General features: G+C 39.2%; 5 protein-coding genes across 7 annotated transcripts; 3 read left to right on the plus strand and 2 right to left on the minus strand.

Annotated features, from left to right (window-relative positions):
- Window positions 1–1,320: 1,320 nt before the first annotated feature.
- Window positions 1,321–14,086, plus strand: LOC306863907 (chondroitin sulfate proteoglycan 4-like; the record flags this gene model as incomplete). Its single annotated transcript, XM_079407501.1, has 10 exons — window positions 1,321–1,527; window positions 2,764–2,927; window positions 3,600–7,118; window positions 7,211–7,684; window positions 7,871–8,047; window positions 8,491–8,689; window positions 8,778–8,909; window positions 9,209–9,384; window positions 11,722–11,899; window positions 12,003–14,086. The coding sequence occupies exons 1-10, from the start codon at window positions 1,443–1,445 to the stop codon at window positions 14,084–14,086; spliced, it is 7,188 nt and encodes a 2,395-aa protein (XP_079263627.1). The 5' UTR covers window positions 1,321–1,442.
- A 4,705-nt stretch (window positions 14,087–18,791) lies between these two features.
- LOC306864367 (sorting nexin-18-like) lies at window positions 18,792–22,432 on the minus strand. Its single transcript, XM_079408358.1, has 2 exons — window positions 20,784–22,432; window positions 18,792–19,491 (listed from the first exon to the last, which is right to left on the minus strand). Exons 1-2 carry the CDS (start codon window positions 22,195–22,197, stop codon window positions 19,250–19,252), a joined length of 1,656 nt encoding a protein of 551 aa, XP_079264484.1. The 5' UTR covers window positions 22,198–22,432; the 3' UTR covers window positions 18,792–19,249.
- A 1,460-nt stretch (window positions 22,433–23,892) lies between these two features.
- Window positions 23,893–77,888, plus strand: LOC306864368 (ADP-ribosylation factor-like protein 15). Of its 3 annotated transcripts, none has more exons than XM_079408359.1 (5): window positions 23,893–24,313; window positions 50,024–50,168; window positions 50,402–50,461; window positions 58,787–58,995; window positions 76,258–77,888. In XM_079408359.1, exons 1-5 carry the CDS (start codon window positions 24,206–24,208, stop codon window positions 76,408–76,410), a joined length of 675 nt encoding a protein of 224 aa, XP_079264485.1. In that variant the 5' UTR covers window positions 23,893–24,205; the 3' UTR covers window positions 76,411–77,888. The 3 variants fall into 3 exon arrangements, with proteins under 3 accessions (XP_079264485.1, XP_079264486.1, XP_079264487.1); XM_079408361.1 differs by lacking the exon at window positions 23,893–24,313 and adding an exon at window positions 33,881–33,973; XM_079408360.1 differs by lacking the exon at window positions 50,402–50,461.
- Window positions 77,889–85,990: 8,102 nt separating this feature from the next.
- On the minus strand, window positions 85,991–91,429 carry LOC306864002 (follistatin-A-like). The gene is made up of 6 exons (XM_079407648.1): window positions 91,198–91,429; window positions 90,236–90,427; window positions 89,861–90,079; window positions 88,772–88,996; window positions 88,254–88,484; window positions 85,991–86,842 (listed from the first exon to the last, which is right to left on the minus strand). The coding sequence occupies exons 1-6, from the start codon at window positions 91,280–91,282 to the stop codon at window positions 86,760–86,762; spliced, it is 1,035 nt and encodes a 344-aa protein (XP_079263774.1). The 5' UTR covers window positions 91,283–91,429; the 3' UTR covers window positions 85,991–86,759.
- Window positions 91,430–103,878: 12,449 nt separating this feature from the next.
- On the plus strand, window positions 103,879–106,662 carry LOC306863896 (molybdopterin synthase catalytic subunit-like). The gene is made up of 5 exons (XM_079407486.1): window positions 103,879–104,007; window positions 104,158–104,274; window positions 104,376–104,529; window positions 104,625–104,748; window positions 105,405–106,662. The coding sequence occupies exons 2-5, from the start codon at window positions 104,160–104,162 to the stop codon at window positions 105,489–105,491; spliced, it is 480 nt and encodes a 159-aa protein (XP_079263612.1). The 5' UTR covers window positions 103,879–104,007; window positions 104,158–104,159; the 3' UTR covers window positions 105,492–106,662.
- Window positions 106,663–125,851: the final 19,189 nt, after the last annotated feature.

Here is a 125,851-nt window from a genome sequence, read left to right on the forward strand (position 1 = left end):
TTGGATGCGAGTCAGAAATTAAAAAGTATTGGGGGGGAATTTTGCCCCAGATAGCTCAAATGTGGGAGAAAATGCTGCATGCTTTAATAAATTCATCTTTTTTTCTTTTTTTTTTTTAATGTTACCTAACATTTGCTTTTCTTGGCATATCTACTTATGGCTGGATTCATTTTGGGCTTATTGCCTCTGCACACAAATTGGACTGTAGCTGTCAGATACACGGTCTGTATTTGCCGTTTGAGTTCCCTTACAAATACAGAACTGTGATGGTATCAGGTATGGCACTTTGATATACCAAGGAATCGAGTGGTACGATATTTATACACTTTGGAGTTACTCTGAAGTACTTGAAGGAATACCATCCCAGCTGGTACAGCTACATTGTTTAAACACCTTTAAAATAATAATAATAAAAATTATCATGGAAATGTTGTAATAATGTTGTATCTTATGTATTTCACAGTAGCCTATATCTTCTTGTATGTGTATTTAAATGATTAAAAAGAAAATATAAATATAAAGGTAACGATGTGTCAATATGGCCTACTAATTGTTGGGCAATTACTTTTACATAAAAAAAAAAAACAATTCTTTACTCACACTTTCCTGAGAATAAAATGTATAATGTTCATATATAAATCCTGTATGAGAGAGTTTCTTAGTTGTGATCTGTGTTCAAAGATGTTGTTTTAAAGGGATTAAGAACATTCATACTTAATTATTATCTCGATAAAGACACGTGCTCTGAAGGAAGCAATATTAGTTTTAACACTCACTGAAAAAAACTGTTAAGGGTTAAATTATGTTTTAACACTTTATGTAGTGTGCTCGCGCCTCCTCGTGGTCATTGTAAGAATAAATACAAACAAATACATCAGTAAACGCAGATGTTAAATTCATGTCTATTTTGTAATATGCTTATTTTTTTTTTACTAACATGATATTATTGAAATACTAATATTTCTACTTATTCTTTTATATCTACAGTGATTATAAATGCTGGTACTTTTAATGTAAGCTATATTTATAAAACATGCAAATAAACATGTGAAACAGACCACATACTAAAAGAATTACAAAATATTGGCTTTAACATGATTATTCCACAGTACGCATTCGATCCTAAATTAATTAACAGATCAATAAGGATGACAGATTCTGCAGCTTTAAGATTTCAGAAGCTTTCATTATTGCTACTAAAGTACAAGAATACTGAATAATAATAAGAATGCAGAGGTTGGGCAATCTCTGAGACTATGGCAGTGTTATGAATATGCATGAAGGGGCGGGGTAACCCGACACACGCCCGTGACGTTGTTTAGATGACAGATTTGCAGGTACAGTGATTGAAAGTTAACAATGTTTTAAGGTCATGCAATGGACGTACTTCGGGGAATATTAAATCAATAAGACATTTAAATTGATCTGAAATGCTATGAAACATGTGGATTCACATTTCTTTTGAGCAAAAGTTTTTGTGGTGCATGTTTGTGCTTCTCTCTTTGACTGGTGGAGAGGCTTTCGGAGGTGAGTGTCAGCAGATTACATTATATAATATAGTGATCAGTTTTATATTTTACCTGTAGTTTTGTTTTCAGTAGTTAATGCATCTATAGTCTCTGTAGAATTTCAGTTTGGCTTTAATAATTCAGTTGCTATGGAACGATTATTTATGTAAATACATAAAATATAAACAGTAATTCATAAACAACACATTTGGAGATAGTGACATGTAAGGAGTAATTAATACCTCACTGTACAAAATCACTTGTGCACATGTCTGATATGGGATTAGATATAATCCGATTTGTCCAAATTCATTTAGTTTACTTGCAGCATAAATGGAAGCGACCTCCCCCAATCCAGAGTAATCTGCAATGCATTTAAAAAAACAAACATCCTAACATTGCTAGAAAGATTAGATAATGTTGCTTTAAGCCTTTAAAAATATGACCCTGTAATTTTTCTGTTTTGAAGATATAAATAGGCTATTTAAAGTTATGTAAATATTAATGTGATGTATCTTTATCCCAGTGTCCATGCATTAGGATGGATGCCTGTTTTTTGAATAAGTGTTTATGTTTGCTGCCACTTTGTGGTGCATGACTAGTTTATACAGTAACTTGGACATACTTTTACAATCTGTCCCTCACAGATTGAGCAATCTAATTAGTAAAAATTCTCTGCCCTATTAACTCAGTATTGTTAGCATTTTGAAAAGCATGTTCATCCCCAGTCACCGTGCTAATCCCTATCGACTCCTTTGACACAGTGCTCTAGAAATTAGGCAGTACTACTGTGCTCCTAAAAGGCGTTCAACACATTAAAATGCATTAATTGAATTCTGATAAAGCATTAGAGGGTTGCAGACACAACAGCACTTAGACTAAACTGCTTTAGGCACAGAGCAGCAGCTGTCACAGAGCTGTTCAGGCCAATAAAAACTCTTAATTTACTGGGGGCAACTCAGATACATACACTATGCAAGAATAGTCCATGCACTTATGAGGAGAGACAAAAGCTGAGGGGATGAAATTAAGTAATTTAAATGTATGAGTTGTGTTTCTTAAATAGCAAGACACACTGCCCTCTGGCATTTTTTTGTTTTAAGGAATGTGTCCTTTGCCCTCACTGTTGTAAACTGCAAAATGGGGAAAAAAATGTGTCATGTTTATGTATAAGCAATAGTATTACAAAACGTGCATCAATAGGGGTTTTATAAAAAAAAACCTAAAACTAATTCTAGTACAAATTACTTTGCAGCTTCTTTCTACGGAGATGGGTTTGTGCATTTGAAAGCAGTTGAGTTGTCTAGTCAGACGTCGTTCCATGTACGGTTTCGAACCTCTGGACCCAATGGCCTGCTGTTCTTGGCAGCTGGGGAGACGGACTTCCTCTGGGTGGGGCTGCATTCTGGCAGAGTACAGGTGATTAATTAAATGCATTACATTTAAATGATTTTACTAAAAATAGATCTTCATATACGACACTATTTATAGGTATAGACTTTATTGTAATCTGTAATTTGATGTTTTATAATATTTAATTGCATATTCATTAGTTTCTCTTATATGCAATTTTTAGAATAGAGTATGTATCAATTTCAGTGATAAGTCAAAAACAGAAAGAATATTTTAGCATAAGAAAACAGTACAGTCATTGTCTGAGATCACTGCAATTTTGCTACTGCTGTAAGAAGCTGAGATTACTTGGTGAAATCTTGCATATGTTGATCGATTCAGATGAATAGGCTAAACTACAGTATTTGAAATCTTAAAAGAATACTGAGCTCAAACTTATTCCCATCTGTGGCAGTTACATTCATCAGACTTGTAATAAGGTATACACTCAACGCAGATATTTTTTGCCTACAGGCAAAAAAAAAGGCAAGTGATTTCTTGTTGCTTTCAGACAAAAAATGTCTGTTCATAGTCTAAACCTCCAAATGCATCACTGTACTGACAAGTCTTTTCATGCTAAAAAAATACTGACATGGCGACTCAGTTAATGCTGTATGAGTTTTTAGCAATACTGGGAGTAATTACCTTTTTAAAAGATTATTTCCTACATTACTATAAAGATCTGTCCATCTCTGTCAGGTACGGATTCAGCTTGGATCTGGGGAATGGACTGTTCGTTCTGAGAAGGGTTTTGCCTTGAATGATCTGACCTGGCATACATTAGAACTTCAACATGATAATGACAACATCACACTTACTGTGGACAAAAACTCTATAACATCTGCTAAGATGCCAGGACCTGACTTTGAACTGGATATCCAGGATGGACTTTTTGTTGGTGGTGTCGGGGATCTGGAAAAATCCTACCTCTCAGCAAATGAAACTCCTTTTGGCTTTCGGGGATGTATGGATGAGGTTCTGTTCAATGAGCATAACCTCCTGTCCTCCCTTAGGCCTTACTCTGGATACAAAATGATTCATGAAGTGTCGCTTGGTTGCAGCCCACAGTTTTCAGCCACTGTCAACGATTCTGTAAGTTTTTTCAGTTCCAAAGCATACATGTCCCTACCAACATGGGAAGTACCCCAAGAGGGTGTATTTGAATGTGAACTGCATACATTACATTCAGAGGGGATCCTTTTATACAGCTCTGCAGGAAACGGTAACTATTTTGCCCTGGAGATCCAAATGGGTCACCTTGTTTCTATCATTAAAATAGGTGTAACCAAGACAGCATTGCGTTCCTTAATGGTCGTCAATGATGGGGCATGGCACATTTTGCGGCTCTATTTGTCTCCTTTGAATCTTCAGTTTACTTTGGGTTTGGAGATGCATAATTCTAGCTTTGGGATAAATGTCAGTGCGTTACAGTTTACTGGACCTCTGTTCCTAGGTGGGATTGATGTCAGCACTTACACAGAAGTCCGCAAGAATGGATTGCTCTCTATGGTAGGGAAGCGTATAAGAGGAGATTCGTTTAAAGGCTGTCTTAGGAATATCAGAGTCAATTACCAAAGGATGGGCCTTCCAAAAGCATTGGTCACCAAGGATATTTCTGTTGGTTGTGAACCACAAAAACAGCTTGGACCCAGTACCACAAGTCCATCAGTTAGTACCATAGATTCGGAAAATATCACAGATGCCCTACCTGAGATGGACAAGAAAAATTTCCTTTTACTCAAGGATTTGGAAGTTCTTGAAGGCGGACGGGCACCACTTGAGTCTAAACACATTAAGATTAATCTAGAGTTCCGTAAGATTGGGATCCGTCAGTCACAGATTATGTTTCGCGTTGAAGAGCAGCCGGTCCATGGGCAACTCCGACTGGATGTTGACCCTGATCTGGGTGAGAACACCTTCAGTATTATGGATCTCTGGCATGGAAGGGTCATGTATGTTCATGGAGGATCTGAGGACCTACTTGACTTTTTCATGTTTTCCATCTTCACCAACAGCAAAAAGGAAGTGCCTAGCTTTCTCAAAGGGAACCGTCTGCACAGATTTAACATCAGCATCACACCTGTCAATGATGCTCCTGAACTCAGCCTTCCTGAGGGCAGTCTCTTCATTCTTCTAGAGCGTTCAAGACGTCGTATGAGCACCGATGTCCTCAGGGTCATCGACCCTGACAGTAACTCCATAGATCTGATGTTCTCAGTCCTTGGAAACCTGAATGCTGGTTCAGGCTTTCTAGAAATCGAGGAACAACCGGGTAGAGTAGTTAACTCATTTTCCCTAAGTGATCTAGAGCAGGGTAAAGTGAGTTATGTTCACAAAGGTGTCAAGAACGCCAGAATGGCAATTAGGGTGAGTGATGGGGACAAGTTAAGCAACACAGTGGTACTCCGGATCATTGCTGTTCCCCTAGAACACAAGGTTGCCAACAACACTGGAGTAGAGGTAACCCAAGGTGAAGCAACCTTTATTAGTAACAAACATCTTGCTGTCCAAGTCAATGTTCCTAAACAAGCAGTGGACATTCGTTATGACGTCACAGTGCCACCAATCTATGGTGAGCTTCAAAGGCTGCATTCAAGTGGGCAGTGGAAGCAAACTAGCACATTTACACAAAAACTTCTGGAAAAGGAGCGTCTTCGATATATCAACACCTTCCATGGGACGCAGCAAAGTAATATCACTGACAGTTTCAAATGCAAAGCCACAGTCGGCTCAGTCATTACGGACGAGTTGTTGTTTTTGATTAGAGTACGCTGGATTCGTTATAGAATCACCAGAAACAAGGTAGAGATAGATGGTGAACAGAAAGTCACATTGACACCTCAACAATTCCATGTTGTTACCAGGGGTGCAAGACTTTTGGAAAATGACCTTCACATTCGTTTATTGACATTACCAAGAAAAGGACATCTTGTTCTCAGAAATAAGATTTTAAAAAAGAACTCAACTTTCAGCCAAGATGACATTACTAACCACAAGTTGCAATATGAGCTCTTAGAAAGGGCGGTTGATGATGCAAGAGACATGTTTCACTTTCAAGTATTCTCAAAATTTGCCCTGTCAGGGATTCATGAGTTCAGAATCAGTATCAAAGCAGATATTCATAACATAATTTTGAAAAATCATGGACTTTCTCTCTTGGAAGGGGAGAGCAAGGTCATTACTAAGGCAATGCTTTTCTCAGAGACACCCAGCTCTAGAGCATTACACTACACTGTCACCAGCAGCCCTAAACATGGGGTACTGAAAAGAATAAACCTCTCTAATTCCTTCGCCAGCAGTGACAGCATAATAGAGTTCACCAATCAGGACATTTCAGAGGAATGCATCTTGTATGTCCATGATGATAGTGAAACCACCCATGATGCATTTACATTCCTGGCCTCTTTTGGCTCTCTGAAAAATAAATCCCAAGGCACGGAGGGTACATTTAATATTTCCATCCAGTTGGTTAATGATCAGAAACCCATCCGTGTTGTGGATAAAGTTTTCCATGTGGTTCGTGACAGCCAGCGGTTGCTTACACTGGAAGATTTGTGCTACCATGATGCTGACACAGACTTTGATGACAAAGATCTGCTTTATACCAGACGAAAGATCCCTATGGGTGAGCTGGTCCTGGTAAATGACACCACACACAAGCTTTATCAATTCCATCAGAAGGACTTAGAAGAGAAGAGAGTGCTGTTCATTCACAAAGGGGTGAGTTATGGCCGCTTTGTCCTCTTTATATCTGATGGGAAGCACTACACATCAACACTACTTGAAGTTTCGGCCCATGATCCATTTGTTAAGGTGGCAAACAACACGGGTCTTTTGGTCCAGAAAGGACAGATGGCCAGTTTAGGAGTTGCTAATTTCAGTATCTCCACTAATATAGATGTCAGGCATGATGAAGAAGTGGCCTTTGAGGTGTTTCTACCACCGAGCCATGGGACTCTTTACTGCAATGATATAAAAGCAAATACTTTCACACAGCATGACTTGAAGATGGGTCATTTGGTGTATCATCACGATGACAGTGAAATACTGGGGGACTTTTTTAACTTCACCAGCAAGGTTAAAGGCTTCCGCCTGGATGCAAGTGTGCCAGTTAAGGTGTACCTTGAGAGTCATCAGAAGCCTCCAGGAGTCATTCACAATAACCTAGTTGTGGTGGAAGAAGGAAAGCCTGTCAAAATCAACAAGGAAATTCTCCAGGTTTGTTTTGCTTTATTAAAATCATTTTCAGATAACTTGGTTATGAAATGTAGACTATTATCTGTTTAATGTGTATATGTGGTGTGTTCCAGGTCGTTCATGAGGATAACAAACCTTTTGAGATTGTGTATACTGTGAAGGTGGCACCCACTCACGGTTTTCTACGGATATCTATGCTAGAAGAGGATCACTACGGTGGAAGTCAGGAGAATCCCATCCAAAGCTTTTCACAGGGTGATATCAATGAAGGGCATGTTCAGTATGTTCAAACCGAGCATGGATGTGTTAATGACTCCTTCTCACTTGACGTAACCAATGGCATTCTAACAGTCCGTGACCTTGTAGTCATAATGGATATTATCCCCTTGCACATCCCACTAGAGGTGTCCAATATGACCCTGATAGAAGGTTCTTCTAAAGCTCTCACTCAGGACATCATCAAAGTTGTCAGCCGACACTTTCGTGGACTCCAGATCTTCTATCTTATAACCGAGGGCCCTCATCATGGACGAATTGAACACTCAAGGATCCCTGGTATTCCAATTCCGTCTTTCACAAGGGCTCAAGTGAGTTTCTGTTCGTCACTTGTTTACTTTGTTTCTCTTCACTCCCATACAACAAAGGTTAAAACAAGGCAATACATTTATAACAGTTTATATTAGGTAAATTACAAATGTTTAATCATTATGAAAGGATAATACTCACTAGTAGTTTTTATAATAAATCTAATTGTATTCTTTCTTTTGCCATAGGCTGAACAGGGATTCATATACTATGTCCATGATGGAAGTGAGACCATGGCTGATCATTTTACAGTGGTGGCCAATAATACAGATATCCGGAAGCAAAGTTTGCCATTTGTGGTTTATGTCAATATAACACCTATAAATGATGAACCTCCAATTGTAACTGTCAACAGAATTCTCAAGGTGAGGTTTTTCCTTTTAAGCTAATGTGTAATCTTCTTATATGTATAGTCTTTGTGAAATTAAATTGTAAGTTATAAAACAAAAACACACCAAAACAGTAAAACATGACCGCAAACTGGATTTTCAAATGACAGATTTCATCTTCTTCCTGCACAGACCCAACAAATGTGTGCACTAGCACTAAAATAGTGATACATTCATCTAATATAGGTTTGGCACGTATTGTTTTTCCATTTTCATCATGGAAAAAAGCACTGGTTAAAACCATCTTATACTGTGTGGAGGCCTAGACTTTAGATGCCCACTTTGGCCAGCAGGAGGCTCAGTAAACACATTCTAAAAGTGCCTCTGGTGGAAAAAAAAAAATAGTTTCTAATGAAAAATGTCAAACCTCACCTTACAAAACATGAGCAGAACTGACAGCTTCATGTTTCTTTCATTAGGTGTGGGAAGGTTCTGTGACAGAGATAACCACTGAAGACCTCAGTTCTGAGGATCCAGATTCTCCTCCTGAGAGCCTAGAATTTATCATCACTCCACCAAGTAATGGGCATCTAGCCCTGAAGAGCGCCCCCTCCAGGCCAGTTCTGAACTTCACCCAAGAGCATATCAGTCATGGCCAGATGGTGTTTGTACATAGTGGTTAGTTTACGTTATAAAGTGCCCATAAGATTTGATAACCCATTTTCCTTGATCTCTCAGTAGGTCTGTGGTATTTATGTTTTGACAGGTGCCCTGTCAGGAGGATTTCACTTTCAAATCAATGATGGGGTGAACTTTGCTCCAAGGCAAATCTTCAGTGTTGCAGCCCAATCTCTGGTCATCAGCTTAGAGAAAAATCAAGAGCTCAAAGTTTTCCCAGGTTTGATTTTATTGTGCTTTATAGAAAATTCAGGACTTATCTGTTGTCGCTTTCTTCAAATAAAACTCAAGTGATATTTTATACGACTGTTAATGCTATACACTTTTTAGTAGAAAGAAGTTAGTAAGGGTGCCGTTCATATGAAGCAACAGGGTAGCAAAATAACAAGATGTTGTAGCAGACTGCAGCAGCTGGACTGGATTGTAAAAAGTGAAACTCAGACTAACCTAGTCATTGAAACAGTAATGGTGCAATTGTCTTTGTGATGTAAAGGATGTATTTCCTATATCCTTCTACAGGGTCTTCAAAGTTAATCACTGAAGATGAGCTGCTGATAATTACAAATGACTTTGATGATATTTATGGCAATCGCACCATCACATACACCGTGACCTCACCTCCAAGATTTGGCAGCCTGATTTGGAAACAAGATGAAAGTCCCACAGAAGAAATCTCATCCTTTACCCAAAACATGGTATTTATGAAATCTGCTTCTGAGTTTAGTTGGCTGATGTTAAAGTGTGTACTTCTTATCAAAAGTATGTTCACATGGAAGTGTTCTTCAATTCCAGAGAGGAATTGGTGCATTGCTAAGACAAAAGCAAACTATTTTGAGCTAGCGAGTTCTCCTAATGTTTAACATTTTAAATGCTCTTCCATAGATGTCATGATGTCATTCAGCATAGATGTTTTGAAGATATATATGATTTCATGGATGTTTTTCCATGTCAAAACAAAGCTATTTTATGTAACATTATTTGAGCATAACATTAAGTTGTTCTGACAGAAATTGTATTGTGACGTATCTGTATAGCCAACAACTTAAGTCTGCACATGACTGCTGTATGTCATTTTCATGACATCATCACCAGCCCATTATCTGCAGCCCAAATTATTTTTTTTGGGCAGTAAGAAATTTAGTTGTAAACTTTATCTGAATCAACCACACAAAGGAAATGCTAGATCATAATGCCAATACTTCCTCATCTTCTAGTGTTCTTTAAGCTGATTTATTTTAAAAATGTGATATTAAATAATATTTATCCACCTTTTTCCTGAACGTGGAAGTCTCGCCCAACTCATACTGGAACGATGCTTTACATTTCTGGTGTTTCTAGCCAAATTCTAGTCAAAACGTATTTTCCGAGCTCATAATATAAAGTTAAACCTATGCAAATGGTTTTAACCCTAAAAGAGGAAACGTATCCTGAGGGATACAAACATTTGAGAAGCTGTGGGGAGAACCAGTGAAAGTGTAGGTCTTATTTCTTGGTTTCATTTTGAAAGGGTGTTTGTTGTGAATATTTAAATGATTAAATGAACATTATTTTATTTCGCTCGCAGGAAGCATTTAAAACTGCATGGCCATCTGTAGTGGGAAATCTACTCACCCTCCAATAAAAGTTGATCTAGTTCACAAATTTACACATGTTGGAGGGGACTTATCTGTTTAAAAAGTTGTTATTCAGCATTAGCTTATTAGGTTTACATTGAAATTTTACAAATTAAAAGCTTACATTTTTTGGAAATCTGTCCCTAAATGTTTGTATCTCATGGGATACGTCGCCCTTTTAGGGGTATAAATCAAGATATAAAAACATATACATGTTTTAGAAAATCAGATCTTTTTGTAATCTTGACAAAACACATATCGTTCGAAATATCTGACAGTCAAGGTTCCATATTTGGTAACTGTTTTGTAATAGAAGTGATATTGTGACAGAAAATGATTTTTTGTGACAGAAAACTGCATAAAAAAAAAATCAATAGTGTTTGGGTGTAACCCAGTGTTATTTTTGGTATAGTGCCCAAACAAAATCTCACAGGAACCACAAGTGTTGTGGTATCAACTTCAAATTTGGAACACAAATTGGTTAGACATATGGCTTTGATTTCATCGAAATTTTAGAGTTCAACATATTTTATAAAATAAAATAAAAAAATAGTATGCTACATTATCTTTATTGTAAACTTAAACTTCTATAACTTTTTTATACTTTCGTGTTTTGAAATGCTTTCACTTCAGCAATAATCTGCAATGTGTCATTTTTAAAAAGAGACCTGTCTGGTATTCCAAAGCATTCAGGAATTACAACCATGTTGTACAAAGCATTGATTAACAAGTGTTCTCTTTTCAGTGACTTTATACCCCCAAAGGGATGACGTAACCTGGGGGATACAAACATTAAAATAAAAAATGAGTCAAATTAAAAAAAAAAAAAAAAATCATGAAATTGTATTATTTGAGTTTCAATAAGATGGAAAATAGAAATAAATTAATTTTCTGATGTCTCTTTATGGTTTTGCACATGGAACCATAGTTTCATCACATTATAGTGTCGTAATGTCAGTCTTTGTGCAGTTACTCAACTATAGTTGAGTGAGTTGATGACATGGTTAGATGATATGAAGCGGTTAGCTGCATTGAAAACACATAAGTACACATATCCTACATACGGTTCTGGGGATTTTGTCCACAAAACACATTATTTTATTATTTTTACATACTGTATTTTAACTTAAGCATTGCAGATTTGCTTTTGCGCAAAACAAGTACTTTACAGGAATTCTTGAATATTATTGCTGTTAGTGTGGCAGCCAACAACACTACAACACATTTTTATATTTATGCTGTAAAAGTTTCAGTTAAACTCATTCAGTCGACAGCATTTTAACATGAATTTCTATGGAGACGGGAACACGAGCATCCAAACGAATGTTAGAATCCATCACGATGGTGCTGTTACTCAGGAAAAAAGTGGATATGATCATTCTAACTTATAAATAAGCTAAATGACTTGTGTTATTTTAGGTGAAAGAACGTGCTGTGCTGTATGCACAGACTAAACCTGTTTCATGGACCGCTACAGATTCCTTCACCTTCACTGCATCATGCCCCCCAGCATTCCTCCAAGCTCATACCTTTAATATCCACATCTCTTATGAAAATACAGGCCCGGAGCATAGGAGTGCACTCTTAACAAATACTGGTAATGATTTCTGACTTCTTGTTATTTTAATTTGAAAAACAATAAGAAAAAATATATGATTACCTTTACATTAACAACACTAACATTCATATTTATTATTTAGGTGCTGTTGTCGCTGAGGGTAGTAGTGTTCTCATTGATAAATCAAAATTGGATGCCGCAAACGTTTTGGGAAAATTAGATGAAGCAGAGCGTAATTTCTATGAGGTCTGGTACGAAATCACCTCTCCACCCCACCATGGTACAATTGTTGTAGGTGAAAAGAACCTGACACATGAAAGACCAAAGTTCTCCCAATTCAACCTCCATAAGCATGGAATCATATATGTACATGACGACTCAGAGACCACTCATGATAACTTTACCTTGGACATGTGGCTAATCCCCAAAGGAAAGCCTGCTCAACGACCTCAGAATACAGATTATATAGTATCTGAAATATTTAACATCACTGTGACCCCTGTTAATGACCGGCCTCCTGTGCTCAAGACAGGATCCCCTCGACTCAAAGTAGTCAAAGGGGACACTGTGACCTTGGATCCTGAGAACCTTTATGTGGAGGACCAAGACACTCCACCTGAGGAACTTTATTATACTGTAATCAGCAAGCCAAAAAATGGCTTCCTTGCTTTGGAGGGTCAGCTCAATAAGTCTATCAGCACCTTTACCCAAGCTGATGTAAATCAAGGAAAGGTGCACTTTGTACAAAAAGGGGAACTCTCATCAGGGGTCATCTACTTCAGCATCACTGATGGATTCCACAGACCACTCTACAAGCTCTTCAGTGTAGAGGTAGAGAATATCACCATCAGTGTGGTCAACAACACTGGACTGACTCTATTGCAAGGCCAGACCACAGTGACTGTGACATTTGAGAACCTGGCCACAGTGTCCAATGAGAGACATGCATCCATTAAGTATTTAGTTACAAGCCCACCAAGTCATGGGAGTGTCATGGTTATGGAAGAACGGGTCACACACTTTGACCAAGAGGACCTGCACATGGGCAGAGTATTTTATAACATGAGTGACCTGTCATCCCCTCAAGACTACTTTGAGTTCACGGTCTTCACATCTGAGAGTAACCTGACCAACCAGGTGGTCAACATCACAGTCAAGCCACTGATCCACCTTGGAGAGCATGTCAGGATCCCAGATGGCATCCCAGTGAAGCTACGAAAGGACGTCCTGGATGCAACAGAATTGGCCTCCCTTAGTGCTAGTGATCCCATTTTTGAAATCCTTGAGCCGCCGAAACATGGAAAGCTAGTCAAAGTCACATTTGACCTTGGAGGAGCCTCTCACTCAGTGGAGTCCTTCTCATTCAGGGATGTGGAACAAGGCAGAGTGGCTATTGAGGAAAACATCAACTTCCATGCCATTTATGGTAACACAACAGCACCCAGGTACAACATCACAGCTTTCCATCCACTTAATGACTCATTTGTTTTCCTTTTGAAGGCAGCCAACGTTCAGCCTGCCATGGGCGAATTTGTGTATCTAGTATTACCTTATGACCCCATTACAGGGAAGCATATGCTTTCAGAGCCGACCAAGTTGCCGACGCTGAACAGAACAACAAATGCTATGCACCCTCCATCTCACATAGATCCATCAACAAGACCACACAGGACTGCTTCAAAGCTAAAACCTCGAAACCGCTGGGGGAACCACACACGAAGCAGATCCACGGTTCCTCACGTTCCCCGTACCACTATAAGCAAGTTGGACCCCTCCCCGAAAAATACTTTGGTGAGGATGGAGTCTTTACCGAGGCCTGCATCTGATCCCCTGCTCATCATCCTGCCACTTCTGGCCTGCCTCCTCCTGATTGTTATTCTTGTGGTTCTCATACTTGTCTTCCGGCACCGCAGGGAAAAGCGGGCCCATCCAGCAATGATACAGGATCTAACAGGGAATCCTGTTGAAGATATTTTAGCCAGAGGCCCGTATTTGGGTCAGCCTGAGAGAAGTCTCACTGTTCCTTCTGTTATAGTAACCCCTCTCACTCCGAGTTGCCCAGATAGTCCTGTTTTACAGGAAATTCATGATGCAGCCTTGGTGCCACCAATTGAACAAGCTGTGTCTCCATTTCTCCTTTGCACATGGAATCCACTTAACCTTGATTCTGCCCAGCAATGTTCACAAGCAACACCACCCCTTAAACAAAACCAACACTGGGTTTGACTCGACTCTTTTTTATCACATCCAGATGTTGCTTGAACCAATTTTGTGAACTATCATTGTGTATGACCATCATCGGAGACAAATCTTAGCATTACTGGCAGAAGAAAGTAAGTTTCTAATTTTCACACCATACAATGAGAAACTTAAATATCTAATCATACTATTGCTGACATTTGGTTTTTAACCTTGCAGACTCTGAAGGTCTCTTGGCTTAGTATCAAGGGAAAGATTGCCACATAACTGCAATTTTAACATAATTTTTTTATGTTAATCCTATTGTTTCAGTTTTGTCCTGCCACAGCTTAGATGTTATTGTGGTTTTGATATTTTTTGTTGTTGTTTTGTTTCTTACAAAACACAGATGGCCACTAAATCTTATTACAGGGTCAGAATATTTTGCAGTTACATTTTCCAGTATACATTGTCAGACAAAATGTACAAAAATTGTACCTTTAGCTTGTCACTGGGCAGGACCCTCAAAGGTACACTTAAGGTACTAATATGACTTATCACCCTTTATGGGTAGATAAGATACAAAGGTACACCTTTGAAGGTACTACCAGGGTTCGTACGGTCTGGAAAAGTCATGGAATTTTAAAACAGCAATTTCCAGGCCTGGAAAAGTTTTGGAAAAATAAATAAACGCAGAAAGTTTTGGAAAAGTCATGGAAATCTATTTCACAATTCTCTGTATAATAGAATTATGTTTATTCAGGTCCTGAATTTCGGTGCGGGATTCCGCATATGCTATATCGCATATTTCTACTCATTCCTGCAGCTTTCGACTTTAAAATGATGGATATTCACACATTTATTCAATAGCCTATAGCTTGTAGATTTGATGAGTAAATAGATCCACACAGAATATCAGATCAGTCATTTGAAAACAGATTCAGCTGTACCGCGTTTTCTCTCTTTGACTTTCTCTTAAAACGGCTTCATCAGCGCATCTCGTCTGCACTAAAGAGCTGCTGCACGCTGCGATACAAGTCTTTCGCCCGCATTTTGATACAGTTGACAGAATTGTCACTTGCCTAGTCGGGTCATTGTTGCATCGTCACAAAAATTTAGCCTGTTATTTATTTGCACGTCTTTTTAAGCCATTAGGTAAAATAATGCTCCAGAGCTGGTTTCCTGTGCACTCAGTCACGTCCAAATGGCGTGCGTATAAAGCCGCCTAGCGAGTACCAAATTGACTTTGGTACCAAACAAGCTCAGCAGAACCCTGCACGGGCCTCAAACATATGCCCAAATCCAATCCTTGTCCAGCAGATTATCAGTATTACCGGCCCGAGTCCGACTGGAGCCCATGTCTTTTTTTCATTCTCTCTTCCCCATTACACAGCTGCTGTTGTAGCCATTAAAATAGTTCAGTTTAGTTTTTAATGGCAAAGTGGTTATATTTATTTTCGTTTCTTTATTAAGTTCATTTAGAAATATGTTTGGAACATTTGTTTGTTTGTTAAATTCAAGTTTTGTTTTTAAAGTAGCCTATGACCAAGTGGCCAGCTGCAGACAGTGAGTTTGCCTGTGTTTGATCAATTTAGCCTTCTTAAATCACCACTTGACTAAAATAAAATCTATATATAAAATACTTTAAAAAGCATATCACAATGTTAGTTTAAACGTTTAACCTAGACAAATGTGTGCTATTAGACGCGTATCCAATCGTTTGTGCAGAGAGTGGAAGCTAAAGCGCGCTCTGCAGGTCTTGGAGTCGCCAGAGAGATCACTTGCATTTTTTTTTCCTTATAACAGTGGAAACAACCATAATTTTTGCTCATAAAGTAAGAGTAATATATCATTAGGAACTGTTAAGGGTCTACTTTGAGGCCTATTTGTTTGCACTCACAATATCAGCATACGTTGTCCTTTTCATCACTATAATAATTGATGGATATCTAAAATATAAAAATATGGAAGAAGCCTAAAACAAGCCCGATGCCCGGCCCGCGTCTGAGCTACGATGTGACTAAAAGTAACTAAAAGTCGGGGCTGAAATATGGGGCTCTACAAGTGCAGCTTGTTGCGTTTAAGCAGCAAAAATACACACAAAATGACGTTAAAATGGCCATCCTGGCGAGTATCCTCATAAGCATTGTCGGTTTTTTCTTAAGTGAATCTAAACAGTTGCAAAAGAGAAAAGTTTTCAAAATTAAATTCAGGTCCTGCGTTTAACTGGGTTAAATAAATGATAATATTCAGTGATGTGATGTGTTCTCTGTGTGGAGTAAAGGTCCTTACACACTGAGTCAGAAATTGCCGTATGCGTTTTTTTCGGTTTTTGCATGCGAAAATTTCAGATGAAAATTTCGAACTCTGTTGTGCAAGAACCTTCATATCTGGCGCAGTTTCAGCTTGTACTAAAACAAGAAAGCAAACAATAGCATTAATAGTCATTAATTTTAGTTAACATATGCTATGATAATTTGAACAGATTTTTATTCTTATTGTAAAATAATGGAATATTAGGTCATGAATATTGTCTCAAAATCATGGAAATTTATTGGTAAAAATGTGTACGAACCCTGTACTACTCTAGTGACAAAAAATGGTGTTTTGCACATATCTTTGATAATGTATTATGGATAGAACGAATGAACAATGTTTAATTCAGTTCACTGAATACAGTATAAACCAAATGTTATCATAAATTGAAATCTTTTGCCACATTTTAGAGGTCAAACACCACAAGTGTTTACATTCAATGTTCTTGTTTTTTTTTTAATTCTGGTATAGGTCACTATTCTACTTAACCCTTCATGTAGTAACAATACATTATTGTTTTAATGATTATAGGATTGCTTAAATAATAAAGTATTGTTATTACATGTAAGCCTACAGGTAAGTGGAATAGGGAAGGTAAAGTTTAATTCAGTTTATTTGTTCTTATATAAAGTGCAAGAGATAGAATAATTACTACTTCTACAAGAGAACTAAACTGAATATTTCTTTCACAGGTTCTCTCTAAATTTTCAAAAAGCACTATAGCTTCATGCTGTACCCTAATGCCTTATGTTTATTTATATGGTCACATTTACTGTAAACAAAGTCTGTCAGAAAGTAATGAAATTGAAGAGAGAACTGAAACTGCTCAAAGGTGCATTTTAAAGAAGTGTCTAAAAACCACCCTCAGAAATATTGCACCATAATTTTTTACATTCCTGGCAAGATGGCATTAGCAGGAGATACAACAGAAATGTGCTGATATTGACAATCTGTGTTTATCTTGTAATACCTGTAATTTACTGTGGGCTACAGATTTATGAATGTTTACATGTATGTGTGTATTTATGTCTGTGTAATAGAGAAAGTATCTCTGAGTTGGATGCATTAATGTAAAAATGATTGTCATAACATGTATAAATCTATGAAATAATAAAATGCTTTTTTTAAAATAATACTTATATAACATATATTAGTGTAGTTAGGGTTAGGTTTGAATTGCATTACATTAGTGGTAATTAATATAGCACCAAATGTTGATATGAACAGTGGTTCATAAAAACACAAATGAACAGTGTAGTCATTAATTTTCTCCTTAGCATTGTTTTATGCTCAATATGTGTGGGATTGTTTGTGATCGGGGTGTGAGAATAAATTCTTCATGATTAAGGACCTGAGTGTGTGGAAAGAGAAGCCTAACTTTAGCTCTGATAAATAATTCAAAGCAGTGAGAGATTGACTGCTCCGGGCAGCTCTGGTTTTTCTCCCTAGTAAGCACAGAAACTAATAATGGTATAATCTCCTTCAAGAGGTCATTTGATTGGAGCTCTGAGTATGTTAAGTCTTCCTTGATGGTTGATTATGTTTCAATTGTTATTCTTTTTCAACGGTTTTTAAAACCTTTTTATATGACGGACCACTTAAAGAGTAAAACAAAAATGTGAAACCCCTAATAACTCAAATCTCATGAGGGGCTCTCATTGGTCAACCTTTTTACCAGTTTGTTTTTGTTCTTTGAAATGAACTAGACCACTACTGTTACTGAATTTACACAAGCCAACTATTCTCAAGCTAAAAATTTGGAATAAACACTACTGATAATATAACAGTTATATTATCAAAGTGAGACAACAGAAACAATTTGTCAAAACACAATCAGTTGATTGTTGTATTACTCATAATTAATTTTTATGAGTTTATTAATTGGATTATTAATGTTGGTGCTTTTTGTCCAATATCTTAAGGTCTGTTTTGTTAAACCAGACAATAACATCTGGCGGACCATTAGGAATCTTTCACGGACCACCAGTGTTCCAGAGTTTGAGAACCACAGTTCCATTTTTAAGGTTTCACTTCAATTTGTCTTGCTCATACAGCTGGTAATGGTCGTGAGCTCTTAAAATATATCCACTAAGCTTTCACTTAAATGAACTAAAATACTTATGTTGTAACATGGGAGAAAAAGTCTAAACTGAATAATGAAAGTGCTGGTAAACTAGTACCGTGAGGGATCTCTGCCTCGTCTGGAATGTCCAGATAATGAGGGTTGAGCCCATGTTTTCTAGGTCATTGTTCCTTTGCACTTCTCTTCCAGGGCTGAGAAACTGTGTCTCGTCTTTCTCTTGCAAGCACTTAATGTAAAACAGACACAGGCCTCTCCTTCAGAGCAAATTAGATAAAGGTTAATAAAAGAATAACTTGCAGAGACTGACAAGGATCATAAACAACCGTACTTGACAGACCGACACAATAAGGCATTCAAATGCATAATGTATCTTTATATCTGTATTAAAATTCATTGGAATCAGAGGACAGTTCAGAAGACAATTAAATTAACATCACCACAGGTCCATGTCCATGGAATGAGTCCATTGACAGAATCGTATCAATACAGACACAAAATTATAAGTGACCTATTTTGTTTATATCGACTGTAACTACTAAGCCGATTAAAATGTAAATTTAAAATTGTGGTTATGTTTCAAGGGTTTCAACTCAAATCAATTATGACTGTTATTTATAATCAGATTATATTGTATTCTACATTTTAAGGACCATTGTCAATTTCTGGCATACGTTGTCATCAAGTTCTCAAAGCCACCCCAAACACGACTACAAGACAGTAAGTGTACTTTCATGAGTCTATAATAAAAAAAGGCTGCTTATTTGTTTTATTTCAGTTCTCTCACAACACTGTGGGAATGTAATGTCCTAAGCCTAGTCATACATGTCCAAGGCTTCCTCCAACTTGCCTGTGATTTTCTGAAAGAAGAAGATCTGCTGCTGTAAGAAATGCTGCATCTGTGCCTTGAAGTCACGCACACGTACACGATGAAAGTGCTGGATCTCAGCTAGCGTAGCGCAGGAGATGATGTTGCAGCGGTCGTGGATGCCTCCACCTGCAATGCCATCTTTTTCCTCCCCGTGTTTCTGGCTCTCCTTGGCCTTAGTGAGGGCTCCTGGAGAAAGACAGAAGTGAATAGAAAGTAAAAAAAAACAAGGAAAGCAATGGTTTAGTTAAAGTATTAATGTCTACGACACCCAATCGCATCTGCAAAAACACACATGCACTCTTTTGAACACATTAAACTGCAAGCTCTGACCAGTCAGGCTTCTGATTTATGGCTTACAGCTTCCTTTGGAATTTCTCAAGGAGAAATCAATATTCCCTGTGCACTATAAGTAATCTTGAAATGAACTCTTATTAACGGTCTAATTTCACATTATTGCGCAGGATTCAGTGCATTAGTATTCCAAATAAAAAAAATGTGATAATTTGCATCTGACTTCACAAATACCTTCTGCTTTTCACTCCTCCATTCTGATATGCAACGCCTACTTTTCATGATCCAATCAATTCCAGATGGAAAACAAATCCTGGCCTACACTTTTTTCTCACCAAATACCACGTTTCACCCTGGGATATTTCTGATTACGGAAGTAAAATAAGTTGAGAATGTAGTTTCACATCGATGTTAAGATGACAATCAATACATAAATGACAGTACATAAAATGCTTAGTTAAAATATGTGTATTTACATCCAAGGCACCAGAATAATTATGTCTGTGTGTTAAAATGTAGTGTAAACATTCATAGCTACCCTGTGCTGGGGCCCTAAGTTTAGGATTAGAGCCTTCAACACAAAAGCTTTCCCAGTTGTTTTATCTAGACAAGCAATTTCTCATACAAAACCGCGTTAACTATTTGCGTCATATAAACCCAGAGATATGATTCCACAGAAAAGAATGACGAGTCAATTTCATGTCACACTCCCCCCACTAAAGAGATGTGGGAATTACAACAGCGCTGATGTCATTCCACCATACCAACACACATATCAAGCTGCAAGAGCTAGCAGGCCTCATATGCTCCCTCGCTCTCAAACCAGGGAAAAATCAGGACATGCCATTTGACAAACGGCTGAGAACCCGTTGCTATGTGCCATTTGCTATTAGGTATAAAAAGTTAATTAATCTAAAAAAACAAACCGTTTTACATCAGCAGCTAGCATGCTAGCATTTCAGTATGAATAAGATGCTTCTTTAGTTTCATGAAATAGCAGTTTATGACTCTGATTTATGTTTCCACTTAAATATTAACTTGACGTATGGTGGGTTGGCTGGATAGTGCATCAATTCTTTAAGCTGATGGCATGCACATAAACTACTGACCTACTGACCTATATTCATTTTATGGCATGCCATTCTGACAAGTGGTATTTCAGAAAACACATGAGAAAAATCCCCAACCTTTCTGAACATGGATTATGTCTGGAAAGTTTGCAAGATGGCCCTGGTAAATCGCAAAAAGATCGGAAATTGGCTCCAAATCCTGACGGGGCTGCTCTGCGAAGTAATCCCCTATGGTCTCATAGACTTCTCCAGTGTGCACCATGGCCTTGTTTAATGGCGCTGAAAATACTTGCTGGTCGAATTCAAAGGCCTGACTTAGAAGTCTAAAAGCCTGTCCAACTCTCTGATATTCCTTTTTAAAACCAGTGATCTGCTTTCTGGCAAATTCATTAATAGTGATGTTGAGCTGTATGATGTTTTCGTCCATTTTTTTTGTGAATGTTTTGAAACCCTCTACGTTGCTTTCCACCTCTTGTAAGTCAAGCGGTAAAGCTGGAGGACAGATAGTGAGGAAGAAGTTAGCACCGAGTAAGTCATCCTTCTCGGCCTTTCGCTTGCCTTGCTTCCAAGCTTTTTCATCATTGCTGCTGCAGGTAAGAAAATGCTGGAAAACGTCACACTTAGATAAAACAGGATGACTTGTCATGTGATTCATCCACCACATTAAACCTTTTCTCCTCTTTGAAATGAAATCCTCTTCAAATCGACCCGTGGCTTGTTTTTCGGGCAAGTGAGGAACCGAAATGACAGGGAATTTTTCTACAAGTCGCGCATAAAGCCAGTCAAAGTGCTTGTATCTTCTATTCACCTGGCTTTGAGTATGACTAGGCGTGAGTCCGTAGGACATGTAACTCTTCATGCCTTTGAATTTGGTTTGTTTTGTAGGGTCGTCAATAGTGCAAGTGAATGGATACGGGTTCTCTTGCCATTCCGGACCGTACTGGCCCATAACCACAAATATTTTGTCTCCATCTCTGACCAAACCTGAAGCTTCACCCAAAACGAACGCCTCACCGCCTGACTTTACAAAGGTTGAAAACCTATTGAGATTTTTCCCGACTGTTCCTGTGCTTTTGGACTGTTGTGCACTACCACGTCGAGAAGCTGGGGTGCTTGTAATGGGATATCCCGCTTGATTCACGCGTTTTTCAGGTTCATCCGCTGTTAGGCTGTCATCCCAGTCATCGTCCCAATCCTCGTCGCTTCCCTGGCTCTGTTGCTGAAGATGTCCCTGGTAAACAGCAGAATGAGTGGGAGTCGATTCATTTGAGGTGTCCCTCCTCTGAGGACTAGTTTGGCAGTAATAGTCCTGACTAGCGGATGTCCCGTTACCGTGTAGTGATGTGTCAGTCTTTATAAACTCCACGTATGATGCAGGGAAGAGTCCCGTCTCACCTCTGCTGTTCGTGCCCTCCAACCAACCATCGACAACCTCTTCACTACACAGAGTTAGAAGTTCACTCTCTGTCACAGAGATCTCGCCGGGATTTTCTGCGATAAAGTCGTATAAAGCTCTCGCTCTGAGCGCCATAGTTGTGTGGAAACGCTTAGTAAACTCAGTTTACAAAGTTACAATACTCTCTCCTCCGCGCCGTCCTGTTAAATCAACCTCTGCAGGAATTTAAGATCTCTGTTTCTACCAAAACACGTCGGAAACTTTTGAAGACATTATCTCGTGAAAACAGATTGAAATTCCTCTCAGAAGAGGATTGAAAAGTGGGTTTTGCCTCTCTTTGCTGAATGCGGTCTGTGGTCCAGAGCAGAATAATCGAGGGTGGAGCCAATCAGAATAATCAGCCTGGGTAACAAATAAACCCCAATGCCCCTTCATGGAGCATATATAATCTTACATATGTTATTATTAACGCATCGTTACATTTTATAACATTTTTATAACAACTTTGTTATCATGATATAATGACCAGTATGTATAGCACAATCACTATCAGTAATTATTTATAACTATATATAGAATGTTCATTAATATTTTTAAACAATTAATGTAAAAATTATTGTTAAATGAATACTGAGTAAAAAAAAAAAAACCGTCTAGTGTAACTTTGTAAAAAAATAAAAAAAAGCCTAGTATTGATAGCAGTATCAGTAACTATAATGTTCATTAATACATATATATTTTTAAACATTTAATGTAAAAAATATTGTTAACTGAATACTTAATTAATCGTATTTCCAAGGGTAACATCCTTTTTGCTTGTACTTTGCAAAAAAAAAAAAAAAAAAAAGCTTTTATAGTTCACTTAGCCTGGATTGAGTGTTAAGAAGATAATATGTTGATTAAAAAGATTATCAACATGCTTCATTGGCTGAAAATATATAAAAGGCTAAAGGCCTAAATGGTCATAAAAGTCACTGTGCCAAATTTAATATAATCTTAAATAGACACATTACTTATGAAAAGTAAAACATACTTCTCAAACATGCATGTCATCTAAACGTACAGAGCATTTTATGTACTTTAAGTGTTTATAACAATAGGTAGTAAATTAACCTTTTAACTCAATTTGTGCCAAAACAGATTTTTTTTACAGTGTTATTAAATGCTTCAAACATTGCTTCAAAACGTTTCATACATAAACAAACATGATGAAATATGTTAAAACATTATAAGAACGCCTGATATTTAGGTATTTTTAATTGATAATCGCGTTTTAAAAAGTCTTTAGCAGAAACAACATTTATTTGTATGTGTTTCTATTTTCCCCTTATTTTGCATACATTGTCCAGTCTAGCTTTACTTGTTCTGTACTGAATTTCTAAATGTGTATATTATACTTAAATGTAAACACAAAAAGTTATGCATTATGAAAGAAACTAGCAGCATGTCACGTTTCTATGGACATAAGAGCTCAGATTACACAACACACTGTAGGCATCCCGTCAATCTTTCTGAAGAATAATACATAACTTTAACCAGCAGAGGTCACCGTCAAACAAAACTCTGGCTCCGTTAGTTCCTTGTCACGTGACGTAAAAGGACCTGTTTTACACACGATCTAGCGTCACGTGATCGCTCAGACGTTCTGAAACCAGCACGTACCTTATCAATATTACACAAAGACAATCATTACGTTAAAAGCGCCGAAAGTGTGGCCACTTATATAAGATATCGGTTTAAATAATTAAAAGGAGTAAGAAACGATAAAGAATCCATGTTGGATGAATGAACGTAATATTCAGGTTGACTGTGACGTCACGTGGAAGTCTTGACGCTCGAGCCTCTGTGTCTCGCGAACACACAACAAACAGCGCTTCTCTCCGCCCAGATCATTAAACTGTATTGCATTCGCAGTGCATACATCTTAGTCCGAGTTAATACGATTTGAAATCCATATATAGCAATGTTTATGAATGTATTAAAAGCCTGAATCTTTTTTTTTTTTTTTAACCTGGACTTGTTTTTGTCACATAATCGTGCGTGGGATTTATAGAGGAAGAGGAGTGCACAGCTAACGCTGCTATAGCTATAGCTGCTTTATTCATATATTATTTTCCGTATCTGAGAAAAACGAGACTTTTGGATGCATTCGATTAACACCAGCGTTTCATTTCATAGTCGTCTTATCCCAGGACTTCTGTTTTCTGGAGACAACAGCAAGAAGCTATCGATGAATTACATGGATTATCTGGTAGAGTGTTCCTTTATTTCTCTTTGAAGATGGCCAGAATCTGTAGGATCAGGTGTTTTGTTTTCATTGCTGCTCCCACAATTTATGAACCTTGGTCGGGATTGTTTTTGAACAGTTGTGTTTTGTTTGCCGCTATTGCAAATATAAGTTACTCACTAGATGGGTGAAGTCACTTACAGTTTGTTGTTTGTTTCGCTTAAAAGCAAACCTAAGCTTATAGAGATGGGTGTTCAGAAAACAGTTCTGAGCACTATTAAAAGAAGCTCTTTCCTGATATACCAACCATTTTGGCCATCTCTTTTATGCTTTTTGGCTATTTTTGTTCAGCCTTTAGCTATTTTTGTTCAGCCTGAAAAATGTAAACAAGTATGCAGTTAAGTTACATCTGTATGATTTTCACATTAGATGTAATGTACAGTAGTTTGCTGTAAGATAAGGTCATGTATTAAGTCTGCTGCACTTATCCGAGATCAGGTAACAAAACTATGCAAGTATAAAAGGGATAGTTTATTTAAGAACGTCGAGAATTGTCATTATTAACTCACCTTCATGTCCTTCAAAAACCTGTACGACTTCCTTTCTACCTCTGAACACAAAAACAGCTAACAGAATGTCCAAGCTGCTCTTTCCCATACAGTGAAAGTGAATGGTATGGAAGCCTGTTTTCACCACAGGATAAAAAATATTGTCTTTTTTGTCACAATTCAGACTTTGTTTCTTGCGATTCAGAGGAAAAAAGTCAGAATCAGAAAGCGCTTTATTGCCAAGTATGTTTGCACATACAAGGAATTTGTTTTAGTGTCACAGCTTCCAGTACACAGAGAAAACAACAACACACAGATAATAAAAAATAAGATGTGAATAAATTACACATATATAAATATAAATAAACCACAATAAAATTAAATGAAAGTAATAATAATAAGTTGTATATACAGGTGTGCTATAGACAAAATATAATAGAAATAGAATAAAAAATAAGAAATAAGATGTAGGGATGTACTAGGATGTAGTATGATGAATAAATGAGGTTATTGCACATTTTTATTGCACAGTGGGAGAACATTTAACTGTTCATGAGGTAGATTGCCTGGGGAAAGAAACTGTTCTTGTGCCTGACTGTCCTGGTATTCGGTGCTAGCCCCGACCAGATGGCAAAGTTCAAAAAGGAGATGGCATGGATGTGAGGGATTCAGAGGGATTTTCTAAGCCCTTTTTTCTCACTCTGCATGTATACAGTTCTTGGAGGGTGGGCAGGGGAGCACCAATAATCCTTTCAGCAGACCGAACTGTCCTCTGAAGTCTTCTGATTTCCGATTTTGTGGCTGAGCCAAATCAGACAGTTATTGAAGTGCACAGGACAGATTCAATGATGGCTGAGTAGAACTGTGTGAGCAACTCCTGTGGCAAGTTGAATTTCCTCAGTTGGCGAAGGAAGTACAACCTTTGTTGGGCCTTTTTAACAATGGAGTCTATGTGAGTGTCACACTTCAGGTCCTGAGAGATGATGGTGCCCAGGAACCTGAATGTCTCCGCTGCAACCACAGTGCTGTCCATGATGGTGAGTGGGGGGAGTGCAGGGGGGTTCCTCCTGAAGTCCACTATCATCTCCACAGTTTTGAGTGTGTTGAGCTCCAGGTTGTTGTAACTGCACCAGACAGCCAGCTCTTTAACCTCCTGTCTGTAGGCAGACTCGTCACCGTCCTGGATGAGGCCGATGACTGTAGTGTCATTCGCAAACTTCAGGAGCTTGACAGAGGGGTCTTTAGATGTGCAGTTGTTTGTGTACAGGGAGAAGAGCAGTGGGGAGAGGACCAACCCTGAGGGGCGCCGGTGCTGATGGTGCAGGTGTTGGATGTGAATTTATCAATTCTCACTAGCTGTTGCCTATTTGTCAGAAAGCTGGTGATCCACTGACAGATAGAGCTAGGGACAGAGAGCTGGGTTAGTTTAGTCTGGAGGAGTTTAGGGATGATGGTGTTGAAAGCGGAGTTAAAGTCCACGAACAGGATCCTGACACAAGTCCCTGATCTGTCCAGATGCTGCAGGATGAAGTGCAGTCCCATGTTGACTGCATCATCCATGGACCTGTTTGCTCAGTAAGCAAATTGCAGGGGGTCCAGTAAGGGTCCAGTGATGTCCTTCAGATAAGCCAACAACAACCTCTCAAAAGACTTCATGACCACAGATGTTAAACCAACAGGTCTGTAGTCATTAAGCCCTGTTATCTTGGGTTTCTTTGGGACGGGGATGATGGTGGAGTGTTTGAAGCAGGAAGGGAATTCGCAAATGGTGTTCTAGCTTTTTAGCATAGTTCCTCTTAGCCACTCTAATCTCCTTATTCAGTGTGTTTCTGGCCTGATTGTACAAGACTTTGTCCCCCTTCCTGTAGGCATCCTCTTTGGCCTGATGAAGATGTCTGAGTTTTGCTGTGAACCATGGCTTGTCATTGTTGAATGTTAAATGAGTCCTAGTAGGGATGCATATATCCTCACAGAAACGGACATATGAAGTTACAGTCTCTGTAAGCTCATCTAGATGGCGGCTTCAAAAACACTCCAATCAGTGAGGTCGAAACAGGCTTGTAATGCCCACTCTGTTTCGTTAGTCCATCTCTTTACCGTCTTTACTGCAGGTTTAGCAGATTTAAGTTTTTGCCTGTAAATCGGTATAAGATGAACCAGGCAGTGGTCAGTGAGTCCTAGAGCTGCTCTGGGGACTTAGCGATATGCAACCTTTATTGTGGTGTAACAATGATCCAATGTATTACTGTCTCTGGTGAGACATGTAACATGCTGTCTGTACTTTGGCGGTTCACGGGAGAGATTTGCTTTATTAAAGTCCCCGAGAATGGTAATACCAGAGTCCGGGTGTTGTTGTTCTGTGTTTGTGATCTGATCTGATCAGCGAGTTTCTGTAAAGCTGAGTTCAGGTGCGCTTGCGGATGAATGTAAACACGCACGAGAATGAACGAGCAAAACTCCCGCGGCGAGTAGAGAGGTTTACAGTTAATGAAAAGTGCTTCTAGATCTGGACAGCACATTTTCTTTAACACTCTAATGTCTGTACACCACCTTTCGTTGATATAGAAACATGTCCCACTGCCACGCAATTTCCCCGTCCACTCTAAACAGCTGGAAGCTTGGCAGACGTAAAGCGCTGTAAGGCGTTGCATTATTCCGCCAGGTTTCTATGAAACACAGAGAAACTGAGTGTGGAAAATCCTTATTTATCCGGGAGAGCAGAAGGAGTTCATCCGTTTTATTGGGTAGAGAACGGAGATTCGCCAGATGGATGCTAGGCAACACCGTTCTAAATCCGCACTGTCAAAGCTTCACAAGCGCACCGGCTCGCTTCCCCCATCTGCGCGTCCTGAAGTGTCTGAACAGCGCCGCTGCTCTGCCAACTACAACGTTCAGCAAAACATCCGAATAAACGAAATCCGGTAGAAGACCGTGTGGTGTGTTCTGCCGAATGTTCAGCAGTTCACTCCTGGTAAAACTGATCGTGTTTGACAAACAAAAAACAGGAAAAACTTACAAAAACAGTACAAAAACTTGAGAGCAAAACACTGAGGCTGCTATGTGCGGCTTCATCTTGTTAAACAGAACTGCAAGATATAAACAGAATTGTATCATATAAACAGAATTTTGACTTTGTTTTGTAGTTCTAAATTTGCATCTCACTTCTGAGTTTGTATCAAGCAATTGTGTTTTGTTTGTTTGTTTGTTTCTGCCACAGAATAAGATTAGATTTTTTTTTAAATATCATAATTCTGTTTTTTTGGGAGGGGGTTTCTGGTAGTTGCGAGCTTATCTCACACACTATTCTTCTCAGAATTGTGACTTTATATCATGACAACACTAGTGCCCTTTCACTTTCATTTTGTGGAAAAGAGCAGCTTGGGCACTCTGTTAAGCATCTCCTTTTGTGTTCCTCTTAAGAAATAAAGTATAGGTTACAGAAGTCAAGTCACCTTTATTTATATAGCGCTTTTAACAATGTAAATTGTCAAAGCAACTGCACAATATCCAAAAAAAGGAAATAGTGTGTCAATAGTGTAAAATTAAAAAAGGTTGACGATATCGCTGGAAATGAATTGTCCCCAACTAAGCAAGCCAGAGGCGACAGCGGCAAGGAACCAAAACTCCATCAGAGACAGAATGGAGAAAAAAACCTGGCTCAGTCAGGGGCCAGTTCTCCTCTGGCCAAACAAACCAGCAGTTCAATTCCAACTGCAGCAAAGTCAGATTGTAAGGGCTCAACTGGTTCCAGTGGTCATTTGGTAATTCTATATGTTGTCTGAGCGTTGGCATCCTCCGAAATCCTCTGAGGGGTTGGCATTATCTTTTCTCAGGTGTTCGGTCATCTCAGATCATTTAGGGGTTGGATCCAGACTGAAGCTTCTGTCATTCCTAGTTACCACGGGATGTTAATCCCGTGGCAGAAACAGAAACAAATAGAGACATAATTATCGTAGCTGCTGTTCCATCTAAGCAAAAAATGATTTGTTCAATCCAAGCTAAAGAATAATAATAATGTACATTTGATCAGATATACTACAGTACAGAAGAATTGAGGGTCAGTAAATGATGACATAAATGGGTTATTTTTGGGAGACCTATATTTAAAGTCACATATATCAGTGATATAGGTAAAGTTAGATATCTGCATATTCACTAACACATTTTAATCACAGATATTTGTGTGTTCTGGTTACATTTGGAGCTTATTGTTTGTTTTCAAAATGTACACCCTTTAATGTGACCTTGTTACAGTCTATTTTAAATTGACTACAATTACCTTTTATGACATTTCTTTTCATGTAGATATTATAGTGACATAAACAGCCACTTGTGTTGTGGTTATCACTCCATGAATGAATTTACCTGGGATGACATGTCGTCTCAGATTACATCTAATACATTTTTATCATCTAATACATGCTTATTTGGCCTCAGTTGACCATTTTCAAAGTCCTTTTTTGCACCATCCGTGTTATATAATTTGCCTACAATACTCAGTGGTAATAACAGTTTCACGGGAATGCTGTACTGTCGTGTTGGTGCCGCTCCACAGTGTGACAGTATTGAATTACTGTGCCAGTAAACTTCTCGCACATTCAGTGCTTTGATACTTGACTTGGACATATGCAGCGAGGTCACAGGGGTGTTTCCTTTGGGATATTCTGGTCAGGATTCTCAGAATAGAACCATTTCCTCAAGAAACAGCTGAAAAGAGCCTGGAAGTGCTGGCAGTGTGTGGATTAAGAGCATGCTTGATTATGTAAGTATTTTTGTCCGGACAAATCACACTTTTTAAGGACAAGAGGATGTTGTTTCTCACTCAGGTTTTTCTTCAGTTGATGCATTGTAAAATTGAAGGGTCTTGTACTTTTTGAGGTGAAGACCTATTTTTATTTCACTAGAATGTGGAAACTGGGTTGGACTAAAACAAACCGCATATGCACACCAGCATATATTTGTAGTTAACAGGTTGTACACAACTGTAAACAGACTTTATGCCCTTTTCATCAACAGTTTGCTTAGAAAAAAAAAGGTTTTAGCATGATCAGTGAAAGCTTTATCATTGTCAGCTCTTGGGATTCATGCCATGCACAGTTGGTTCCCCTCTCCCCGAAATGGGTGGAGCTTAAATCTGTGCCTTTGTAGTTTCCATGCCAACCACATCATTGTATCTACGTTTCTGGTATGTTTTTCCAGAGCAGCGCGTTTCCTTCACACTTTTTATGTGCTGGCCAGCCATGCCCAACGGTTTTAATGTTTGCTTTGAGTTCTAACTGTTCAGGTTTGAATTCATTCTTCTGGGTGTCCCCATGGTTTTCCATTATTAAAGGACACAGTGAATTCTGTGCAGAATCTTAGCTTGGTTTAATTACGGATCTGGCCTGATTTGGTCCAGGCTCTGCTGATTTAGAAATTTAGAAATGAATGGACGCAACATTGATCCTATTGTATTGTGTTCTGTTCCCTGACTCTGTATGGTTAATTTGTGAGAGGAATCATAATGTATTCAAGTATTTGTCCAACAGCCGTTTTTTTTTGGTGTCCCTCTCATTAAATCAAGCCAGATTGCATACAGCTGTTGTATTCTTTTAGTCCTTTCAAATGTTATTCATTTTACGGACAGCCGAGCTAATTTACAGCCAAAGCGGAAGCTTTCTTTAATGGTTAACTGAGGGACTGAGGTCAGACGTCAGCAGAGAGTATGTCAGGTTACTAGTTTTTGGCAGTTAAGCATGTTTTATTTTTTAATTTAAGATAATTAGGCCTAATTGTATTTCATGAGATAAAAAGTTCATACTTCCAATCATGGGTCTTTGGAAGGCAGTGTTTTGGAGACAGGACATGCGGTTGACGGGGTGGAGGCGTTATTTTAGATGTAGGCTGGTTAGCGAAATGGCTTAAATTGCTTAACCAGTTCTCCAGCTTGTTAACTGGTTTAGGCGCATCCCATTAAAGGGATAGTTCACCCAAAAATGAAAATTCTGTCATTAAGCACTCACCCTCATGTCGTTCCAAACCCGTAAGACCTTCGTTCATCTTTGGAACACAAATTAAGATATTTTTGAAGAAACAACAGTTCTTTGTGCACAAAAAGTATTCTTGTAGCTTCATAACATTAAGATTGAACCACTGATGTCATCGTGTCACTGTCACACTCCTCTGAGAGCAAGGGAATGAAGGAGCGAGAGAGACGAGGAGTAAACTTCTGTGAAGGTTTTAATCAAGACAAACGAAGGTACAAACACACGGGAACTCTGGGATGACATTTAATGCCGAACACAGGACACTGGAAACACTGGGCTAATAAACACAGGATAATGTGGGACTAAACGAGGGACCTAAGGAGACACACCTGGAAATTAATAAAGAACTAACAAACACAGCTGGGACTAATAGAACTGAATGGGGACAGGAGCAGGAAACACCAAATAAGGGCACAAGAGGGAGGGAAACACAAGACATGGTGAACCAGAACTGACAGTTACTCCCCCCTCCCGAAAGGTGCATCCTGCGCCAAACACCATCCAATGGGGAAGGGGGGTGGGTGCTCTGGAGGCCTCAAGAGTTCGGGGACTTTCGGGCTCAGGCAGGTCAGGGGACTCGGGTGGCCATGGCGGAGCAGGAAGCTTGGGCGTCCATGGTGGATCCGGGGATTCAGGAGGCCATGGCGGGTCCGCCTCCGAGGCTGCGGCCCTAGCCCCCGCCCCTACAGCTGGAGCCCTACTACCCCCCCCCCCCCCCCCAAACAAAAAAATTCCCTGGGGAAAGTAGGCGCTCGATCGGGCACTTGGGGGCGCTCTGGAGGGCGCTGCCGAGGAGCGGGCTCTGGCTTGGAGGGAGCCGCGGCTGGCAGGCTTACCATACTAATTGTCGGCGAGCTTGAATGAGCTGCGGGAGCGGCGGTGTAGAGTTCCCCGCAGACGGCGGGCTGGAGGGAGCCGCGGACGATGGCGGGCTGGTTCTGGCCCAGGGCAGGACGCTCTCCAGAGGTTCACGGGGTGATAGTAGTTGGCCCCGTGCCAGAACAGCAAGAGGATGGTGGTGTTATCGAAGACCGTCACCGCGGTGAGCCTGCAGAACTCCCGCAAATAATCCACCATGGGGAGATCTCGGTGGGCGAAGACTTTTCACAAAAACAAAAAGGGGAGAAGGGGTGCTGCTTGCTTTTGTGGGTTCGGCGTTCTGTCACACTCCTCTGGGAGCAAGGAAATGAAGGAGCGAGGAGACGGAGTTGACAATCACCAGGTGTCTGTGGGAGGGGTCAGGAAGCAAGAGCGTCTCACTGCAGTGCTCTTCCGGGGGGTTGTTTTCAGCACGACCTTGTCCGAGGCAGTTCTGGTTGTTTAGGGAAGCCGAAAGAAGATAAGATTGCAATTGTTTGGTCTTGGTGAGAGCAGCTGCATACCAATTTCACAGCTACTCTCTTTGTCCATTCTGGTCTCCAAATCCATCAATTTTTCTCAGCAAAGCCGTGAGCTTCTCCGTGATAGAATCCATATTGCGGTTGATAGTTTCAGTCTCAGTGCTGACCGCTCTGCCCACTGCTTCAATCATGACGGGCAGCCTTGTGAGGCTTTGGACAGCTGTTCCCGTCTTCTGAATTCTCTGATAACCCAGGGCAAAGCCTAATCCAATCAGCAGAAAACCCGTTATCATGGTTCCGAATAGGTAGATGTCTTCAATGTCCTCCACGGAAAGAGCCGCCAGACACACGACCCGCCATCTCTCCCATGCGTCCATCGTGTAACCAGTAGCGAACGTTCCGGCCGGACAATTGGGCTCCCCCGAACCCAGGGCTCTTGTAGAGAATATGGTGTCAATTGCGTTGAGAGACCAGTTGATCAAATCCATGATTTTTCGGTTTGGAGAGCAGTGCAGAAAGAGTCTCTCAAGTGTTAGACAATAGACAAGACGAGAAAGCAAGCAGGGAAGATAAGGGGAGGAGAGGAGAGAAAAAGCGTCTGCCTTCGCTGAGAGCCAAACGAGAATAAGATGTATGTTTAAAAAAATCTTTTATTATTATTTTATTTATGTCAGCCACTGTGTAAATTATTATATTTTAACAACGAGAATTTGTATAATTTAGAAGGTAATTTAAAAACTACAGTGTGTGTGCAATTTACATGTTTGCATACAATTTTTTAATTTGAATGTTGATTATTATAGTTAAAAATGCATAGTAATTAAATTTAAGTTTAGGCTCTGTTGTAAATTGAAACCTTATAGTAATGTAAAAGAGCTCACTTTAGTTTAGAGCTGAAGCTGAGGTAAATATCCCTAAGAAAATTAATTATATTGTAATAATTTAATTTATTTGAAGAAAGAGGAATTTGTTCAGTAAACCATTGTTTAATTAAAAAAAGACAATTTTTAGTTTAGTTTTCTTCTCCTCCTGCTGTACCAAAACCATACTGAACCGTGATGTCAAAACCGAGTGTCATGTTTATATACACATACATACATGTATACATATAATATTCTTATTTAGCAGTGATACATTTAATTGCTTAATAATAACAGTAAAGACATTTACATTGTTGCAAAAGATATACTATTTTAAATGATTGAATATTTCACTAAAATATTAAGCAGCACAAATGTTTTTACAGACAATCACAAACATTGATATTAAAACAAATATTTCTTGATCAGTAAATCAGCATATTAAAATGATTTCTGAAGGGTCGTGTGGCACTGAGGACTGGAGTAATGATGCTGAAAATTCAGCTTCTATCACAGGAATAAATTCTATTTTACAATATATTATACTAAACAATTGTATTTTATTTTAAATTGTAATAATATTTTACAATATTAATATTTTACTAATAAATGCAACTTTGCTGTGCATAAGAGACTGAAAAATCATTTAAAAAAGTTTTACTGATCCCAAACCTTTGAGCTGTTGCATTTTTTTCTTCTAAATAATCATTAGTCACAGCTCTAATCTCTACCAGGCATGTTTCCATCACCCATCATACCACCCACCCCTCTTTAAGAGTATGTGAAATCGCTTTATCCTAAAGAGTAATGCAGCTTTTGGTTTTACTTAATGGACTTTTATAATCATAGCTCGTGGACATGGATATCATGAGTGAAAATGGATCAATGGCAAATGGATTTTATGTTAATGGTTAGTGCTGTTCTATTGCATTTCATGACAGAAGGCAATGACTATTTGTTGTTGGACTATTCTAGCGTGTTAAAGCCATTAAGGTAAAATGTCAGAATTATTATGTGTTTGTTTCATTGTAAGTTGACGGTTGTATTTTTATGTGAAAAATCATGTTGGCTCATGGAAAATATGAGTCCGGGAACATTGTGTTTGAATTGTTTGTTTAACTTTCACCCTGGTGAGCATTAAAGCCTTGGTTTGAGTTTAACTGCCAAAAGCAACAGCAGTAGTTGTGAACTCTGCTGTCTGTTGGAGCTAGAGAGCAAGTCAGGCAATGCAATGAGGAACTAGGGACTAGAGGTAAAGATCCAATGATTTACTATTATAAAGACACTTTATTGGCTGCTGCAAGCACTCAAATGTTTTTGATTTCCTGTGATTGAATCCTTTAATAGAGATAAAACAGCTCAGCATATGTTGGGTTTTTGATGGGATGCTGTGTGCTAATGTTGTTCTTAACTAGCTGGGCTGATTTGAAGGATCTTCTATTGTAATCTCAAACTTACACTCTAAACAATCCTGGGTTATTTGTTTAACCCAAATGCTGGGTTGAGCCTTTTGGGTCTTTTTTTTTTTTGGGTTATTTTTTCAGTGTTTGGGTAGTTTTTGTGTTACGCAGCCCCTGGGTCAAATGTAACAACCCAATGTTTGGGTAGTTTTTTAGTGTTACTCAGATCCTGGGTCAGACGTAACCCAGCGGTTGAGTTATTTATCGCGGGGATTTTGCATCGTCTTCTGAAGAGAGCAGCTCTAAGCGCCATCGAATTGATGCATTTTTCGGTAAATACAGGTTTGTGTACATTTTATTTTATTGATAAAATTGTTACTGTGCTGTATATCGTTCAATTTTATGCAGAGCAACATACAGGCGCGCGGTGTGAATCAGTAAATGAATGTCGCTCGCGTCGGTCTTATTGCCTGATGAAGAGTCACGCTTTGCATAAAATAAACGATTATATTTATAAAGATACAGAATACAAATACTTTGGATGTTAAAATATGTCCTCAGAGCTGTTTACTGTTTGATTTTGGGCAGGTTATGAAGGCAATTGCAGTACATTTTGGCTATGAGTGAAACGCAAGGCGGCGGTCTTATCCGTGAGCAGTTCCCGCTGAACATGACTCCAGCTCGGGCACGAGAGCTAGCGTCGTTATGGTGGAAACAGAATTACAAAGAGTGGTCGATTACTTATGTTTAATGATTAATTTTTACTTCTAATGTTTGTTAAACGAGATTAAATAGGCAATATGTATAGCTTACATAAAAACGAGATAAACAATGCTGTAAATGATAAATAAAGGGAAATAAAGGAAGTTATCATGTAAAGCAGTGGTTGTGGAGTATTTTATAAATGTTTAGAGGATTTAAGTTAACCTGTAAATATTATTTCATGCATAAAGTAAAAAAAGCTAGTATTATAATAAAAATTAATCAACCCATTAGCTGGGTTAAATCAACCCCAAATGTGTTCTGTCCTATATTTACCCAGCCCTTGGGTTAAAAACCCAGTGTATTTTAGAGTGTACGTTAAACTTGTTGCCCTGTGGTTTTGGACTAAATTATGCACTGATGCGATTAAAGGGTTACTCCACCCCAAAATGAAAATTTTGTCATTAATCACTTACCCCCATGTCGTTCCAAACCCATAAAAGCTTTGTTCGTCTTCGGAATACAATTTAAGGTATTTTGGATGAAAACCGGGAGGCTTGTGACTGTCCCATTGACTGGCAAGTAAATAACACTGTCAAGGCCCAGAAAAGTATGAAAAGCATCGTCAAAATAGTCCATCTGCCATCAGTCGTTCAACCGTAACGTTATGGAGCTATGAGAATACTTGTTGTACCTAAAGAAAACAAAAATAACGACTTTAATCAACAATTCGTCTCTTCTGTTTCAGCGTAGTGCTATTTTGAAGAGTATCTGCTGGACGCAAACTGCGTACGCTGTTCTGTGTCAGCCGCACCACACGGATACGTCTTCTACGTTGATTTGCGTTTTGATTTGAACGAAAACAGCGTATCCATGTGTTGCGAACATTTTCTTTTTGGGGTTGAGTAACCCTTTAAACAATCATCTCTGCATCCGTCTCTTGATTGGATAAAGCCATTAAAGACCGTCTTAGCATTGCACTCATTTGCAGTGCCAGTGCTTACGATTGAACTCCAAATCTATAACACCGGAGTCCATTTTCTGCTCTTCCTAAACGCTTTATAATTAGCTCAAGCGTATTAGATTTCCAAAACTCTCAGGCTCTCCAAAATTAGAGTGGCCCTGGTGTATTTTCAAGCTATCACAGCTTGGATAAAATTTGAGAGGTTTGACACAGAAGCTCCTGAGCTCTGTTTATATTCTCGGGTGGTGAAGACTGGGCTCGTCCTGATCGATTATCTGCCTGGTGGTTCTGCCCGGAGGCTTTTGCTCACAGTATGTCATTGGGGCAGTGGAGCAAAACGAGTCTCATCCTCTCCAGGCGTCTTTGCATTTCCTAGCTGGGTTTGGAAACTTCATGACGTGCTCTATCATGTTACATATCTAGGGTTCTTCCCTTAGGGTTGAGTTCCTGTATGGTCGTCTTGCAGTAGGAGGTACTTAGTCCCCCTCGTCGGTGTCTCTGTAGATGTCAGGAGTCTGGAACTCCATCTCTGCTCCACATCCTTAAGTCAAACCTATAGTCAGGAGAAAGCATTAGTGCATTGTGTATCAAAAAAGTGCTAATAATGAGAGTTTTGTCTTTTATGTTTTGTCAGGAGGTGACCTGAAATGATCTGACCTCATATCTCCCACTGATAAAATCAACATGAAGAACATCTCTCTGCTTAGTCAGGACTTGTTTATTATTTATTTTCTCTCTTTTAATTTTCTTATTTGAATAATTTTATGTTATTAGTTTAAAGTGTTTATGTGGCTGGTATATGGCAATGATGTGATCAAAAAGTGCTTTTTGACATTTCTGTACTGTCACCAGTGGCATAATGAAAAAAATATTGCTAAAGTCAACAGCTTTTGCTAAAATATATATACTTTATAATGATGCTGCCAGCTTTCTAAAGTAATTTTTACACCCCCGTAAATTGGCTTCAAATTTGTCATTTTGACCCCCTTCGAAATTTGGTTGATTTGACACGGAATGACCCAAATGTGAATATCTGCTAAAAGTTAATTTTGTCAACTTTTACGTAGCCTCAAAAACAAACATACATGGGCTGAAAGAGGTCTTTAGGCTTTTGTAATGTGGGTCATTTGTGCCCTGTGTTATCTAGTTTCAGTGCTAATGGTGTGTTAAATAGTCGGTTTATCAGGCTGATCTCTTAATGGATGCTCTGAGGTCACTAGTCACAGTGACTCTCATGTTTATTCAACAGGCTCAAGCCCTATTTGATTCGAAGGCCATGACAAGCTTCATTGCTTGAGTGCAAAAAGTAGAGCTTTCAGTTAGACCACAGAAGCCCACAGGCGATGCACCTGTTCTTCTGTCTCAGCCACTGAAGGCACAGCCACAGACCACCCACACCTCGTTCACTGATCCTCTGATGCATATTGCACATAAAAATAATCAGCGCTGGCTAAAATCTACAGTTTAGGTCTGATTGACTAGCTTTATGCAGCATCCAGGATTAAGGTCAGGTCTTTGTTTTGAATTAGTCAAAGTTGCTTACAAGGTACAGGGTAAATGCAGTGGCATCAAATCTTTGAAAGATACTCATTCTTTCATCATTCATGAGCACTTTTGTGTCTAGTTCTTTATGATCTAGGCTAGAAAAAATAAGAACTTGTAGGTTCAAACCCCACACACTATCATCACTGTGCCCTTGACCAAGACACTTGCCCCAGGATGCTCCAAGGTGAAAAATTGTCAAAAAATTGACAGATTGCTAAAATAGTGAATGTAAGCATGTAATGATAAGCAACCTTGTAGAGAACCCACCCTTAGGCTTGAGTTCTCTTTGCTTACCTGGTTACAGTATGAAACCAGTTAGGTAGGGTTTTTAGTGTCACTTTTGCACACTAAATGACCTTAGTTCATAGGCTAGGTTAAAGCGGTTTGTATCCAAAAGAATGCATGCAACCTAAAATATGCAGACATGGTTAAGCAGGTCAGTTTTCCAACCCAAACATCAGACTGGGCCAGAAATGTGATTTCAGTGACTTTGACTGTGAAAAGATTGTTGGTGCCAAACAAGGTCATTTGAGTGTCTCAGAAAATGCTAATGCCCTCAGTTTTTCACAAAATCTAGGGGTTTTTTTATATTCAGGGAACATATAATACACTAGGCTACATATTAAGATACACATTGTTGTAGTAGATACCAGCTCATTCAAGAGTCAGGAGTGAGATTAGAAGAGTAGTGCACTATTCGGGAGTCCACATGCTATCAAGCCTAAGATAATAAAAAATATGGTTATGGTCTTGGTATCCAATTCTGAGTCCAAGACCATATTTTTATGGCCTTTGTCTTGGTCTACAAGTCTCAAGTCCGACAAGACCATGAAGGTATCTTTTTCCAAGGTCTTGGTCTTATCTGACTTGAGAACCAAGACCATAAATATATGGTCCTGAACTCAGACTGAAGAATTTTTGTCTGACTGGAATTGTCCAGTCTGAGTTCAAGTCCATGTATTCATGGTCCATGCATGGTCCAACAAGACCAAGACCTTTGATATGGACTCAAGGACCAAGACCATATTTTGGTCTTAGACTCCGGAGCATATTGACTCGGTCTTGACTTGGACTCGACAGTCTTCTTGTCTTGTTTGCAGTTTTAGAGAATTCAGAATGTGCAAACTACATGTATTCAAATTCAACTAATCGGAGGGTTGTCAGAAAGGCACATTAACTGGTCTGAACCCTAAGGCCCTGTATGTTTAGGCTGGGTTTGTGGTCACCTATCTTTGATCAGATGTGTTTAATGTGAGTGTTAAAAGAACATGCATTCTTGTGTTCAATTAAACAGCATGCCAAAGTCAACCAGCTAGTCAGTTGTTAGATGACTAGTTGACCATCATCACTTATCCCTACAGAGAATAGAGAAAGAAATCATCCAGCAATATGTGTTGTTTTTCAGTACTAGACTAGTCATGATTTTAAAACCGGTCTCATTGCACTTCATTCTGTATGGTACAATGAGAGGTTGGATGACATCTCTGGCAGACGGCGGCCCACATTGGAGACTGGCGGTGTTGGAATGGAGACGCTATCCATGTATTCTGCATGCTTCACTTCCGTGCTTTGATAAGCCAGGATGTGGCAGTCAGGTTGCAGAGTTCCTCTCGAGCGGGAAATATCCCACAGTCCAGTATGGCTAGTGGGACCCAGGAGCTGCTGGGAATTGGAAACCTCATCAGACCAAACAGGATACCGCTCCAAATACAGCCTATCAAAGGTGGGAACTGGGTGTAAATCATCACAGAATGGGAAAACAAAACAAAACTTCCTGTATGAGCTCCCAGTGCACTGGGTTTGTAGGCTGCCCCGGCCATTCCAGATTCTGGGACCATAACTCACTGGCCAGTCGCTCACTATTCAAAAATTCTAAATAAAATCCCCTATCACCGGTTATTTAGGGCATGGCTTGACCTTGTGGATGATGTGATTGTTTGATGGTTCCTAAGGGCTGAGAATAGCGTTGTTATCTGAAGTGTTCTATCTGATGTTTGGAGATTGGAGCCTGTTATTCAGTATGTTTAAATGTTGAAGGAGGGGAAACAGTGAAGATTTATAGCCTAACGGCATCAGTGCAGGAGCAGCGGGGGGAGCTCCAGTTTAGCTGGGCATTGTTGAGCCCCTTCCTTTTATCCTGCAGCAGTTTTAATACTGTGCAAATCCCCATGCGCTCTATTGACTCAGAACTCCACTATCTGGAAGATATTCACAGTGTATCCAATCACCTCAATGAATCAGCATGAGAGGCCAAGTGAAAGTTCTCAGTTTACTGTTGAGCCAGTTTTTAATCCTTACTAAAAATTGAGGGTACGATGAGGCACTTACCATAAGTAACTTGCAAGGAAATAGGCCAGTTATGTTGGGTTTAAAAGCAGAAACCGTAAATTTATAATTTTGTAAAAGCATTTACATAATTGTTTGTTTTTTGTTGAAACTTTGTATAATTTGATCTGTAAAGCTGTTAAAATAATTTTTATAGTTGTTTTAAGTTTTGTGTTGAATATATACTATGTTGAACATTTTGGGGTCTTTTAAAGGTTTTCTGTTCGATTTAAAGTGGCCCTATTATGGATTATGAAAGGTTTATATTTTGGTTTTGGGAGTCCCTAGCAACAGGTTAACATGCATGCAAGGTCAAAAAACATTTTCATTGTCTTATATTATGTATTTATTTACCTTATTTGCTCAAAGATTCCCAAACCATGCGCTCAACGATTCATTTTTCCAAGCCTCTCTTTTGCGTGACGCTAATCTGCGGTGATTGGTCCAATGACCAGGGTTGGGTACCGAACTCTGTACTTTTAAGGGTACATACTGAATTGCATCAGTACTACCGAGTACCTACTCACATTAAATCATTCGGTACCAAATATCAGTACCTGAGAACGCATTTGGGCGCATACGAGAGACAGAGAGAGACCCTGTGACATGATGTCAAGTCAAGTCACTATTATTTGTACAGCGCTTTTAACAATGCAAATTGTGTCAAAGCAGCTTTACATCAGCTTGATATAAAGCTGGGTGGCTTTATATCAGCTTTACAGTATTTAGACGAGGAAATAGTTTGTCGAAATAGTGTCATTCTCCTCAGGCCAGACAAAATCAGCAGTTTAAATCTAGGCTAAAGCAGTCAGATGTCACCATTGCAACTCTTTAAAACACAACACAGGGCAAACCGAAATGTTCTGAAGTGTGCTTACATTTCTAGGGTCATATGGTTTCCGTGAAAACGCGGGCAGGATGGTGAAGTCCATTCATAAAAACGGAATTTACTCTATAGCGCGGAATGCAACGGAATTCGTAATTCGTAATAAAAGAAGGTCTGTCACTTATTTTGTATCGCGATATGAACTAGTGTATCTGAATATTAAAACGCAAAAAAAAGGTTTAAATATGAATCCTGCATGTTCCGGTAGCCTCGGTGTGTATGAATGGTGTTGTTTACTACACAAATACTGAAGCACATGTGAATTTTCGGCCTTTGCATCTCTACATGACGACATGATCTTACAGGCCGTGAGAGTCACTTCATGAGAATTTTACAGTTTCATTTGAGAAAACTAGCATCATATTATACTGTACACACAGAAACTTCACGGCAACCTGTCAAAATAAAAGTGCAGTTTAACATGTAACAAATATATTGCTCTTGTATTACTTTTGTACAGTATAATGTACGTCTTTATATATTCTGTTTACTGTCAAATTTAAATAAAACCAATTTAATGATAAAAATAATTATTACAACTACATTAACCACTTAATTGTAGAAAAAATACAATTATTATTAAAACATTTTTTAAGGAATATTCACACAATTTTGCCTTTGTTAACCTTTGTTTGTTTGCCAAAAAATAAAAGGGTTTGATTTTAATTTGATTAAAAATAAATGTTTCATGCCTTCATTTGATTATCAGAAAAAAATAAAACAAACAAGAATTTCTGGAAGAAAAAAAAAAATAGTAGGGCCCTATTGTTCAAAATGTTGAAATTGAGTGTTTTGGACTTATTTTTTCACTGAAATAAATGTTTTTGTTATTACACAGAGAGTAAAGTACCGGAAAAAGGTACCGTTGGGTGCCGGTACCGAATTTCAGGTACCGATACCGGTACCGTACCGGTTCAAATGTGAACGGTACCCAACCCTACCGATAACCCAGTCTGTTGTGATTGGTCTACTGCAGAAACGGAACGGAACACCCATCACTATTACTGGATTACGGTTTATCAAGTATTGAAGATTTTATATGGTGCATGAGCAGACAACATGGCTTCAATTTTACCTTATCAATTCGAGCCTGAGTCCAACGAGGAAGCGTCCAGAGTTGCTGATGAACCAGAAAGTCAATCGCAAACACGACTGGAGCAGGGCCTTTCTCAGTGGTAAAAGTCAATATTGTTTATGGCACTTGGGTAGCTGGGTAGATTACTTACAAATTGTAATCCGTTACTGATTCCAGATTACATGACAAACATTGTAATCCATTACATTACACATTTTAGGTAATATAATCAGATTACTTTTAGATTACTTTTGATTTAACTCGTTTATCACATTGATTTAAATAGTATTATCTTGTACCATAATGATGTAAAAAATGCAAAGAGTAAGAAAACTTGTTCCATTCATTGTAATTTACAAAAAAAAAGCTTATTCTTCAGGCTAGACAAGCCAATGCGCCTGCGGAGTCATAACGTGCTTAAGACTGCGCATGTGGATTGGCTGGTCTAGTCATGTTTCTATGGGAAATTTGGCTCTTTCATTTAGAAGGTGGGACTATTCCTCCATATTGCGCGTTGCAGTTTCTGCCATTCATAAGTATAGCAGTGAACCGTCTTTGTATTTCTATAGTCTCTGTTTTGAAATAAAACACTAAAAAAGATGAAATATTTGTATTTACTTGCATGCCATGTGATCATTAATCAACATCAAAGAAACCATGAACATGCAAATGTGATTCTTAGTTATTGAAATATTTAAAAATCTCAGGGGTAGCCCTGCTTAAAGCAAATATATTTGGTGAATAAGTTTTAGATGACAAAAAGTTTTAGAATGCCTGCATTACAAGTAACTAACGTGAATATGTGCATTTTAATTAGTTATAATTAATTATACGTTGTTAAAAAACCTACAGAGTAATAATTCATTTAAAAATGAATGTGTTCATCAGTTGATGCAATGTTGAAACCCTTCTTAAACCTGAAATGATTTTTGTAAATCCAGTGGTCAAATGCTGTTGCCACCCGACTAATGACTGATCTTTGTGTGAATGTCCACAAGACTGGACTATTTATACATATATAATAAGTATATAATCAGTAGGCTATTTTAGAAAGGAAAATTCCAAAGATGAAAAAAGAAATTAGGGAGAATCAATGAATTATGAATAATTTATTGCTATTGTGTGTGTAGGAGCCATTTATATTCACCTTTTAGATGGGTTAATTTAGCTATTACTCATTCTAGCCACTTGGGGAAGTATTGCACTGAGTGGCACGTCACTGGGAGTTGGGTATATTTACAGGTGTGGCAATTAGTTAGGGAAAGGTGTGGATGGTGGGGAACACACGGTTCTTGCGTTGTGGAGGCTATCCTATAAGCCTCGGCATGGATGGCATGGTGTTCTCAACACGTAGCCGTGAGCACCCATTCCACCGACAGCACAACAGCATTTTATTAACACTGGGTGAAGTACCATTTTATGTAAAATACCCTTTTTCTACTTTTATAATAAACGGGAACTTCACCCAAAGAGAGCTAATGACTGGATTTGGGATCTTTCTGCTACGTGTTGAGAACACCATGCCATCCATGCCGAGGATTATAGGATAGCCTCCACAGTGTGAATAATATGTAATCACGTAATGCATAAAAATGTAATTTACTCTAATTACAAGTACTTAATTTTTGGAATCTGATTATGTAATCCAGATTAAATGTAATCAGTTACTACCAGCGCTGCGCGTCACAGTCAAATTACTTGACGAATTTATTTAGGTGCACGTGTAGGAACTGTATCAAAATGCCAAACAAGGCTGAAAATCTTTGCTGCAAAGAAGGATCGTGTTTACCTTCATAGTGCAGAGCACAGCATCTTCTTGGCATGATGCTATCCACAGGAATCCGCTACAGTGCAGTGTAGCAGAGGGGGAATGTTCAAGTTTTGCATGTACCCAAACTTTGCATGTATCTTTGCATAATTGACCTTAACTTGAACCTAGAATATTCCTTTAACTGGATAATGGCTGAAAATATTTGTAGGTTACAGGGAATCAGCATTTCCACAGCGAATCTTGACCTTTAATCATACCCCTTTAAACTTTTTTGAGTCTTAAACATTTGCCAAGCAAGTTGTCAACTTGAAGTTGCTTGTGTCTTTCAGACCTTACATCTATGATATGATTTTTCCACTTTCCCTTACCTTTATCTTAGAACAAACAGGTGCCGCTTGCTTTAATTGTGCGCCAGCCTGTCTCTGGTGCGTTTCAGGCATGGGACTACCTCTTCCTCCCAGTCCTCTGATTGTGACATCAATCACAGTTTAGACCCTTCCTGTTTCCTGTTGTTGGCCTTTCCAGCTGGCATTGGGCCCAGCCTGTATTTACCTGGAAGCACTATCATAACAGCAATGTAGAGTAAGATGGGTGTCATTGACATGGGTGGCTTTTTCCATTTATTAGATGAAGATGCCTCTGGGGCCTTGCGGAGCTTGCAAAAAGACCTCCAGAATTAGTCTGAATTTTGGCTTGTGGATATAGCCCTTTGTACTTTTGTGTTGTGAAAGCCTATATGATGGTGATTATCAGTGATGTATCAGGATAGTCACCTGCACTTTTGGTCTTATTTTGTTGGTTAGTGGCGTGACACTTCAAAAATACTTTAAAAATTCAACTCATAAATGCAGTGACTCGTCTTTTCTTTGAATGAACGTGTTTAAAAATGACATAAAATGGAAATTTTCTGAATTTATGTTACTGGTATTTTTGTGACCGATTAATTCATGCATGTTTAATTGTTTATTTATTTTTAATTTATTTGGCTTCATTATTTTTAATCAATGTCATGGATCTTCCTGTGAAACATAAGTCTTCTCTGTGGTGACGTATGCCGAATTTCTCAAATCATTTCATTTACTCCTAACTCTGCCCTTTTCGTACAATCCACTGTAAGCTCACATTCAGATCTGCCTTCATCCAATTATAAAGAGAAACCAGTTGGTGACTTGTGTAAGAATTTTTTGATTGTAAAGCGTATTTTAATAGAATGGCCAATTTTAAAAGATATTAGACAACATTTTTACTCAGAAAATATACTAAAAGACTAAAAAAAAAGGTCTCACCTGGAATAATTTTAGAATTTTATCATTAAATTAAATTGAAAGATTGTATATGATTTTTATCAGTACTATTGTTGTTACTTGTAAGTTTTTGTATAGTAATTGCGTCTTAAGAAAATGTTGTATTATTGAAAATAATGCATTGAAATGATACCGTTAATGTTGCCATTAATTATATAGCCATTGTTGCTGATATGGCATTAAAACATAAACAAATAAATCCATCCAATTTTCAACCAATGGATAGAATCAAGTCCCACCATGCATTTATTTCCCCTTTCCATTGATCTGTTTTACTCCGGTTTAAGTCAGAATGCAGAAGTAAAAATATGTACTATTTCTGTTACATCATGCCTGGCAGACAAAATTCATGAAAATAAAGCCTATTTGTTTGGCAAAAATATTGTAATTATGTTTTAATTTAAAAAAACTAAACCGAACTAAGATCTGAGTCATTCTGCACAATATATATGAAATTTTATGTAAGGAAGGTACAAAGAAAATGTTAACTTCAAATGTTTTTAAGCTAAAAAGACATTTAAATGTAAATCTTTGTTGACATTTTTTTAATGAATAGATTTTTAGAATCAAATGAATGTACATGTTTTAAATCACATTTTTGAAGGTTGTTCTTTTTTGTCTTTTAACACTTTGTTATTGACCCTTGTAAGTTTAGGCTTCAATTTGTTTATTGTTTTCAAACTATCTGTGCTCATCCTCATGCATGCTGACAAGCATGTACATGAATCAGAGCAGCTTTCCATTTCTAAGAAAAAAAATCTTCAAAACACCATTGTATATGTACCTACTGCCTTTGTTTAGAAACCTACATCACCAATTACAGGTCTTACCTGTTTTACTTCAAAATGCATTACTGTCTCCTTCCTAAGATGATGTCTGTAAGATAGAGCACCTATGCAATCCTACAAAGATTACTTCGGCTGTAGTCTTGACTAAATATTTTCCTGGTTATCTTTTTATTACACATGAGAAGACTGAATAACATCAGTTTGAACTAGACAGGAACATTGTTAGTGCTGCCATCTTGTGTCTGTTGAAGTGCTTCTAGTATTTAGTTTATTTAGCGCTGAGGAGCTTCCAGAAGCATATAAATTTTGAGGTAATGTTTTCATGGACCCCTGCAGGCTATATTTTGTCTCTTTTTGAGAGAAAATGGGGCAGTTGTTGTACTCGGATGACAAATAATGGGTAGTATAAAAGGAATAGTTCACCTAAAACTATGGCTTCAGAAAATTGATACGTCACGTGCCTGGTTCGTTCTGCTTAAAGAGAACAGTATAAACATTTTAAAATGAACTATTGCTGAACGTAAAAAAGTACCCCCCCGCCCCCTTGTTTTACTTTTTCTTTTAATAACCACACAAAATTAACACATTAAACTGACATATTAGCCATTGACTTTGGGCTAGAAAGCAGAGCCCAAAACACATTAGCGTCATGGTGGCTATTCTATTTAATGGAGAACTAAGACACACTTTTCCTTCAAAACGGGAAAATCTAGGAATAGTATTTTCGCTGTTTGTTTGGACTTGTTTTATGTCAGCAGAGAAGTATTTCCGAGAATAGCAGGATATTCATTGGGAAAAACAATGTAGGGCGAGACTTGATTTGATTAGGGAATTGATTAGTGGTCTCCATACATCAGTTGGTTGGAAAACAAGATGGTTGACATCAGCTACCATCAGTACTATACATTGCACAAAAACAAACAAAAAAATTTGTTCTGTGGAATAATGGTAAATGATGAGACCCAATAAGCATAAAAAGACCAAGGGTATTTATTTAAATAGGGTCAGTAAATAGGATCTCTTCAGATTTCATGTTGCCTTTCAAAAACAAAATTATAATCTAAAAATCTTGCTCATGGGCACTCAGTCCACATGCATCTCATTTCACTTCTTTCAGAGCCTTCCGAAAACAATGGCCACTGGTATATCTGTCATAATATTGTAACATATTTGTATTGTTGCAAAAGCATTTAATCAGTATACTATAATATGGATATTTTTGAATGGATGTCAGTGGAGGCAGATGCCTGTTGATCACAGCATGTTGTGGCATTTATAAGCAGGCAAAACCTCGACCGCTATGTTCTCATTATATTTGATTGGTTTAAAGCTCTGTGTGTCCACTAGAGGGCAGCATTTGCTAACCGTACACACAAATTAAAGGAAAGGAAAGGACGTGTGGCCAAGTATGGTGTCCCATACTTGGAATTTGTGCTCTGCATTTAACCCATCCAAGTGCACACACACAGCAGTGAGAAGTGAACAAACACACACACATACCCGGAGCAGTGGGCAGTGCCTTGCTCAAGGGTCTCACCTCAGTTGTGGTATTGAGGGTGGAGAGAGCGCTGGACATTCACTCCCCCCACCTACAATCCCTGCCGGACCTGAGACTCGAACCTTCGGGTTACAAGTCCGACTCTCTAACCATTAGGCCACAACTGCTAAACTCAGGCTGTATTCATAGTTTCCTTGCAGTCACATGTTAAGGCTTTATGATGTATGAATTAAGCAACTAATTTATAGACTGTCATGATTTCTCACCGTACTGGTCACGGTTTACCCTCTTCTGCACATTTCAGTGTTTGCTTGGCTCAGCTGACTGAGAGTCACATGAGAACTCAATGCACCGATATTCTCACCCTATGTGATGATGAAGGAATGCCCTGTTCCAGTGGCACTTCTCATATTCTCATAATCTCATTGAGACTTGTCTTTCTCGCTTGATTTCACACATTGTGCTTTAATCACTCAGAGCACAATTCACAGCATAGTAGACATATGGATTTCATTTAGAGAGTTAGTTGAAGCTGGATGAATTGTCAGTGTTATAGAGTGCAACTGTTGGGTTCCAGAAGTAAAAATTCCATTCATTTTCTCTATATGGAAATTTGATTTTAATGATGACTTAGCAATTGTTAACAGATAGACCTACTGCGAGTTATGTGGTTGTTAATCAATGGTGTATTCTTTTGTTGAAGCCAATAGCTTGCATTATTTCAGAATATTTTTTAAAATTGTCTAACAGTGGGAATGCTGGTCAGAAACTACATTACCCATGATTCTTCTTCTTCAAAAAAAACCCTCTACCAATCAGGGAATCAAAATCTTAAAATACATATCCATATTTTGCTATAAATTTAACATGTTATTTCTACATAATCAGCATCTGTAGATTAATTGTTTAATATTTTTCAGTCATTTCTTATTTAATTGTCATGCACAGTGCTTCATGGGATTGTTGTAGTTCTTTTCCTCATTAAAGCTTTTTGTAAGATTTTCAAATACTTTATTTCTTCAAATCAAAGTTTGTAATGTTGTGATTCTCCTCGTAGCTGGTTTGTTTGAGTTGTTACTTATAACTCTTTAACATCTTAAATCCCGGGAAAGATGCTTCCAGTACCAAGGCCACTGAACAAGTGGGCGGCACTCCAACTGTTTGAGTATTGATGCAGACCTTTAAAAATAAGTATTGCCACCTTAAGTATTCTGATTGATTTGAAATTTAATTTCTAAAAACCAGCAGTCAAGGGACTTATTTTAAAACTCTAGCCTTGCACCTTGACAGCAATTTAAGACATTGTAGCCAAAAAAGTAGGCATTTTTCTTTCACACAATGCCAGAATGCATTGCTTGAAAAAGTTCAGTTAAAAAAAATTAAAATGTTTGAAAAGGAATTGCAAAAAATCGACTTTTTCCCGATTTATTATACATCATCTGAAAGTTGAATAAATAAGCTTTCCACTGATGTGTGGTTTGTTAGGAACGGACAATATTTGGCCGAGATACAACTATTTGAAAATCTGGAATCTGAGGGTGCAAAAAAATCTAAATATTGAGAAAATCTCCTTTAAAGTTGTCCAAATTAAGTTCTTAGCAATGCATATTACTAATCAAAAATTAAGTTTTGATATAAAGTAGGGAATTTACAAAATATATTCATGGAACATGATCTTTACTTAATATCTTAATTTTTGGCATGAAAGAAAAAATTATAATTTGGACTCAAACAATGTATTTGTGACTACTGGTGCAAATATACCCCAGCGACTTAAGACTGGTTTTGGGGTCCAGGGTCACATATTAGTGTGCTATCTATTTCTATGCTCATTAGAGTTTTATTTCGTTGGCTTAACATCTTTTTTGAGTTTTGGTCTATGAAGAGGTCCAAGTCGGTCACTTTTGAGGGTCTATCTGGGTCAGGATGCTATGTAGGCAGTAGAAAGTTTTGCAACAGAGGTTATTATGAGCCTCTGTTTAGATATACAGCTATACACAGCCAACCAGATAAAGACCTTCAGATGTGAAATGAACTTTGTAACTTGGAAAAAAAACATTCAGACAGGAAGGGAAGAATATAATACAAAATATCAGTTTGTTTTTACTCGAAAGGGGCCTGACCGTATTACCCGTACCATCGTAACGCAACACAATGCCTCCTCCTCACACAATATGCATGTCAAACATGCTTTGATCTTCCTTGCGTAGACCGTATAATAGGAAGTGTTTGATCTGACGTGATGTGATCGGTTTAAGCAGTATTACGTGCTTTCTTTATGTGTGTGTGTGTGTGTTTTGGCGGTTAGTTTTACTCCGCTCTGTTGAAATTTATTGGGCAATTTTTTATTTGCTTTATCACTCAATGTCATGACGTCAACCGAAGGGCTCTGACAGCGGCTTACAGAAAACAGGGCTGTTTTTTTTGGTGGAAATATATAGGGGTGCTTACTTATCCCAGAACACTGTGGTGACATTTCGCTCATATGATTTCAATGGAGGCACTGTGCGGTAGACTTTGTTTTTTTCTTTTGCAGTAACTTTTCCTCAACCAGATGGTGTCAACAGATGTCAGATGTCTTTTGAGATGTGTTTCTGTTTCTAGAGTGACACACGCATACACCCACAGCCTTTCTCGCGAAGAATCACCAGTCGCAAAATACGCATAAACACAAGCAATTCCCTTCTTTGTCCCGTCTTCAGTGTTTCAGGACGTTTTGCTGTAAAGGACCTCCCCCTCCCAGACCAGAATATGACGTGGTTTGTATCGGTCTGACGGGTTCTGGGAAGACCAGCCTGCTCTCCAGACTTTGCAGTGAGGCAACAGACAACATCGTCCCCACCACAGGTCAGCCCACCATCATAGAGCAATACCAGACCCGTCCTGTAAACACAAACACAGATCTTTGCACTTCCTCTTTGCGTTCAGATACACTTTCCCTTGTATTCAGATTTTGCCTCGTGATTGTCTTCTAAAGTGATTAAATCTCGGTCACTGTAGCAATGAAGGTGTTTTAATGACTTCCTTTTATGAAATCCTCATGGCTGCGGTTGTTAATCTTGTTCAACTTTTATTTGCAGGTTTTAGCATTAAAGCTGTCCCGTTCCAGAATGCCATTTTAAATGTCAAGGAACTCGGAGGTAAATGCTCTCTGTTGTTCATGAGAATACTACTTTTATTTGTATTTTTTGATTTATGGTTCAATGACAAATAATATAAAATAACGACAAATAATTTTGTTTCTCACAAAACAATGTGAGTGTGCACAATTTAATATTTAATTGTTTTAAAATCATGTTTCATGACATTTTATGTATTTTTCATAATCAATTGTTTTTGGGGAGTCACACCACATGATATTTTACAACATTTGTGCAACAGACCTCGTGTCTTGTACTGAAAAGGTCAAATCATTTGATATTTAAGAGACGTATTGTTATTTTAGTTTTTTTGTGTTTATAGTGCATGGTTATTAATAAGCAGTGAAGTATTTTCTTAAAATATTTTGTCATATACACTGCTGTTCAGTCTTCAGTGTCACATGATCCTTCAGAAATCATTCTAATATGCTTGATTTCTTATTATCATCAATGTTGAAAACAGTTTCCATTTTTATGGTAACCTGATGCATTTTTTAAAGATTCATAGAGAATTCAAAAGAAAAGAATTTATGTGAAATAGAAATCTTTTTTTAAGATTATGAATGTCTTTACTCTATCTGTTGACATGTTTAATGTGCCCTTGCTGAATAAAAATCTTACCTACCTCTAACTTTTGAATAGTAGTGCAAGAAGTGCATTCAAGTCATTGTATGTATGAGTAAATGAATCAGTCCAGACAAAAAAAATGAGCATTATGTAATTGACCCATTAGCGAATATCTGCGGACACATCTCTAACAACATTTTAAGCCGTTATTTCACAATTATTTCACGTGTGATCTTTTGAAAAGTAAACTTTGGCAGCAACACATCACCTGAAATATCATGCCGAATATGAATGTAATTTGACACAGATGTTACATGAGAGCCCGAACAATAAGGACACAATCTAATTTCTTTGATGACTAATAGTTTTCTCTTCAAGGTAAATTGAACCCCAGGAAGCGCCAGTGCTTGGATGCGGCATATAAAGGAAATGTTTCAGATGTCACTTGCTCAATGAACCCAAAGCCATCTTGGCCCGCGTTTCCCTTTTCGTATGAGTGATGGGCTGAAGCTTTGAATCTCTCTTTAAGATGAGTGAGTGATGACAAGAATAAGAGGGTGTTGAGGATGCAGAGAACCCGAGGGGAAGGGAGGGCTAGATAGGTGAGGAGAAAAAAACTGCTGGAACCGATTAAAGAGAGGCGTTTCCATCTCGGCCATGTGTATTGAAGCCTGTTATAGAAAAGCAAATGTCACCTTTTCAAAGGAATAGGCTGCCCCAAAAATGAAAATACTGAAAGTTTGGATGTCGTTCTGAACTTCCATCACAAAAAAAGGTATGTACTGTACTTCCGTTAAACAATAAACGATTTTTTAGAAATGTACTGGTTGTATGTTAAGCCAGGGCGGATGGCAAGATTAAAGTTGACATGAAATGAACCCATTTATTTAGCAAATGCATATTATACAGTAGATCTTATTGTGAATCATTCATGCACGTTTCATTTTTACATCATAATGTCAAGACCCTCCTGTGAAAATGACAGACATCTCCCTGATGACACATGCCAGAAATCTCCAATCATTTAGTTTGTAACGATATATTGTGTCACAATATATCACAATACAAAAATACAACAATATGTACCATGGATAGTGACAATACAAAAACAAATGTTTAGAGAGATTTCATTTAAAATGTTTATTCTCATGTAAACAATGACCAGTACACACAAAAAGAGCACATCAAATATAGTAAACCCAATAATACTTTTTGTTAACTATTTATAATACGTCTTGAATATGAAGTAATCGTAAAAAATCTAATTTAACTCCATTTTGGCTTTGTTTAAAGTGTAGTCAGAGTATCATATTGTGAAATTATTATTGTGTATCATGACACGTGTATTATCCCCATTAATATTAACTGCATAGAAAAGAGCGACCAGCACATTCTTCAAAACTTCTCTTTTTGTGTTCCTCAGAAGAAAGTAAATGATGACAAATGTTCAGTTTTGAGTGAACTAATCCTTTAAAAGTGAATTCTTATAGGACAGTTGTTGTTGAGAAACAGGCCACAATGGGAGATTGCCTTGAAATTGATGAACCTCTGAATTCTCCTTGAAAACCGGTATAATTATGTCCTGTTTTCCTTTTAAGCACTTTGGAAACCTTTCCTCTAGACCTCCAATGAGTTCAGCTCAGTGTCAGGGGCCTGCGGAGCGCGACCTCTTTTTCCCCAAAAACATCAGTGTAGGGTTACGGCTGGGACATTAACCTTGAACCTGACGCGGAAGGCTCATGTCACACTTTATTGATGGAGGTTGTGTGCCAGCTTGACACGCTGGCTCTCCCGCCGTTTCCGCCGCGGCCATCGAGACGGTTTACCGTTCTCACGTGTTATTGCTTGGTCTGCCCGTCTGGCCCGTGTTTTGAGTCTGCGTGAGTGATGTCAGGAAGCCGGGAGACGTTCAAAGCGCCGCGCTGTCTGCGTGCATTTCCCATCAGTGTCACGATGACACCCTGTGCGATCTGCCAGGCTGACAGACGCACCAGAGAAGGGAGCCCCACACGCTCACATTTACCATCTAGCAGTGACCATCTGAAAGCACTTAGCAGACTCTCTATCTCTTTGTTTCTCTGGACTACGGCCATGATGTAATGATTTCTGCGAAAATGTGCTTTAGTTGCATTATCACATGAGATTGTAATGCACCGGCCCGTTGCTGATAAATGCTGTTTTGTTCCGTCACATTGTTTTCATCTTAATGCACATGTTTATGCATTTGAAATGAAAGTAAAAACAAATCGTTGCAAAGCAGCTTTACAGGAAATTAAGTTTCCACAATATATTTATATATTGCAGAACCTTAATATATTTAACTTATGGCAAAATTTGGTAATTCTGTATGTTGTCTGAGCATTGGCATCCTCTGAGGGGTTGGCATTATCTTTTCTCAGGTGTTCGGTCATCTCAGATCATTTAAGGGTTGGATCCAGATTGAAGCTTCTGTAATTCCTAGTTACCACGGGATGTTAATCAGAAACAGAGAAACAAATAGAGACATAATTAGCGTAGCTGCTGTTCCATCTAAGCAAAAATGATTTGTTCAACCCAAGCTAAAGAATAATAATAATGTACATTTGATCAGATATAACTGCAGTACAAGATTATAAAATGCATTATGTGAATGCTTGGCTAAAGAGATGTGTCTTTAATCTAGATTTAAACAGAGAGAGTGTGTCTGAACCCCGAACATTATCAGGAAGGCTATTCCAGAGTTTGGGAGCCAAATGTGAAAAAGCTCTACCTCCTTTAGTGGACTTTGCTATCCTAGGTACTACCAAAAGTCCAGAGTTTTGCGACCTTAGGGAGCGGGTTGGATTGTAGCATGGTAGAGGACGAGTTAGGTACGCAGGAGATAAACCATTTAGGGCCTTATAGGCAAGTAATACTATTTTGTAAATGATACGGAACTGAATAGGTAGCCAGTGCAGAGACTGTAAAATTGGGGTAATATGATCATATTTTCTTGACCTGGTAAGAACTCTAGCCGCTGCATTTTGGACTATCTGTAGCTTGCTTATTGGACAACCACCTAGCAGTGCATTACAATAGTCCAGTCTAGAGGTCATGAATGCATGAACTAGCTTTTCTGCATCAGAAACAGGTAGCATGTTTCGAAGCTTGGCAATGTTTTTAAGATGGAAGAATGCTGTTTTTGTAACATGGGAAATATGATTTTCAAAGGACAAGTTGCTGTCTAATATAACACCCAGATTTTTTACTTTAGAGGATGTAACAGTACATCCGTCTAGTTGCAAATTGTAATGCAAGAGATTCTGTGTACTGTTTTTGGTCCAATAAGTAATATTTCTGTCTTATCTGAATTTAATAGGAGGAAATTATTGGTCATCCAATCTTTTATATTTTTTACACAATCTATTAGCTTAGATAGTTGAGAAGTTTCATCTGGTCATGTTGAGATATATAGTTGAGTATCATCAGCATAACAATGAAAACTAATCCCCTATTTTCTAATAATATTACCAAGGGGCAACATGTATATTGAAAATAGCAGAGGACCTAGGACAGATCCTTGTGGTACTCCATACTTTACTGGTGATAATTGAGATGACTCCCCAATTTAAATTAACAAAGTGGTAGCGTTCTGACAGGTAGGATCTAAACCATCTTAAAGCCTACCCTTGAATACCAGTATAGTTTTGTAATCGATCTATGAGTGTGTCATGGTATATAGTGTCGAACGCAGCACTAAGATCAAGTAATACTAGCAATGAGATGCAGCCTTGGTCTGAAGCAAGAAGCAAGTCATTTGTAATTTTAACAAGTGCAGTTTCTGTGCTATGGTGAGGCCTGAAACCTGACTGAAATTCTTCATAGAGATCATTTTTTTGCAAGTAGGAACACAATTGAGCAGACACAACTTTTTCTAAAATTGTAGCCATAAACGAAAGATTTGAAATGGGTCTGTAATTTGCCAGTTCATTAGAATCTAGTTGTGGTTTCTTAATAAGAGGCTTAATAACTGCCAGCTTGAATGGTTTTGGGATGTGAGCTAAAGATAACGATGAGTTAATACTATTGAGAAGCAGTTCTTCTGCTACAGGTAACAACTCTTTCAGTAGTTTAGTGGGTACAGGATCTAATAAACATGTTGGTTTAGATGCACTGATAAGTTTATTTAGCTCTTCCTGTCCTATAGTTGTAAAGCACTGCAGTTTTTCTTTGGGTGCGATGAATGAAGCTGAAATACTAGACACAGTAGAATCTACATTTGATATTGTATTTCTGATGTTATCTATTTTATCAGTAAAGAATAAAGTCATTGCTATTAAACTGTGAGGGAATATTTAGATCGGGTGGCTTGTGTTTATTTGTTAATCTAGCCACTGTGCTAAATAAGAACCTTGGATTGTTTTGGTTATTATCTATGAGTTTGCAGATAGATAAGCCCTGGCAGCTTAGAGCCTGTCTATAGCTGGACATACTGTTTTTCCACGCAATTCTAAAAACTTCCAAGTTAGTTTTTCTCCATTTGCGCTCAAGATTACGAGTTTCTTTCTTGAGAGAATAGGTATAACTGTTGTACCATGGCGCAGTACGTTTTTCTCTAACCTTTTTCAATTTGAGGGGGGCAACAGCTTCTAATGTATTAGAGAATATAGTGCCCATGTTGCTAGTCATTTCGTCTAGTTCATGTGTATTTATGGGTACACAGAGCAGTTGAGATAAATCAGGCAGGTTATTTGTGAATCTGTTTTTGGTGGCTGGAACAATAGTTCTGCCCGGACGATAACGCAGAGCCATATAACTAATATCAGTAATACGCAGCATGCACGATACAAGGAAATGATCAGTAACATCATCACTTTGAGGTACGATATCTATATCGGTAAGATCAATTCCATGCAATATAATTAAATCTAGCGTATGATTAAAACGATGAGTGGGCCCGGTGACGTTTTGCTTGACTCGAAAAGAGTTTATTAGGTCAGTAAACGCAAGTCCTAACGCATCATTTGTATTATCAATGTGAATGTTAAAATCTCCGACAATTAGCACTTTATCAACATTAACCAATAGATCTGAGAGGAAATCTGCAAATTCTTTTAGGAAATCTGTATATGGCCCTGGCGGTCTATACACAGTAGCCAGAGCAAGAGATAGGAGAGATTTCTTTTGCATATCTAACAGTGTAACATTAAGCAGAAGTATTTCGAATGAGTTAAACCTACTGTATCCTGTTTTCTGAGTAACATTGAGAATATCACTATATATTGTTGCCACACCGCCGCCACGACCAGTTTGACGGGGCTCATGTTTATAACAGTAGCTTGGTGGAGTAGACTTATTTAGACCAATATATTCATTTGGTTTAAGCCAGGTTTCAGTCAGGCAGAGTACATCAAAATTATTATCTGTGATCATTTCATTTATAATAACTGCTTTGGGTGCGAGTGATCTAATGTTTAGGAGCCCAAGCTTTAAAAATAGTTTTTGTTCATTTATTTTGTGTTTTTCTGGTTTAATCACGATCAGATTTTTTCTAGATCCTGCATTAAATTTATATTTTGACCTCGCTATTCGGGGAACAAACACAGTCTGTATAGATTGGACAACGCAAGTACTTCTATCTTTTAAGTGGGTAGAACAAAAGTCATCATAGTAGTTGGCTTACTAGTCAGATGGAGCGTAGCGTCCTGGAGATATTGTCCGACAGGAGTTCCGCTCCGACTCTGCTGGAGAGCAGGCCATCAGCACGGAAAAGCCTAGGATGCTCCCAGAGAACATTCCAATTATTAACAAAGAGCAGTTTCTGTTCTTTACACCATGACAATAACCATTCGTTTAAAGCAAAAAGTCTACTGAACCTTTCGTGTCCTCGTCGATACGTGGGAAGCGGTCCTGACACAATGATCGTCGTCGCGGGCGATGTGCTGCATATCGTCTCGATCAGGCTCCTGAAGTCCCTCTTCAGTGTCTCCGTCTGCCGCAGCTTGGTGTCGTTAACCCCCGCGTGCAGCATGACCGCAATGATGCTCTCGTCGCCCTTCAGGATCACGGGTATCTGCGCAGAAACATCGAGAACATGAGCACCGGGGGAAACAGTGAGTGTGCACTTTACCTTCAGCTAGCACGGACGTAGCACGGACGTGCCGGATGATGGCGTCTCCGACGATTACAGCGTCGCGTTCCATCTCGCGGAGGGGGGCGAAGCGGTTCCCGGTGGAGATCTCGAAGACCGGAGGAGGAGAGGTCTTCGCCTGGGGCCTGGCTCGTGTCTTCCACTGCTGGTGCACCCAGGGTCCGTGGTGTCCCGGCGCCGGAGTGAAGGACATCTGGGAAGATCGCGTCCTGGGATGCTGTGTTTTGGAAAACCCAGGCAATATAGGAAAGAAATATCAAGCTGAGTGATTATGCGTTAATAGCGCTTGGTAAAATGGCAACAGCAGATCAAACGCCTGTTAATTAAATGAGTCAGCCTCGGACATGGCCTGTCTGTGAGGATCCCAAATATTTATTGTGAGTCACAAGTTGTCTAAACATCTGCAAAAAACATTATTATTTCCTTGGCCAGCGTGTGCTATTGCTGTCAGGCTTGCATGTCAGTGGTTGGAAAGCTGTTCCCGAAAACCGCAATGGATAATACCTAATGAGAACTGGAAGTATTACATTGTACATCATACACAGCGATGATATCGGGGAGTCAAGCTCTGAAACTCAGTCTGATAGGTGGAGTCTGTTCCAAATGTGAACCGAGACCTCTAGAACAGTTTTAGTGCTGATAATTTGGCGAGGCATGACTAAGAGCTCAATTTGTGGTGTGACAAAGGCTTAGAAGTTTGGAAGTGGAACCATTTAACTTGCGTCCAGTGTGTTTAGCAAGGGGAAAAAAGGATCGCGCAGCTGCTTAGTGTCAAGCAAACAGCGTATACGTCTTGGCCGAACTTCAAGAGCTTTGAATAAAGCTGTCGATTACTGTCTGGCATTGATTTAAGACGCCACCTTTTCGAATAGCATTCTTTTTATTATTTCATGCCTTGAGATGAAAACAGAGAAATAAAGCTACTTTTTAGGACTCCTCGTCATAGGATATGATGCTCGCGAGGCATGCTAGTAATTAATACAACGAATTCCATTTGGGAGACTCACAAGGACGAGAGGTATAGACAAACTGGTCTCTGTTTTTTCACGGTTAGGGTACAGGCCCCACAGTGACTCACTTTAACCAAAGCCATGCTGCGCTTGTGTCTTGGTGGCCACATTTTTGTACCCCCAAATTGCTGTGCACAAGAGAAACCATATGTTCACTGTAAAAGTGGGCCCATTTGAACTGTGCTGTAGACTGGCCATCAGAAGAAACCATTTTAATATGCTCTCAGGGTCGACTTTAAAGAAATACTGTTGCGTTGAGCACTCTTCATTTGGACACGGCTTTTCCCACAGGCCTCCCCAAGCGAGAGTGCGAGTTGGCATGCGTTCTTGAAGTCATAAAAATACATAATGCAATATCCGCAATGATTTTTGAAAGGAGGTCAGCGTCCACACCAAATACATTCCAGCAATGTTCGAACTGATGCTGTGTTGAAACACGCTGTAGTCCGTTTCCCACTTGGTTGCCAGAAAGTTTCTCGTTGTGCTTTTTGTTTAGAGATTTGCCTTGTTTTCGCCGTCTGATTTATGTCGGACAGGAAAACCACCTTTTTTCGGTGAAGGGGTTAATGTGTGTATTCAAATGTTATGACTTCCTTGCTGCGATCCTGACGGTGTGAATTTTTATGTTTTGTGTTGCAGGAGCGGATTCAATTAAAAAGTACTGGAGCCGGTACTACCAGGGCTCTCAGGGGGTGGTGTTTGTTTTGGACAGCGCTTCGTCGGAGGAGGACCTGGAGGTGGCGCGTACGGAGCTCCACTCGGCCCTGCAGCATCCGCAGCTCTGCACACTTCCCTTCCTCATTCTGGCCAACCACCAGGACAAACCTGCTGCCCGCTCTGTACAAGAGGTAACCCAATACTCCCTTAACACCTCCCTTTCTCACCCTGGCTAACCGCCAGAACAAACCTGCTGCCTGCTCTGTATGAGCCATAACTTTACACTTGCTTAATACTTGCTTAATACTTCCCATCATCTTACTTGCCAACCACTGGGACAAGCCTGCTGCCCCCTTTGTACTAAAACAAACCTAATACTCGCTTTATACCTCCAATCATCATCATATACTAGTCATACTTGGCATTCAAGAGTCATCTCATGTCATGTTCCAAACCTGTATGACTTTATTTCCATGAAATAAACGTCAGTGGGGTCCCAAACATGAATTACATGGATAAAAATAACATTTTTAAAAATATCTGTTTATGGTTCATCACATATGTTCTGCAGATGAAAGCAAGTAATACAGGTTTGTAATGATATTATGGGCAAGTAAATTATGACAGAATTTAAGAGGTTTCTGAAATCCAAAATGCCCTTTAAGGCAAAATGTTGTCTGCTGCCCTAGGCAGCTATTTCCAGTCATGCAGCTGCAGCTCATATATGCTTTAATCAGAATAGAACAAAATTTCCTAAAACTATGTATCAGTGTTACGTTAAAACAACAATCTGGCAACAGTATCGTAAATTGTGTTTATTTAGCTCAAATCACACAAAAACACTCCAAAAAATGGATGCCTTTATGAAAACTGTACAGCAGGACCATACCCGCCATATTTAACATTGTTTTTTTTCTTGTTTTTAAAACTTTTAAGTTGTGCACACTTAAGCAAAATTTTGGCTCACTTTCTTGGGAAAAAACTGGTGAAACTTTTCACGTGAGGAAGTTTTAACCCTAACATTAAAGGGGTTCACCTTTCACAATTTCACCTTTTTAACTTTTGTTAGTGTGTAATGTAGCTGTGTGAGCATAAACAACATCTGCAAAGTTACGAAGCTCAAAGTTCAATGCAAAGGGAGAAATTGTCTTTTACAGAATTAGCATAGCATCGCCTACAGCGAACGGCTGGTAAGGGACTACAACAAAATAATTTCGAGATAGTGACATCATAAACCCAGATAAATCCCGCCCCCGGGAACATGCAACGAAGTGGGCGAGGCCATGCTGTGCTGCTTTAGAGAAGTGGAAGAAAACTAGGGGTGCACGTAAAAATTTATTCATATACTGTATGAATCGCAGTTCTGTCTTCTAACGATTCTAATGGATTCACAAGTTTCAAAATCAATGTTCTAAAGCAGCGGTTCTCAATCCTGTTCCTCGCGTCTCCCTGTTCTGCACACGCCACGCTCTGCTCTGCTCTGCATCTCTCTCTCTCTCTCTCTCTATCAGATCAGCTCAGCTCCAACAATGAACTGTTCCATTTATACAATAATTTTCACGTAGCTATGACAAGCGCTAAACATGGACGCGCGTGCGGTTGCCGTACTGTATTAAAGCTTTAATCAGGATAAAACTGTATATGAAAAGCTAACTTAAGCAGTATCATAATAACAGCGTATCTAAAAGTATGAGACTACAACAAACAAAAAAACATAGGCCTACCATTAAAAGCTTTGCTTGCACAGGTTCTGCGCAATCCTCTTCGCTAATATCCTCTTTGTCTCAATCGGACTCAAACCGATAAGCAATGTAGACTACGCCATCGTTTACAATACCACCGGAGCACATGCCGCTTCTGAGATATTTATTGAAAATGTTGAATGATTATTTCACCCCAAAATTAAAATGGTAATTTATTCACCCTCATGTCGTTCCAAACCCATACGAAATTTGTTCATCTTTGTAACACAAATTAAGACATTTTTAAATAAAACCTGAGAGAAACTTGAAACTTAAAACTCTTCAAAACATTCGCAAAGAGGTCAAAAAATGAATTGGAGGTTGATCCAAGTCTTCTGAAGAGACATGATCGGTTTATATGATGAACAGATTTAATTTAGGCTTTTATTCACATAAACATTGATCAGCGAGCATAAACAGGAGCTCAACCACACCTACTTGATGCACAAGAACAAAACTCATTGGTTCTTTCAGTGGAGGGACAGAAATCTCTCAGATTTGATTAAAAAGATCTTCATTCATGTTCAGATGATGAAAAAATCTGATGGGTTTGGAACGCAATGAGGGTGAGTAAATGATACCAGTATTTTCATTTTGGGGTGAACTAACCCTTTAAATGATAACCACATTAGGCAACACTGTCTGTTTCAGAGGATACGATTGTTGTTTGCAAACACTGACAGGCCGCAAGACATTCTCCCACTGATCTGCAGCACCCAGCTTACCCACTTTCTCAGGCTTTCCTGACAATAAGTCTTTGTATTGTTGGGAGGCCAAAACACTGGTGGTGTGGGGAAACACTACAGCTGTTGTCTCATCTCATAAGAGTGTATTCATTTTACCGATTTCTCTATTTGAGATTCTTTCAAACATCATTTCAAAAGCAAGTGGCATCAAAATTAAGATGAATTGCTGGCCGCTGTCGGTAATAGCAAACAGTTGGAATGTGTGGCATGTCTCTGCTGTCACATTTCTATTTTAATGGTCCCCTTGTCACTTTTATGTTTGGAGGATTGAGTTACTCAGCCTGTGTGTCTTTTCCTGAATGATTTGGTGTCTGTGTGTGTTATTTGGCTGATACCATGCCTGTTGGTTTGTGTGTCCGTGTGTGAGCGTGCATGCGTGCACATCTGCTCCGAGTGGAGAAATCGGTCCACGGGCTGCAGGGTATAACCCAATGCACAGAGCGCTAATTAACTGCCTGAGAAGTGGTCCTGAGTGAGCAGTAAATATCTGCCTTTGGAGAATAACACATCCCAGTTCACTGATGTGTGTCAAAACGGGGCTTTTCAGTTGGCAGCGACACTCGCTCTCCTTGCTGGAGATACAACTTGGATTACACAAGATCGGACCTGACCAGCTTGTTTTCCATTAAATTGCTCTCAATTGATTTCAAACTGGATCAGATCTCCTGGACCTCCTATGGGCATTTTTTGAACGAAGAAAAGATCCACAGTGCAGAAAACAGAAAGGGAACTGGTCAAATATTTTTTGGTCATTATAAGGGATAAAGTTGCTGCCAGCATTTTTTAAAAACCAAATCCACTGTTAAATTATGTTATGAAAAACTTTTTGGGTAACAAATTACATCAAGCTGATTTTCAGCTTCACCGTTATTTAAATGTACATTTAAGGCTTTATATAATGTATTTATTTATTTTTATTTTTTGACTGTTTATTTGCTACACCGCTGCATTTGCTGATTAAGTCCACAAGTCTTCAGCCAACAGCCTTGCTGTAAAATGTAATCTTGAAATACAATCCTCCCTCTAAACTACTTCATCTGCACATGCTATTCTGTGGAGACATTTCAGATCGTTTTTCATTTTTGCCAGATATAAATTGTTAAAACGTATCAAATGAAGGTCTGCATCGCAATGTGGTTTGCATGTAAGTGGCCTGTATGCAAGCATCAACCTGTTTTGTTTTATATTTCAGGGTGTGAACTGTGATGGATCATCTGTCTTTCCCTGGATGACCATTTTATAATGCGTTTGATTCCAGTAAACATTTCCGTACTTCTAAGGTTACTAAGTAATCCACCTATGTCAACAGTTTTCAAATATTTTATTGCCAGGGAACTCCAAATATGATGATCCCCTTGCGAGGAACCCCTTTCCCAAAATATGCGTGCAGCTGTGAATTTTCATGTATTAATATTCTTTTATACTCTGAAAAAAGTAAACCTGATATTTTAAAGAGAGCGTGCTGTTTGCAGAGATGAATGATTATATTTTATTTCTATCTACTAAATCCTAAATAAATAACTACAGACTGGTGACAAGACATAAGACAAATTTAACTTATTCTTCATCAATTTGAGTCTCGATTGCTTTTACTATAGTTTGTCTTTTGACATTAGCACATAAATACTTTGATTTACAGTAGGTTACTATTGTGAGATGAGTTTGAGATGATTGAGCATAGTTTTTTGTTGGATTAGTGTTGAGCAGGAGGACTAACTAGTCGTCCTACAACTAAATGGTTGATTATTGAAGTTTTATCTGGATTTAAATGTTTAGCTTTAATGATTTTTAGCCACATTGCACTAGATGCAACTAGTTGACTAATCATTCAGACAACCCAATGACTAGTCAAATTTGAAAAAAAAATTTCACAGATCACTAAACACTGTATGTGGTTATGATAAGCACACAGCTTTGCCCAACTGTGTTTGAATTGGAATTGGTCAAGTGTCAAATTTCTGTCTTGCATATATGACGCAGGAGAAACTGAGAAAAAAAAGTGAATTTCAAGAGAACCCATTTGTGTTGACTGCTAGATTTATGATTATGTTTTCCTCTGCTCTTTATGAAGATGAGACGAAAAAGCTTATTTAGGACCTGTTGAGATGTTTGAGTGTGAGAATAATACAAGTGATTAAAAATGTGGCAGTAGGGACCTACTGTACCAAAACTGAATAAACCAAGGCATGACTGTCTCAACAACCACATGACAAATAATGTATAATTCTCTCCTTCTTGTGTGCCAAGTTGACCAGAGGCTGCAATTAAGGTTGCTTAAGGGGACAAATGTAACTATACAAAGCAAATTTTGATTAATGCGATTTGAAAGGGAACGGAGAGTTTCATTTCTTGCAGATCTGGAAATCTGTCATCAAATCACTGCACTGTTGACAGTCCAAAGCCAAATGGATGGAGAAAAGTTGTGACAACACAAAAATTGATGAAGATCTAGAAGAGAAAAGCCAGTAAGGCAGTTAATACTATTCAGTTAGCACGTTAACAAAAGACTAGATCCAAGAAGTGATGTGAGAGACCGGCTCAGTTCAGTCTGTACAGACCTGGAATCTGTGTCCTTCGTGGTCACACAGCAATCTGGGTCCGAACAACAGACCCGTTTGTTGTTTTCCTCGGGGGCTCGGAATTTGCTCAGCCGACATTGGCATGGTTTTCAGCACTGGGTGCCAAGGCCAGTGTCTGATCAGCAGGACAAACACCATTCTCCCTCATACCACACGCACACACAGACTCACTCCACTGTCTGGGTGTCTGTCTGGCTTTACACCCCTTCCTCAGTCTCTCATGTTACTTGCTGTGGGAAAGATTGGTGCTGTCCATTTTTGCTCCTTCCCCCTCTCTATCTTCTTTCTTATTTTGATTTTGCAAAGGTACTGGAGTCTAATGAACCCCATGATTTAGACCAGTGGCTCTTGACTGCTTTCGCTTCTGAACACAGGTTGACATTGGACATGAAGTGGCAATCCAGAATAGTTTGTGCAAAAGTAAACAAAAATGTTAAACACTGAAATGTATTCATATATTTATTAAAGTTTCAATTTAACAGAAGTGCTTTAGATTGAAATTTACAAGTTCTAAAAAAGAAACCTATGCATGAAATGAACATAGAGTGAATATAAATAGGGTTTCTGTTTCAAGCCACCTTTTAAGCTTTATATACTAAAGTTTCATCCTATATTTAATATTGTCTGGTTTCTTTGCATAGTTTTGCTCATTGTTTTGGAGCTCGCATATCCTGTCCATATTGGCATTTGTCTAATTTGACATAATTTGGCTTCGATCACCAGAAAAACTCATTTAGATAGAGTTACGGTGCTTTTCTAAACCAGTCTTACAATTATAAGGAAATGTTGACTTTGTTTCAAACCAACACTCTAATGTTGACTATTACAGGTGTGTGTGTACTTTTTAAATCCCTTCCTCATGCTTAAGAGACGCTTGTCTCTTTGATATATGGTACCCCTGGAGCTCTGTGGTCCTCAAATGTAAGGGCTTGGCAGTTGAAACTCTACCCAGCAGAGTCACAGTCACCGGTGTAATTTACTGCCCCCATCTCCCCATCTGCTCTTTGGAAGCAGCTCCCCCCATGCGATAATGGAAGGGGTCAATGTCTTACCTTTAAAAGAACCGCCCGGTTTTCCCCTGCATGACCTAGACCCCCTCCCCTTCTACCGTGGCTGATCTCACTGGGTTGTGATTTAGAGTAATAATAAAATTACCACTGCTCTGGAAGTAGACAGGGCACCCGTAACATCTGGCTCTAATAAAGTTATGACTGATAGAGATGGATGCACACAGAACCAACATGAGTGGGAGACGCACACAGACCCGCAAGCTCCAGAACGGGACCTGTTTCTGATGACAGATGTCTTCGAGTCCCGTCCACTAATGCATGCAGGTACCATTTTACTTGGCTTTCCTTACAGAGAGAGCTGGAAAACAAACCTGTTTGGTGTTTGGCTTATCTGCTCCTCACATGTCCTCACTGACCCTTTTGCTATTCTCATTTTCGATACTCACACACCCTGTTTGCTCAAGGATACTCTCATTCCTGGACATTGCTTGCTCGCCAAATTCATTTAGCTATACAATGGAATTGAATCTCACCGTGTTGTTGGCCAACACTGAGCAATAAGATGGACAACATACCTTAAGGCACTTTATGTAACTAGTCCTGAGTGGATTGTTGTGAATCTCTAAAATACACTGGGTGAGGAAATCTTATAGAAGTCCTCATTGCTATCAGGTGCCATCAATTGAATGTTTTCTTGGGGGAGGAATTTTTCCTCGTCCTGAAAGATGTGTTTGAGATGTGAAGACAAAGGCCATCTTGTGTGCCTGAAGGAAACTGAACTGTGGTAGAACTGTCTGGCTGGGTGGACTCTGTATTCTGTCTGGCCTCGAAAGAAACATGCTGGCCAGACGTTATTGTGTGTCTCGGCTGGCAGCCTGACTCAGGGCATTCTGCTGAGAGAGGTCACTGGTGCTGCCACATGGAGTACTTCTGTCTGGTGGCAGTGCCCAGTGTCTGAACAAGCAGCAGCCATCTGCTTGAAGACCATATGGTCATGGATCCTGGATAGATGATGCAGTAGATCCAAATTCTTGCAGTCCAATTGTGTGGTTTTTGGACAATGTGCTTTATCGAGATTACAGCACGTAAACCAAAGAACAAGTTGTCATTGAGATCACAGTAAGTCATTTATTGTGGTGTACAAAGCATTTCCCAGGGAAACATCATGTGGTGGAACATCTTGTAGTTTCATGATGGCTATTAGTGTTCTTTCCTCTGCACTTTGAACAGACGCGTTACGTACAGTCTGGCAGATGATGCCCGCTGTCTGAGCAGACTGTACAAGCAAGGCAGTGCTGCAACAGCTCAGAAGCATTGACAGAGGAGATCCAGGGGATGTGTCTAAGACACCACCATGTGTGAGCAACACAAACCATTTTTTAGCAGAACCCAGTGTCCCTTAATCAACCCACATTGCTTTACTTCAGAAATAGTGCTGATTCTTGGCCACGTCCAAGTTTCCAATGACTTGAGCACTGAATGCTGATGTCTGATTAAAGATTTTTAATGCAACTCAGCATTTAGATTTTTTTGGCATATCTCCTCATTAGTCCTTTCTTAATCCTTTGCAAATTCTCCAATATCTCTTCAAACCACGAGGGCTGTCCGGAAAATATTCAGCCATGTAATATGAAAAATATGAGATGAGAGATGCAATTTGACGAAAACAGCCACAGCTATGGGCAACTGGTGATTGGCAGCTTCATCACGACAACGCGCTCGTCTATGCATCATGTCTCGTGCAGAGTTTTTTGCCAAAACATGCAGTTCTGGAGATTATGTTGAGATTATGTAGTCATATATTGAAGCGGTACAGGCTGAAAACACCATGAGTGTCACACGGGCTTCAGTGTGTGTAGTAAACGAAACTCCACACATGCGCCATTCATTCACAAAGAGATGCGAAGAACATGCAGGATTCACATTAAATAGTGTTTTTGTGGCGTGATATTCACAGACAGTTCGTATTGCATTTTGATTGATTTACTTATCCAAAATTTGGCAAATTCTATGACATTCTGCATTATACAGTAAATTCCATTTTTATGTTTGTATTTTGTGATTCCGTCTGCGTTTTCTGCATCGTGGAAATCATAGGGCCCTACCTACTGTATAGCCCAAATTTGGCACCCTGCGACTTCTGGCTTTTCCCAAAACTAAAATCACCTTTGAAGGAGACTGAGGCGCCATTGTCCTATGTACAGTTTTTCGTATCTTGTATATTCTTTGATAAAAGTCTCTTTTTCATATTACATGGCTGGATACTTTCCGTATAGCCCTATATGTACAACAGTAGATTTCAGTCCTGATCCTGGGAACTCAGCACTCTGCAGATTTTGATTGTCTCTCTTATTTAACACATCTGATTCGCAGATTAGCTTGCTAGGAGAGCATCATGAGCTGAAATTCTTGTTGTTGTAGAGTTTTTGTTGTTGCAGAGTTCAGACAGAACTACTCCTTACTGCAAATGTTAAAGAGGTAATGAACTGCCTTTTTTATTTTGTACTGTTCTCTGAGATCCGCTTATAATTTTATCAAGATTTTTACATAAAAAAAAACATAATTTAGAAGAAATAGGCTATTTTCTGTAATGTTTTGACCCCCCTTATCAGAACGCTCTGTTTGAATAGGCATGGCGGATTGTTGACTCAGAAGTAAACACCTACTGCTATGATTGGCTAACATTTGTGTATGTTTGACAGCCTACATCCTTCATAGATGGACGCTGCTGGGATTTAAGTTAAAAATGCATAAATACTCAGTATATCAAACAATCTGTAATAACAGGCAAAGCAATAGTGACCACATAATAAAAGCAGTTACTCACAATTGTGTGGTCCGACATCGGATCCAATATTGTCGGCACAGCATCGTCTTTTAGTTTCAATCTTTGTTTGTAAATGAATCTGTGGTAAAATGAAGTTCTTACTGACGCGGTCTGGCACTTCATTAAAAATAAAGTTCATCAAATTAATTTTATCATTTGGTTTTTGCGTAGACCTGCGTTTGTCACTCTTGCCATTTAACTACTGTGTGTGCGAATCTGTGGGCGGGGCTAAACGGGCAGCAGTGTAGAAACACAGGGCAACTTGATGGTTAACCTGGTGACTACACTTTTTTTATGCACCCCGTTCCATGACATAGTAGCAAAGTCATTTCACTCAGCGGCCATCTTTGGAACGCCTTTCGTGCATGCAAGTGCAGCTCCTATCTTTTTGAATGGGAAAACATTAAATTCTCCAAAACTGTTCACCAAGCTTACGATTAATTTTCATATTTAAAATCACCAATGAATTTGACAAACTCATAAATGTTTTCTTTTGCTAGACCAGCCAGTATGCATACGCAGTCCTAAGCGCACGTCTCAGAACGCTGACTGTTTCTTTAGCAACCAAGACTTTTAACAGCAGCTGCAGTGACGCAATGTCTTTACAGATTAGCGATTGGCTCTTTTATTTAGAAGGTGGGGCTTCCTTCATTAGAGCGCCCATATTGAGCGTTGCATTTTTTTCCATTCACAACTATACTAATGACATGTCTTGGGTATTCTATAGTCTTTGATAGCAGATTACTGATTCTAGACCGGCAATCATTTAGGGCTGGTATGGAACTGTTTTTTCTGATCCACAGTTTTTCAAGAATGGGCACATGTCTGATTTGTTGAAAAGGCGCACCAGATTGCTCATCTTGTAATAGACTAATTTTACAATTGCAGACCACATTTGGCCTGCAACATCCACTCTAATTGAGTCACGTCTCTCATGAAGCAACAGTTACAATCGGGTTATTTTTAACCAATTTTATTTGCAGTCTTTTGAGTCTGAACAGCAGGCCTTGCCTAACATTTGCATCTGAGCGTGTCACGCTAGAAGGGTGTGAACGTGTAAAGGAAAGTGAAATAGCATATGGATGACTGTCTGCTGGGGTAGTATCAAGATGGAATTTTTGTCTATGAATCACCACTGATATGGCTTGGGGCTCCCGGTTGGGATTATGTTTAGGTAAAGTGTTGTTGAAAATATGCAGGGGGCCAGGTTCAGCTCCTTTTAATATGTTCCTAATGTTCTGGAGCCAGACTCGGTGAGTTATGAGAACTCTGAACTTCACTTCAGTCATCGCCGTAACTCAAACACATGCTTACATAAGAGCTAACCAATACTAGTCATGACGACGGGAAGTTATTGTTTGGGGTTGACGGTCATGGCATCGGAGCAGATGGCGCTTTTTCATTTCAGGTGCACGGAGAGATCCAGTGAGTGTAATACATTTTGTTCTGCACCAGATTTGACAGTGTAAACTATCTGTCTGTTGCAGCTTTGTCTCTTTGTTCATGTTCTAGATTTGCAAAGACGTTCCTGTCAAGAGAGATTAAGCAATACATAACGCACATGTATACACCTCTAATACATGCACATGTATACCCATATTGCTTGGCCAGCACTTTTTGTTTTGAAAGTTGAACACGATTTTGGCTGAAGCTCTTGTTCTGAGCTACTTTGTCAGGAATGTTTCTTCACTGAGGAATCCCCAGCGACAGGGCCTTCGTTGCCCTGCATGAAATACTGTTCCATTTATTAATATGAGGAAATCTCTTCAGAAAGGGAGTGCAGCCTCCAGTATGTGAATAGAGGGGGCCCATGGAACTGCTGTGGTTTGCTGTGGAATGAACCTGATTTAACACATGAATAACAGAAACTAGAGCTCCGCAAAACAACTGGACAGAGTCTCAGCAGTTGGGGGAGGAGGTGTGCTCTCCACCGTTTTTTTATAGCGGTCTCCTTCAACTCCATCTTTGGACCGAAAATTTGTCATGTTTTTCTCTCCGAACCTGATTAATATCACAATGCTTACGCATTCCTATCTTTAGAAACTCACTGTGATATGATCCTCGAAACGACTCTCCCAATGGTAACACTTGCAGTATGCTCAAGAAATTAGCACTTCCATTTGGGAATTTCTCCCTTTTTGGGGAGCAGGGCTGCAGGTGGGTCTGTGTGTGTGGTTAAGCATACGAAGTTCAGAGTCTGATGGATAGCAGATGGATCATAGTTTGAGCAGGTTTGTTGATGAGGGCTCGCTGGCAGGTCACCTGTCACTGCCTTAGGCGGTGCGTCTGTGGGTTTAAGTTCTTTCTTTGTGGGCGAGTTCCTCAAGTGAAGGTCAGTCCACCCAAATGCACAGGGCTAGAGGACAACTGATTGGCGGTTGGCTAGTGTGACCAGCAAGAGACCTTGAGGTACTGCAATGCTGCAGTTAATTAACTCAATCCCAGCTCCTTTTTTATCGTGTTGCAAATCCAGATGTGAACCGTCAAGCTTTACGCAAATTGAGTTACTGTAAATCTGCTCTATGACCAGGCAGACACACTATGAAAGCGCACAGGCCAAGAGGCTTGTTCACGGCCCCTGACCTGGAACCTGTGAGCTTCTGACTTTGTGCAAGGGCATCGGCAGTCAGGTCTCTGACAAAGTGATTTAGTCACGGCTTGTCTCCAGTAAGGGTTTATCCCACTGACCCCGGAAAGGCTTCATATCCAAATATGTCTTAAAGAGAGAGATCTGCAGTAAACCAGGTGTAAAAGCCAATCTGGCTTGGAGAACGTGCAGATTTAGTTGGCGCCATGTGAGCCTCGCAATGTCCTGAGGTTAGCTTCATCTTGGGCTTACCAAAGGTTTTTCAGTAGGAATGCACGCCTAAATTTGGGTAATCATATTTGTGTGCTGATACTATTATCCATAGATACATTTAGATATCCTTTTATATTTAAGATTAATTCAATGGTTGAATCGTCGACTTTGTCAATTGTTTTGTTTATATTATTTATTGGACTATGTTCTGTTTTGCATTGTGCAAATCATTTACATTTTCACCAGCTTTGATTGGCAGAACATAATTGCATCTGCTTTTAAATAAATGTCTGCGTTAACAGCACACTAATTAAAATCCCATTCAAAACAAATGGATTTTTTCTGGAAACGTTGAGTTTTCACTGTGTTTTGGCCTCCCATCCACATGTAAACATTAGTTCACTGAAAACAGAGGTTTCGGAAAACACTTCAAAATGCTGTTTTCCTTGATGTGTGTGAACACGTGAAACAAATTTTGGAACACATCAAGAGCACCATTTGCGCATGGCAACAGTTGTTTATAAAAATGTGCTGGAATTCGTCAGGAAGGATTCTGACCACAATAGAAAAATGCTCTCAGCTCTCTTCGATGACGTTTACAAGTGAGCCTACAATTGTTTAATGATCACACTGCTATATCAGTACACATTGCCAAAATGTTCTTAACTCTGTCTCTTCCATAAACGCAGTTTTCCGGCTTTGTTTGTTTCCACTGTTAGATGTTTCCCTGATAGAATCCCTGAATCAAAACATGGTGAAGAAGCAGAAACAACAATCCTGTATTTTCTCTGTTTTCATCACTGATCTAAATTCGATTGAGATGTAGTACAAAAATGCCATTTTCTCAGCATACATGCGTTGCAAAATATGCATGTTTTGCAAATTTAGCATGTTCAGATATTCATATGACTAAATATTATGGTGGCCATGAAGGTTTTGTTAAAATTATATAAAAAAATAAAATAATGCAGGCGATGTTTTTTTAAGATTCTTATTTTTTGGTGTTTTTGACTTTATGATAGGAGAGTGTAGTGCAGTGTGGACAAGATTTTAATTTTTTTTTTAAACGCATGACGAAAAATGCTTTTCTATTTACAATTTTTTCATATACGTGTGAACAAGGTATAAGCACCACCCAAAGTCATTCATTCTGACCCATTCCTTCTGCCTAGTTTTTTTTTTAGCCATTGCGCAATTTAGAGATGATACACATTCTACTGCATCAGCTGTCGTCAGACATACCAACATTCTGTATCAGTCTGTATCATCTTTTTAAGTACTTTTCCTGAACGTCACTGGCAGACCATCCTAAACCTCCTGTCTTCTGTGAATGTTACTTTTGCTTTTTCAAGTCTGGATAGGTTTCACTGTGAAACAATGGACAAATATGGCTTTGCAGTCCAAGATTGTTCTTGCTCTTCGAAGCAGCAGCATTGTGTAATTTTGTAGCAATGAAGTCCCAGACAGGGAAATCTTAATCAACATTCTTGGCATAATAGGAAAGCTTTGGCTCAAAGGTTGTTTTGTTTGATTATTTAATTTATTTTTTTCCTCTCATTGCACTCTCAAAGGGAAGTATAAAATTCCAACAACTTTTTTTGGCCCCTTCCCGCTGGCTGTCAGTTAAGCTCCGAGTTTTCCTAGATGTGACACTGATGCCATATATTTCAGCGCTGTGAGTTTAAACGTGGAATCACAGGCCAGGCTTCACAAAGTGCTCCCAGTGGGGTGGTCTTTCTCCACAGCGGGGAGGTTTGGGGCTGAGCCAATCAGGTGACGAGACGGGCTGGCTTCCAGAAACACAGCCAAAACAAGAGAAAAATATAGTGTGTTTATTTTGTGTTAGGAATGATGTGAGTGCAGCATTTGAAATGATTTAGCCTCTCAGCCTTCACTTTTTACACCTGTGCTAGTGGCTTACTCTATATTTATTCTGGGCTTCTTTATGTCCCCCGAAGTCAGAGGTCAACGATTTGGGTACAAGCATAAATTAGGAGCTGGAGGGGAGAAATCACTTTGACAGGGACATTTTTGGATGTTTAGATGCGAAGGTCAAGTTTTTTTTGGCATCATGCTAGTTCAACCTATAATGATAATTCTGTCACCATTTGCTCTTGATATTTTAAACCAGTACTTTTTTCCCTCTGTATACACAAAAGATATTTTATAAATGTTATGTCCATAAAATGGGCCCAATTTTGTTATCCCTTTAAGTTCTTACTGATGAATGTTAAAACATGCAGCAAACCCTAAATTTAAGCCAGATGAATTATGGATAGATTTCTTTGCAATATAAAACAAACATATTGTACAAAGTGTTATTTATTATAAAGAGAAATCAGCAAAACTAAATTGCTTTTTCAATATTATGAAAATTTGAATACTTGGTAATAGTTAATAGTTAAAGTAGAAAAATACACCTGTGGTTACTCTGACAGGACACAGAAATTGCTCAAAAAGTGTTGAGAATCTAACGCAATGACACTCAGACATATTAAAGGTATAGTTCACCCAAAAATGAAAATTACCCCTTGATTTACTCACCCTCAAGCCATCCTAGGTGTATATGACTTTCTTCTTTTAGATGAATACAATCAGAGTTATATTAAAAAAGCTCTTCCAAGCTTTATAATGGCGGTGAATAGTGGTTGAGATTTTAAAGCCCATAAAAGTGCATCCATCCATCATAAATAGTGCTCCACATGGCTCTGCTGGGTGAATAAAGGTCTTCTGAAGCGAATCGATGCGTTTTTTTAAATATGGATATTTTTACACACTTTATAAAATGTCATCTCTAGCTACCGCTAGCTGTAGTACGCGCATTCACGAGAGAGTGGCGCTCCAGCAAAAGATGTAGTGTAAGCTCCAATGAGAAGTGACAAACGTAGAAGCGCAGAGGAGTGAGCAAAACAAAACAAGGATTTGTAAAGAAAAATGTCGAAGGATTTCGATATAAGAGGAGACTGGTTTTCCTTTGCTGTAAACAAAACTTGGTTCTCACGAGACTAGTTTATTCTCACCAGAGCTTACGCTACGCCTACGCCATTCTCTAGTGAACACACATATGACAGTCAGTGGAAGCTCGAGATTACAGTTTTATAAAGTTTTAAATATGGGTATTGTTTTACTCAATTGCATTGATTTGCTTCAGAAGGCCTTTGTTAAAAACCCCCGCCACCCCTCACCACAACTATCCCTTTAATTGTTGTTTTGTATCCAGAAGTTTCCAAATGACTTTTGGGACCACTGTACATGTTACACCTGGCTGTTTTAATTTTCAATAAGGTGGTTGTAGCCCTTTCCTGAAGGGCTTCAAGCATGGAAATAGCTCTTGTTGAAATATGTGTTTGTTGCTTTCAATTGTTGCCTTGGAAATTGCTGTTACCTCAAGTTTTCCTCCACATCATCTACCATAGCAAACACTGATCAGTGCAGTGCGCACATTCCTGTCTCCCCTCCCATTTCTGCCCCGTTGAAAAGGACTGGCGCTAGTACTACAAGTTTGTCCTCATATTCCCCTGGCTAATACATTGGAATTTCTTGGCTGATACCTCATACTTTCTAACTTCAGTAGAATAAAGATCTAGTTGTTTTATTTTGGAACTCGTTTACAGGCTGAATATTTACAGATACAATTTATCCTGCATTATTATTGATCAATAGGGGAAACTTGTTCCAAAATAACAACCCCAGCCAAATGTTCGTTAAAAACTCTTGTTTAATCTACAAACTGGATTTTCAGTACAGTGCTAGTATATTAGTTAGATAATTAGATAAAAACTGTAAGCAACACATGCTAGCAGTCTTGTTAACTAGCCAGTCATGCTAACTCCAATACAGCATTTGTTAGCATATAAGCTAATGTGTTGCAGATTTGATTCATGTCTCATTTGTAAATGAGGTCAATTACAGCAGCAGTTCAGGATGAAATATTTTCTATTGGACATCACATGGTGATCCAAATGAACCAACAATGAACCAATCCAAATGAACCAAGAACCAACAATATTATCAATTTAGATGTTTCTACAGCTTCATGGTCATGGCAGCTAATAATTCATTTTTATGGACATAGGGGTGGGCGATTTGACCAAAATCTTTTATCACAATGAGTAATTTTATTTCACGGTAAATAAGCTCTGGTAAATACCAACATTTTTTATACCATAGAAATTTCATAATTCTTGTCACCAGTGTCAATATCACAAACTAATACTAGCCTAAGTAAATAAATAAACTCAAGCTCACTGAAGACAAGTAATCAGTCAGCTATAAAAAATGAATAAATAACTAATTACAAGCAATAGGACAATAAACTACAGTAGAACATATAAGTAAGCAATGCTGCATACATTGAATAAAGTAATCAAATGTATAAAAACACTGCATATTATTCTCTGTGTAATTTAAATATATATTCCTTTTTATTAAAGTTCCAAAAGTTATTTAGTCAAGAGCAGTGAGAGATTTTCTCTCTTGTTGTTTGATTAAGGGTGTGTTCACACTTGTAGTTCGGTTCTCTGGTTTGTTTGATCCAGACCAAAAAAGAAAATGATACATTTGGTCCTGGTCTGCTTAGCATTCACACTGGCATTTTTGACATTGCACCCAAAGATACCAAATCTAAAGGCATAGTTGTATTTTCACAACCTGATTGGTTGGGTTGAATTATGTATATTTCATAACGGAACTTACCGAACAATAGGTGTGTCCGACTTAAAGCGGCGTTGCGGGTGCAGAATACATGTAATGCCGTCTGCTGGACTAAGCGCGCTCATAGTTGTGTGTACATTATTTTATTTTTACCACCTGCGAACTCAAGAAGACCTCATAAAAGGCATTTTACCTCCTCGTTGCTCTATGTTTGCCCTCTGCTCATTTTGTTTTAGATACACCATTCATTCCATGTCGTCAAATCATGTCGCATAGTGTCGCATCTTGTTCGTATGGAAGCATTTGGTACGTGTTGCATTCATATTTAATTTGAACCGCACCAGAGTTCGTTTGGAAGCGGACCGAGACCTATCTTTTTAGCGGTCTCGGTCTGCTTGTTTGCTTCGTACCAGGGTTCGGATGGCAGCGTTCACACTTACTCAAAAACATGCAAACAGTACGTTTTTGTGACCAAGTAGCATAGCAACGTCACATGAGCATGTAACCGTGATAGAGAAGATAGTCTAAAATCTCTATCAGTTGAAAAATTTGTACCATTAATCGTGTCTATTGGTATATCGCCCTCCTCTAATTGCATATTGTGGTTGTTACAAAGCTGGGTGCATTGATATCTTGAATCTTGCTAAATTGATTATTATTGTCATGTTATGATCAATAACTGATAAACTTTGTCTAAATAAAAAAATAACACACTAAAAAGTAAACTCAATCTACAAGAGAATTTAGGCATCACAATGTACAGTATGATAGTGGATATTCATTTTGAGTTTTGCTAAAGGTTAAATATTGTTTGAAAATCTTGGCATCTAATTTAACTTGCTTCTACCAAGTAACCAATGAATTTACATTTCAGTTTAATTAGATGTACAACCTACATCAAAATATTTGTCCTTTTATTTATCCCATTAATCTGTTCTATGAATTTGCACTCTCTTTTGCATTTAGCATTGGTTTGTTCACATGGTTCTCGACCCATCAGAATTAAACCAGATTTAAACTCTTTTTCTTTTTTATTTACCTCATGTTTATAGTGTAAGATGCCTCCACCGAACTAATCTATTTCTTTATCACACAGATAAAGAAATACTTTGAGCTGGAACCTCTGGCACGAGGCAAGAGCTGGATTCTGGAGGGCAGCACGGTGGACAACATGGATGTGGTGAAGGAGAGCTTCGGTCAGCTCATTTATCTGCTCGAGGAGAAGGACCACGAGACAGGCAGGATATGACCCGGGGACGACATCCCAGCATCCCTCAGACACTACCAAACGCCAACTCACCACAGGCCAGCACATCCCGGTTGAGCCTGGCCGTCGTGTAAACTACATTGTTACTTTAACTCTGTTACTGTGGTGAAACAAATTGAGCCATGGGAAAAATGGACTATGGTAAATCCTCACGTAAGGATGCATATCTGCAGAAAAAGAAGGTACCTCAGCCCTTAAGTTTGATACCTTCTCTCAAACCACATGTATTAACCCAGAACAAGCGTTTGACACACGATTACCATTCTCAGTTAAATGGTTGTATCTGTCCTTTTAATACAGACCTAGTTGCACATTGCTACTAAATAGATGATGTAATCATATGCTTGGTCACGTAGGGCAACTGGAAGTCATGTAGTCCCTATAGTTGGTTTTCTTAGCACAGCGTGCGAGTGATTGCGTGAATGCGTGTTTGCGAGAGAGATATGCCAGTTTGTACTTAAAGTGAGTGCTAATGTATTTTTAAAACAAACGTTTCATTGTGTTCTCACAAACGACAGTCTTTCAAATAGGCCGTTTTAAATATTTGTGGCTGTGAAGTGAACAGAAGAGTGATTCCTCAGTCGTGAATGAATAAATATTCTATAATATCTCTAAACTGCATGGAGCCGCACTTGATGAACCATTGGAGCTGTAGAGTGACTATAAATGCACATTTTTAATTTGGGATCATTGAGAACACTGATGTTTTCATAAGTTGGTCTAGTATTATTTCACAGCTGATCATATCCAGGATTTTGCTCGTCTGTCTCTTTATCTTGGATGGTGATGGTTGACAAAGCCCTAATGAAACTTATAATACCGGTTTGACTTTCTTTTCACCAAAGACACTACAATCACAATCAGCCCCTTTAGGTGAACCGTGACACAGCCTTTCATTTTGTATGCATGATGTATTTACCATATGCTTGTTTGGATATCTCGTTATATGAATTTTTTGTATTTCTGTTGGCCCTGAATGTAACACACTCTCTCTGCATCATCACACCTCCTCTAGTCTCAATGCGGTCCCATTTATATGAGTTTCTGGAGGAGGAAGGAATGCAAGAGCCCAGTCCGGGGTTACCCAAATCATTCATGTGCCACATTAGCCACATTTCCAAAAGCAAGCAAACCCCTTGAATACATAATCATCATCAAAATCGGGCAACATCTTGGATTTTATTTATATCTACTATTTTATACCCTCCGAACCAATTCAGCTGCCTTTTTGTAATTCAAATATTTGTACATTTGTTACAGATTAGTCTCTGGAAAGACATGTGCCTGTCTTTATACTGGAAGATAAAATGTCTAGGTGGACTTTTAGCCGTTTACCATGGTGGCGTCAAGTCATTCACATGTTTGACACTGTTTATATGTAGTTATGCATAATTTCCACTGAGCGACATGGAAAATAAAGGCTGAAGAAGGACAAATATGTTGTCTTTCGTCATTTACTTATAGGATGATATCATGTTTCACATTTTTGACTGATGAATAATGGATGAGAACAAATTATCTAGACCTTGACGCAGAGTTGGGAAGGTCTTCAAGGGTCCTCTCTATGATATGGCTTTCTGTCTTTCTTTTTTCTGCTAATAATTTTAATATATTAACAAAACATCTTTATTGCCTTTTTTTCTAGAAAGTATGAGTAAAAGATCATGGAAAAGTATTTCAACAAAAAAGGAAAATTAGCTGAAAATATACTCATCCTCAGACCATAGATTAGTTTGTTTCTTCTTCACACGACGACGCCAGTCCATCAGCTAACATCTTGTGAAGCAAAAATCTGCTTGTTTGGAAGAAACAAATCCATCATTAAGACATTTTTAGTTTCAAATATTTGTTTCTAGCCTAAAATACGAGTCCTCTGTCCATAAAATTGCTTGCTTTCTCCAGTAAAAAATGTGTATTGCCTGAATCAGGAGACAAATATGCACAGATCAACCACCATTTATACAACCCGAATTCCGGAAATGTTGGGATCACATGAGCCAATATTTTATTCACAATAGAACATAGAGAACATAAATGTTTAAACAGAGAAATTTTACACTTTTATCCACTAAATGAAATGCTGAAAGGTATATAAAGATTTTAGAGCAACATATGCTCCCCTCCAGATGACGTCTATTTCAGGGAAGGCCTTGTGTATTTCAGCAAGACAATGCAAAACCACATAATGCAGCTATTACAACTGCATGGCTTCGTAGTAGAAGAGTCCGAGTGCTGAACTGACCTGCCTACAGTCCAGATCTTTCACCTATAGAGAACATTTGGTGCATCATTAAACGAAAAATATGTCAAAGACGACCACAAACTCTTCAGCAGCTGGAAACCTATATCAGGCAAGAATGGGACCAAATTTCAACACCAAAACTCTAGAAATTCATAACCTCGATGCCCAGACGTCTCCAAACTGTTTTGAAAAGAAGAGGAGATGCTACACCATGGTAAACATGCCCCCGTCCCAACTATTTTGAGACCTGTAGCAGGCATCATATTTGAAATGAGCTAATTTTGCGCATAAAATAGTCAAATTTCTCAGTTTAAACATTTGTTCTCTATGTTCTATTGTGAATAAAATATAGGCTCATGTCATTTTAAATTATTTTAGTTTTCATTTTATTCAAATTTAAAAAAGTCCCAACATTTCCGGAATTGGGGTTGTAAGTGAAAACAGTCCAAAACAGTTCTAAACAAATATGTAATTGGATTTTGAAGTGAGAGGACAACAGGAGGTGGACTTTTTCCCTGAAGCAGGTGTTATTATGGGTTTTATTTTGGCCAGAATTGACAGTTTAAAGTTAAAACCCTTTTATGTTGGATTTGTTTCTTACAAACACAGCTTTTCACTTCACAAGATGTTAATTGATGGACTGGAGTGGTTTACTTGTGGATTATTGTGACGGTTTTATCAGCTGTTTGGACTCTCATTCTGACGGCACCCATTCACTGCAGAGGAACCATTGGTGATCATTTCTCCAAATCTGACGAGGAAACAAACTCATTTACATCTTGGATGGCCTGAGGGTGAGAACATTTTAAGCAAACTTTCCTTTTGTGTGAACCATTCAAGTTTTGCTTTCAAGAAAATAATTCTTTAGTTTCCCTTTTTTTTCTTCATGATATCAAGATGCTATCCCTTTATTTCTGACTTCATGTCCCCAAATTTATAAAAAATATATTTTAATTCAGAATTCAGATCCATTTATTTCACTGACCCATTTATCAATAAAGTTGGCTCCTTTGATATTTCCCTTTGTTTTGGTCATCTGGATGGCTTTGAGCTCACTACTGACTAAAGCGTAAGGAACGCCAGCATCTCTGTGGGTCATCAGCACAAGAGTTATTAGTCATAGTGTTTCCCTGTCTATGGATTAGTCATCTACAGTCATTTCCAGCTGTCCTCATAACCCACCCAACTATGAGATGGAGGCAGTTTCTTTTCATTGGCTTGTAGGAATTCCCATAAATCAGGCTCTGAAGTTAATATATCCATGTATCCAATAAACAATGTATCCATATCCATACAGGAGCTTAAAAAAAACAGATCCAGCTAATATGTCAAATGACACATTTATAGATGCATGGGATTTAACAAAACAAAAAACAGAGTTAGGACAAATACAGCTTAAATGCAAGCTTCAGGCAACCTGGACCACAGTCACTAGACCACATTATTATTCTGTGACTTTAAAGAAAGTTTCTTCTAGTTTCAGTTGACAGCAGACATCCGGAAATCTCTCTCATTTCTCCTTGACCAGAGGACAATTTAAGAAGCAGCACAGACAAGATAATCTCTAAATACAACATTGAAATTGTCCGTGACTTTGCTTTCTGGGGGCAGACAGAAAATTATTCCTCTGATTTTCAGATTTGACTGACAAAACCTGTTCTGACAGAATTAAATGCAAATGAAGCTGTTGAAAGAATGAACTTCGGAAAAATCCATCTTTTGGTAATGGGTATTGTGTCTGGTGAAGAGACATTATCGAAAATAACCTGAGACCATATGAAATGACTCACTCACGCTATACCAGACGAATATTAGTATGCAGACAGATGAACACTTGGGATTAATCTTTCAACTTTAACCATATCTGAAGAACTCCATAAAGCTGTCTGCAAGACAAACTTTCAATATTTTCTTCTTTTTCCCCAGTGTCAGTCTGACAGCCTTGCACTAATCTTCTTAAAATGTCTTTGCTCTCTATCACACCTGTGCAACAGCAGATTTTCAGAAAGTTTCTTTAAAAGTTTCTTTCTTTTGCAGCTCTTAAAGGGATAGTTCACCCAGTCTTTACTCTTTGTGACAAACAAAAGAATATATTCTGAGATATAACTGTTTTTGTCCATATGAAAGTCTTTTGAAAGTCATTGACTTTCATTGACATGAGGTTCAAGAAAAATGACAAAGTAAATTTTTGTTTGAACTCTCCCTTTCAGACAAGGCGAATAGGGTAAAAACAGATATCATCATATCTTCCCCAGTTGGTTGATTATATTCACAATTACAATTTTTTTTTGTATAAAACGTTCTAAAATATAATGTTTTGTATGTGCAAATGAGACACCATTTAATTAAATATGCACTAATTTATATATATTTCTAGAACAGAAATCTAAACATTGTATAAAAACATCTCAAAATTCTTGTTCCGTTTTCGTGACATAATAGAGTCAAATATATTTACAGAGGAGATTTTGGATGTCCTTGATCCTGCTTTTTAACTGCAAGATATATATAAAAAAAAAAAAAAATCACAGAATTGGGAAATAAAAAGTTGCAATTAACTTTTTTGTTCTTTATTCTTTTTAGGAAACAAACAAACAAACAAAAAACTGAATTGTGAGATGTATTCATCTCAGAATACAGTGAGAATTGCAAGAAATAAACAAAAAAAACAAAAAATTCAGAATTGCATGAAAAAAATAATTTTTTTTTTGAGAAAAATGAAAAACAGAATTTTGAGATGTAAACTCAGAATTATCAGAAAAAAAATCTGAATTTTGTTTATATAAAACAACTTTTATCTGAGAATAGTGAGAATAAAAATATGAATGGTGTAAAATAAAAAAGCCACAACCTTATATACATTCACCAGAGACTTTATTAGGTACACCTTGCTACTACCGGGTTGGACCCCCTTTTGCCTTCAGAACTGCCTTAATTCTTCTTGGCATAGATTCAACAAGGTGTTGGAAATATTCCTCAGAGACTTTGGTCCATATTGACATGATAGCATCACACAGTTGCTGCAGATTTGTCGGCTGCACATCCATGATATGAATCTCCTGTTCCACCACATCCCAAAGATGCTCTATTGGGTTGAGATCTGGTGACTGTGGAGGCCATTTGAGTAAAGTGAACTCATTGTCATGTTCAAGAAACCAGTCTGAGATGATTTGAGCTTTGTGACATGGTGCATTATCCTGCTGGAAGTACCATCAGAAGATGGGCACACTGTAGTCATAAAGGGATGGACATGGTCAGCAACAATACTCAGGAAGGCTGTGGCATTTAAACGATGCTCAATTGGTACTAAGTGTGCCAAGAAAATATCCCCCACACCATTACACCACCAGCACCAGCAGCCTGAACCGTTGAGACAAGGCAGGATGGATCCGTGCTTTCATGTTCTTTACGCCAAATTCTGACCCTACCATCTGAATGTCGCAGCAGAAGTTGAGACTCATCAGACCAGGCAACGTTTTTCCAATCTTCTATTGTCCAATTTTGGTGAGCCTGTGTGAATTGTAGCCTCCGTTTCCTGTTCTTAGCTGACAGGAGCGGCACCCGGTGTGGTCCTCTGCTGCTGTAGTCCATCTGCTTCAGGGTTCGATGTGTTGTGCGTTCAGAGATGGTATTCTGCATACCTTGGTTGTAACGAGTGGTTATTTGAGTTACTGTTGCCTTTCTATCATCTCTAACCAGTCTGCCCATTCTCCTCTGACCTCTGACATCAACAAGGCATTTCGTCCACACAACTGCCGCTCACTGGATATTTTCTCTTTTTCGGACCATTCTCTGTAAACCCTAGAGATGGTTATGCGTGAAAATCCCAGTAGATCAGCAGTTTTTGAAATACTCAGACCAGCCCGTCTGGCACTAACAACTATTCCACGTTCAAAGTCACTTAAACCCTTTCTTCCCCTTTCTGATGCTCGGTTTGAACTTCAGCAAGTCGCCTTCACCACATCTAGATGCCTAAATGCATTGAGTTGCTGCCATGTGATTGGCTGATTAGCAATTTGTTTTACCAAGCAAATGAACAGATGTACCTAATAAAGTGGCCGGTGAGTGTGTGTGTGTATATATATATATATATATATATATATATATATATATATATATATATATATATATTTATTTATTTATTTATTTAATCCTGTGGCAGAAATAGGCTTCCATGGAAAACAGTGTCAACAGCTAGAAAGAAAAAAAAAACCCATGTTTTTCAGAATGAAATGTTATCAAATCTGGCAAACGACATGAAAACCTTCAGAATATAGATAGGAATAAAACTGTAAAACTCGGTATGTGTAAGTGCAATTTAAGTGGAGATTTCTGGCTCAAAATGACTCATTTTGAGAAAAGATTACGTAATTGAAGTAACTTAAGGCTATAGATGCAAATGAAATAAACACTTAGAAGTGCATTTTGGATGTTTTCTTTCTACTGTTCTGACACAGCATGTTACAAAAAGCCAAACAGCCCAAAAAACCTCAAAACTATGCAGGAAAAAACAATGAAGCTCAAGAATCCCAGCCAATGAAATGAAAATGAAAATGAACTTAACTAGGCCATACTCACTCAAAGCAAAAGCACATGCGTCTGAAAAGCAATGACCCTTTTGCATTGCTTTTTTCCTTCATGCACATGAGAAATGTGCAATTCCTATCGCCGCTGTACCTCCACAAACATGTTCCCATGACTGATTATAACGAGTTAGGGCTGCAGCTTGTGTTGCCTCCATTAGTGAATGCCATTTTGCATTGTGTTGCAACACAAGGGTCAAATGTAAGGACAAAATGTACATTGTCCGCTTTACAACACTGGGACATCAAAACAGGCCTGTCTGGGGTAACGAGGCATGCATGCTCATTTGGGACACTTTCTCCATCAGCAAGTGAGAAAACCTCTTCTTAGCAATGTTAGGACTAACAAAGATAGTCTCTAATAGCGGCTTTCTGTGATCTGGTTTCAAAGCCTCAAGCCAGGGTTTAATTGCTGATTGTTTTTAATGGCAGATTCGGTTCCCTCTCTGATTCGACTCTTTCGGCGCATTGAAGTTGGAGGAAGCGTACCCCTCTTTTGATGGCTCTGTGCATTCCATTTCCTTGTTAAAATTCAAACCAAATTTATACGACCGCTAATAGAGAACATTTCTGAAATGGCAAAAACAGTCAACAGCACATTAATAAGCGTGGATTTTCCATACAGGGCCATCAGTCACTCGCTCTACAGCGGTCCCTGGTTTTAATAACGCTCTATAAACACTAAAGACAACAGACCGAGTGCGTAAACCAAGATAAAGGTCTGTATATTGCATGCATGAGCTGCAACAGAAACACTCTGGTTTGCCTTCATCAAAAGTGGACAGAGACAGGCAGAAGAGACTGTTTTGACTCCTGTACAGAGCTGTTCGATTACACCCCCCCCCCAAGTACATTTCTCATTCTATTTCCAGGCATCTGTCGCACACAGAGTGTGCTAAACCTCAGCTGACCAGTGGCTGTCTCACAGACATCGACTGACTCGCACGTTTGTGTTGAACTTCTATGAGAGACCCAGCAGGGATCCAACGGACTGGTTGCTAGAGAGACTCAATGAACTGTCAGGAAATGACCCACAGAGCTCAGTTCTCTCCAGAAGGATTCTCTTCAAACATTTTGTTTGTGCCACAGAACGCTTTATGCTTTTTTGAGCACTGTCCTTTTGTACTGGTTTATACCTAGACAGAAAAAGGGTGTCCTTGCATGAACTTGGCAGAAAACTGTAGACCTTTCAAATCAATGGTGACTGTTTGTACTGCAATACAACGATCATTTTCTAAATACGTTATTAAGTTTTTTTTTTTTTTTTACATTGTGATTGTTTTTAAATTTTTAATACATTTACACAACCACACTGCAGGCCTATATACACAACTAATACTTTATTGGCAATTATAGATCTTATGCCTCATGAAGTGCACAGCCATCTTTAGAATTTTGTATTTGAACTTCCGTTTTTGCGTAGCTCTATAGCATCACTGTTAAAGCTGGTGAAGTGGATTTACTTACTGCAGATTTACGTATTGCAACATTTTCATAATGAGAACTTTAGCAAAATGTTCTTATTACATATTTTGTTAACTAGGATTAATACACAGCATCTGAAAAAAAATATTCTCAAACATTTTTGCCTCTCAGGTATATTTATCATAATAAATATTACTTAACATAATAAAATTACTAAGTGAGTAGGAAGAGATTTTTTTGCCATATACTGTAAAGTGCCAAAATATAGGCTAATTAAAATTAAAAGACTTGTCATAGCACTTGCATATTATTGCTATTTTGTTGGTTTTGATGATTTGATGATTAAATGTAAAATATAAAACCTGACCATAATAAGGTCAATGGATTTGAACTTAATCAGCATGACTATGGGAAAAAGTATCTCCTCTCTCGTCCAACGTCAGCTGTTTCTTAACATTGTTATAGTAGCGGCCTTCTATTTTTTCCAAAACAAGTTATAGACTTGATTACAATCTTCCTCGTTGCAGTCATTTCAGATATGATTACTCTTCCCTGTTTCTGAGCCATCACAGATGCTGCCCAGCAGGTATCGGCGAGGCCCGGACGCCCATATTCCCCCATGATAAAACAGCCGTGCCTGCTGCTGATTCAGCTGCCCGGCGAGAGCAGACACAGATCATCCCTGCCAGCACAAACACACCTCACCTTCCTGAACACCGCCTCTGTCCATAGTAAGTTTATCACTGGATGGTGTTTGTAAAGAGCTTAATTTGGAGTCTAGACAGAACTATCGTCATAAAACTTGTTAATTTGATATTTTAAGGCATCTGTGCACAATATCAGATGAAGAAAAATGAGTTCCCACACTGTCTGAAAAAAATCTCAGTGGGTTTGAATTAACGATAAGCATCTAATGAAGCCTTGCAAAGCAAAGAGGTGGTGTCGCTCTCCTTTCCAATTAGCCGTCTGTGTGACTTCCTGGCAAATTAGTTTCCTCGCTGCAGCTCAGACAGTTCCGGTGGCTTCTGCAGAACTTGGATTGGCTTGTGTGTGTGTGTGTGTGTGTGTGTGTGTGTGTGTGTTCAAGGCAATCTGCTTGCAACTAGCAAGGAATAACAAATTCCCACTTTAAGGATTCAAGGTCTGGGCCAATTACGTTCGTAAAGGTTCTTCAATATCCCATCACTGAATTACAGATTTAAAAAGGCAAGATTTACATTTCTATGGTTTTGTAATAATACTTTTTCCAGACATTAGTTTAGCTGCTGTACATTTTTAAATCCAACCACAGTGAAGAGACATATTTGGTTCAGTTTTTACTTTTTATATTGCATCTTTACAAATGGCATCATTAACTTTATATACATTAAACATTCAAATACAAAACTAGAAATGTATAGCTGGATCTCTAAAATAAAAAAGACAAACAATATATGGCAAGAAATCAATGCTAAAGTTGATATTGTTAATTTTATACAACATATGATAAACTGGATTCCTCTGTCTGAGCACCCACATAAAATGCTGAAAAATATTAGCAAAAAACAGTATATTTTGATTGTAGAAAACACTAAAATCATCATGATTTCTGTAAAATAAAACCAATTTTTGGTGTCAGAGTGAAAACAAATCAGACGTAGATTTTACTGACAAAGCTGTTTTTATCAGCTTTGATTGTAAACCAGTCCAGATATACAAAGTACATTTATTAGTGAACATTAGATTAATAAATAAAACACATGCATGTTTTGCTGCAGATTTCATTTGGGGAAATGACAAAAAAAAATTCTGTTTTTTTTTTTGCTTCACAAAATGTAACACTTTTCAAAACACATTTACCTTACATAGAGTAACATTGCACGTTATAATAAATAATATTCTTTCAAAGACAACAAAGGAAAGACGAGAGAGATCATTTATTCGGACTATAAATGTATAAATAAAAAAGGCAAAATATTTATAAATAAACATCTACAACAATAAGCATCTTCCTCGTGTCTGTGGAAAATAAATAAGAGTACACGTCTGTACAATATGAACACGACTCTGTGCTTAAATGGAGTCCTGCTGTTGACGGTGGTTTATCCAGTCAGTAACAGAGATACATGGCTATAATCTGTGTAATCTTCATCATCCTCCTCTTCATCCGTCTCGTCAGAGAGAGCTACAGAGGAATATAGCAGCTGTTGCATTAGTATAAAACACAACAGCATTCAGGCACAGAGTCTTACTGCATCTTTCTCCCAAAGCATCTCTAACTGATGCTTTGCAATTCACACAAGGTTGTGGGATCACAGCTCAGAGAGGAACGAGAGGGTGGGATTGAGTTTCTCAGTGGAATGGCGCCTTACCTCTGTCTTTTATTAGCAGAGACAATTTCTTGTATTTGTCAAGTCATTGTATAAAATAAAATAAAGCAAAGGGACACTATGTAATCCCTTCTTATAAACAAAAATATCGCTGTTTGGAAGATGATTCTTCAATACCACACACAGACTCGGCCGGGTGAAATATGGTTCTACTTTAGGGCATTAACAACTGATCATCTAAACATGTTCCTACTAAACATAAAATCACATTTTTCCCACATGAGATTTGTTATGTCCCACATTTTAACCATTATAAGGTTAAAATGAAAGAAGTGATATTTTCTAGAAACGTGAAGAAAGTCCTTTCTTCTAGTGGAATAATTGGCTTTTTTCATTAAAAATACTTATAAAACAGAATATGGTAAGAATTTTTTTTTTTTTCACATTACGCAAAATGGACATAACAAACCGACAGTGAAAAAATGGAGTTTCCCTTTATTACACATAGACAAAAGACAAAGTTGTTAGAGATGTTAGCTGGGGTCAGAAATTAACGTTGGCAGACAATATTTGTCTCTTGGAATTGATTTTCTGGGCATATAAAACACAGCATACTGACCATTTCAAAAACTGCAATTAAAATACGTGTCAGAAATATATCTATATATTAAAATACACATTTAAAAAAAAAAAAACGTTCTGCCCCCGTATTTTATATTTCCAGGGCATTTTTTTTGTCACTTTCACAACTGGTGAATTTGGTGCACCATAATGGCATCAGGTTCGCTTTTCTTTGTCCATCACAGAGCAGGTCAGCCTGCCATAGGGCAAAAACAATAAGATGATTCACAAACAGAGCACGCTAAATGAGTTTACGTCCCTATGCAATTTCCACATGACTCCATCAGTCACGTTTCTGTCTCTGATGCGCAGACAGTGAAACCAAATCAGAGGAGCATCATGTTCAAAACTGTCTTGCATCCCAAACGGAAATCCTTCCAGGCTTGACCTCAAAGATTTTGGCTTAACACCTCATCGATCAATGAGCAGGGGACAATGGCACTGTCCTGGACGCGTCTAAGATCTCATCGCCACCGAGTTAAGTCTTTGCGAGAGGAAGCTGACACTAGGGCAAAACACGCTCTCTCTCCGACAGTCCTCATGTTCCTTGTGGGGGTGATGGGAGGGGCAAGAAAGAGGGGTGTTTTCGGCAGGGGGAGGGAATGCGGGACATGGGTGCGGCCAGGTTTAGCATCCTCTACTTACAGTTGCAGGAGCCCGAGTGTTTGACTTCCAGGACGAGACCCAAAGAGCAGGAGGCCTGCCTCATGGCGCACTCGCTCGGGTAAGTGGCGTTGTCACTGGCGCAGACGCTGTCGCCCGGACGACTGTCGGGACAGGTGTCCGTGCATACCACGCAGCGTCCCCGTCCTTTCTGCTTGTCCCACAGACACTTTCGTCCCTCCCGGCATTTGATGTCTTCACAGGACCTGGCGTCTGAGGACGATGCGGAGTAGACGAAGAAAATGAGAACTGAAATTTTCCCAAATGTATGATTTCACTTTACTGTATGTAAAACCACTTTTCAAGCCCCTTTCAGCTGTTAATTTTAGTCTTATTTCACTCCTTGTGGTTTGAGGAGGTATTAAATAACGCAGAAAAGCAGCAACAGTCAAAGCTACCCATGTGAAACATGAATGTGTTATTGCAACAGAAAACAGAGTAATGAGAACCACATGTTTAAGAGAGGATTGTGCAAGCACAAGATTCTGTCTTATTCTCACCTATGCACTTCCCCTCGTAGGCGACTCCAATGGACCGTCCCATGATGCACGTTGCCCTTCGGATATGGCAGGCGCTGGCATACACAATCCCGTCGTTCCCGCACAGGTACTGATCCAGTGAGGTCACCTCAGGGCAAAGCCGGTTGCAGGTCACGCAGTAGGCATTGTTGATCTGGTCCAGTACACACGTCGAGCTTCCAGGACAGCGCACATCAAAGCATGATTCTGAAGGAAAATAATAATCTATCAACCACTGGCAGCTTCTGTTTAACAACCTTTTACACCTGGTTACGTGATGCTGATGTGAAACTAGCTTTATATTTTGTCAATGCATAAAAGTATAAAATTCTGTTCTCTATATATATTTTTTTATAAAAAATTTAATTATGCATGTCCGTTCAATTACTAGCCAGTTATCATTCAGTTCCTTTTAAATGCACATTTTAGTTAAATAATTGAGAATTGAGCCTTATTGAACGTGAAACAGCATTCACAACCATTTTACTTCTATAATGTGGTGTATTTCTGAGTGAGAAAGGATATTTAATAAAAATTTTGGTCAGAATTTAAATTTCCCATATCCATTGGGAATTGACTGGGTCAGAAAAAGTGAGTGTTACATAACAGAATGTAATTTAAACAGTTCTTACATGACCCAATAAGAGCCTGTATGATGTCACTGGAACAAAAAGTTGTTTCAGAGGTGGAGCAGATTAGTATTTTGTGAACATTTTAATTCTGTAATGTGACGTATTTTTTCATAAAACAGGATATTCGGCCTAAGTCGGGACCCACTTTTTCTATATCCATTGGGAATTGAGTGGATCATGAAAAGTGTTGCATAATCAAATGTAAACAAAAATGCAAGTTTGTTAAAAGCAATTCCTACATTATGCAGTAGATTGCACGGCCTATGTGATGTCATTGAAACAAAAAGTTGTTTCAGAGATTGAGCAAGCTATTATTTTTAAATATTAAGATTGCAAAGACATTTTTTTCTTTGCAAGAATGTACACGATAATTTGTAAGTAATTAAGCATTTAAATTTAGATTTCATTTGGACTTTGAAGAAGGTTTAAGTGACTGTACTTTTGCATTTTCCCTGGTACTGTGCAGTCAGGTCAGGGTGTCTCTTGCACTTGGCCCTAAGGAGGGCACATTCGTTCCGGTATGTTTTCCCATCGGAGCCACACACAGGCCCTTTAAAGGTAACATTGGAGCAGTCTGGGGCACATACGCAGCGAGGCTTATTCCGCTTGTTCATTTTGCACCTCTTTCCAGGACCACAGTCCACATTATCACAAGTCTCTGTGGAATCAATAAAGAAGGCTGATTAATTGACATATCAGTTCTGGACTGACAAATGATCACAATGTTCATATACGTTCCTAACATTTCCTGTCTGAAATCTTCATAGGCTAACAATTCAAAGCCTCTTCCAGATTATTAGCTTTTATGCGGTACCTTTACAAGGTATGCAGTTTGGTGCACCGCCATTGAAGATCAGCCACCGGAAAAGCGTGTTATTGGGTACATCCTCCTCGGTCCACGCTGTGCCCAGACGACCACTTCTACAACAGTCTTCCCGACTCATCCCAGACATGTAGAGAAGCTGGCATCTCCCGTTCTTGCCCTGCTGAAGCCAGCAGTGGCCAGCTGGAAAGAGACACTTTATTAAGAGCTGAATTATATTCTGCTCATATATCACTCATACCAGGTATGTAATTGAATGTAGCTAATTGAAACCAATTAGTGCCAAGCAGAGCCACAACTACTTTGGACACTGAGGGGAACATGTTGTATTTTTTTTTATTAACCTTACATGTCTTAAATTTTGGTCCCCTCAGTATTGAAATTCTGGTTACATTTTAGTGCCAAGTTACATTATGACTATAAAATAACCACAGATTTTGCTGGATCCAGGTAAAAAAAAAAAAAAACATTTGAAAATGATTTAAATAGTATTTTAAAAAGGCATCTCGGGTATAAATTCCAAATGTTCAAAGAGTCTTTCTGCCATCTGAATCCACTCAAACTCTTAAGAAACTCTATATTGTGGTTGTGCAAGCGTTTTTGTGCATTGCACGGCAACATGCTCAACCGTTTAGACATAATGCCATTTTAAACATCATGAATGATAAAAAATAAAAATACCACACTTCCTATTGAACAAAGTTTAATATCACGTCTGAAAATATGAATCATTTCAAGATCAGACAGGAAGTGAATTTCCAATAAATATCTACTGTAAATTCTTATAGGCGTCTTGAAAACAAGTTCACATCATTTTTCTTAGCTTTTACGCACGAGAGGCACCAGCGCGCAACCGGACCGCTGCTCAAATCAATGCATGCATGGCTTTATCACTGCATAATATCCCAAATTCAGATTTTCAGATTGCACGCGAAAGATAAATGTCACTTTACCTTGTACTTTCTGCTGTTCCATCAAGTGCGCGAACCATATGAGAAGCGCGATAACGCCCTGGCGGAGCTGCGGTAACTGTAGCATCCTCAGAAAAAGTGGAGACGCGTGTTGGATACAGACGGACAGATGTTCTCCCGATGCTTCGCACTCACTGACTGTTATACACACGGAATCCGTCTCGCTTTTTAAATCTATATGGGGTCTCGAATTGGATGCCTGTGGTGGGCGGTCTTCATACTTCCTAGGGGGGTGGGGAGAGCATTGTAATAGATTGCCCACCGAAATTTATCAGGTGACATTTGGAAGTCTAGAAACTTTCTCCCCTCAAGAACAACATTATGATCTGGGGCTGAGTTTGGGGGGGATTTCAAAGAGTTGGATAACAGCAAAAAAGTGATTCTGTTTGTGCTTACTGTGGAAAGAAGGCTGATTGTTACAGCATAACAGTTATTTGATATAAATATTTTTTCTTTCAACATATGCCAAACTTTGAACTTGAACTTTATGAAACAGAAATCAGTTCTGCAAAATTGCATAATAAATACTAGTTTATTTTGATGGGATAACCTTTGATTGTTGTAGGATTGATTCTCAGAAAATACAAATGTCTTTACATGTTAATAAATTGAGATGTGAAACGAGGCTAAAATGCAATGTATCAAAATAACAGGGTTGAGTTTTATGCTTAATATTGCACTGCTCTTGAGGTCTTGACACTACAAGGTATCTGTTAAAAGATTTTAATATTGATATTTCTGCAAATATCCAGTTTACTTTTCGAACTCATGGTAACAGGGTTGAATATTTTAAATTGTACCAGCCAAAAATCATAATCCAATATAAGATTATGAAAAATACAAGTTCACAAGGATGATTGCTGTTATAATGATTTATTTTTAATGAAAAAAAAATGTACATTGTTATGCAGATAAGTGGAATTATAAGATAAATGGGCTGATGCCTAACCTGGAATTTCATGTCTTTTCAATAAAAAAAAGTGTGTGTGTATAGTGAGTGAGAGAGAGAGAGAATAAATAGAAAATACTTTTATTCATGTATTTTTGTTCATTCAAAATGTGCATATTTGTTAATACAGCAAGATCTGGGAACGGACTAAAAAATAAATACAAAATGGAGAAAGAATACACAAAAATGTTTAAAAATGTGTAAAAATTAAATAAAGTTACTGGAATTTCGCTGAAATCCCTAAACACAGTGAAAGTTATAGTCAGTTTGTTACGGAATGAACCCCCAGACGAAGAGAGGAAGGTTAAACAGACTTTATTAAATGGCACAGCAGAATGAATGGGTGATTCAGGTGAATGTTCAGGATGGATGACTTCTGAATACTGGAGTTGAACCAGGAGATCGTGGACAGAGGAGCTGGTGAGAGAATCCACTACAGGAACTTGATCGGAGCTTGGAGGACGAGGACAGGACGCTGGAGAAACACAGGAGGGAAGTACAGGAGACAACACTTGAAAGGTAAGTATTCAATCAAAGAAGACTTGCGTGTGAGTGAGTCCAAACATGCGTAAACGAGACCGGACGTTGAAGTGAGGTGATGGGATTTCTTATGAAGCCAGCCTAATGAGTGTGCTGATGGGAGACAGGTGCAGGTGATTAGAACTCTGGTGAGGGAGTGCGCTGGGATTGGCTGGTGTGTGGCTCTGGCTGTTCTGTGTCATTACCCCCCTCTCTCCACGGCTTGCTCCTGCGGGCCGGGGACCCCGACGTCGTGGTGGCCGACCTCGTCCTCGAGGGGCAGGGCGATCCGGATGAATGGTATGAAAGGTGTCTAGCAAACTGGGGTCGAGAATGTCGTTTCTGGGAACCCAAGATCGTTCCTCTGGTCCATAGCCTTCCCAATCCACTAGATACTCGAGAAGACCACCACGGCGCCGGGAGTCCAGGATCTCCTTAACCTGATAAGCCGCGCCGTCCTCCAGGATTAACGGAAGGGGGGGTTCCACCGCCAGGCCGGGATCTGTGGGGGCAGAAATGGGAGAGTGGTGAGGTTTTAACAGTGACACATGGAAGGCAGGGTGAATTCTGAAGTGAGAGGGAAGTCTGAGTTGATAGGTGACCGGGTTGATCTGCTTGATGATGGTGAAGGGGCCAATGTATCGGGGACTAAGCTTCTTACAGGGCAAGCGCATCCTTATATCCCTGGTGGAGAGCCAGAGCCAACCTTTTGACCAGGTTGATATGATGGCGCTGTGGATCGTCTAAGGTCGGCCGTCATCCTCCGACGGCACAATGCCCTCAGCAGCTGCTGGTGAGCTGCGTCCCAGACCCTCTCGCTCTGTTGGAACCAGTTATCGACTGATGGGACATCCGATGGGTCGCCAGACCAAGGGAAGAGAGGGGGCTGGTAGCCGAGAACGCACTGGAAAGGAGTGAGTCCAGTGGTAGGCTGACGAAGAGAGTTCTGTGCGTACTCGGCCCAGCCCAGAAACTGGTTCCAAGAGTTCTGGTGGTCGTGGCATAAGGTTCGCAGGAACTGTCCAATTTCCTGTATTTTCCTCTCTGTCTGCCCGTTCGACTGAGGGTGGTACCCAGAGGAGAGACTGACTGTCACACCTAGGAGGGTGAAGAATGCCTTCCACACTCTTGAAATGAACTGAGGGCCTCGATCAGATACAATATCCTCAGGAATCCCATAATATCTGAACACGTGATTGAACATCAGTTCAGCAGTTTCCATGGCTGTCGGAAGTCCTTTTAGGGGGATAAGACGACAAGATTTAGAGAATCTATCAATAATTACCAGGATGCATGTGTTGCCACTCGAAGGTGGAAGGTCCGTAATGAATGGAAGGTCCGTAGCCCTCCGTCCCGGTTTCTCCACAGGACTCTCGATGGAAGTCGAGCAAACAGGAAGGAGCTGGGATCCAGTGATGGGAGGTTGAGACATCTGAGAGAAACAGCCAGGAAAGCATTCTTTGCCCTACTTCAGGACTTCACCAGACTCCCAGGAGAGGATGGGGTTATGCTGCACTAACCACGGGCACCCTAGGACCACATCCGCGGTGGATTCCTCCAGAACCAGAAGATCGAGTTCCTCTTGATGTAGTTGGCCGACAACGCAACGATGCAACGGCTGATGTATCGCTGGGATTGGCTGGTGTGTGGCTCTGGCTGTTCTGTGTCACAGTTTTTATATAATGCACAAAATGCACCTTTTTCATTTAACTCTATTGGCTTATATTATGGCCTAACTAACAATAACGAGCTATTAGATTACTATAAACTGCCAGCTTTTTAATTACTACACTCTTTATCAGTAAAGCTGTGTATACTGTACAGCGAACCAGGCAATATGAATAGAGACAACAGTATCTCTGTGCCGTGGGAATACATATGAACTATTAAAATTCTCTGCTTTGAATGGATCCAGACACTTTTCCATCCATATCAGTTGGGACGATAAGTGTTATTCTTTTAAAGTGGCCTATTACTGTGAATTTTGACAGGTAATAATAGACTGAAGGATACGGTAATTCTAATAATAGTTGAGACAGTTGCTTGGTCCTCCTCAGGGTCAAACCTGTAAATATAGCACAACAAATCCTCCTTCAAAAGGAAGCAATCAGGGTGTTGCGTTACACCCGTCTACACTAGTGACGCGACAAACTCCTGCTGTGAAGCTGCTGACATTGCGCAATTGCAGTGTAGATGAGCACTTTAGTTTATCATGTTTGCACTTGCAGTTTAGAGGAGGTGTTACATACTTGCAAATACTTATCAGACACTAGTACTTTATTTGCTACTAGTCACTATTACAATACTGATAAGTAACTTCCCTTACTTCTAGTAACACATTTTTGTAACTGAATTTAAAGTATGGATTGTAGTACAATGCAATAGATATATATACACACAGATGCCTGGACACGAAAGGTTCAGTAGACTTTTTGCTTTAAACGAATGGTTATTGTCATGGTGTAAAGAACAGAAACTGCTCTTTGTTAATAATTGGAATCTTTTCTGGGAGCATCCTAGGCTTTTCCGTGCTGATGGCCTCCACTCCAGCAGAGTCGGAGCGGAACTCCTGTCGGACAACATCTCCAGGACGCTACGCTCTATCTGACTAGTAAGCCAATTCTCAAATAATTACTATCATGACTTTTGTTCTACCCACTTAAAAGATAGAAGTAATTGCGTTGTCCAATCTATACAGACTGTGTCTGTTCCCCGAATAGCGAGGTCAAAATATAAATTTAATGCAAGATCTAGAAAAAATCTGATTGTGATTAAACCAGAAAAACACAAAATAAATTAACAAAAACAATTTTTAAAGCTTGGGCTCCTAAACATTAGATCACTCACACCCAAAGCAATTATTGTAAATGAAATGATCACAGATAATAAATTTGATGTACTCTGTCTGACTGAAACCTGGCTTAAACCAAATGAATATTTTGGTCTAAATGTGTCTACTCCACCAAGCTACTGTTATAAACATGAGCCCCGTCAGACTGGTCGTGGCGGCGGTGTGGCAACAATATATAGTGATATTCTCAATGTTACTCAGAAAACAGGATACAGGAGGTTTAACTCATTCAAAATACTTCTGCTTAATGTTACACTGCAAAAGAAATCTCTCCTATCTCTTGCTCTGGCTACTGTGTATAGACCGCCAGGGCCATATACAGATTTCCTAAAAGAATTTGCAGATTTCCTCTCAGATCTATTGGTTAATGTTGATAAAGTGCTAATTGTCTGAGATTTTAACATTCACGTTGATAATACAAATGATGCGTTAGGACTTGCGTTTACTGACCTAATAAACTCTTTTGGAGTCAAGCAAAACGTCACCGGCCCCACTCATCGTTTTAATCATACGCTAGATTTAATTATATCGCATGGAATTGATCTTACCGATATAGATATCGTACCTCAAAGTGATGATGTTACTGATCATTTCCTTGTATCGTGCATGCTGCGTATTACTGATATTAGTTATATGGCTCCGCGTTATCGTCCGGTCAGAACTATTGTTCCATCCACCAAAGACAGATTCACAAATAACCTGCCTGATTTATCTCAACTGCTCTGTGTACCCATAAATACACATCAACTAGACGAAAGGACTAGCAACATGGGCACTATCTTCTCTAATACATTAGAAGCTGTTGCCCCCCTCAAATTGAAAAAGGTTAAAAACGTACTGCGCCATGGTACAACAGTTATACCCATTCTCTCAAGAAAGAAACTCGTAATCTTGAGCGCAAATGGAGAAAAACTAAATTAGAAGTTTTTAGAATTGCGTGGAAAAACAGTATATCCAGCTATAGACAGGCTCTAAAAGCTGCCAGGACAGAGCATATCCGATAATAACCAAAACAATCCAAGGTTCTTATTTAGCACAGTGGCTAGATTAACAAATAAACACACGCCACCCGATCTAAATATTCCCTCACAGTTTAATAGCAATGACTTTATTCTTTACTGATAAAATAGATAACATCAGAAATACAATATCAAATGTAGATTCTACTGCGTCTACTATTTCAGCTTCATTCATCGCACCCAAAGAAAAACTGCAGTGCTTTACAACTATAGGACAGGAAGAGCTAAATAAACTTATCAGTGCATCTAAACCAACAACGTGTTTATAAGATCCTGTACCCACTAAACTACTGAAAGAGTTGTTACCTGTAGCAAAAGAACCGCTTCTCAATATTATTAACTCATTGTTATCTTTAGGTCACGTCCCAAAACCATTCAAGCTGGCGTTATTAACTTGCAAATTACAGACCCATTTCAAATCTTCCGCTTATGTCTAAAATTTTAGAAAAAGTTGTGTCTGCTCAATTGTGTTCCTACTTGCAAAAAAAATGATCTCTATGAAGAATTTCAGTCAGGTTTCAGGCCTCACCATAGCACAGAAACTGCATTTGTTAAAATTACAAATGACTTGCTTCTTGCTTCAGACCAAGCCTGCATTTCTTTGCTAGTATTACTTGATCTTAGTGCTGCGTTCGACACTATAGACCATGACACACTCATAGATCGATTACAAAACTATACTGGTATTCAAGGGCAGGCTTTAAGATGGTTTAGATCCTACCTGTCCGATCGCTACCACTTTGTTCATTTAAATGGGGAGTCATCTCAGTTATCACCAGTAAAGTATGGAGTACCACAAGTGTCATGGACCGCTTCGGGAACGCCGTGGAGAAAACAGAGTCTGGGTCCAAGTGCAGGTAAGGGTATTTAATATAAACAAAAACGCCAACACGGCAAAAAACAAAGCAGTAAAGGAATGGGATACGAGACGGCAACACAGTGCATGTATCCCAGACCAGAGCAAACACTAATATAATACAATTACAATTAATACAACCAGGCAGAGTGGTGAGCGAGATGAGAATATATGGTCTGTGGCAATGGGGAACAGCTGAGGGTGTAATAATGAGTGTAATAGTTGACAGGTGTGTGCGGTTTGTGACAGGTGTGTGCAGTTGAGGGAGATGGAGTCTGGGAGGATGGGAGATGGTGACCTCTGGTGGTGAAAGGAAGAACGGCAGGACCCGGACTCATGACAGGACCCCTCCTCTAAGGAACGGCTTCCAGACGTTCCACCAAAACCCCAAAACTCCGAAGGGAGGTGGAACCGGGGGAGGGATGGCGGGCCAGGCCCGTGTAGCGGAAGAAGGCCTGGAGACAGAGGTAGACACGGGTGCCAGGATGGTGCCGGCAGAGCAGGAGGCCAGGGCGGATATGGTGGGTTCATCCAAGGAGGCTCGTGAGTGAACACTGCTGCCTTGGGAGGATCGTGAGCGGGCATCCCCGTCTCGGGAGCCATGTGAGCGGATACCGCTGCCTCAGGGGAACTGTGAGCGGACACTGCCACTTCGGGAGGATCGTGAGCGGGCACCTCCACCATAGGAGGATCGTGAGCGGGCACCTCCACCATAGGAGGATCGTGAGCGAGCACCACAGCCTCGGGAGCGTTGTGAGCGAACACTGCTGCCCCGGGAGGATCATGAGCGGGCATCCCCATCTCGGGAGCTTTGTGAGCGGATACCGCTGCCTCAGGGGAACTGTGAGTGGACCCTGCCGCTTCAGGAGATCTGTGAACGGGCACCGCGGCTTCGGGAAAGCCTAAAGTGAGCTCCGCTGCCTCGGGAAGGCCTGAAGCGAGCTCCGCGGCCTCGGAGGGAACATCAGCAGACTCAGCCGCTTCAGGAAGGCCTGAAGCGAGCTCCGCTGCCTTGGGAGGTCCGTGAGCAGACACCGCCGCTTCGGGAAGGCCTAAAGTGAGCTCCGCTGCCTCGGGAGGTTCATGAGCAGGCACCGCCGGTGGGGAGGACCCGGACTCATGACAACAAGGATCTGTCCTAGGTCCTCTGCTATTTTCAATATACATGTTGCCCCTTGGTTATATTATTAGAAAATACGGGATGAGTTTTCATTGTTATGCTGATGATACTCAACTATATATCTCAACAAGACCAGATGAAACTTCTCAACTATCTAAGCTAATAGATTGTGTAAAAAATGTAAAAGATTGGATGACCAATAATTTCCTCCTATTAAATTCAGATAAGGCAGAGATATTACTTATTGGACCAAAAAACAGTACACAGAATCTCTTGGATTACAATTTGCAACTGGACGGATGTACTGTTATGTCCTCTAAAGTCAAAAATCTGGGTGTTATATTAGACAGCAACTTGTCCTTTGAAAATCATATTTTCCATGTTACAAAGACAGCATTCTTCCATCTTAGAAACATTGCCAAACTTCGAAACATGCTACCTGTTTCTGATGCAGAAAAGCTAGTTCATGCATTCATGACCTCTAGACTGGACTATTGTAATGCACTGCTAGGTGGTTGTCCAATAAACAAGTTACAGATAGTCCAAAATGCAGCGGCTAGAGTTCTTACTAGGTCAAGAAAATATCATATTACCCCAATTTTACAGTCTCTGCACTGGCTACCTATTAAGTTCCGTATCATTTACAAAATAGTATTACTTGCCTATAAGGCCCTAAATGGTTTATCTCCTGCGTACCTAACTCGTCCTCTACCATGCTACAATCCAACCCGCTCCCTAAGGTCGCAAAACTCTGGACTTTTGGTAGTACCTAGGATAGCAAAGTCCACTAAAGGAGGTAGAGCTTTTTCACATTTGGCTCCCAAACTCTGGAATAGCCTTCCTGATAATGTTCGGGGTGCAGACACACTCTCTCTGTTTAAATCTAGATTAAAGACATATCTCTTTAGCCAAGCATTCACATAATGCATTTTATAATCTTGTACTGCAGTTATATCTGATCAAATGTACATTATTATTATTCTTTAGCTTGGGCTGAACAAATCATTTTTGCTTAGATGGAACAGCAGCTACGCTAATTATGTCTCTATTTGTTTCTCTGTTTTTGCCACGAATTACAGAAGCTTCAGTCTGGATCCAACCCTTAAATGATCTGAGATGACTGAACACCTGAGAAAAGATAATGCCAACCCCTCAGAGGACCTCAGAGGATGCCAATGCTCAGACAACATACAGAATTACCAAATTTTGCCATAAGTTAAATATATTAAGGTTCTGCAATATATAAATATATTGTGGAAACTTAATTTCCTGTAGAGCTGCTTTGCAACAATTTGTATCGTAAAAAGCGCTATACAAATAAACTTGAAACTCATTAATGGCTGTTTCTACCGGCCGCGATATGTAAGCTGTCCACCATGTTGGAGCCAGTGTTGCCAAGTCTGGGCTACATTTATGCTGTTGTTTTTTAGTCTGTGGGAATGTGATTTTGGAGCGAACATGATTGGGTTTTGAGCTGTTGCAGGTTTTCATGCAGACCTGGAAACCCTGATTGGAGCAGTCAAAGTTATCCCTCCAACACTTGAGAGCAAATTGACGGTGCACCTGCAACCGTAGGTATATGCATGTATAAACATCTATATCTACAATAGACTAATGCAGATTTTTCTGCAAAACTAACACAATACAAAAAGACAAAGGCCTTAGCTAACACAACATTAAAAAGGTACCATAGTTTAAAAACATGTAATATTGAGGTATACATATATAAAAACACAAACCAACACATTCTCACCTGTGAAAGCTTGTCCCATTTATTTAAGAAATTAAATCTTGGTGTTTTTTTCCAACCAGAGACTGTGCAATGTTGTGGCATCTTGGAAAACACATTGATTTTTACAGTGTTTGATAACACGTTGACTGTTCCAAGATGGCGAACGTGTCGACATGTCTAGAGTGGTCGAATGTGGCATCTATCTATACATATCTATGGTACTATATATGTAAACCAGTTATAGATCTTAATTGGTTTACATGCCATATTGAATTCAACATGGATGAAAATGAGGCTGTGAAGGATAAACTTACTGTACTAACAATGGCACACACTGTATAAAGGTCCTAGATCATGTAATTCTCACAGTTTACAAACTGTTTTATGGTGTACTTGTCTACTGAAAGATATTTAATCAACTGAACAATAGGTATGTTGTTAAACAACATTGCAGTCAGTTGAACACACTGCACTTCTTTCCTTTGATTTTTTAATATGGTGCTACCATGACTAAAGTTTATTTTAGTTTTATTAGTAACAATTTATTATGTACTACTTCACATAACTTATTTTTAGTTACGCTTACTGGTATCTATTAACTATCCGTCAGTAGTAACATTTTTTTTTTTTTACAAACATACTGTACTCACTATTAGATTATTTTGTCTTTTAGGTAAAACAAAGTAGAAGGCCTAGGGGTAACATAAAACATAGCCTTAGGGGTCATCGGATGCCCATTTTCCACAAGTTGATATGATTCTTTAGAGTCTTAATGAAAAGTCTATAACATACTTTGGTTAAAATTTCTCAATGGTAGTGTAAAAAAACACCTTTTTTAACTTGTCAAAATCAGCTCTGTTTTCAGCAAGCCATTCTAGTCCATGTTGCTTTAAATGCTAATGAGCTCTGCTGACCCTGCCCCTCTCTTCCGTGGGGTAATGAGCAGTACTGTAAACTTCAGCCACGAAACTGGCTAACTAGCACATTGTTAGGAAAGGCGATTTGCAAAGATTCATAAAAAACGTTACTCACTTCTTCTGTAGATAAAGCTGAATCACGAATGATTTGCACGAACATAGATGCATTTAGGCAGATCGGGATCGGTGCATTCACTTCAGAAACGAAAGTAATGTTAATCCTCTGCGTCTTCAGCGGCTCAGATGTTGGGAGTAAATGATGACTGCTATACTATATCCAACACCTCAATCGCTTAATCGGAGACATCTTGTCTTCCCCTGCACCAGAGTCGACACAAAGGCGGACAGCTCTCAGCTCACTCAGGGCGGGTCTAAGGTAAGACGGCCTTGTCAATCAACTATCGTGGGAGCGGTCTGTGCAGAATTATGTCATTCTGTCACAGGAATCTCAGAATAGCCTGATTTGAGAAAGGGGATTTAAAAAACAACAACAAAAAAAAACACTGGGTGGATTTTTATCATTATAGGATGGATGTGCACACACACTTCCAACACACATTTGTTCAAACAACTTGTAAAGTGTAATTTGAATCCAATGACCCCTTTAAGAAGTAAATGTTAATTCGGCTTGCCAGATATGTCTGGGTTGGATGCTGTTGCCCTGCTGTCCCTCTTATACTCACTATTAGACATTTTGTCTATTAGTAGGTAAAAACAAAGTTAGCCTACTAGTAACATAAAACTGATACTAGTTTTAAGAAGTAAATGTTAATTCGGCTTGCCAGATATGTCAGGGTTGGACGCCGTTACCCTGCTGTCCCTCTGTCGGAAAATTGGGAGAAATGCACGGCTCTGCAAGTGTCTCGTACCGCACATTGTTAATAACAATGACTGTGAAACGGGGACATACGCTGCACAGCTGTGGTTGCAGATGTCACTGGATTGATCGATTCTGCCACACAGAATTGTCTTACTGAACAAAAACAGGCATCGGCTGTTTAATAATGGCGAAATGAGCGTTTGATCTATTGTTTTAATTCACCCCCCCCCCCGTATGCTGATAGCTTTAATGGTTATATAGGCCTATGCGCATAAGGCTTTACATGAGTCTCAAAATATAGTAACCATGATGAAAGTGAGCCTAGGCCATATAACATTAACGTTGGTGAATAGCTCAGTTTGATGTGAATTTAGAGACATCTGCTGGTGAAGGGTGGAGTGAAAAGCAGAGCTAATTTTAGCAATGGTTAAACATCGCTATTTCAGTGATAAAAGCTCAATGAAGACTTAATAGAAGAGAAGAAGTGCGAATTTATAAGATGTAATTTTAAACGGTCACAAGGTTGATTGAGTTCCGGAATAAACAAAGCGTCATGTGTCTGTTTTCTTTGTCACGTGTCAGCTGACCTGAAGCAGAACCAATTGGATCTGGGCTCTCAGGAAGACAAACCGACTCACGAAGGGTTGAAGTTTACTTGTGTCCAGCCAATATACATACATGAATACCGAGGTGAGTCTGCTTTTCTAATCGTTTAAACAATTACAATCTCCTGCAAAGCGAAAATACAAAACGATTCATATTTAATCACTCATGACATTCATTGAACTTGAGTGTTTTGGTAAGTTTTCTCAGACCATATTGTTCTAATAAATATCTACACGTTAAGCAGGTGTCGGTTCTGTACTTTGCAAAAAGTGCCGAATTAACGGGACTTAAAGCAGAAAACATCACTGTTCCGTCAAACATATCATCTCTACAGCTGTGGCAGCATTTGGAGACCAGACATCCAAGGTGAATGATTATTTTAACTAACTTACAACGCGATAAAACTAGAAAAAGCGCCCGATCAAACATGAGATTATACGGATTATACACCAATCAGAGACTTCGTTTATGCATCACGAGACTTCACTAATAATACAACTTAATAATAACAATAACTGTGATAATTATTAAGTATATATTTTACATGTAATAAACATTTGACAGATTTTGCCATAAAAATACTAATTATAGTAGTAATACTTATATTATAATACTTATGTTATATTTTATGAAGTTGTTCATTGGAAAGAGAATGTTTATGGCATGTTTATAAACTGTAACTTTCATTTCATTACAAGATATATATTTAATGTAATAACACCGGGCATTATATTTGCAGTGTAAATATTTCATGCATGCTTTGCCCAGATTTGAAGTCTTTTTATGTGAAATGCATTGCTCTATGCACACTCTAAGCATGTAACTAAACAGGCTAATGCTAATTTTGTGTTATTTTCCAATGTACAAGAGCAGAGGTGCCCAAACATTTTTAATACAAATTATGAAAAATCAAGCTCGATTGAGGCCCATGGGCCCAAAGTATATTATATTAAAATGTAATAAATAAATAATTAAACTGATATTTAAATATAATTGTTTTGAATATTTGACGTTTTTTAAAAATCATATTCATATAGATTGTTTTTAACATTTAAATGCAACGATTGCAAAAAAAAAAAAAAAGATAAAATATTTAAAACTTTTAATATTAATTTGTCCATAAATGCCCAAAACAGGAGCCACAGGCCAAATCAAAGGTCTTTGGCCCCTGGGCTCTGGTTTGGGTGTTTCTGGACTAGAGCATCTGCTCATTTAAATTTTTATTTCTAATCGTTATATATATATGTGTGTCCTGTTCGGCAGACTCTCTGTGTTACGGGATCAGGTGGTTCTGGCAGTGCGTCAGGAGTACGTGCCTCTGGGAGAGCAGCCCTTGACCCTCAGAGACGGGGACGAGGTGGCCGTTATACCACCTCTTAGTGGAGGCTAAAGAAATTACCAAGGTGGGCATCCAACCTGACACCTGTCTGTCTTTGTTACTGTATTTAATTTTTTATGTGCATTATAATAAAGCATTATAACACATAACATAAGTGTTTCGTAGTATACATTATATTACATTTATTATATAGAAACTTTTTTTTTTTGTACAGCTATGGCTGCAGATGGGGGTCAGGATCTAATTACACTCACTACTGACAAGCTTTCTGCTGATAGTGTTTCTCAGTCTGTTACGTCTCCCTCCTGTGGTGCTGTATCTCTGTTTATTGGTCAGTCTTTGTTAGGCTTTATTTCAATGAGTCATTGCTTCTGTTTAGAGTTGACTTTCTTACAGCTACATATTAGTTTTATATGTAATCTCCTGTTTCAGGAACTACAAGAGATAATTTTGAGGGGAAGAAAGTGATCCGGCTTGAATATGAGGCATACAGTCCAATGGCAGAGTCAGAGCTCAGGAAGATCTGCAGTGAGATCCGGACAAAGTGGCCCAGCGTCAGATACATTAACATACAGCATAGACTTGGGTGAGTCTCAGAGCTTGTTCAGGTAATGGAGGTTAATCACTTTAACATCATAATATCTAAAGGAGATTTTCTGCATTTTCCCACCGTGTCCACAGTGTGGTTCCTATAACAGAAGCAAGTGTTATTATAGGGATCTCATCACCGCACAGAAGTGATTCCCTGGAGGCGGTGAAGTACTGCATCAACACACTCAAAGCTACTGTGCCTATCTGGAAAAAGGTCTGTATAATCATATAGAACATGAATAAGGTAAAAAGACCTCTGAAAGGGGGTGCTTTAAAAATCAACCTCAGGAGGTCAGATTAAATATTAAATGAGCTTTTTTTTTTATTACAAAACCATTATGTGGCACATTTTAAAATCGATTGTATGATACTTTTACAATATTTAATTAATCACTTTTCCTGACCAACTTTGTAACAGGGTTGAATGGTCAAGTTGATAAAAGCAGTCAACACAACATACCTGTAAATAATGATAAAATAGATGAGTTTTGTTTGTCTTCCCACCATAAGTGAACATGAAATATTACTCTAAGAAAGGTAAACATTTAATCATTAGAATTAGTTAAATGTTTTTAATACAATGATATTGTCAAAATCATGACTTTAATATGATGACTTGTTGTAATTATTGGATATTTGATAAGATCAAAATCTGGGACAGACTCAAAAACAGACATTTCTCATTTAAATCCAGCTATTTTAAGTTTTTAAGTAAACAAACTTATAGCACCCTGTTTGCGGAACTCTTTCGTTTTTGTTTTTTTTATATCATAACTTGTAATTATTGCCATCAAAGTGTAATAATTTCTCTTCATATATTACATTGCACAATTGTTTGGAACATGTTTGTAATTATTTTGTTCTTTTCAGGAAATATACGAGTCTGGGGAGCCGTGCTGGAAAGAGAACAAGGAGTGTTTGTGGGCGGATGCTGGGAAAGATCCCAAACAAAGTTGAACTGTTAACTAGTAAATGAGCTACAGTAAATCTCATGAAGCATCAAGAGGTTTTTATTGAAAAAAAAAACAAAGCTCAAAGTTTTCCTGTAACACCTGATGAAACAAAGATTTGAATCAAAAGAGAATATTCTACTCTTCTCTTGAATAGAAAGTCTTTAAAAAAGTACCAGTGCAAAAACATTATGTAAACATTAAGGGAAATCTTTGTAGTTTATGTTGCCTTTGATTAGACAGGCCTCAAATATTTCCTAAAAACGTCACATCGCAACATCAGTAAAAGTTAAACCCTGAATTCATGAAGCAATTTACTGACAACACTTTCATATACATGCAAATATGTTTGACATTTCAGAATATTTTACATCTTATAATGCTTAGATGTTAATGCAGTAAAATAGTTTGAAATGTCATACATTTGCAGACAACATTAGGGTGACCATACGTGCCATTTTTCCCAGACACATCCTGGCCAGGATTTGGCTTTGTTTGCATGTGCAGACCGATCGGTGTATGACATCAGTTCCTTATTTTTTCGAAATGCTCTCGAGGTACTTTGAATCAAAGCAATATAGAAATCCTGGCCAGTACGCGTCCAGGAAAAATGGCATGTACGGTCACCCTAGACAACATTAAGCTGTATTTAATGTTTATAAATGGTATTAGTAATAAGAAACAATGCAGACACTTTAAAAATTAACATGTTGCATTATATAATGCACATCATTTGTTAATGTAAGATTTAATGTTAAGTTTTTAAGTGTTTCTTATTACTAACTTGATTTGTTTGTGCAAGTAGTCACAATTATTTATTTTCTCATGCAGTGTTAGTCTATTTCCCTGATGTGGTGCATACAGTGGCACTGCCTACTACTGGAGTTATTTGCTCATGTTTACATGGTATGGACAACAGTGGCAGCGGTAGAATTTACAGAATCAGACACTGTTGACACAGCCTAATTTACCAGTTATTTCTGCTTTGTGCATAACATTTTTTTGTGTTTGCATTTTGTTATTGCTGAAATGGTCTCACTACAATTTTGTGAAGGCATATTTTCACTGAAATAATTTGGAACATATGCCTGGTATGCCTTAAAAATTTTGGGAAAAGAGTTTGGGAATTTTAGTACTCCAGTATATAAAATAAATGATCAAATGTGTTCAGTTAAGTTAGTCAATGACTCAAAGGTACATTTACTCATATGCCACCAATCATCTCTTTAGGACTAGTATGTTAGGGTATGCATACATCTTAAATCTTTGGTAAGGTGCGTGACACAAGTGTGTCAACTTGCTGTGTCTGAAATCCCCAGTTGAGTGCACTATATCGGTAACTAAATGATGGGGAGTCGGCTGAAAAACCTGCAATCGAACAGGGTTAAGGCTAGAAGGGATACAGCTGCAGCTACTGGGTTTGCACACATCAAGTCATTTTTGTAAAGAGAGTAATTTTTGTCACACTTTACAAAAATAATTACTTGCATTATTGAAAGGGGTTGGTTTAGCATTATTAACACAAACTAATAGGTAGAATATTAAATTTCATTGTTAGTTTCTGGTAAGAGGTGTATCCATTCTAGCCACAACCTTCAAACAGCCCTAGTACAATGTATGCTCAGCTTACACATGCACTTAGAATTTTTTGCACTAGGTGGCAACACGCTCCCAGGCTATTGTTTCACAGCTGGAAAAGGAACGGAGGAGACCGAACAAGAACAACAAACTAATGAAGACGGCACCAACTACATACGGCCGCATTGACAAGTGCTTCTATGGTGGATGGAGACCTGCAACTTTAGTTTAAATGAGTACAAAGACATTTTTATCACTCATAACTTCTGAAGAGAAATAGCGCAGACACTGGACAAGGATGACTCTAGTGCGCATGTGTCCAGCACCTGTGTTCGCACGCTATCAAATGGAGGATGCTTTGAAAAGCTACACGCAAAGAAAAGTATATGTTGGGCCTGAGTCACAATAGACAAAAAGATCTCGCTGAATACTAACTACTCAAGAAATGAATATGAAAGATAAATGGGTTTTGAATGCCAATATTTGACTTGCTGTGCTGAAATCAAATTGGCAATTTTTTAAAATCCAGTTTGCTCTTTCTAGCCCTTTTCTGCTTATTAGTGTCAGGGAAGGAAGCAGTGATATTGCCAAATGAGTCTCAGCAGATTTCTTAGGGTGTCTCGCTGTTTTCCTGCAGTTCCTGATTTTCCGCTCCATTCTCAGCCGCGTTCAAACAATACATGGATTTTTAAAGAAGACAATGACAAGATGTAGACTGAATGAACATTAAAACAGCTAAATAAAGTACCTTCCAAAGCAATGCGACGGCAAGAGCCAATAACAACAGCCCGCCTGACCCGCCATGGGTCCCGGAACGGGCGCCGCCCTGGAGGCCGTCTGTCCCCTGGTCCCTTCCTTTTTTAGATGAAGACCACTGACCAGTTCATCTGTTCCTCTAAAACTCTCCTCTTTGAATCGGGCTGTATACGGTTTTCCGCTGATCTTAAACGGGTCGATCAGTTGACTGCACAATGGATTTTTTCAGCCTGTTTGTGGGAGATATGTCAAATCATTTCCATATGCACAGACAATGCGTTCACTCATGTTTATGATGGATTGTGTGTAAAAATGTGAGGTTATGGATCCTCACAGGTGAGGTTTTAATGCTGGTCGTGTAGAGGAGAGGATTTCCCGCTTTGGTGCTGTTGGGCAGCGAGACAGTGAGGTAAACCAGGCTGACTGGGCCAGTTCCTGTAGAAACCTGAATACACCCACATCAGCACCACCATGAACTTCATTTTCAAAGCAAACCAACAGATGGTGGTAGTGAACAGCCTTAAGGATTCATCTGTTTCACCACCACATGAACTCACCTTTAAATTAAAGTTAAAATCTGGGCCGATGTCCTTGAAATTCCTCACTGTGGTTGTGAAACCGTTCTCTTTTTCAAGTAAGTAAACATCGATGTTTGATTCTCTGAAGAAATTAAAATATAATAAAGACATTAAGAGATAACTTTTAGTCAAACATTCTGGGCTGCGTTCTCCGATAACGTTGTCTCTTAGCGCGCTACGAAGACTCCAAAGGTACACCTTAACTACAGGTATACATTTCCTACGTGTGTTCTCCGAACTATACCTTAGGATGTTGCTTAAGGTAAACCTTCTTAAGTTCGACCTTAGCAGGTGCTGTCCATGGTGGAGGTGCTGAATAGGTTGATATCGATGGCTCGAGAATCGATTGTTCACTATAAACAGGAGCTCCTAGCGTTATAGAGTGAGTAAAGTATTGAGAAAGCGATATTCGTTATAAAGAATCACTTTAGAAATGGTAGAAATTGCATTTATCGGGGCTCACTGCATTTATAAAATAATCCAAATTGCAAACTAAATGCAACCTTTGATATAATAATATATATATATATATATATATATATATATATATATGCTGTGTATGTATAATTTTGCAAGTGTGTGAACCCGCGACCTCCCAGCCAAAAGTAGGCTATTCTGCCTTAACCAGCTACATTAACTGGCTGTTTAGCTTCGCTTGCTTTTGAAGGGGTCGTTTATATTATCATGTTCATGTGTATTATGAAGGCCTGGTTGAGCGCTGATGAGGTGGCGATGGGGACAAGTGTCCCGTCCACAAGACCAATTACTCACGGGACACCCGCAATGGCATGGAAGCCTTGATGTGCCTCCATCACTTTGTGCATGGCTAAAGGCAAACATATATAAACGGTGGCGTGACGGAGCAGGATGTTTGTAACTGAATGAACACACCGCCACACCGAGGTCTTACTCAGCCCATATCCATCCCCAACCACCTCCAGAAAACTCCCCACGGCATAAAAACGAAGAGCCGCCAGCAGCTGAATTTCGGGGCTGAGGGGGTAGCTCCGTCGAGTTTGTCTTGACAAATCTGGGCCAACAAGATGCAAGAGCTGCAGAATTTGCTCCCGTGGCAGGCAAATTTTTTTTACAATGGTCTCTTCTGACATGGTAGTCAGTGGACTAAAGTGTTCTCTTATAAAGTAGTTGACATACACTAACTGGCTCCGCGGACGGCGCCGTCTTTGATTTAAAACAAGTACTCGCTGTTTCGCTGCCATAGCTATAAAGTTTGTGTAAACTCATCTTTCTTTATATAGACTCCTAAGCCTTTTCTGTCAAATGGTTCGCCAGCTGATGCGCCTTAGGATAGTAATTAAAAAAGCTAACAACCATTAGTGTATGGAAACTTTATTAATGAAAACACTTCCATACACTGGGTGTAGGCTACAACAACTTAAGTATTTTATGTGTAAAATTTTAAAGTAAAGTAAAAATGTAATTTTAATACTAAATCAGATTTTATATTAAATGTTCATATAAAATGTTCTATGTGTAATTAAACTGCGATGTAAAAAAGCTTTTTGCGTAGTGGTGGCCACTAGCGGTATGAACCGTCAGCAGCGATAAGGTATAGCTAAGAGCGCTCCAGACCAACCTTACGAACGTATAACTTACAGAAGGTATACTTAACTAAGAAGGTTTCGGAAAACACGTATTAACGATAAGGTACTTCTTAAGGTACAACTTAAGAACGACGTAGCGTTAAGGTAGTTTCGGAGAACGCAGCCCTGATGGGTTAAAATGTTTTGTTTAATAATTGGATATCAAGTAGAAACACTGTTGGGGAAAGTTACTAAAGTAACGCAACACACATATATAGTTTTTGAAAGAAGTCTCTTACACTCACCAAGGCTGCATTTATTTGATCATAAATACAGTAAAAACAGCAATATTGTGAATTTTCTAGTAACTATTTTCTATGTGAATTTATGTTACAATTTAATTTATTCCAGTGAGGCCTTCATAAATCAATCTAATATGCTGATTCGCTACTCAAGAAACTTTCCCCCCTTATATTTTATTATTTTTTGTTATTATCAATGTTGAAAACATTGATAACAACAAGTGCTGCTTAATATATTTGTCGATTTTTTAAAATATTATTTGATAAATAGAACGGTTTAGTATTTAACAGTATTTATTTGAAATAGAAATATATTCAATCATTATACATGTCTTTACTGTTACTTTTGATCTATTTATTTCATCCTTGTTGAACAACAACAACAGAAGTATTAGTGTAACTGACCCCAAACATTTTAGCAGAAGAAATAGGTATGTAAATAGCAGAATGCAGAAAACTGACCAATTAAGTATTGCAGAGAGCTGTTTCATGTCTTTCATGACCTGCTGAGGTTGATCTCAGAGTTGTACTGGACAGGAATGGAGACAGAGATCTCATTATCAGCGGGAGTTTCCTCTGTGCTGACGCTGCAGTGCAAATGAACCAATGAAACAATGATTAACAGAATAACCTCCTCACACGTGACTAAACCTGCGGATCTGCTACTTAACTTACAGACACCTGCTACTTAATACTATTTTCACAGTCTTGAGGGACTGGCAGATTTTTGCAATTCTCTAAATAGCTTTTGTTAGAAAGCATCTGCACAGCGATGAAACGAAACCTTAAAAGTGTTTTATTTTTTTTACCTTTTACCTGTTAAAAATGATCTGGGTAAAACAGTTTACCTTAAAGCTTCAAAGACAACAATGGCATCTTTTTGAAGCTGATTCAAGTTAAAATCAAAGTTGACCACAAATGTAACCTGTGTAAAACATACAAAACCATTACAATCACATCAGTCAGATATGAACATTAATGCTCACAGATGTATGTCTCACCGATTGGTCGGTCCTCAGCGCTGGATAACTCACTTGGCAGATGGGTGTGTCTGATTCTTTCATCAGAGTGCACTTCACCTCTGCTCCCTCAGTCTGCAATATCAGATTGAATAAGCAAAACATAGCTGTTTTTCTGTATGTGTGTGTCATGTAAGCAAAATATGCATATTATAGGCCTATTGCACTTAAATTATGGTTAGAATATTGTATATGCAAGAGTTTGGTGAGCCATAGCCTCCAGCCCCAGATCTTGCCCAGTTTTGTACTGCTGATTTTAAGTACAATGTAAGTGATGAATAGTTTGCATTACCTGTGGTGTAACAGAAGCATAGAACAGGTTACTGGAGTAGCTGGCCGACACTCGTACATTGTACGCATTTTCCTTCCTGTTCATCACGGTCACAGTGAAAGAGAGCCTTCTCTTGTTCTGGCTGACCAGCAGTGAAGTTTTGCTAGAAATAGTAAAAAACACTTATATATCAATTATACATATTGTATTTTTACACAAGAGATTGGATAAAAGGATGTGCTGCCAAAAAAAATTGCAAATGAAATGCTACTTCATTAGAGAACAAATGGACATACATTTCTAGTGCTGTTAAACAATTAATCATATCCAAAATAGTATGGTGACACTTTATTTTAGGATCTCTTAACTAGTTGCTTATTGGCATGCATATTACTTGAATATTACCCATTTATTAGTAGTAATTAAGCACATATTAATGCCTTATTCTACATCCCTAATCCTACCCAATACCTAAACTTAATAACTACCTCACTAACTATTAATAAGAAGCAAATTAGAACTTTATTGAGGAAAAAGTCGTAGTCGTACTCCCTATTCTAACGTGTTACCAAAAGTTTTTTACATAATATATGTGTGTGTACTGTGTATATTTATTATGTATATGTAAATACACACATATACATGTATACATTTAAGAAAAATGTGTTATATTTGTATATTAAATATATTTATTTATAATATAAATTATATAAATATAAAATGCTTGCTACGGATGTGAAAATGCAGAAAATATGAATTCTTTTATGAAGGAGGAAAGTTTCGGAGGCAGTGTGTAAATGTGATTGGCACAACGTAAGGTCAAATTTATTTTTTAATGTGCGATCATTTCGGACTCAGTGTGCAAAGACCTTCAGTCATATGCTTGAGGAAATCTTACCCAAGTGTCTCTTCACTCTGCACAGTCAGTACCAAGTCACTGAAGCAAACGTCATCTTCGCCACAGTCCTTTGAGAATGGGATCTGGACCAAACCCAACCAAACCCACAATGAGGATTTATTCTGCATTCTCCTATTATAAATCAGGGTTTTTAAACTGGTGTCCAGGGCAGCCCATGGAAAATTTGAGAGATTAACAAAATATTTTAATAGTGAGAAATATTAGATACACATCTATAGTTTTGTTAAAAATTTATATTTTCTAGAACATTGTTCATCTGTCCTTGGGATGTATGTACTGAAGGAATTTGTGTTATATGTTTTTTTTATATATATTTCTAGATAGTTTTTTGTTGTCTGTTTTTCCTGCTCACTAGTTGTACGGCACTACTTTCTAAAAAACTGCTTTGGAATAATATTTTTATTAAAAATGATATGCAAATAAATTTTAACTTGAACTTAAATTGTTTATTTTATATACAATTAATGGGATATCATCAACATAAAATAAGCATTAAAAAAAAAAAATATATATATATATATATATATATAGATAGATAGATAGATATGTGTAGATGTAGATATATAATTTATTAAAACTTTAATAATATTTAAAATATATATTTATTTAGCAAACAATGCATTTATTATTATAACACAATTTTTCCTCACAAAGCATCTTATAAATGGGTCTGTATTAACGAAACTGTCTTTATATGTTAGAAAGCGGGTTGCTCATAAAGGGGATCATCATATTTGGCCATCGTAGTTTGAAATTTCCTGACATAGTTGATGTAATTGTTTAGATTAATTGTCTTTCTTCTTAACACATGTCCTTCACAGTAAACCACAGGCACTTAAAACTCAGAAATTTGCTTTTTGCAACATTCACAAAAAACTCCCACGCAGTGGGACTGAAGACGTCCAGAACGGGGTTGGCATCTGGATGGCTGAGGACCACATCCACACGTAAAGCAATCGAGTTGACGAGGTCAGGGATCCAAGTTGCTGAAGTGACCTCTAGGACTGACCCGGAACGACTGCAGGTCGGCATCCAGGGTCAAGTTGTACTTAATATCTGTTTTTATAAAAGAAAGTCCAAATGCATCACTTCCTAAAACCAAATGTGTCCATCTCCTAAAAAAATTACGGCCCAGATCAGAATCGGTATCATTACCTGCTGGCCCAAGTGGATTCGTTGGTTTAAATGTTGCCCTAAAACAAACTTTAGCCTTGAAGCAGGACAACTGCCTCCCGCTGTAGCGGCACGGTTTACTCAGGATACTGATCTTGTCAGGGGTGAAGGAAACCTTGGCCGTGACCACTGCAACTCCTCTACTCCTAGAACAATATGATGAGAGAGGACAAGAATGTATTAATTAAAATGCAACCCTTCAAGTGATTTATGGCTTTTGGAACAAACAGAAGAGTCCCACAGAAAGCTGATGAGGATTGCTGAGATGAAAAATGGGATTCCAGAGGACAGCTGGAGTGATCATTTCCCTGGCCACAAACACATCTACATATCCCACCATGACTGAGGCCGTCTCTGCAGCTGTTCTGCACTTAACGCAATTGTTGAAGGTGGGCTGTTAATGAAGAATTACAAGTTAACATGGTGTTGTGTTACATGGGACGGTCTAATCGAGCTGTTTTACAACCCCACAAAGTATGGAAATCAATTGGTGAAATGAAGGCTGATGTGTTCAAATTCTCACCAGAGTTGGACCACTTTCCCAAAAGCCCCCACCGCCACATCTGGGATGGAGTCTCCGTTCATATCTCCTCTGCCGTCCAGAGAGCGGCCGAAGAACTTCAACGCTGGGTCCAGTTTCGTTCCAACAATTTTCTGTGTAAGAATATTCTGAATTTGGACACATGCTGATATTTTTAATGTGTGTTGAGGACTCTGTGAAGTTGGGTTCTACCCGTGAGCTCTGCTTTCTGATGGTTTTTCTGTCTCCATAGTAGATGTAAATTGCACCTTGGCCATTACCTTCCAGCGGAGCACCAACCACAACATCGCTGAAGCTGTCCATATTTAGATCGGGGACAGCAGTGATGGCCATCCCAAACCGAGCATTCTTTTGAGAACCCTCCAAGAAACCCTGGTTACTCAAGATACCCTATTAAAAAATAAAATAAATAAATAAAAATAGATACTACGGTGGCCGAGAGAGCCCAACGCGCTGCAACTTCAGAAAACACATGCAAATAGAAAAAGCACCAGCAAATCAAGAAAACATCTTCATCAGTTTGACAGCAGGTGGCGCAAATGCTCACAACACAAACAAATAAAGAAACACACTGCAAATGCTCACAATACAACCAAATAAATTTTATTTGCAGTGTCTTTCTTTGTTTGGTTGTGTTGTGAGCATTTGCAGTGCGTGTGTTGTCAAACTGACGAAAGTTGTTTTCTTAATTTGCAGGTGTTTCTATTTGCAGTGCGTTTCTTTTTTTGGTTGTGTTGTAAAAGTGAAAGTGACGTGACGGCCAAGTATGGTGACCCATACTTGGAATTCATGCTCTGCATTTAACCCATCCAATGTGCACACACACAGCAGTGAACGCACACACACACACACACCATGAACACACACCCAGAGCAATGGGAAGCCATTTATGCTGCGGCACCCGGGGAGCAGTTGGGGGTTCAGTGCCTTGCTCAAGGGCACCTCAGTTGTGGTATTGAGGGTGGAGAGAGCGCTGGACATTCACTCCCCCCACCTACAATCCCTGCCGGCCCAAGACTCAAACCCGCAACATTTGGATTACGAGTCCGACTCTCTATATATTAGGCCATGACTTCCCACATTTGTGAGCATTTGCAGCGTGTGCGTTGTAAAATTGAGGAAGTTGTTTTCTTAATTTGCAGGTGTTTTTTCTATTTGCAGTGCGTTGAGCTCTCTTGGCCACCGTAAGATACAGTATGTTGAAAGAGTTTGAAGTTATCATCATCTACAGTGCATAATATCATCCAAAGATTCAGAGAATCTGGAACAATCTCTGTGCGTAAGGGTCAAGGCCGGAAAACCATACTGGATGCCCGTGATCTTCGGGCCCTTAGACGGCACTGCATCACATACAGGAATGCTACTGTAATGGAAATCACAACATGGGCTCAGGAATACTTCCAGAAAACATTGTCGGTGAACACAATCCACCGTGCTATTCGCTGTTGCCGGTCAAAAAAGAAGCCATATCTAAACATGATCCAGAAGCGCAGGCGTTTTCTCTGGGCCAAGGCTTATTTAAAATGGACTGTGGCAAAGTGGAAAACTGTTCTGTGGTCAGATGAATCAAAATTTGAAGTTCTTTTTGGAAAATTGGGACGCCATGTCATCCGGACTAAAGAGGACAAGGACAACCCAAGTTGTTATCAGCGCTCAGTTCAGAAGCCTGCATCTCTGATGGTATGGGGTTGCATGAGTGCGTGTGGCATGGGCAGCTTACACATCTGGAAAGGCACCATCAATGCTGAAAGGTATATCCAAGTTCTAGAACAACATATGCTCCCATCCAGACGTTGTCTCTTTCAGGGAAGACCTTGCATTTTCCAACATGACAATGCCAGACCACATACTGCATCAATTACAACATCATGGCTGCGTAGAAGGAGGAGCCGGGTACTGAAATGGCCAGCCTGCAGTCCAGATCTTTCACCCATAGAAAACATTTGGCGCATCATAAAGAGAAAGATGCGACAAAGAAGACCTAAGACAGTTGAGCAACTAGAAGCCTGTATTAGACAAGAATGGGACAACATTCCTATTCCTAAACTTGAGCAACTTGTCTCCTCAGTCCCCAGACGTTTGCAGACTGTTATAAAAAAGAAGAGGGGATGCCACACAGTGGTAAACATGGCCTTGTCCCAACTTTTTTGAGATGTGTTGATGCCATGAAATTTAAAATAAACTTATTTTTCCCTTAAAATTATAAATTTTCTCAGTTTAAACATTTGATATGTCATCTATGTTGTATTCTGAATAAAATATTGAAATTTTAAACTTCCACATCATTGCATTCTGTTTTTATTCACAATTTGTACAGTGTCCCAACTTTTTTGGAATCGGGTTTTTAGTTTCAAATCAAACAGGAAATGTTTAAGCAATATCCCAGACAACTTGCTCAATTTCTGCTGAATGCTACTAAATTTACTCGTCAAGACTTATGATAAGCCACAACATCTGGCCAATGAAACGTGTTTAAAACATGGTGTTTCAGATGTTATTTAGGAAGTAAGAAATATTGATTATTTAGTTGTTGTTTTTTTGCCTGTTATCAATATCAATTCATCCATCCATCCACCTTATATTTAAGAATGGTTATGTGCGAGGTTAAATCTGCTTAATTTATATTCCATACTGTTGTTTGTTGTCATTTTATTTTATTATCATCTCCATGAACACACTATTTTGTAGCACAAATCGTTTTACTGTTTACTTTGTTATTCTTTTATGGTGGCTAAATCTTCACATTTAAAAAAAATAGCTTAACTGTAGCATTGCAAAATAATATGGGTAAGCATGGTCATTCACTGCACTGATGTGGTCAAGAAACACTTACCAGTAATAAACTTTAGCTGCAATTATATATGTAACGGGAGTATTTAGCCCGTCGTGTAGGGGAAATAGATTACGGCTGCCCTGGAAGTTTGGACAACGAAAGGATCTTGGTCCCCGCTACCCAAACGTTTTAGTCTCGTTACACACTAATGTGTGTATGTGGTTTCTTACTTTATTGTGTTATAACACTACTGATTGACAAGGGTAGGCTTCAGGTATGGTAATTTTTCACGGTGTCGTCCTGAAGTGAAATTGCATATGCGAGACAACACAGTGTAATATGCTCCTCCCTACCCAGATCTAATAAAGTAAGTAAGACTCAAATAAAGTAAGTATACTGCAAATAAGTGCAAAATGGAATTAAACAGAGTTTATTATTTTATTATGATTATTTCTTCTGTTTGAGTAAAGGATTAAATGAAAGAAAATAAAAGAATTTAGTCTTTGTGTTGTCTTTTGAATTCACATCAACACTTTCAACACAACAGTTGAAAAAAACTCTTTCACTTGTGGTATAACAAATCCCTTAAGAGACTTCACAATGAGATCACTTGCACTTTTGTCAATTTGTAAACCCACAAATTTTCACCTTTTCAAATTATCATTTTCAAACAATCACATTTGAAAACAACAAACAAAAAACGGAAACATACACAATTAAATCTCACCTCAGAGTGAGCACTTATATGAAACGTCCCTTCAAATGTTTACTCACAGTTACTCAAGTTCTTTAGTCCACTTGGATTACCACGTCCATTAGTTCAGTCACAAAAAAAAAATAGAAAAAAAAACAGTTTGTAGAACGATGATTTAGAGTGCATTGTCTGGACGTAGGGTGTTGAAATAAACTGGAGATCACGTAGTTTAAGTGTGCAAGTTCAAAAACTCACTCAACCTTGCAAAAAATGTCCTGAAGACAAACCGTCAAAACAAAACCCAAACTGAAGATGAATCAAAACTGAGATGTCACTTGGATGGCAGGGAAGTAACACAATCTTCCAACTTAAATTCTTACATTCCCCCCCGCTAAACCCTGCCATTCCATTGACATCTCTGGCAGACTCATCTCTGAAACACAAAACAACATGTGAGAAAAACATGACATTAAAATTTAATAACTTCATATGTTATTACCCAAAGTTACAGAAGACGCTGAACTCTTATTTTACAACATAGTCACTTCTATACTTCACAGGTAAGATACCTTTGTTTTGCCTCTGAGAGCGTCTAAGCTCAGGAATACTTTCTCTTTCAGCGTCTGAGACATCAGCATCATCTGAGTCATCTTGTACCCTCAACTCTGATTCAGCTATTACATTCTGATTCTCACCAATGTCACCTTGTTCCACATCCTGTGACTCCCCTTGACCCACCCTTGTTTGTGCAAGGTAATTGGAGTGTGGCGGAGTTTCGGGAAAGCAGACAAAGTCTGACATGTCTGTGTCTGTTTCTGTTTTGTTTCTCACACTGTGCCGGCATGTGCGCGGTGTTGTGGGTGAGGGGAATGAACAGTGCCGAAGCTGATCTCGGTGTACCACCTTTGTAGGACCCCCCTTTTCTGGTTTGATCGTAAACACAGGTATGTCTGCGTGGTTTTGCTTTAACACTATGTATGGCGTGTCTTCCCATTTATCCTGAATTTTATTTCTACCCCTGTCTTTGTGATTGCGTAGTAGCACCCGATCTCCAGGCCTCACAAGAGCTCCAAATGACTTGCGGTCATAAATCCTCTTTCTCTTTCTGGAAGCCTCTTGAGATGCTGCATTGGCAACCTCCACAGCCGTCTTCAGTCTTGTATGATGACCCTTCACCCAGTCGTCCAGGTTATCAGCCTCAACCTCTTCTAGATCCTTTTCCCCAAGAACATCCATTGGTAAACGTGCATCCCTTCCGAACATTAAATAGAACGGAGAATAACCAGTAGACGAATGGACATGACTGTTGTAAGCCATTACCAGCTCTGGAAGATAAGTCTTCCAATCTCTCTTCTTCTCCGGAGGCAAGGTTCTTAACAAGTCATGCATGGTACGATTAAATCTCTCACATTGAGAGTTTATCTGAGGATGGTAGGGGCTTGTACGACTTTTTCCTATACCGTAGATTTTACAAAGCTCTTTGATCACGTTGGCCTCAAAACACCTGCCCTGGTCCGAATGCAGGTGTGCCGGACAGCCGTAGTAAACAAACCAGTGCTTGAGCAGGGCTTTGGCCGTTGTGTTTGCTGTCTGATTCCTGGTAGGAACAGCGACTGTGAATCTGGTAAACATATCGGTAAGAACGAGCACATTTTCATACCCTCCAGATGACTGCTCAAGCTGCGTATAATCCATGGCTAGGACCTCTAATGGAGCTGAAACATTACTGCATGTCATAGGGGCACGGAGTCTGGGGAAAACATCTTTGGCCAGTGTACATCTCTTGCATTGCTTTATCCAGCACGGAACATCTGCAGACATTGTAGGCCAGTAATAACTTTGTCTCATTCGAGTTAATGTACTTCTCCCTCCGAAATGACCTCCGTGTTCATGTTGTCCCTCGTACACTTCCTGCTGTAGAGGCTCAGGAACAACCATCTGCCAGATCTCCTCTCCATCCCTAGGGTCCAGGATGCATCTGAACAGAACTCCCTGACGCAGCTTAAGACGGTCAAATTCTTTGGCAAGCTTCTTCAGTTTTGGCTCCATACCACTGTGATGCATTATACTTAGTCTCCTGTTTTCGGATACTGCTCTATAAATGGGGCTGATCACAGGATCGTTCCTCTGCTGCTTTCCTATCTCGCTCCAGCTATATCCGTTTATTTCTCCTCTAATTGATGCTTGCACCGCAGCTTTACCCTCAGGTTCCTCTTGGTCAATCCTCTCGCCTGGCCACAAGCATGCTCTCACTTCATCAGCTCCTAGCCGGATAAAATCCTTCCTATCATCATCCTTCTCTGGTTCCTCCCTCGAGGTGATCCTTGACAGGGCATCAGCATTCGTGTTGTATCGGCCAGGTTTGTAGCATACTTCAAAGTCATACTCGGCCAGCTGCGCTACCCAGCGCTGCTCAACTGCGCCAAGATGAGCTGAGCAGAGATACCTTAACGGGTTATGGTCAGTAATCACAGTAAACTTTGAATACATAAGGTATTCTCTAAATTTTTCTGTGATCGCCCACTTTAATGCAAGCAGCTCCAACTTGAACGCACTATAGTTTTTGTCATTCCTTTCTGAACCTCTTAGTCCTCTGCTTGCATACGCCACAACACGTTCAATCCCCTCCTGCTTCTGGCTGAGGACTGCTCCTAGTCCATGAAGACTTCCATATGTGGTGAGTATAAAGGGCTCACTGAAGTCGGGGTATGCCAGAATTGGTGGTGACATCAAACACCCTTTCAACTCATCCCATGCGGTCTGACATTCTTGACTCCAAGTGAACGTTACTGGGGTCCTGCTTTTCTTTCCTCCACTTACCAGTACATGCAGTGGTCTGGCAATTTGAGCAAACCTTGGGACAAATCTTCGGTAATAGCTCATAAAACCAAGCACTTGTCTGACCTCTCTCACATTTCTGGGAACTGGCCATGTGTCCAGGGCTTTAACTTTCTCATCACTCACTTTTATACCTTCTGCGGAGATCTGGTGCCCTAAAAAGTTTACTTCAGGCCTTAGAAGAAAGCACTTGCTTGGCTTTAACTTCAGACCATGTTGTCTTAGCCGGTTAAAGACAAGTTCTAATCTCTCACAGTGGCTTTCAAAATCTTTGGAGAAGATAATGACATCATCCAGATAGATAAGAAGAACTTCAAAAACCAAGTCACCAAGCACCATGCCCATAAGGCGCTGAAAAGTGGCCGGAGCATTGCACAGCCCGAACGGCATCCTGGTCCACTCAAACAGCCCAAATGGAGTGGTGACGGCTGTCTTCTCCCGGTCCTTCTCACTCACAGCCACCTGGAAATACCCAGCAGTCAAATCCAGTGTAGAGAACAGTTTGGCATTGCCCAACGCATCCAAGGATTCATCTATCCGTGGAAGTGGATAGGCAACTTTATACGTCACTTGGTTCAGCTTTCGATAATCGCAGCAGAAACGCACGCTGCCATCCTTCTTCATAACGATAACTGCGGGTGATGCCCAGGGGCTACTGCTCTCTTTGAGGATTCACTGTGATACCAGGTTTTGGACATGCTTTTTGACCTCTTGAAATATCTGCGGTGGCACTCTACGATGACGCTGCTTTATCGGCGGTACTTCGCCAGTAGGGATATCATGCACCACTGCCGTGGTGTAACCATAATCCTGATCATCTCTGGAGAAGACATCCCTGTGTTCTGATAACAACTTGACGATCCTTTCACATTGTGCTGGCGTGAGGCCTTCACAGTTTACCTCAGCTAGAACTGGTGGCTGTATGTGTAAGTTATTGTCTTCCTGAATCTTGTCTGCCATTAATTCCTTGACGTGAAGCACACCGCCATCTTCCTCAAATTCAAGAACATCCTTTGCGACCACCTCTTTTGGCATAAAAACAGAAGCCACTCTAGATCGGGGTGCAATTCTAACGGCCTTTTCACTCAAGTTCACCATACGCACAGGGACCTTTCCACAGTCTGTTTTAGCAAGAACGTGAGCCACTAAAAGTCCTTTCGGCAGACTCGCTCCGGCTGCAGGTTCAACTAGCACATTACATTTCACCCTAGGTGACACTCCACAGTGGCCTTCAAGTACCTTCTCACAGCGGGGAGGAAAAGTGACAGCTTGTCTTCCGGCAATCTTAACATACCCAATCCTTCCGTCAGGCCCTAGATGTCCTGTTTCCTTCTCAACTCTAGCAAGTACCCTCCGGACTTGAGCTTCATCTCGCTGACTATACTTGTCTACCTTTTCCATCCCCTCCGCTGAGATGAACAGAGACTGAACTTCATTGAGTATATTCATACCGATGATCCCAGACACTCCTTTCATTTCCTTGACGTCATGGCTTGTGTCCGTCAGAACGAATATACACTTCCCAGAAAGCACTTTTCCCAGACATTCTACATCGGCCTGTAAGCAACCTAAGACAGGAATGTCTAGTCCATTGGCCGCTGTCAGTTTGACCCAGCATGCAGAGGACAACTTCAGCTTTTGTTCCCCAAAGTGCTGTCTGAAGTGTGACTCAGAGATGGTGGACACCTCTGACCCTGTATCTAAGAGGCACTTGGTCTTGACACCTGCTATCTTCACCTCAACAGTGAGACAATCCCCAAAAGCACTATCCTTCAGTTTTTCAGCAGTCTCATCAGCCAGCCATTCTGCCGTGTGACATATAATCAACGAGGGCCCTGGGCTTTTCTGCACTGCACCTCCTGAGTCTTTCTCTACAACTTCAGTTGACTCCACTGTACATTGTGGGGAAGCTGGTCCCTCCCAGACTTGCCACCTTGTGGACAATAACGACTGGTGTGTCCAGGTTCACCACACGAATAACAAATATAACGGCCTTCACTGTCTTTTAATGGTTGTCTCTTTGGACGGCTCTGCGGTGATCTATTTCTCTCTTTTGCATGAACAACTTGATATAATTCCTCTTGACGGGCGGCTATTTTCTGGATCGCCTCATGCAATTTATCTAAAGACAGAGTGGAGGGAGCATCCTGTACTGCAGCAGCATTCACCACCCCTTTGAAACGGGTACTGGGCCTGACATTACTAGAAGGCTGTGCTTCCTCCTCTTCTGACCAGGTAATTGCAGCTTGCATCAACTCCACGAAACTCAATTCTGGCTCTAGGCTTTAGGTGCTGTTTCACCAGCTCTACCCTATCCTCAGTGGGCACCCTCATGACTTGAAATGCAGACTTCATCGATGCTACCCATTCTTCAACACTCAGCTCTCCTGGTTTTGCCATGCAACCAGTGAAATCAGGGAGCTTCCTGTCTCGAGGGATATAAATGGCAGCTGGGGTCGTGTGTGCAGAGGCCTGACTCTCAATTACCACCTTTGCTAAGGATAGGGCCTCTCTCTGCTCTGCCCTGGCTTGATCAAGTACCCCTGCCTGCTCAGCAAACCTCCTCTGCATCTCTGCCATCTCTCTTTTTAATTCCTCGAGCTCAGACATCTTGCTTGACAAAAACTACCTGTGGGCCTGGAGACATGTGACTACTTAAATGTACCTAATTCGATCCTGTTCGTGACGCCACTTTTGTAACGGGAGTATTTAGCCCGTCGTGTAGGGGAAATAGATTACGGCTGCCCTGGAAGTTTGGACAACGAAAGGATCTTGGTCCCCGCTCCCCAAACGTTTTAGTCTCGTTACACACTAATGTGTGTATGTGGTTTCTTACTTTATTGTGTTATAACACTACTGATTGACAAGGGTAGGCTTCAGGTATGGTAATTTTTCACGGTGTCGTCCTGAAGTGAAATTGCATATGCGAGACAACACAGTGTAATATGCTCCTCCCTCCCCAGATCTAATAAAGTAAGTGAGACTCCCCCACTCCCTAGCAGCTCTCAACAAAAAGGTATACTGCAAATAAGTGCAAAATGGAATTAAACAGAGTTTATTATTTTATTATGATTATTTCTTCTGTTTGAGTAAAGGATTAAATGAAAGAAAATAAAAGAATTTAGTCTTTGTGTTGTCTTTTGAATTCACATCAACACTTTCAACACAACAGTTGAAAAAAACTCTTTCACTTGTGGTATAACAAATCCCTTAAGAGACTTCACAATGAGATCACTTGCACTTTTGTCAATTTGTAAACCCACAAATTTTCACCTTTTCAAATTATCATTTTCAAACAATCACATTTGAAAACAACAAACAAAAAACGGAAACATACACAATTAAATCTCACCTCAGAGTGAGCACTTATATGAAACGTCCCTTCAAATGTTTACTCACAGTTACTCAAGTTCTTTAGTCCACTTGGATTACCACGTCCATTAGTTCAGTCACAAAAAAAAAAAATAGAAAAAAAAACAGTTTGTAGAACGATGATTTAGAGTGCATTGTCTGGACGTAGGGTGTTGAAATAAACTGGAGATCACGTAGTTTAAGTGTGCAAGTTCAAAAACTCACTCAACCTTGCAAAAAATGTCCTGAAGACAAACCGTCAAAACAAAACCCAAACTGAAGATGAATCAAAACTGAGATGTCACTTGGATGGCAGGGAAGTAACACAATCTTCCAACTTAAATCGGCGGAAAAGTTACGTCTCTGCATGAACTGCATTATACAGCGACCTCAGTCTCACATGCTCTGACACGTGCAGTAAACTCAATTACACGTGAACAGTCCCGCTGAACTGTTAACTCTTGGCGATACTTTTCAATCAAAACACGAGAAGTGCAAAATACAGCAAAAAGATATGTGACAAGTCTCTTGATGACAAAAATCAGGGGATTTGCACTTTAAACGTATTCGCAGCTTCCGTGGCCTTCACGATTTGGTTAACGCGTCATTCTAGCAGCCAACCCATACCACGAGAGCAAAACTGGAAAAAACTCTTCTTCATTATGAAACATGGGTCACCTTCCACACTCTCACTTAGTGCTGTCGCCCTTTATTCGACTCAAGCCCCGATAATCTTCTGTTGAAGCAAATTTATCGAACGAACTTCGATCACGACACTGCACTCACTTCTGTGTGTGACACACTCATACATCGCGCTCTTCTCCGTCTCTCTCTGCTGCACTCCCTGCACTCGCAAAAAGCGGATCACTCGCCAAAATAAAAGTATTCCATAATAATCTCCTTTCAAAATAATATACCCGTTACATATAGCAATTGGTTCCAGTCTCAAATTAGATTTTTAGGCCAGTAGGTGGCAACAGGTGACTGTCTTAAAGGGATAGTTCACCCAAAAATGAAAATTCGACTTTATTCAAAATTTTCTTCTTTTCCGTGTCAGTCTTTGATGTGCATTCATGACATTACCACAACACATACGTGTGCATTTCTCTGCTTGTAAACAAGGCGCAGCGCATCCGAGTTCAGCAGCACCACACACATGCGTTATTCGTCTTAATTTGTGTTCCAAAGATGTCCAAAGACAACATGAGGCTTTGACTTCCTTTGAAAAGGATTTGAAATGGTTCCAGCAGCAGGAACTCTGAAGCGACGTCTTTATTCGTGGCATTTACAAACGTCAACAACTGGTGAATTGAGAACAATGTGATCGGAGCTGTTTTTGTTGTGTGTCGTGGGCTTCGTGATAACGGAGATGGAATGTAAACGCACAATTTGCACATGAAAATGTGACTATATCTCCTATGACAACTTGCAGTGTTACATATCATCGAGGCTGAGAAAAGAACAAAACACTGCAGACAATAGGTGAATGCTGTTATCACTCTTTTCCATGTTCGTGGAGTAAATATTTTTACATGGCTTTTTAAAAATGTTGGGTAGCTGGTGTTTAGTATGCGTTTGGCCAATCAGCGTACGCTGTGTCACTGGTAGTTCCTGTAGAACTATTTTAGACTCTACTCTGAAGTAGGAGCTAATTTAGTTCCCCCAAATGGAGTTCTTAGAACTAAACACATTAGTTCCTGTGGTGAGAACACACCAAAAAGTGAGAACTTTCGCCAATAGTTCTAGGAACTACAAAAAGGCTCATCCGGTGCGAAAGCGCCTTTACACAACAATTGGTTCCAGTCATCAAATGTATTTGGTTGAGCGTTAAACTGTTACATTGTTACACCAGTAGCTGGTGACAGGTCTTAATGAGTGAGTCATTGAATTATTCTCTCAAACAAACGATTGTTCAACATTCAAGAAAAAAAAAGAAAAAAACACCAGGACTGTGTTTGCTCAGAGAAATGCAGTTTCTGCTTTGGCTTAGTTTTGAACTGTTTACCTTGGTGGAACAAAACTAAAAAAAA

The sequence above is a fragment of the Barbus barbus genome, assembly GCF_936440315.1.
Source record: "Barbus barbus genome assembly, chromosome: 45".
Classification (NCBI taxonomy): domain Eukaryota; kingdom Metazoa; phylum Chordata; class Actinopteri; order Cypriniformes; family Cyprinidae; genus Barbus; species Barbus barbus.

What these genes read in the sequence shown, in the direction of transcription:
- LOC306864367 (XM_079408358.1), bottom strand. Translation starts at nt 22,197, where the DNA reads ATGGCGCTCAGAGCGAGAGCTTTATACGACTTTATCGCAGAAAATCCC. An exon ending in CATAATCCATGTTCAGAAAG is followed by an intron (nt 19,492 to 20,783) that starts GTTGGGGATTTT and finishes GTCTTTCTCCAG; the next exon opens with GAGCCCTCACTAAGGCCAAG.
- LOC306864368 (XM_079408359.1), top strand. Translation starts at nt 24,206, where the DNA reads ATGCATTCGATTAACACCAGCGTTTCATTTCATAGTCGTCTTATCCCA. An exon ending in CAACATCGTCCCCACCACAG is followed by an intron (nt 50,169 to 50,401) that starts GTCAGCCCACCA and finishes TTTTATTTGCAG; the next exon opens with GTTTTAGCATTAAAGCTGTC. An exon ending in CTGCCCGCTCTGTACAAGAG is followed by an intron (nt 58,996 to 76,257) that starts GTAACCCAATAC and finishes TTTATCACACAG; the next exon opens with ATAAAGAAATACTTTGAGCT.
- LOC306864002 (XM_079407648.1), bottom strand. Translation starts at nt 91,282, where the DNA reads ATGCTACAGTTACCGCAGCTCCGCCAGGGCGTTATCGCGCTTCTCATA. An exon ending in GTACCAGGGAAAATGCAAAA is followed by an intron (nt 88,997 to 89,860) that starts GTACAGTCACTT and finishes ATTTTCCTTCAG; the next exon opens with AATCATGCTTTGATGTGCGC. An exon ending in ACACTCGGGCTCCTGCAACT is followed by an intron (nt 86,843 to 88,253) that starts GTAAGTAGAGGA and finishes ATTCCTCTGTAG; the next exon opens with CTCTCTCTGACGAGACGGAT.
- LOC306863896 (XM_079407486.1), top strand. Translation starts at nt 104,160, where the DNA reads ATGGCTGCAGATGGGGGTCAGGATCTAATTACACTCACTACTGACAAG. An exon ending in AACATACAGCATAGACTTGG is followed by an intron (nt 104,530 to 104,624) that starts GTGAGTCTCAGA and finishes CCGTGTCCACAG; the next exon opens with TGTGGTTCCTATAACAGAAG. An exon ending in CTGTGCCTATCTGGAAAAAG is followed by an intron (nt 104,749 to 105,404) that starts GTCTGTATAATC and finishes TGTTCTTTTCAG; the next exon opens with GAAATATACGAGTCTGGGGA.